Consider the following 142,500-nt stretch of genomic DNA (forward strand, 5'->3'; position numbering starts at 1 on the left):
TCCAAGTACGGATTTGATGTCTTTATATGTCAGGCCAATACTAAAATAGAAATGAATAAACTTCTCCCATGGATGATCTGTTTGCGCCTCCATTGTTTTGTGTCTGTTTACTTCTTCTTCTTCTTCTTCTATTTAATGGCGGTTGGCAAACAACTATGTGGTGCAATACCGCCACTAACCAGCAAGGAGTGTGAATCAGGACATCTGTTTTACTTTGCGAGATCTCGCAAAACGTTTGCGAGATCTCGCAATACTTTTGCGAGATCTCGCAAAACGTTTGCAAGATCTCGCAATACTTTTGCGAGATCTCGCAAAAGTTTTTTTTTTCCTCCATGTCCCTTTAGGGGCTCCGTACATATCAGATATAAACTAACAAATGATCAACAGAGACACATTTTTCCTCATGATTCTCACTAAGGTCAGGGAACAGGAAGATCACAGATGGCGTACAAATTAAACAATGATTTTACTTTACTTCTCTCCCAGGCCTTTGCTTATCAGGAGCCTGCAGATTGAGACATCAAGAAAAAAGAACATGATTGCCTCACTATACTCAGTTTGTCTTATTTGTTGCTTATTGGTGCAGAAAATAAAGGATAAAGAAAGCATGTGTGGGGCACATATAGGCAGGAAGCCCTCTGAAAAAATAGACACTGTTGTTACGGCTGCCTGTGACTTTTCGCCCTTTAGGATTTGCTTGTATTTACACGGCCAATTGAGTGCCTCCGATGGGAAATAAGGATAAAGTGCTGTGTTAAAAAAATACATGATGTAGTGGTTGGGGAGATGTTTATCTTCAAAAACCCAGTTCTGAAAAAGCCAGTGTTAGATTTAAAGGCTGGCGGCAAAAGGAGAAGGGATTATCTTTAATTAATAATCTTAAGGCTTAGTTTCTTGTAAGACAAACAAACATTATCGGATGCCAGACTCACTGGCTAATTCAGAGTTCATTATGAAACAAAAATAACAGCAACAGTGAAAAATAGATGATTATATCTATGAGCATGTAGGCTTTGTGGATGAAAGACAATCAGGCGTCTGCTGAAAAACATTATCTTTATCATAGAAGCGTTTCTAACTTAGAGGGGGGGAAAAACAATCAACAGACAAGTTAAGAAGTGTCCAGACTCTCCAAAATGTTAAGGAAGGGAGCTATTGTAACAATTACATTTATCTAGCTTTACGTTGGAATTATTTTCCTCTTTTTTTTTCAGATTGTAGCTTGTAAAATTTTAACTATAAGGTTTGAATAGCGATTAGGGCTTCAGTGTAACAGATATAGAAAGGTTGTTTCAATTTTAAAGTAAAATTCAAATCTCAACTGAATGTTGGTCTTAAACATTTTAATTTCTTGTTGAACATTACTTAAAAAGCATTTAAGTACAGTTTTGCAAAAGAATAACTAAAAAAATTATATGTGCAAAAAAAGCATGCAATAAGTGGGCATGTTGCGAGTGATTTACAATGTGTGAATGTGTGTGTTTTTCGCATCTTGGGATTGTTCTTGAAAGAAAGATAAAGTTCTGATACAAAGACGTAAAGATTATAATGATAATAATACGAGTTATATCGAAAGGGAACATTTGGAATATTATTCATAATAAAAATCCTGGAAAAGCTGATCTAATGAAGTCACTCCCTCATATCCCCATTTTACAGGCAGTCCAGAAAGGAGTCATGATCACATTTAGTGCAAGATTCATCTCTTAACAACTGTTTGTACCTACACCAACTCTTTACAACTCCATATTGCAAATCAAGGTTGGCCTATAAAAAGTAATACAACATATTTGTGATAGGTATGGAGTCCGTTTAGGAAACTTTGAGAAAGAAAAAAAGAGAAAATAAGTTATTTATGCACACTTCCATTTGTATGAAGAGGTTCAGGCCCTGGCCAGCCTTCCTCAGTATTGTGCTAATGTACATTCCCTAATACCCCTTTCCACCAGCGCCATTTAGCACATGTTATTGGCTGATTCCTAGTGGACGACCTGCGGCTTATAGGTAAACCCTGCCAAAAAAAAAAGAAAAAATGCAACATTTGAACCACTGGTCTTACTACTGATCTCTATTTATTCAATGGATTGCTGATTGCTGACTGTTGGTAAAACACAGTGCTGTGAAGTCACCAGCCGCCATATTGGTACTCCCTAGTTAGGCCGGTCAGAATGTAAACAATATGTGCACTACAGCATCGCGCAACAATTATGTTCCTATTTTCAGGGTGGCTTATGACTTTTAAAACAAAGATAATTCTATCACTTTAAAACACACTTGCTGCTACATAGCATCAGTAGACTACTGTAATTTATGGTAAAAAAAACAACAACATCACATTGCATATTAAGTATAAAATCGATGAAGTATATAAATCCTGTAATATAACATATTATACAAATCAATCACAACAAAATTAGCGTGTTAATGGAGCATAATAATACTGCAGTCAGATATTAAAAATATTACACATGCACACACACACACTATTTGATGATGTGCAAAAAGGGCTAAATTGATGATAAACATATAATATACATATATTTATTACATTTATATGGTAATGAGTGATTTAATCAGAAATGCAGGTATTTAGACTGGTAGCAGGCTTGAGGAAGCAGATGAGAGGAGAATGTGGATGGTTGCTGACAAGCTAGACGCAGGCTTTCAGCTAGTGGATGGTGGCTGACGGGTTAGAGCCACACTTTGAGCTAGTGGACAGTGGCACCCATAAACACAGTAAAACAAGCATGATTCATGATACTTACCTACTTGTGTTTGCTGTACTTCAGATTCTCATAACCAAATCAAAGAAAAACTAGGAAAGAAAATTACTTATTTGTTATTGTTTCTAACAGGAAGAAATCCATTCAACTATGTATACATGTGTCTAGCAATTGCTAATCTATATCCCCAAATACAAACTGCACACACAGGTACACAAACAGCCCCACACATACAGTCATTTTACTCATTTAGACATTTACTCTAACCTTATCCATCATCAGTATATTTCTAACCTAAACCTAAAGTTAATTCACACCATAACTAAACTGACTCCCTAAAAAATGGATGCCTTTCCATTAGGACTAGCCGTTAGTACCTATAAGGCCTGTTGGTCCTCAGAAGGTTATCACATATACCAAAAACTGTCCGGAATAGGTAACAAGTACACAACAAACCCAGGCTAGAATTTGAAAAATGTAAACATCCCACATCACAAGTTCAGTCTTGCTTCCATTTCCAATTCTTCTTTACATGAAGAAAAAAAGCACTGGATTCTGTTATTTTCTTGTAACAGCTGAAAAGGCCTTGAGATGAGATATGTTGACAATTGGCACTATGTACAAATAAAATAATTACATATGTTTATTTAATATAGCCTATATGGGGAGATTCTGGTCTTTGACAATGTCAGAACATCTCTTACTCTGTTTCTTCTGTAAATATAAATATCCTGAATACAGATCACTAAGTTAAACTAAACAAAATTAAGTGCAATAAAGGAAGTCATTCCCCTTTCCCCAGATGTATTGTAACAATTGTTTTGGTTATATTAGGGTCCATACAGAACTTTATGTTTTTTGTATTCGTTATTGTTATGTGTTTCTTTTGCCTGACTGCTGCTCTCATGTGATAGGCCTTTTAAGCCATGTCGGGGGTGATCGGGAGAGCAGCAGTTCCAGGTAGTGAGTGTTCTGAGCAAATCTAGCAGTCAAGCAGTTGTGTAGTTAGAGACGTGAGATGTGGCCTCCGGAATAACAGCTCTTACTTTCAGTAAACCCAGTTGGCAGCACTACGTTGCTGCCGTCATTACAGTATATAACTAGCCAAACCACAACATGTGGGGTCTATCCTGATAAGTCACTCTGAAGTTTATACAGATGGGAGGTTCACAGTCAAAGAAGATGGAAGTTTAACTGCCAACTCCCATCTGTATGTGTCTGAACTGCACCCTCAGCAGGAGATTATTTCATAAATGCCTACAGGGCAACCCTGGCCTAAATGATTTCAGGCTGGCGATGATATGTGTCGCTGGTTTTTGCTTATGAGTCAATATGTGAGAGTGTGCACATTGTGCTGTCTTTTTGTTTTTGCCTGGGTTTATATGAAGGGTTTAGCAGCTTGAGGCAGCCAATTAATGTGTTATCGAGCATTGTTACTAAAAACAAATAATAAGGGCTTGCGACTGAGACTGGTTAATGGTACTGCTCGACTCAATGGGGGTCCAGGCATTAAACACTTAAATCTGTCTTTTATTTCATCTGATAACCTGGTTATTAACCCTGTGAACTCACAATCAGGCAGGGTCTTTACGCTTACTTAACATGTTTTAAAAACATTGAGCAGTCTCTGACTCTGGTACACTATCAAACTGTTGCCTCTAGCTAATATTCCTAGCTCCTATATCTTCACCTTTCCTTCAGTTAGCTCTTCAAACTCTATTCAGGGTAGGAAAGGGGCTACATTCTGAGGAGCTACTGAGTTTCTACCTTAAATATTGTAGAGAAAAACACCATATTAATCATGTTGAAATTGTCAAATATGAGAGATTGTTTCTGAACAAACCCTTTACCAGATCAGTGAAAGGTAAACCATCGTCCTCCTCCTCAATTGTGGTTCTGATAGCTATCCAGTAGATACTGCCATTCTAAACTAAACTATCAAATTTAGCGAGTATGGTGCCAACTTTCGGCCAATTCTGTCAAATTGGTTCATGGGGCTTCGAAATTGCCATTACTAGTGAAAGCACCACCAACATTTAAAAGTGGCCAAAACATAAGCCAGAAACCAGTACTGAGAAATGGTCTGTGGTCCCCATCTGCAGAAACAATCCTTTAATTTCCACCTGTTTTCTATTTTATCTGTCATTCATTGTTTGAAAGTTTGATTTCACAGAAATTTTTTTGAGCAGTTTAGTTTTGTATAAATTTCATTAAGATAAGATCTGCAATTACAGTATTGACCTTCTCAACTTTACATTTATGTTTTTTCTTTTGCCAAAATGGTAACTCTTGAAATTATTATGTCTCCAATTAGGATAAGTTGTTAGTAAATGTCTATTTTAGGCTTTTAAATTGACCCACTATTGTTTGCTGCATCAATTTAACTGTGATCAACGTTGTGGTCTTTGGAATAATGCTGCAATATGTATTTATCAGGATAACTTACACCTGGGCTGACAGAGTCACATCTGATGAGCCTGGTTTGGCCTGTAAAGAGCCTTTGAAATGGATAACGCCAGGATGCGCCGATCATGCTAGGCCAAGCCTGGCTTCATTTCTTGTCCTGGATTTCTAAATTCTGCTTTTGTGAAACAGTCCTCTAGTTCCACTCACCTAATTATCTTCAGTAGTTTCTAGACATGTGCTTTCCTCCCACAGCTTTTCTTGAATCATTTTCCTTTCCTTATCTGTTGGATTTCCTGCTTGTTCACACTTCTCACTCTTCGATGAACGGTATCGAAGTATTATGTTTAGCTCCTAACTGTGTGTTTAGGTTCTCCAGTATTTGAGCCAATAAGACTAGAGGCTTGCTGAGTGGTTTCATGTTTGTTTTACTTGCACAATATTAGCACACCAATTTCAATAAGGCCTAAAGTCAGTGTCATTGTTGAGCAGAGTTCTGATGTCCAGTGTTTTAATTTAGCTTTAAGCCCTAAATTTCTGACCCTTAAATACTGATTACTTTGTCAAAGCCACCCATTAAGTATGTATTGTTTTTGTTTTGTCCTTTGACATAGGAAACAAAAATGAAAGAAATTCAAATATAGATAATTTCTCTGTAGATTCTTTTATTAGAGCTTAACTTTAGAGCTTAATTTTTTCAAATTGAATCACATCATGGGCAAAATAATGACACATTTAAGGAAGCAGAAATGTCCCTTTGTCTGTAATTCTTTATGTTCTGTTTTTTTCCCCAATGGAGGTTTGTTCTGATTCCCCAGACTTTAAACTGAGTCTCCCCCACTGAGCATCACTTCACATAAGACAAACAGTGAATACAAATGTCAGTGTGTGTGTTTGCACACTGAATTGGAGCTCATACTGTTTCTAACTCAAATGGTTGTCATTCCAGGGAAGCGACAGTGAAACACGTGTTGGCTGAGTGATGGAAATGTGGAACGACATGTTGAAACATTGACCTGGTCGTCGGTTAGGTTTTCCCGGGGCTGTCCTGTCTGTTCGGCAGACGAACTTAAACACTCGAGCTGTAGGTTGGCATGAATTAAAGCACTAGGGAATGGAATGATAAGATGATGAAAGCTCTGAGTAACAGACATTATTCCAACTTTAATTTTCTCGCATACTAGTTAGGTCTTTGGTTAGATGGGCAGATGCATGGATGGACAGGCTGACGAATGGATGGACGGCTGGTTATGTCAGAACAATGAACAATCCTGAGAGTAGACATGGTCGCAGCTGTATGCCCGGCGGCGCTCATTCTCGTCGTCTTTGGGCTGTCTTTAAATAAAGCTCTGTCTAAAAGCCTCAGGTGGTGGGATGCAGGATGTCTGATTGAAAGAGCTTAATTCGGTGTGAGGCAAGGTCAGCTTGGTCATTATGGTGTTATGATAAGTGTCCTTTTTAAAAGTCTGCTGATATTAAAGGTCATTACAGTTAGAGTTGCATTTAATCTTTTCAGCTAACTCATCCAACTTGTTTTATTCAACTTAAAGTGGTAACGGAAACAACATGGAATATTTTCCTCAGGCTAAATCTGCAGTTTTCAGAAAGTTACATCTCTCTGTTGTACAGTAGTGAATAAAAGAGCTACATTTAAGCTGAAAGGGGAGGAGCCTTAATCTACTGGTTGATCTGTATGTTCCACTTATTGACCATATATATCAAAATAACCAAGATTCTCAATGCAGTCAGCTAAACGTTAGTTTTCATTTAACTCAAAATGCGACCCTAAAAGAACAAGTGGATGGACAATGGACGCACGGACAGATGGATGGATCGGCCGACAGATTAAATATTGCACATAGAAATAATGTAAATATGATTAAACAATATTTACAATCCACTTATTTAGGAGGATTAATTTCCTATTGGTTTATTGCAATGATATTGTCAATATAAGACTTTTGCAGGCCTATAAGAGAACAACATAAGCACAAAACTCCTGAAACAAGAACATACCACAAAAAAGCAGCAATAATTGTTAAAATAATTTCCTAAACTGTATCATTAAATATTATATATTAAAAATTACATTATACTATACTATACTATACTGTATTAAACTATACTTTTTGTCTTTCATTTTGCTAAGGGGAATGTGAAGTAGCCTTTTTTAATCCAGCTGACTGACACTGAGCAGCCATAGATACAGAAGGGGCAGTGCTGTATCAATGTGCTTCTTTCTGCTGGTAAAAATGAAATGTGAAGAGGACCAGAAGATCTGATTGATTTCAGATAGGCAGCTGTTCATATCTTTTTAACATAAGCTGGAAATCACTTCATCAGTTTTCCTTCATGTTGTACATCTGGACTCCATCATGGGGATGATTTTGACCCTAAACACAAATAACTACAAACACTTCCTAAGGCTGATAGCATCTGTCAACCCCTCTGCTGCCTCATTCCTTCGGATGACAGACCAGCCTGTCGTCCAAGCAGGCCAGCAGAGTTAATTCTGACAGACAGATACCTCGTTAGCATTATAGCATCTGCCAAAGGGTGAGTGTCTATTGCTAGCATTATAGCAGGGCCTTAGAGGGAACGGTTATTCGGAGTGTGACACAGCTCACAGGGGCCAAAGTTGTTCAAAGGATGTTAGCTTAGGCCATAGGGATACAAGGACAAAGCAAGGACAGATAGGCACATATAAAAGGATGCCCTTCCCTTCGTTCCTTATGGATGAAGAGGCTGATTGTGGGGCCTTTTTCCAGTAGGATATATTTACCCCAAATTATGGAGTGCACTCTTATTTTCACTGTATGAGGTTGAGATTTTAAGACTGTCTAATAAGTTAAAGCATCAATCTAGGTGAATGCTGGTGCATTAAATTACAAATCATTAAGAGCCCCAAACTGCTGAATCAGTTTATTGGGTCTCTATCCAGATTGAAGAAAAACAAACCAATACCTTTAGGGAAATCTTGGGCCAAGTCACCTTTGATCTGACTGATTTTCAAGGAATCACCCTGTAAAAGTCACTGAGTCCACCGCACCTTCTCACAATAACTTGCAGGTCACTTGTTTATGTTTCAGAAAAAAATTAAAGCTGACAGCAGATTTAAAAAAAAATGCTTGTATTGAATTTATATTTTTTTATGAAAGTTTTTGTGATTTATTGTTTGCTTTAGGTCTAAACCTAGACATTTATAGCCAAGGTAATTTTCCTTGGTCTAAACCTGTAAAATTACTTACTTACAAAATCTATACTAAAGGGTTATGATATTTAGCAGGAATAAATTGGTAATCTTAACCTCTGATATAATGCTTTATATAAACTTTTCCTGTCGAGATTCTCTCAAAGAACGGAAGCTGATCAGCTGAGAAAATCATGTCCTTTACAAAATACCTTTTGTTGCAGACAGATTATATCTCTTCATATTGCATTGTCTTAAAATAAAGATTCTCAACTATGGACGTTAAGGTCAGACCTCACACTGCCTCAGTCTCTCCCTTCCTTTCATTGTGACTGTTTATTAAAAGTAACAAATCTTTCAAATACAAAAGGCCACATCAGGACCTATTCTGTCTCATTGGGAAAGAGCAAAAATGTTAACTTTTCAAGCTAGATATCAGACAAGCTGAATGAACAACCTTACTCAAAGGTTTTAAGCATTATAAGTTAAAGAACAAAAACTGTGTGATTATGATGACCTTCAAATTTTTTATGGGAAAATAGAATATTAAATCACTATTATGTAAGAATTTCTACAATAGTGGTGCACCAAATGAATTATAAATGCCCAAGACACACACTCTGGTGCCTCGCTGCATTTAATGACTTCTACAGACACCATGTTTTGTTTAGTTTTTTTATCTCCCACACTGTTTACATTTGATCACTACTGCACTTTAAGGTATTGAAATGTCTGAAATGTTGTGACATTTAAAGTGGTTTAAGTCTAAGGGTGTCATAAATGTCCTGATATCCACTTCCTGTATGTGTTCAAGCATCCTGCGCAGTGATAAGGTAATGAGATGCATAATTCTGTTTTTTTTTTTTTATATATATATATTTTTTAACATTGAATGTTTTTGGCTTAGTCATCAAATAATGCCAAGAAAATGACATGACTTTAAAATGGCAAAATATTCTATTTTTTCTGACTAGAGAGACTATGCTTATCAAAAAAAATATTTTTAAATGGAGAACTAACCATACTTGAATAATTAGCTAAAATAAATTATGAAACACATGAAAAATCTGTCAGCAGCTACATCTAAAAGAACCATATGGTTACAGTACCTGCTTGAGTGAAGGGTTACAAACGATAACTGTGTTGGACCTTGTTCAGCACCATCCCTGCTGGGAGGGCAAATTAATTGCTGGACTAGACACCAATAAAAAAAGTTGACTATTATATTCAGAGAGCTTACCTGCTTACAATTCGCTGCATCCGTTTTGAAGCCCAAAACATTTTATAATTGTCTCCATGTGGTAAAAACTTCACAAATGTAGACTTTTCTCCCGGTTTTTACTTCTTTTATTCTTTTCTCTGTTACTTTTCCTTCCCTCTAACTTTCCAAAGAGTATGGATGGTCTCCATTTCAAAAGAAAATGGGAGGTAGAATGATCTCAGCATATTTACCTGTTTAATACTTCTCTAACAAGAAGTATACAGATAAAGGTAAAATGCTTAAGGCTACCATATTTGTATGCCTTCGGCTACCATGATTTAAGCTCTCAATGCAACATGGAAGCTTAAATTGGTGCACAATTACAAACATATTTATAAACAACTCTACTCAACTTAACTATGGGGACACTTTAATCTTTTAATTTCATTTTTTAAGTGATATGTTATTTGACTGTGGGAGGATATGTAGATTTTTGCCAATAAAAAAACTAATTCATAATGAACTGTCCCTTCAAGCATAAGGCAAGTTCTGTTTTGATTGATTAGCCTGTCATGGAGGCCCTCAGTATTGTTCTTAGCAATATTAAGGCTTCTCTCCGTTTGAGCATTTTTTTAAGGTGACAGCATAGATGCTCTATGCTTAGATTTGTTCTGAATCCTGGAGGAGCAGAGAATAAGACTTTGGTTTGCTCAATGACTTCAGCTGCTGCAACAGCGAGAATTATTTTGTCTTAATCCCAGGCTGTGAAGGAGCTCTGCATGAAGTAATTCGATTATTTCCATTGTGTGGGTGAGGATTTACTATGTGGAAGCCCTTTGTGTTAGACAGGGAAGTGAGCTTCATCAGCTACACAGCAGTAGAAATTTAGTTCAGTTCGCCATGAAGAGAAGGCCACTTTATCTTTTCTGAGCATACCATCAAATGGAGATTTATGATTCTGTGTTGTATTTGCAATAAAAAGGAAATTGGAAAAATAGTAGGTGTGCAGGCTGTAGGATTGTTTACGTTTATGAATGGCTGCCAAATGTAGAAAAAAGGAGATGCATCAAGGGGCAACTATTAAAAAATATTTTGTGGCATGGCTGAAACATGAGCTCAGTTTCACTGACCTGAATTTCTGGGTGACAGCACAGCTCAAAAACAAGTCACACTCCAAGACAAAATGTTGTTAGAAAGAGGATGACATGAAGGAAGAGGACAGAAGGTGAAAAGCAGCCTGGAGGGTGGAGGAATTCACACTGACAGAGAAATGGAGAAAGATTGCATATTTCTTTTCTAGTTTTCTTTTTGTTTAAATGGTAGAAAAAGAGAAAACCCAGGAGCTGGTTAACCAAACCACAGCACAAATAACAAGTGGGGCTTTGCATTTGACATAATAAATGGTTGTTCTGGTGATACTTTTTATTCAAAATGCAAATGAAATTGATGAACATAGAAAATTAATAGTTAAATATTTGGTTGTTTTGTAGGCCTATATTTAACCGTCATTCAACATTTTCTAAAACATTAATTGTTCCTAAAAATATAAACATATCCAGATGTTACCAGACTGCAAGATGTTCTTGTAAAAGTGATTGAATGGAAAAAAATTGATCAATGTTGAGTTGAAAAAGGTGATATTTTAAGGAAGAGTTGGATTTTCTTATTCAGAACAATCAATATAGAGGGTGGAGGTTTGATAATAGTTAACTTCTTTTTTCACCTCCTTATTGGTTCTGACTTCTCTGGTTATCTGTTATATAAAATTTTTAAAGAATCAGAGTCTTTCAGACACTAAAGAATGTGACTTTTCAATTAATTTGAATTCAGTTTATTTATATGATGCCAATTCCCAACAGACATCATCTCAATGCACTTTACAAAGACAGTTAAATCAATCATAAAGGTTAGGGTTAGTTTTCTCACCAATGAAACTAAGCTGATCTAAACCCTATTACTGAATTGAGAAAACTTTACTCTAAAAAAACTGCTGTATAAAACCAGTAATTTGAACTGGTTTAAGAAAGGGACTAAATGTTATCTGTGTCTCAGTTAGCTTTTCTGCAATTAGGAAAAAAAATGACTCTTCACAAGTTTCCTTTGTGCTATTTTTAAAAAAGATACCCAGAGTTTTTATATTTTATTTGGCCAAATTCCCAGGATTTCTGTCACAAAAGACACTTTTTCTCATAAAACAAATTCAAGAAAAAAAAATATCCTAAGCTGCAATTTCAATTTTCATTCTGGGACAGTAATTAAATTTGTTTGAATTTTAAAAATCCGTTTCAACTTTAAAAACCAATATTAGCCACAATTTTTTTTGTGTGTGTGTGTTTCCCAGGTGTCCTCATCAGCTTTTTTCTTTTTAATACTAGCAGTAAAACTCCAAAATCTTCCGTCAGATAAAAGATTTCATTACTTTTATGCCAATAATGACTTTTTCCTTAATTATTGAAAAGGAAATAGATCATTTTAATTGCACAATTTTGTGATATTGTGTAAACAAAAACATATTTGTTACTTGTTTTAAATTGCTATATTATCTTATTTTTTATTGAGATTAAACATCTTCGTTGAATTAAAATAATCCTATATTTAAATCAGTAAGTAGTGTGAAAAACATCCGACGTAACTGAATATTTTTGTTATCAGAGAAATATGAGTCAAAACAACATTCGTAGTTTTTCCTATCTCTATGTACTCTGACTCTGTGGCTGCAATGCATTTAACTGATAGTTATAAATAACATCAACACAAAGACAGAAAACTGATATCACCATGCTCACAGAGCAGATACTGTACTGTATATGCTGGAAACTTTTTATTGCTTGTAAGTTGAAAAATGAAGCCTTGTGAGTCAGTTGAAAATAAGAATATGAATGTGATATGAAGTGACCTTATTTGAACTTTTTCATCCACACTATGTAGCATTACAATTCATACAGTACCTTTAGAAAAGCTGCAGGCTGTTCTCAGCTGTGACCTAAAGTGTTATACAAGTTTATTCATACAGAGAAGAAAGTCCAGTAGGACTTATTTAGGTATCACAATGTTAAATTGAAGGGGTAAAAAATAGCGGACTATGAATCTGGGGCCCCGTCCACACGAAGTCAAAACGAACACGAAACGCTGATATTTTCCAAAACGTTTGCCGTAAAGACGGAGACGTAAAATAAATGTGAGCGTCCACACGAATGCATGAAAACGCTGCAAAATGTATGCCAGGCCTGTAAGTGGCGCTGTGGTGCCAAAGCAAAAATAAGCGACGAAATGTTGGGCATGCGCACTAATATTTATACATGGTTGCCCTGCGGGTCCATTTTCGTGGTTAAGTCAAATTCAGGTGCTGAACTATGTCGTCGATATTGCTCTGTTCTTCCTGGAGATATTCCAGAAGAAGAAGATTCTGTTGTAAGCCCGACAGCAGGGTGAGTAGCATTAGCAGCAACGGCGCCATTGTTGTTGTGATACTGTGTCGCGCATGCGTGTTTAGAGGCGACGCTATGACGCATGCGTGTAAAACAAAATATGCGGTTAGAGCGTAAAGATGGAAACGCGAAAACGGCGTTTCAAAATCTTCCCACTCTGAAGGCTGAATAAAAAAGATCGTTTACAGACCCCCGAAACGCCGGCTTCGTGTGGATGAGAGGCTGGTTTGGTGAAAAATTTGTGCGTTTAGGCCAGGGTTCGTCTTCCTGTGGACGGGACCTGGATAGCATAATTTGTAAATCAAATCAAAACATAAAATATTTGGTATGTTTTTTTGTTTTGTTTTTCTAATATAGCAATTGTTTTGTAAATGAAAATAAAGCCCAGAGGTAACGGCAGTGAAGAAACAAATGTGGGGGCATTTTGTTGTTGCTGTTTTCCTTTTTAGAAATCATAAAGGAGTAAAAGCTCATTTTAGAAATGACACTTAATATTTTTGTAAACATTTATTTATTTTAAGAAATTCACCCAGATTTTCTTTCTCCTCCCATTTCCCTTCTCATTTCTTCCAGTCTGCTCCCAGTTCTCTAAGGGTGTGTACGCCATTATGGGCCTGTATGATCGGAGGACGGTCAACATGCTTATGTCTTTCTGCGGTTCTCTACACGTGTGCTTCGTCACGCCATCCTTTCCTGTTCAGACCAACAATCAGTTTGTCCTGCAGCTGCGGCCCCAGCTGCAGGAGCCCCTCATGGCCCTGTTGGATCACTTCTACTGGACCAGGTTTGTCTACATGTACAGCTCCGACTCAGGTGAGCAAAGGACAAAACATGTATGACAAATTGTTCTCATTCTGACTGCCAGTGCATGCTTAAGACTTGCACTCAGTGTCAGAGATTACTGTGCAGTCATTATAAAAAGTGTAGGTAAGGATTTGAGGCTGAAGCTAAAATGGTAAATATAGACATAAATAGTTTTAATGGCAGCTTTAGAAATGTACAATCCTGCCATAATTAATTCATAAAGGATTTTGTTCCCACATACCATTGTGGGGTTTGTTCCCTCTGTATTTGAGAATTTTGGTAAATAAAAAAAATAAAATAAAATATACATTAATGACATACAAATATTTACATAGAAAAGTGTAATGCTATCTTATTTAAAACATTTTTAAACCAACTTCATGATCAAAAACCTTTTGAGCAAAGTGGCAAATTGAAGTATATTTCACTGAAAGGCTCATTGTGCAAAATTAATTCGGTGGTGGCCCTGTGATGTGTGTAAATGAAGAATAACCTGTTTATCAGTTTTATTAATTTCTATTTGTAAAAGGAAAAAAATAAATGTGATTTTGTGTGCTTTATTGTTGTCACTGTATCTATTTTTCTTAACCTTTTCTCTATTTGTCCGAAATATTCATCAACAATACCTGAGGTCTGATCCAGAAATTTGACAGAAAATGTGTATCTAAATTAGGCCCTAAGACCACTAAATTCATTGATTTTGTTATGCTTTCTCGAACTTTGCTAGTCTTTTAACCTCTGTTGATCTGCGTTTTGGAAAGGTTAGGCATCTCCATAGTTAGGGAAAGCTTTGCCGGACTGTGTCGGTTGGATGGGTCTGCTTTTGGATGGCTTGCGAATGCTTCTGGAGGATGGTGAAGCTTCTTAGGTGTTTCTGGTTTGCATCTCTTTCCAGCTATCCTGCTTGATGGCTGCTGCTCTTTTTTGCCAACATGAATACAAAATGCTGCACTCTGTTTTAGCAATTCCTTGAAATGCTATGCTGTGCACAGGAGCCAGGAAGTAAACACAGACTCCACATACTGCATATGAGAAGTCTCACATTGTAACCTTTGGTTAGAAAGGAGATAAACTTTAATAAGAAATTATTTTACTTTTAATATATTAGAAATTATTAATTTTTTTTATTATTTAAGTGTACTTCACAGTAAATATCTTGCTTTTTACTCCTTTTTTGTTTTTGTAACCCTAACCACTTCTGATTCAAATTTGTGTAACTAATGTTTAAGTTTATGTGAGATATAATATTTAGAAATTGGGTACTCAGCTGTAATGTTTGCATAACTGCTCTGTATAATCTGTAAATAATATAGTAACAGTTTATATGGTAACTTCACACTCTTCACACTCATCCTATGAAATGGAAATGAAAGAAAGGTAAAATGTAATTTATTGTGTGTAGGATTTAAAATTAAGTCAGATAATTGGCTGTTACAGACAATTCTGGTAAAGATTCCCGGTAAACAGGACAGGGCAAATAAAAAAATTGTTTAAAAGCAAAAATTATGGACTTCAGTTTCTGTAGTGGAAGGCTCTTGACTTTTGCTCTTCATTGTTGAGGCAGCAAGTAAATAAAAAACAACACCACTGAACTAAACAAAGAAATAGGTAATATCCCTTATATTTCAAAAACATCTGAGAAAGTGTGAAGAATTTTTGCCAAATGCAACATTCTGGGTGCTTCAGACCCAACTAAATACTCAGACAGAGGCTGTGTCCTCAGGACAAAATTCCTTTACACAAACAGAGTGACTTGGTATATGTAATTCAGTACAAGGATGAATACCTGGACCTCTAACTTGAGGAAATTAAATGAAACAGCTACACCATAGAGTTATGATTCAATAAGCCAGCTCCTCAGGAATAATATGAAGGAACAGCTGTTGGCAGCTGCTAATGGAAAATTTTCACTGAAAAATAAGGCAAGTCTTTCAATATCGGAACAAATAGAAAATACATCCTTTTCAAAAAGTTCTAAGCACAGAGAAGTCACAATGGAGTGCTCCAACTTCTCCCGATCTGGTCTGACCTGCTTCACTTGCCTTTAAAGTAGATCAGGATCCTTATGAAACATCCATAGAAATTCCACTGTTCCAAGTCTAAGTCATTCTCCTGCATACTTGCTCAAGTTTTCTACCGCAGTCACTAAGGAATGCGAGATTCCTCTGAGTGGCAGCATTTTCTTTTTAAATAAAAACTATTTTATACGGGGACCCTTGAAGTTATTTAATTGATTCTCTGTATTAATGTTTCAGTGGGGCATGACTACAAACAGTGGGAAAACTGTTAGTCTCATCCTTAATCACACGCTGTTTTGACCTTTACTCAGCTCACAATCAGATGTAAAAGTTATCAACTCTGACTCATCCTAATCTTGTTACCATGGTTACATCCTTAAAACTGCAGAAGCCTGTTTTTTTTTTTTTCTTTACAGTCTTTACATTATTCTTTTCTTTTCTGCCTAGTCTGCTGTCTGTCTATGCTTAAAGAGACATTATTTTTCCTCAACATTTCAAGGGCGGTAAGAAACCATTTGAAGTAAATCATCACATTTACCTGTGGCTTTAGATTCAGAAATCTTTCTTCTTATGTATGACAATAATTTGAATGTTATATTTTTGTCATGTGCTCCAAAGAAGATGGTTATATAAACCACTTATATGAATCCATCTACAATGTCATCTAAAATCTATAAATTTTAAAATTGATATATAACACATTGTGAGTGGTAAGCACATGTGTTGATAAGGTAACGTCTCAGGCACATAACTTACATCTTTGACATTGTGAAAAAAATACAGGAATTCAACCATGATGTCTTGAAGGGGATTTTTCATTTAAACTTGCATACAACTTTCAGGCAACGGCGAAGCACTCAGTTGTAATTGGAGTTTCTAAGGTCTTTATGGATTTAAAAACAAGCTAGGCACAAAGGGATAAGATTTCTGACACAACGTCATCATGTTAATGTGTTTATAAAGTGATATAGGGATTATTATCATGAAAACAGAGAAGCAAAATAAAGTCCTAAACAAGTACATGCCAGTTACCATCCAACCATATACAGTATATTATGTATATTAAATATTCTATTGTTTCATTCTCCCTAAAGTGGCCTGTGTTATGCTTTATATTTAGATAAGTATAGAATTTAGAATTTTATGTGATTTAATATGTAAGTTTTGGTATTACTCTGTCCTGCTTTCTGCTCATTCCAGTTATCTCCTCTTGATGTCTTTTTCCTAAAAAATCATATAGTTTTCTTTCCCATCTCACCTTTTCTGCAATTCTTTCCTCAGTTTTTGCATTTATGTTACAGTACTCCTCTCTTGTGTACTACTATACAATGCAAAGTTATTCCTAGCGTTGGTTGATTGATTGCAACCTTTTAATTATATAGCACTGGAGGTTGAAAGTAACCAGTTATATTTAAGAATATGACCATATAAACATGCTGTATATTATTTTGGCAAAGAATGCAAACAATATTATTATTTATAATTATTCAGTACAGTTGGATTTTACTTCAGAGTGTGTTATCTAAAACTATTGGACATAAGGATGATGGGTATATTGAGAAAAGATCAGAATCACCAGAAAACTAAAATGTTATGAAAAGCAACAAAATCATGTTAATTGTTTTTTTTTTTCTGCTATTTTTTATTTTTTATTCGGGTAAAATTGTGTATTGGTAACAATTATATAAGTATGGGTAACATTTTTATCTAAGTACTGTATCTTTGCATAATTTAATTGCACTGTTTCCACCTCGATGCACCAAGAACTGCAAGGATGTACAGGAGGCATGTCAGTCAGCTGAAGGGACGCCTGATTTCAGATTTCTCCTTCATACAACCGTCTAGCTCCAACACTGATTTCAATTAACTGATGGCGCAAGATCCATCAGTTGAAACAAATTTCTGTCATTAATCTTTCATTTAGCAAGTTTGAAACAATTTTGGTAATCAAACCTAAAATACACAAAAGTGCTCTGTCAGATTTGAAGTAAGCCAGTCAGATACTAAGGAATCAGGGAAGAGGTATAAGGACACCATCAAGCAGAATTTGGTCTTAATGGATTCGAAAAAAACTTTGGGTATCTTTAAAAATGGCAGCTACTATGACAACAAAAAGAAAAAGCCTTGTAAAAAACAATGATAAAATGCAGACGAATTAGCTAAATTATGTTTACCTGAGATCTAAAATTCAGGATGTCTCTGTGGAATCTGCAGATATTTTAAAATCCATTTTAAGTATTGATAATGTGTACTACTGCAATGGACTGGCGACCTGTCCAGGGTGTACCCTGCCTCTCGACCATTGACAGCTGGAGATAGGCACCAACATTCCTGGCGACCCCACTTGGGATTAAGCTTGTATAGAAAATGGATGGATGGATAATGTGTACTAGGTTGGAAGCTGATCCACAAAAAGTAAGAACACTCTTTTTAGTAGGGTTAAGAAGCATAAATCTGCGGGTCCAGATAACATTTCAGCTCTTTTTTTGAAGAGGTCTCAGAGGAGCTCACACAAGCTTGATGCCCTATCACTCTGTTAGTCCCAGTCGCTAAAAAACCCTGAACAATTTATTTAAACCTGCTGTTTCAACTTCAGTTTTTATGAAATGTTTTGAAAATATATTGTGTCTACGGGTATTCTGAAGTCAGAGATAGATCCCAATCTAGACCCTCTGCAATTTGCTTATATAAGAGGGTGGGATACAGATGTTGCCATAAATGGTATGACTTATCTGTCACTGTAACACCTTGAGGATCCAACAGCCTATGCATGTCTGTTATTTATAAACGTTAGTTCGGGTTTTAATGTTACATTTACTGATTCAAAAACGTATTCACCTGTCAGTAAACCCTGTAATAATGAAATTGTTTTATATATTTTTACCAGAGTGTAAGATCTCAGAGTAAACAATATTATCTCTGATTCTAAAAAAAAAAAACGCCAGCACATCCTTACCTCTAGGATGTGCAAGTTTGCCTGTACGTTTTAGTCTTTACACAAATTACTGCCATAGTCACTTCTAGGGAAAACATTTTTTTATTATTTTCTAATGACTGCCATCCCCATCCTGCTTTACAAAGACTCAGATCCATCACTTTATTTTAATGAGGTGCAGTCTTTTGTCCATTGGTGTGATGTTAACTTCCTTTTTAAAAAGAAAAGCTAGGAGATGATAATCAACCCTTGATCAACTGGTGATCATATCATGTCAGCAATTACAGGTATTCAGGCATTCACTTAGACGACCAGTTTGATGGAAAATGCGTAAGATTATTTTAATGTGAATGTTTACAGTGAAGATTGTATTTTTTTACTCAGTATTTTGGTTTGAATTCAAAATTCATCTATTTTGTTTTGTCAGGCTGTCATATTAAGTATTATTTGGTATAGGATGTCAGCTTTGTATGATAATCTCTGTCCTCAGTTACAAACTAAGCTTCCTCGCCTGGTGAGGTCAGTCATGAAGGTTGTAGGGAGGACAAAAGACGTCCCTGCAGTCAATGTATGAACAGACTGTTTAGGACAAGCAAATCCAGCTTCGTTTGACCCTTCCAACGTGGCCAATAAATTCTACCGTAGGAAAAGTGATACAGTTTCTAGGTTTAGCCTGGATCACTTCAAAAACTAATTTGTACCCAGATCAATTTGACTTTTAAATGATGGTTCCTGGGAAATTTCATTGTGCATTAATGTCTGGGTGCCTTTGCTATTCTGTGCTTTTTTAAAATTTATTGTGTTGTCAGTATTTTTTTTTTTTATCATCCGTGTGACACTAATGAGAAACAGAGTGTGTGTGGAGATGTGTAAAGACATGTGCCATATTTGTAAGTTATGTTTTTACCCCATTGCAGTTGTTTTATTTGCACAGTTTCCTGAGGGAAACAATAAAATGTATCGTATCGTATAATAAGAAAAGAGCCCATGTGGGTTTTTATGTGTTCATCTGTGTTGTGTATGGCATTTTGCAAGCCTTGGTAAAGTTGCAGTAGAAAAAGGAGAAATTATATTGGACTGGTAAGGAGTGAATGTAGTATGACTTATTTTTATTTATTTATTTTATCATTTGACCAAAACTCAAACATTAATAATTTATGATTTGAGATGTTTAGTTTGATGTTTTTGCCATCTGTCATTTTCTCTCTGTGGAGTTTGATGCTTTAAAAATTCTCTCTTGAACCCTTGCTTTGGCTTATTTTTGTAGTGAAAGCACTGCAGATGCAGTATCTGTAACTTTGGTCAATATTTCACAGATTTCATTAGTGCTGCAATGAATCATAGACTTGATGAACTTGATTGTTGCACATTTTAATTTTTAACTGTTTTCATTGTATATTAATTTGTTAGGGTGTTTTTATATGTTGCTGATTCTTTTGTGATCTGGGGTTTAAATTAAACCTCTGTGTTACATGTGGCTTTCTCTCGTATTGAATTACAAAACTGATGGTAGCATTAAAGTAAAGTATAAGACCACTCCATAACTTTACTGCAGGACAAATTCATCATTTTAATTTATAGGATTGTTAGGGTAAGAAAACTCCAGATTCTTTGTATTTCTTCCTCCCTCTTTCCTTTGCTTGTAACCATCTCCTTCTCCCATTTATGAACTATCCAGAGAACTGAAAGAGCTTTTACATGTTCCTTACTATCTACAATTTATTTGGTTCATTTTTTATTTGCTAGTTGGCTTATGGAGCCTTTGAGCAAGGCAATCAGTCCCTTGTGTTGGTTGAACAAGACAGCAGAGTGCTGGAAATCCAACAACCAGAAAAATTGTATTTTGTTAAAAAAAAAAAAGAAAGAAAGGGACAGCAGCTGAGGAATAAATTGGAGAGCAGGAAGCATCGACCCGAATGAACAAACCGCGGGTAATTGAACATGAATCGTTTTTTTCTTCCCCCTCTGTGTGGTTGATGTAACTTCTGCTGCTTCGCTGGTCTAACACACCTTCATACACACAAGATGCACTCACACACTGAGTTACCCACACATTTCCGCACCAGCAAACACAGTCAAAGCACTGCAGTTTTTCTTTCTTTTGGTTTCTGTTTAAAAAAAATATGTATATCATTTTGGCTTTATGTTTAATAAAATAATTTAGGGACATTTATTAGACACTGGATGTCTGTAGGAATCGGTTGAGAAAGTAAGATGACTGAGATGTATATAAATAGTGAAGGTCAGCCCCCAAAAAAATGTTCTTGTTATTTATTTTTAGTGAACTCTGTTTTGGCCATTTTCAGCCTCTTTTATAGTCTTAAAGCAAACTACTGTGTTGCCAGTCAACTATGAAAAGTTGCCTCAATTAACTTTTTTAAATTTCAGAATGTGGTGAAAATGTTGTGGGGCTTTCTATTTTACATAAGCTGCTGTCATTCTGTTTACTGTAAAACATTTCATGGGTCAAATATGGAGGGGATTTTGATAGATAATGTCCTCTCCTGTCTTCGAAGTATACATGGGTGCGGTGGTTGACAAAAATGTTTGTAAGAAGTACTGCAAATAGGCTTGATTAAATAATAAAACTGCCTATCGTTACTTTTTTTTTTATTTGCCATTGCAGTATTGAGGAAATATTCTCACTTCCCATTTTTATTAAAATGTTTGTCCCTGGGTCAAGCAGCGACTCCATAAATTTTACACAAAAACTGTAGGCTAACATTAGGTTCACTCCTCAAGCCGCAGGTACAGCTTTTCAATTAATCTCAGCTGCAGACAGCCCACCTACTATGCAGGCTGTCATCATAGTATGTTAACGCTCTCATGGCACATTTCTGTCAGGGATCTGTTGTTTATCTTTGTAGATTAAGTTATAATTAGGAACGCTCCAATAAGCGTCGTCAAGAGGCTGTGCTGTTTCTGAATTGCATTAGACTGACATGGCAACCAGGTGCATCCACTGCTCTAACTTCAGGATCAAGCAGGTGCAGCATAGGAGGTGAATAAATACACAATCCTACTGTAGAACCTCAACTCCTAAAGAAATATTTTGATCTCAGGATTTTGTGCTAAAGTCTAAACAAGTCACACAAGCAACAGTCTATAATACGGATCAATTAGGAATGGAGCAGTGCCACTTATGCAGTACATTAAAATGTGGCATGATTTCTATTTCTAAATGTGAACATTTATATTTTAATTTGTGAATCACGCATCAAAAATAAAGAAATATACTTTTCATTCTAAACAAATTCTCATTGATTTAAGTTTTTAAATATTAAATGTATATATCTGCTTTAGAATTCGTTTTTTTATCTCTCACTTTGCATATCAAATATTTCTTGTTACCAAGAAGGGTAATTTAAATATACAATGTATGATAAATAAATACTAATGAGACTGTCAGCTAACCAGATTGGGAGTGAGATTGTGAAAATGCCATTATTCTTCTGTGTCAGGGAATAAAGCGTTACTTTAGTGAAGGTTTTTTCTTGACCAAAGTAACAGGTGTTTAAGAAAACACCTTCCGCCTCTCTGCCTGCTCAGACGCATCTCCCCCTCGCTGGCTTACATTTTCTTACTTTTTACCTTCTCATCTCTAAGCAAAAGCTTGTAAAAGTTCAGTCTAGGCAATAGGATGTAAAGTTTTCTAGAAGCTGTTTTGCCTCTCATCCAAGAGGCTTCTTCAGTAATAACTAGTGTTGGGGAGCACTGAGATTAATATACTGTAGGTCTAACAAAGAGTTAGGGGGAACAAAATGTGACTTTGATCCCTCCCACTGCATTGGCTAAGGAGGACACAATTGAGAGTGTTAATGGTCGTTAGGGGGTTCTGATGTGTCATTAACTCCCTCGTCAGAATGGTTTCGGTCACATGCTTCATTTAGTCTGAACCAGGTGAGGGCACTTGAGAGGTGAGTCTTCTGGGTATTGTTCCTGAAAGTACTTTGTAGGTGAGTGAAAGGTTATGTCTAAGACTACCTCTTCTGTTGAGAGATGGTGTTTCCAGGTTAACAAAGATGGCTTCCTTAACCCCTCGCTTAAACCATCTTTCATCCTTTGCAAGAATATGGACGTTGTTCTCCTCAAACAAATGTCCTTTAGCCATCAGGTATAGGTTAACAGCTGAGTCCTGTCCTGAGGAGTTGGCTCTCCTGTGTTGAACCATGCGCCTATAAAGCGGTTGCTTGGTCTCTCCAATGTACAGGTCTGTGCACTCTTCACTACACTGAATGGTATAAACCACATTGTCTGCCTTTTTTCTGGGTGTCTTGTCTTTGGGGTGAGCCAGTCACTGCATGAAAAGTGAGATTTTCGTCCCCGTAAACCCCCATGAACTCCCGCAGATCTCCCTGATTTTCGTCAATTTCCGACAATTTGCAACCCGTGCTTGTCCGCGTTTGTCGTGCCACAAATTGTCGGAAACGGACTCTGACGTATGTGGAGAGCGATCAGCTGTACTAATGGCCCTAATTAGCATATGAATGCAGCAAACCCGCGAGGCTGGCCAGGTCTGGCTTGAATAACCTACTCAGTATTGGCTGAAACCACTATTCTCAAACAAGTGAAATCGCTCGTGATTGGCAGCAAAACCAAACGTGGCCACGCCAGGCTTTAATTTTCTTACTGAGTATTGGACGGAACCACTTCTTTTTAAACAAGTAAAGTCGCTCGTGATTGGTTGGCATATATATATATTTACATATAAATGTACATATATATATATATATATATATATATATATATATATATATATATATATTTATGAATATATATTTATTCGTTCATATATTTATTCATTCATATATTTATTCATTCATATGCTGTGTATTTATGTTATCCTACACTACTACACAATTATTATGCTACCATCAAGGACATGAATGAATTTATACAGGAAATGAACATTTGCCAGGAAGCTGTTTATGCAAAGAAAGAGCTTTATTAAAACACACACAACTATATACAACGCGTATCCAAACACATGCGTATCTAAAAATTACAAGTCCGTGAACGGTCCGTTTGCTTCCTCGGGGTTGGAGGTAACTGGCAGCATTCCCTCCGAGGCAGGTCCGATGTGCAGACGCCTACTGTGCGTGGCCCTGTACTGCGGCATCGCTTCTAACTGGGACTGCAGCTTAACACAGAGTTCAGTGAGATCCGGCCTACGAAATGGCGGCGACCGTACAATCCATCCAGAGACACCACCGACGACGCCATCTTCTTCGTCGGACATGAGGCCGACGGTGGCGGACTTCCAGAGTTCCACTTCCTCATCTGCTAGCAAACTCTGCCTCGCTTTCAGCAGCTGAAAAAAAAAAAAACAATGAATCAGCGCACTGCGTATGGACACAACACATCTATCAATGCACCTGAAAAATAGTCACCAAATAAAGTCTTACCCTCTTTCTTCTGGCCCGACTCCGAGCAGATTACTTCAGCCTCCGCACGCAACGTGCTGGCTGGCTGCGTATATCTGAAGCTCCTGCGTACCGTCTCAAAATACGCCTTACAGGCAGCTGGAAAACAATTAAATGAGAGTGATATGAATAAAAAAATCAAACGCAAGTCACAGTAACAAGGAAGGAGAAAACATTAAAACAAGTCACTTACACACAATGTCGTCTTTATCAACATTGTGCAAATCTGGACTTGCTGATACTGTATGGCTCCGAGCAAATAGGAGGTCACCGCCTCATTGTGAGGCGACAGTAGTCTGTGAAAACAAAATTATGCTATGCTATGATCGGTATCCATCCGTATCCATTTCCTTTTACCGCAGAATGAAAGCATATTCTTTAAATCTTACCCTTGCTCCGGTTTATAGCGCCTGCAATTAGTCTCCGAGTTGTGAAGACGGCGTACTGCTTCCTGTGAATCACAAAAAATGCACTTTAATAAAGCTTGTTCTTGCAAGGCTACCATTAGCCGTAGCTTTAGCTTTAGGCTAGGCTGCTGTTAGCCGTAGCTTAGGCTATTAGCTTAGCAGGCAGTAATCAAACATATATTTACCGCTAGCTTCTCTTCTTTGAGTTCGTCTTGTTCGATGCAGAGTCGCCATCGCGTCCAAGAGGAGTTTTACCCCGAAATCCGACATACTCCGCTCCAGACCGCCTGCACAAAGCAAAGCATACATTCTTATTCTTATTCTTCTTCTTCTTCTGTTGTTTTATGGCGGATTGGCAGGCCAACTTAAAAGGTGCATTTCCGCCACCTACTGATCTTGAGTGTGGAGTGCACAATTTTGGAAGACTGCGCTATACCCCCCCCCAAAAAAAAATAAATCCTATAACTAAATCCTATTAATTGTTCCTGTATCTTTTAGATATTTGAATAATATTTCATTAACTCTTGTTTGTCTTATCTCGTTTCCTAACGATGCTTTTATTGAATTCCCATTAATCCCTATTTTTCTCAACTCTTGTATGAACTTCATTCTCTCCCTTACATACGCAGTACACTCAAAAATAATATGTTGTACTGTTTCTGGATCTCCGCATTTGTCACAATTTCCTGTTTCATGTTTCCCTATTTTAAAAAGACTGTAGTTTAATGCTGTGTGACCTATTCTTAGCCTTGAAATAATTATATCTTTTTTCCTATTTCCATATCTTTTCCTCTCCTTTCCAATAAACTTTTGAATCTGATACAAATGTCTTCCTTTTGACTCATTATTCCATATCGTTTGCCATTTCTTTCGAGTTTCAATTGTAATCAATGTTTTTATTTCTGATTTACTTAAAAATACATTCATTTCTATTTGCTGATGATTTAATGCTTTCTTTGCTAGCTTGTCCGCTTTCTCATTTCCATCTACACCCACATGTGCTGGCACCCAGAGAAGGTATACCGTATTTTCACGACCATAAGGCGCACCGTACTAAAAGGCGCAGTCTCAGTTATGTGTGCCATTTCTGTATTTAACACACACATAAGGCGCACCGGACTATAGGGCGCGTTTTTTATATACAGGTACATGTCCTCTACTACCTTTAAATAGCTCTACTGCGTATTTAAAAATACAGCGGGCCCAAAACTGAGTATGACTGTGCTTTATTCATGTATTTATTACAAAGTATTAATCAAACCTGTGAGCTGGCCATGAGACAGACACATCGCAGATGACACAGCGCTGTGATTACTCCTAAATTAACTTAAAATCCTGAAACCTGCCGACGGAATATGTTCGCTTTTATTGCCGGTATCCTGGTGCCTGCAGTTTAAATTATTTAGATGAAAAACACCTGCCAGCCGCCGCGGTGAGGCTGCTGTTGAAGGGATTTCTACTGTCGGTGCACCGCTGGTGTGTGGGGGTCTGAGCGCCTCCGACAGAAATAGAAAATCTGGATGAACTGACTGCAATTAAGTTTTCAGGTGGCCTTTCTCACTTAAAAACATATTAAAACTACTTTATTCCCACTGATCACAGCAAATATAGCTACAAGATTTAGATTATTTAGATGAAAAAACACCTGCCAGCCACCGCGGTGAAGAGGAGGAGACCCGGCCCAGAGGCTGCTGTTGAATTAAGTTTTCAGGTAGAAAAATAGAGCGGGAGCAAAACTGAGTATGTTTGTGCTTTATTCATGTATTTATTACAAAGTATTAATCAAACCCATGAAAGTCATCATCCTCTGTTTCTGAATTAAACAGCTGCGCTAAATCAGACATGCCAATTTCCCCTTCTTCGCTGTCAGAGTCACTTTCCGTGCAGCGCGGCTCCTCAGAAATAATGCCGGCTTTTGCGAAAGCTTGAACAACAGAGCCAGCAGACACGTTAGTCCAAGCATCTACAATCCATCCGCTAAAGGTGGCGTAACTTGCCCGGCGCTGCCTTCCACTTATCCTGAAACTGTGGTCTCCGTCTGTCATCTATCGCTCCCACGCGGCTCGCAACCTTACTTTGAACGGCTGCTTCACACCGATGTCGAGCGGTTGAAGTTCCTTTGTCAGACCCCCGGGATAACGGCGAGCACAGCGTTCATTTGATTCACCTTTTTTTTTTTCACATCGGCTGTGAGATGGGCACGCAGCGATGGTGATGCGTGGAAAAAAGCACCTGGTCTCCTCACATACACCTGCCTTTCATCATCTCCTCATCCATCCAGCCTTTTTCATTTGCGTTAATGTCATCAGAGCGCTGTGTCTGTCTCGCTGTCAGCTCCCAGATCAGCTTCTCTGATTGGTTGATGCGGCGCGTCCAGCAGCAAAACTTCAATTTTTCCATCTCGAGCAGCAGCAGCGCGTTGGCGGTGCGTCAGATGCTTAAACGCTCCCGAGGCGCTGCGCCTGCTGCTCAAAACGCGCTGCGGGACCTTTTGCTGCACCTATACGAGCTTCAACCATTGACTTTGCATGTAAACTCGCTGCTTCTGCTGCACCTGCTGGGTCCGGTTCACACCGATGTCGAGCGGTTGAACAGCGAGCACAGCGTTAATTTGTTTCCCCATGTTTTTCACATCAGCTGTGAGATGGGCACGCATGGAGTTACATATTAACAGCGATGGTGATGAGTGGAAAAAAAACACCTGGTCTCCTTACATTCAGCCACTCTTTCATCATCTCCTCAATGAGGTGGTCTCAAAAGTCGCAGTTACAACACACATAAGGCGCACCGCACCAAAGGGCGCACCGCACATTTTGAGGGGAAAAAAAGACGTTTAAGTGCGCCTTATAGTCGTGAAAATACGGTACTAGTATTTTTAACTGCCTTATTCTAAATAGACTTTGCAATACTTCAAATATTAAATCTTGCCTAGTTTCAGATTTTCCACTTAGAAGACTATTTAGTGTAGCCATTGAGTCTGTACATATTACAGTTCTTAGTGGTTGAACTTCTCCGATCCACTGTAGTGCTAATATGATAGCTAATACTTCAGTTGTAAATACTGACACATGATTAGATATTCTTTTTGCAATTTTTATTTTGAATGTCGGAATGTATACTGCTGCTGCTGTTCTTCCAGACTCTGGCTCCTTAGACCCATCTGTATATACCTGTAGAACTGAATAATATTCTTTACTTAAATGTTGTTGTACTATGATATCAGTTGGTGTATTTTTCCCCCGTGTATTCATTATTTTTTTTATTTGTAAATCGATCACTGGTGTAGAAAACATCCAAGGGGGAATTGCCGGTATTGGAACAGTTGGGGTTATTACATAATCTTTCAAATTCAAACTGCTTGCCTCTTCCTTTACTACCCATCCAAAGCTTTGTATTTCGTTATATTCATATTCCCAACAATCTTTCAGAAGAAGTCTGCCTGGATGATTTTCTTCATGTCCTTTTACACTAGCCCAATATCTCATTCTCAGTTGAGTCCTTCGTTGTTCAAGTGGCCTTTCTCCCAATTCAACTATGATACTACTGGAGATGATCTAAATGCTCCACAACAAATACGTAAAGCCTGATTTTGTATAACTTCTATCTTATTAAGTAAGGTTTTATTCGCAGAGCTATAAACTATACTACCATAATCTATGTTTGACCTAATCACTGCATAATACATTCTCTTCAAAGACTGACAGCTTGCTCCCCAATCAGCTCCTGACAAGCATCTTAACGCATTTATTCCTTTTTTGCATTTTTCTATTAATTTCTGAATATGAACTCCAAAACTTAATTTATAGTCCATCCACACACCTAAATATCTCACTACTTTCACTTGTTCCAGCAGGTAACCGTACATTTTGATATTTAAAGTAGGATTTTGTTTTTTATTTGAAAAGCGTATTGCATACATCCTCCGCTGTAGAGAGCATGCGTGAGATGAACCAGGGTTTCCGCGGATCAATAAAAATAATTACAATTCATTCATTTTTTTTTTAAATCAAGGCCTTAATTGTCACAAAAATTATTTAAATATGTTTATCGAAGTATTTAAAATTCTTTAATAAAAAATGCTTATAAAAACAATTTCGTCAGATATATTATATCGCTCCAGGCGGAGAAAAAGCTAGAGTATATATATATACGTATATATGTGTGTGTGTGTGTTTACATACATACAGGAGTCATGGAACTGTGCTTACAGCTCCTTCATATTTCATGTACACTAATAACCTTTGTACATGGTTGTTGTTGATGGCATTAAAATCGTTTCTAATAGCATTAAAATAGCATTAAATTAGAGTCACTCATTCCTGTATGAACCCTGTGAGCGCTTAATTTAATATGGCATATTAAAAAAATCCCACCATGATCCAGTATATGTTCAGTTTCTGCCCAAATATATATATATATTTTTGTAACGGGGATAAGGATAATTCAAAACTGCTTTTTTTGAATGAACTTGTTCTCTTCTCCCAAACTCAGCATCTCTTTTCATTCCTGTAATAAGAAGTTTATTTTGAATGGATTTGATTAAAGTTTAAGTCCCTCGGTATAAAATAAATATTTTGATGGAGATGAGAAATCTGCTTCCTCGTTGGTGAATAACCAATAGTTTGGATCCAATCATTTAAATAAACAGTGTTAGTTTTTTTTTTATATATAAGAATTGTGCTATAATTTCTAGTCACCGATCTGTTGCTGCTATATTTTAATTTGACGAACCAGAATTTGTTGATGTTCTTTTTCCTGTTTGGTGCGATTGCAATTGCGGACCTTGACCTGGCCGGACCTTATGACCACAGTGTACCAATCCTCTGATGGCTACTTCCAACAGGATAATGCGCCATGTTATAAAGTGAATCATCTCAGACTCATTTCTTGAAACTTTTCCACTTAAGTAATTGTGAATTGAGCATATTGACAGACAACATTTTATTTTTTATCTTAAATGCAATTTTTTTTTTATAATTACTGCTCTAAATGTATTGCTCTGTCAGCTGAAGATCTGTTTTGGTCTCTATACTTTAATTAAATAAATCAATTCAAGCTAAAATGTAAGAGGCTATACTGAGCCTGATCTCTTGTGTCAGAGATTTTCTTACCTTTTAGAAAAATGTCACTAGGAGTAAAACCCCCCCTGCAACCCTGATTTGCATTTGTATAGCTCACAGCATGTTCATTTACATGTTAAAGCCTCCCCTAAAATTCCATGGGGGGGAGGCATGGGGGGAACACTGCCTAAGAAAGTCCACGTCAATTTCTGACAATTTACGGGAGTTTTCGGCGAAGCCTGCAAATTGTCGTAAACTGCCGCTAACCTGAAGTTCCACGACAATCTACAGTGCTGCATATTGACGAAAATCCCACTTTTCATGCAGTGAGTTTTTATCTCAGGGTGTTGCCAGGTTTGAAGTGCACAGGAATCCGGTGCTGGTTGAAAATCCTCCTGAGTTTTTCAGAGACTCCAGCAACATAGGGAATGACGATGTTCCTTCATCTGTTTCCTTCCTTCTCAGCAGACCTTTTCTTGATTTTTAGAAAAGCACATTTGGGATAACTGCTGATCTTCAGTTAATTGTGCTATACAAATACATTTGCCTTGCCTTTTCTTTTTTGATGAAAATCCAACCTAGATGAGCTTCTCTAATCAGTCTAATGACAAAGCTATTTTCAAGGATCCAGCACACAATAGAATCTTCATACAGTATGAGGGGGCAATATGGCAGTGATTAAGTATTATTAAAGTGTCGTAACTATGAAACTTGTCTAAAGTATCCTTTCCCTCAATTAAAGACATTTCATCCCAGCGATATGTGTCCCGAGCCCATAATATCATAAATGACCACTTTCACCCCCAACATGGACTGTTTTCCCTGCTGCCCTCTGGTAAGAGACTGCACAAAAGTATGACAGTGGGACTTAGCTCCAGTTTATATATTTAATATAAATGTTATAAACCGAGACAGATGGACCCAGTATTCAAGGTGAGACAGTCAGTAGGAAATAAACAGACAGAAATAGAACTGAAGCGGGCTGCTGAGGATCTGCAGACCTGCAGCAAATGCAGGAGGGGGGCGGGGCACCGCTCAATCTCTGGCACTCTGGTCAAAGAGAAACACAAGTAAGTCACCACGATCATCTGAACAGAAGATGATTATCCGAGTGAGTCACTTACCTGGTTTAACAGTTCAGTCCATCCCTTTCAAATAGATTCAGGATCAGCCAATGCGCTGCCAATAAGATGCAGCCCTGAGCTGCCCAGAATGTCCCTGATGCTGCAGCCCCAGAGAACATGCAGGACAACAATCCAGATCAAGGGAGAAAGGATAGAGCAAAACAGTTCAGGGATCCAGGAGTTCTCCGCTCGATCAGAGGTTCTGACCCAAACAGGAAAGAGAAGGATCCAAGCTTCAAGGAATCTTTAGAGAGTTAAGGCAGGTTCAGAGTCCGATGTGTCGAGCAATCAGCTCAGACTGAAACGCACAGAGATGCAGAATCCAGCAGGAGTCCAAAGGAGGTTCAGGCAAACAGATCAGACCGGTACAGAGGGGACCAGTGGGTGAGAGGGAATGGAATCAGGAAATCAGAATCACTAGGAAACGCTCTCACCACTGGTTAGGGAATAGACTCGCCTGAAGACACCGGCTCCAGAATAAGATCCTCACTGGAATGGGGACATGAACCTATGACTAACTAAAACAGGACCCACGGACATCAGACAGGGAACAACCAGAAAGCAAACAAACAATGATCTGGCCCTCAGTAGCTGGAACTGAGCCCAATGTAAGGGAAACTGACAGGTGGATGAGATGAATGATAATTAGGAGCTGGACAGAGTTAAGCAGGTGAAAGGCATGGGTAATTAAGGTGATCTATCAGGGCAGATCATAAAAATAAATGTCTTTAAATTATGTTTTGTTCTTTCATCTCTCACATGTCCTCGTATTTTTATTTTATTTATCCCTGCTTAAGATTTCCTTGTCTTCAATTTCTTTCCCACTGCCTCCTTCTCTGACATTTTCCCTTCTTTCTTTCCTCCAATGATGTACTGCCTTTATTGAAATAAGATAAATAATTTGAGGCACTCTTGCATCTAGATGTAGATAAAGATTAAAGGTGAGGGTCTTTAAGTTTCTTCTTTTCTATGTGAAGTGTTTATTTTTATGCTGTCCTTTTCCTTTTTCTGGTGGCTCATGCTCCATCTGTTGCAATTGTGCTTTTGCTCATCTGTCTCTGTAATTCAGGGCTGTGCATTATCATTAGCACTTGGCAGGCAGAAGGAAGCCTCAGTAGTTTATGGACAGTAAGTTTTTCCCCTTCAAGACTCTGATCATTATAGCCAGTTGGGGAAACCTTGATGTCAGATAGGGTGATGAGAGTTTTAATCCCAAACAACCTCTTGTCATTTAGTACAATTGTTTTTTACCGATATTCTCTGTTGATCTAAGTATACATAGACACACTAAAAGATTACCGAATATTTCATTGTCGGTGTTTAGAATCTACTTATTTGAGATCATATTTGTTAGAACTCAAGAAAATGCTATTCTTTTAGAAAACACAAGGTAGAAAACATTCAAACTTCTTTTAACTGAAGCAACTTCTAATTCCTGTAGGTCTACATGTATCTCAATCTGCTAATTTCTATTATCCAAAGTGGATTCTACCTCTAGGATAACTTTTTTTCCTGTTCCTGCTTCACTCTGATGCAATGAGCCCCAATATTAACCATTAGGACAGAAATTCTCCTCTCAATGTTTGTCTTGTCTCATAAAAAATATCTCTCCTTTCTGCAGATGCCACAGAACTGAACCACTGAAGCCTTGCAACTGTATATAATTTTTGTTTTTCATTTTTGTAAATAAATCTCCGTTGAATTAATTATTAGTGCATGTCAGAAAACTTCCTGAGAGCCCTATGATTATTTTACATATATGGTGATTTGTCCAGAGAAGAATGGAAGCTGGAGCAACATTGTCTGAAAGCCAATTTGTAAATAAGGTGGTTGATTACCATAGAGGAACCTGAAGAATTTCATTTTTTGTATTTTTGTAATACTTATTAAAGTAGGTCTGATTCTGATTCTTCAACAGGTTTTTACTCTGTATCTATCACTATGTCCTTTTTTGCAGTATTTTTGGTGCTCAGACAGGTTCAAGTGAGAACTGTTCAAAATTTTATCAGACAAACTTAACATCATAACATAGCCATAGTTAAAGTTCCTCATAACAGGGTAATGAAGAACTCGAACTATGGAGACAAACAGTTTATGTGCGGTAATGGGGGGTTTCTTCATGAAACAGGAGCTCCTACATTTAGAGGCATAGATGGCTGAGGTTGTGGACATCCCATAGTCCTCTGGACTTTCTCTACCACTACCTGCAGCTCAATTTTTGTTCATGCTGAGTAACTGCTGTGCCACACAGTCATGCAATTTTTTTTTTCTTTTGCACCAACCTTCCAGATGTTCAACCTTCTGCCTGTAGTATGTCCCGATAAATCCAATCACAACATTGTCCTCGATTTCACAAGCATACCTGGGCTTGTCATCTGCCCTATGACCTTAATGTTATATCCATGTTTGACCTCTGGTGATTCTGTAATCTTTTATAACGTAAGAAAAGTAACAAGACAACTCTTGTGGTAAAGAATCAGAATGCTGGGGACACATAAAATGTAAAACTTCAAAATTATCTAAAAAAAAAAATTATATATATGTTTTAATTCTATAATATATCAAATGCAGTTATTATGTTATGTAATACATATCATATCAATATTATTATAATTATTTCATGATATGTCACTGCATATACATTTTTTACTATATTGATAAAAGTATTCCATTTTAGAAAAAGATGCTTGAAAAAACTAAACAAGTGATCTTACATAAAACCCTAAAAGTTAATCAGTGACAAATGCTGTAATCAACTATAAACAGTAATGTTTACTGAAATATTAGAAACCTCATATAATTACCAGAAAAAAACAGAACACCCACAATTTAATCAGATGCAACGAGAAACGTTTAAGTAGTTTATTGGAATATAAACAGTTCTGCATGTCGGGGGGAATTCACTAGAGTCAGCAGTCAGAACTTCTGGAAGGAGATTTAACAGTTTGGTGACCAGGCAGAAACAGAGGACAATGTTTCTAGTGTTTTATCCTGGTTCACTAACTCTCTAGGAATTTGGGGACAAACTTTGAGAGTTTCTGAAGAAGTCGGTTGGTGTGTGACGTCACTGGTGAAGCTCTGAAGATTCCTTAATCTGTCCAGGTTGTTTTGGAGGAATTCTACTTTGTCAGTTACTTGTTGGTCCAGGGGAATACACAGGGTCTGATCCTTGAGAGCAGAGACAGGCAGAATGATGAAGGGGACAAACCAGAGTTCGGGATCCGAGAGCCGTTCCAGAGACAAACCAAGATGATCTGAGATCCAGAGAAAATCCAGGGGAGAATCCAAGAGTGAGGTCAGGGCACAGAAAACAGGTCAAAGATCCAAAAACACACTATGACAGGTTCAATAGGATTCAGGCAGGCTCAGATAATCAGGAGGCCGGATCAGGTTACAGAAATGCTGGACTAAACTCACAGATAGCTTGTAATAATCTGGCACTAGTGATTGGTGTTGTCAGGGTTCTGTCCTCCGTTTAAGTTTATTTTTAGTTTCTTTGTATTTGTAGTTTTTTTTTCTAGCAGTGTTTTGTTCTTGAGTTCTCTCTCTCTTCCCCCCCCATGAGTTTATTTCCTTTCCCTTTGGCTTCCTTCTAGGTGCTTTCCTCCACACCTGTTACTTGTCAGCTCATTAGTCCAATCTTTGTTCTGTCTCCTATATATACTCTCCCTGTCCAGTTCCTCAGTCTTTTCCTGGCTCCTAATGTATGTTTTCTTGATGTCCAAGATTCAGGGGTTTTTTTGTATTCGTTTTTTTGGATTTTTAGATTTCCGCCTCAGTTGACTGTCAGTATTTCATTAAATCGGCAAGACTCATCACTGCCTACTAATCTCTGCATTTAGCTCCTCAAAACCTCAACAGTGACAGGTTTAGGGCGACAGTGGCATCGGTACAAGAGTTTGACTTGCAATGGGAGGGTTGTTGGTTTGAGCCCAGACTCCGCCTTTCAGTGTCTTTGTGTCCTTCGGCAGGACATTTCACCTGCATTGCCTACTGACGTTGGTCAGAAGGCCCGGTGCGCCATTGTACGACAGCCTCGCTTTTGTCAATGAGCCCAGGGCAGCTGTAGCTGTGAGTGTGTGTGGGTGAATGACTAAATTTAGTGTAAAGCGTTTTGGTCATGACTCCTGACTTGAAAAAGCACTATATAAGTACAGGCCATTTACCATTTGGTCTGAAAGCTGGTTATATAGACAGGTGAGCAGGTGAATGTGATGGAGGCTGATTGGAAACGGGGCGGAGCTGACAGGTGTGTTGGATCGTGAATCAGACCAGCACTGGTGCCAGTAATCATGACAGTTTTTAAATGTTATATCTCCATGATCAAACAATATTATATTTATATTTATATATATATATATATATATATATATATATATATATATATATATATATATATATATATATATATATATATATATATATATTGATTACTTATTTTCTACCCCTAATTTCTGTAAAATATAACAGACAGACAGACAGATGCAGATGCTCACTGACTCCGTGGTGGAGGGTGCATCGAACTCTCTTTGCCTTTAAATAAACGTACAAAGACCAGATCAATTTTCCATAATAATAGATACATAAGTTGATTGATTAATAGATTTCACCTTTTAAATGCTTCTCTCCTTGGTGGCAATTTGATGTTGAGTTGATATAACTATTGACTTGCATCTCTTAGTTTTCCAAAAAACAGTTTCAATAATGTTCAAAAGTTTGTTTTTTTATTTTACTCAGTTTGTTGGCAAATATTTTTAGGTTAAACAGCTGTGTGATAGTTTGATCTGAGAAGCATACAACACTGATTTTCTGAATTTGAAGAAGTGGCTTTTTTTTTCTCCCTAATAATTGATCTTGGCTCAGACGTGGAGGCAACATAAAAGCTAAAAAACTTGGGCTGAAAAATACATATCTGATAAATTTCGTCTAAGACAGTTTGTCACTATTCATTTATATTTCTCAGTAAGGCCTGAGTTGCTGAATGAAAATGAGACCCTTGCGGGTCTGCTGTCTCTCGATGTGTAGAAGCTGCTTTCTAAAATTTAATTCAGGGTCAGCTCAAGCCTAAGGCAAACTGTAAATATCAGAAGTTGGACTGCTTTCAAAAAAAGGGGGAGAAATCGCTCAGCTTTTGGCTTTATGAGCCTACTCAGACTATTGCATTAAATCTCTCAGTGATATGTTTGCTGTCTTTAAGGAAAAAAGACCTGTCCTGGAATGTAGGTGGGAATATGAAGCAGGATGAGTTTGTCAACTTAAATTGAACGCAACAAAAATGCCAAACTTATACAGACTAAAGTTGATGGTTAAAAAACTCTTTGATTTAAAAAAATAAAAATAAATCTGGTGGTTTATCCATCAGATCAAAGTATTTTGAAGAAGGAAAAAAGTATGTACTCACTTGCAGTCTTTGCAGTTTTGGGTTGAGTCTAGGGCTGAAACAATTAATCAAATTAATCGATTATTGAAATAATCGCCAACTAATTCAGCATTTCATTAATCGTTTACTGGAGTATGGAGACTGTAAAACCAGCCTTCAGCTGACAGAGGAAATAGCTTAGAGCAGTAATCTTATCAAAATTGTTAATTTAAAAAAATTATATAGATACAAACATTTTGCATTTATGATTTAAAAAATGTTTTTGCCTGTAAATATGCTCTATCCTGGATCCCTCAAGTGGAAACATTTTAGTTTAATTTCGTAAAAAAGTCTTCTTTAATTAAGGAACCTTTGGCTATCTGATTAATAATCGAATAATCAAAAAAATAATTGACAGATTAATCAATTTGCAAAGTAATTGATAGTCGCAGCCCTAGTTGAGACCGGTTCAACCACAGGTCCAACAGTTGGAAAATTGCCCCCTTTCATTCAACCCAGTGATACTTAAACATAACTGTTGATATCTTGAGCGAGATATGCAATAAGATTTCAGTAGAGCATTTATGTTTGTATATTTATAACCTTTCAATACCAATGTGGTTAATAAACACAGTACTGCACAGTTAAAAAGACAACTTTAACATTCAGAAGAGAAAATATAAAAACTCAATACTGCTCCTCTATAATTCTTATTCATTGATTCTGTTATCTTATTTTGTTCTTATTGTGGATATAAATGTTAATTCAGTGACTAATTTAATGTGTTTCATTCCAAGTGATAGCAAAGATTTTTTTTTCTTTATCACTATTTTAAAATTCATTTTCTGAGACACAGGACCATAGTAAGGACTTCATACATAGGGTACATAGGTACTGAAGATATTAAGCTTCAGCCAGAATTATAGTCAGTGTATACCAGTACTTTGAACACTTGTATATGTGGCGATTAAATCATTTAAAAGATGTTTTATCATTTTCAGGTCTTATGGTACTACAAAGGATACTTGACACTGCAGCAGAGCGCAGTTGGCAGGTCACCTCGGTTAACTTGGACACAATGACAGAGGGGACCTTCATCAAGATGCTGGCTGACATTGACTACAAGAAGGACTTTCAGATCATTATTAACTGTGAACTGGAGCGCTTGAACTACATACTAAACCTGGTAAGATAATGACATATTCACAAAAACCTTCCAATTATTGAAAGCTACATAAAACAAATTAGTAAAGCAAACAGCATGACTCAACCGCCCTACTTTCCATGTATATAAAACTTTTTCTTCATAGAGGTTAAACCATTTATTGTTCTTGTGGCTTGAGGCTAATTGTCATATTTGACTTATTTTTCCTATGATCTTTGCCACCTAATGTATTTGGTCAATAATTATGATTCAGCTCCAGATTGTCTTCACATCCTTGTATTCAGGAATTATATAAAGGAGAAGAGACCAGAACAACTTCTAGAGAAAAAAGCGAAGTGCAAAGAGCTGGCAGACGGCAAATATGTCATCATCTCATAAAGAATAAATTATAGATGAAGTTAATCTACCAGCATGTTTTCTATTTTGTAATGGTTTAGAAAAAGCATTTTGGGCAGATTTTGTGTTGAGCTTCCCCCTTCACATAAATGTATTTGTGTCACTTAAACAGCCAAGCATATAATGTTGACTCGCAGCTGTAACACCAACAGAGAAAATACATCCCCTTTTTAGAGTTTTTTTTTTTAATAAGGGACAAAATGTAGTTGGGTGTGATCTGTGCCATGTTCAGAATTTGTTTAACGTTAACCTCCAGTGTAAAATACACCAAAGTGTATATTGCCATTTTTCAAGCATTCCCTTGCTGACTCTAAGGTGTTTGATTGGAAAATAGCAACTCGGTGCTACAAGTTAATAATAAACTTTATTAGCTTATCAGTATGACCACTTCTACTATAGCAGTTTCCTACTTTTCAGTTTATGTGTTAACACATTGACTTAGCAACAACCTTGGGGAACAGATTTTAATGCACCTGTGTCTGAAATATTACAAAATATTCCCTGTAAATTCAGTTAGTTCATGGCATGCAGTAATCACCTTAACAACTGTGGTGTTAATAACACCACTGTTTTTCATCTAAATCTATATAACTATATCCATTTATATCTAACATTAGCTATATATCTGATAGATATATAGATATATACATATCTATATCCATATATATCTAGCATTATGTAACATGCGTTTTCCAGCCATAGCTGTGAGGTATATGAGGGTAATCAGTGTTTACAATTATGCCTATTTTTATCACCACTCCAAATTACATGGTGCTGCATTAAGATAAAATTGAAAGGGTTTTACTTTGCAATTACCACCATTACAAAGTATTATCAAGGCTTGGTAACTGTCAAACTATTATGTACATTAGAAAAGAAATATTCTAATACATATAAAACAAATTCTAAAAATCAGTTATTTCACACAATTTGAAGCATAGTCTATTAACCTAGAGCAATATGCATGGTATGGTTGTTACATGTCAGGTATCCCGGTCATTGACCTTGACCATGACCAAGGCACCTTTCAGTAGAACTGCAGTCAGTCCCTGGACTGGCATGGCTATCACTGCTCCTAAATAGTTAGGGACAAATGCAGAGGACACATTTCCCACTGGGATCAGCTTCATAGTCATAGTAGGCCACTTCTTTGATTTTATTTATTTTGCTCAGGCTACTAGTAAGCCTGCACCCCGCCAAATGTTAAAAGGGGAATATCATTGCCATTATTCTTAATATATAGTCGTAATTTTACACTTGAGTAAGAAAATGTCACAGGGGATGGTCATTTAAGAAGGGGCATAATTTTTAAAGATTTTTTTTAAGAAGGGGGATGGCATCCCCCCTCAACTCCAGTACTGTATATACTGTATCCTGATGGTGGTTCAGTTATTCACGTTGTTGCATTACATCAAGAAGAACCAGGGTCAGAATCTGGGCCTGGGCTCTTTCTAGATGGGGTTTTGCATGCTGTCCTAAATTTGTGTAGCATGCTAGTGGTAGTGCATGTGTGGGGTCTCTCCAGGTACTTTTACTCCCTCCCAAAGTAAAAAAAATATGGCTATTTAAATGGTCTCTCTAAATTGGCTTAGATTTCAATGATTTAGTTCATAGTTGTGTGACGTAGTGTTGGGCTGCCAACATGTAAGAGGGTGAAACCTGTCTCTTACATAATGACTGCTGTAGACAGGGAAGGATAAGAAGGTAGGAACAATGGATGGGTGAATAGTTCATGTTATTTAGAAGTAGTTAATAGTTATTAGTTAGTGAATCTCAAAAAAGATTCATGCAAGATAAATGCAAGCAGATCAATGCAGCAGTGATCTGATGACCCTAAATCATAACCAGAATTAGAGGAGGCGTTAATATTCAGCAGCCCAGACTGGGAAAGCCAGATGGCTAGAAAAAAAAGGTAGAATTCAAGTATTAAATGTGAGGGGTTTGCTGAAAATTGTTAAACCACAACTACCCTGAAAAACAAGGCTAAGCTGTCTGCTCCAATGTCACTATTTACAGTAACCACTTAGTCTGTAATTTAGCCTCAAAGCAGCTCTATTGGAGTCTCTTTGTGTTCCCGTTTTTTCTTTCTTAAACAGCTGTTGTTTTTTTAAGCAGCTGTTAAAAGCCCATTGGCGTCGGTGTCAGTTTGACAGTACTGGCCAAACAAGGGATACTGCTCTTTGAAACTGTCTCACAGCACAGTAAATAAGTCTGACTGGGAAAGAAACAGTTTTTCCTGTTAGATCAAGAGATTGGAGTAGATGTTTACGACAAGATGACCTAGCACAGTAGATAGTTACGCAAAAATTAACTGAGGATATCTCTGATCTCTGATCTAATCTAAAAGCTGGACTGCGGAGGCTCATAGGCTACCTACAAACACATGCTTTAAAATATGCCAAATTTTCTATGGTTGATCTAGCCGGTCAACTGGATCCTGGAAATATACCCTGGGAAAAGTTACTAATGTATGTATGTTACAAATGTATTTATAAAGCCCTTTTAAAAACAACGACTTTTCCATAGTAGCCTACTATACATATTAACAAGAATAAATTAAACATAAAAGCAAGCAATTATTGAAAGTTCTAGCAGTGATTAAAATTGTTGTCAACACTGTGTGATAAAGGGCTCAGCAGAGACCTGGCACAAGAGCTGCGTGTCATTTTCTGCACTATTCTGTCTGCTTTGTGCACATCCACCACTGGGTAGTTTACCTAATCCACAAAACAGGACAGGTCGACGCTACATAAAAACAATGGCCTAAAGAGGTCCATAGAGAGGATCTTCAGGGTTGATCTTCACTCTATTCAGGAATTGTGCAGGTATAAGGTCAGGAAAAGGGCAGCTTAAGTCTCTGAAGACCCCACACATTCCAGACACAAATAGTTTAGACCTAAATTTTTATATTGGTGCTACGTTCAAAAGGCTCGTTGCAAAAACCAGCTACAGTAAAGGCAGTTTATATGGCCAGACTGTCTATCTGATCAAGACTTTAAAATAAGAATAATTTCATTTACATTTACTCTAAATAAAATCTGTCATACTTTTTCATATAATATATTTATATATTTGATTATATTTAAATTTTCAGTGAGAGCAACTATAAATCTATGTTGAAGTCCTTGTTTGTCTGCACAAACATAGTCTATATAAAAGGAAACCCTAAAAACTCCCCATTACAAATAGAAATCAATGGATGTAACCCTTTTGGCCCTTTCCTGCAGAGTGTGCTCATTCACATCCAGATATGTTTGTAGAAGCAGTTGTACTCTGGTTTTGTGAAATTTATATCTTATTATCTTCGTCCAACATCCCAATGCACAGAGATATTTAGGAAGGTGATGCATGTTCCAGTAGTTGGGTTCACTATCTGTTCAGTGATCAGAGATGCTTAACATTAGTGCTCCACAGCTGCAGATGTTGTAACAGATGTGCTTTATATCATGTTCAACAATAGTTGGGATCAGCAGAAGCAGAAAGAGAGGGAAATATATATTTATATTTCTCTGCAGCATTATATAGAATATTTTATTCTATAAATCTTAAAGGCAGATAAAAAAGTGATGGTAGGAGATAAAAGAAAAATATTTACTATATAGGTTTGGGACAGTAAAACCTTTTCAGCATGAATTTTGACCCAAAACCACTCGCAAGTCCTGTGTTACTCTCCCAGAATGAAGTTGAACAGAGTCCCAGGTGTTGGTCTGATGCTTTAAATGATTCTGCTCAGTTCAGTGGTTTAGTTTTGTGCTATTTAAATGATCAGGTGCAGTTCTACCCAACTTTGGTTAATTTTGTTTAGTTGTCAGGCAAGTCTCAGGTGGTCCACTGACTTTGGCTGTCTGGTGATGATTTGAGGTGACAGGATGTAAGTCTGATAGGTAAGTTCACTGTCTGTGCACATGCAAGATTAGTTCTACTGATTAGTAAGTTTTAAAAATGCAAGATTTAAAAAATGAGTTATAAATGAGAAAGAAGAGTAAAAAAGGCAATCCTTCCACAACATACACTAAAAGATTTAGACTATTAAACCAAATGTCTGACCATCTGCCGCCTAGGATAGTTGAGGACCAGATTCAGTGCTAAATTGTGCGCAGAGAGTTACATATGGCTGGTCAGTCCAGGGGGAAATCATACTCAACTTGATTCATTATTTCAGTTTCCTTATAAATCCTTGAAATAAACATAGATTAAAAATATATATATATATTTTTAACCTTTAGATAAAGAATGGCCATGGTATTTTGTTTTACAGCAAAAAGGTTTGAAAAGAAGATCAAAATTACAATTAATAACACAATAAATATTCTTTTGTAGCAAATTGAAAATGAAAACGTCATTTTGATGATCAATCTTCTTGTAATCATTAGGTGTTGGGGCCCCCTAAACCTCATAAATCATAAACTGCAAGGTATTAAAACAAATTAGCAAATCGTCTTAACTCTAAAACTAAATCTGCCTCGTCTTATCATATTGGTTAAACATTACACAGTCTGTTTATTACAAGTGTTTGTTTTGTTCAGTGTTGTTTTTGACAGCCATCTGAGATTTAGTCTTAGGCTTCTGTTATTAGTTTTAGTCAAATTTTAACCATTACGAGATATTATAGTTTTACCGGTAGTCGACTAAATTTAGGTCTGGCAATCCAGACCTAAATTGAATGAATAAAATGTTGAAATATTCAAAGGAAAATTAGAAAATGTTCAAATGACAATACAAGGAAACATTTGCATCATATTTAAATAGATAGAAACAAGAACAATGAGAGAGAAATATTCAATTATCTATGTGCCTTTTCATCTTGCTCTTTTCCCAAAAATAAACAGAATGCAATGAATATGTTATTTGGATATAATTTTGGTAGAAATTAAAGAATGTTTATTATCACCTCTTGTGAGCTGGAACAAATAAAATATTAATAGTAATGGGATTTTTTACGCTTGGCAGAGGATGATCAGCCACATAGTTTATTAAGTAGCGATGGAAGAGCCATACTCTGAGAGAGAACCATCAGTGTGGAGTTGAAGCGCTGATTCGGAGCTCTGTAAAGTCGCATTTCTGCTAAAGCATTTTGCATTTCTTGCATTTTAAACGTCTGACCGACGACCCGTTAATTTTTATCTAGTCTCGTCTCGTTGAGTAAAACTCAAACCTGTAGCTACAGTGTAGTCATGTTTTAGTCACCAAAGATCCATGTGTAGCTTGTTGAAATGATTTCATCATCCTCATCATTGACAAGAACTGGTTTTGTTACACAACTACTTTGGTTTTACCTAAATGTAAAATACTGGGATCAGCATACAAATACAAAAAGAATTAACTCTGAAAGGGATTGGGAAGCCAGCTAAGTTTTTGACTTTCACAAACATAATCAGTCTTCAGCATGATGCCTGCTCAGTTTCAAACTAATTCACATCTTATAGAAGGCGACCCAAACATGTCATGTATCTCTGGTCAACATTGGCAGTAACAATACATGACTGTGTAGGGGAATCTGCATATGACTTCAAATTTGCAAAATAGCTTTTCCGAACCAGCTTAAAGTTTAGAACCTCTTCCTTAATAACTCCAAATAGTGGACAATCTGGATGAAGAGTGAATGGTCTTTAACTACTGAAGTCAAGTTGTTTGGATTTTGTTAACCTTTTTGGATACCCCAAACACTGTCACATTTAAGAGCAGAGTTTGGGGAAAAAAATCACTTTAACGGTATATCAGGATTTTCAGCTGCCCAATGTAATGTTGATATTTCAGTTCATAATATCGATTTTTATTAAAAACAAAGCATTTTTAACTAAAACAATGAGGGGAAAAATGGCTGCCTCTGCACCTCCTCTCAGGCAGATGACCCAAGTTTAATGATCGCAACACCCATGCCAATGCTTACCCCAGTTTAAGAGTTACTTTTCTTAAAGCTCAAACAATTTCTATCTCTTTAAACAGAGCAAAAAATTTATGATTTGTCTTGAAAAAAACTTAAGGCTTAAAGACCCCAATTTTAATGCTAATATTTTCCCCATGTTCAGAATAAACATTTTGTTATGATTACTGGGAAATATTAAAATATTTTTTACATTTGGAGCTTAATATGTCATAACATAAATCACAGCACAGGGAGAGAAGGTAATGGAAGATGGAGGAGAAAAGGGAAGGCAGTTTCAAAAGCTTTCTTCTTTAAAATCAAGCAGCTGTGCTTGTGAACGTTAACTGACTGATGCTCATTAAAAGTTGGAGCTCTGAGGAAAGAAATGGCTAACACCTGCTTCTTTCTCCTCCTCCTTTACTTTCTATTGCCTCCTGCTCTTCCTCCTCTTTATCACCCATTTATCCATCTCTGCTCATCCTGTCATTCCAGCTACTTTCTTTTCATCCCCTTCATCTGTCAGTTGATTCAAAAATCTGAGGATACCCTCTTGCTTTCATTCCATCTATTTTTGATGGTGATGAAGAACAATTAGTCTCTTAAAGAGCTTCCAACTTGAAAAAGTCAGACATGTAAAGGCACAGAGGAGTGTGATTATTGTGGGACAGATGCTTTTTCTTTTTCTTAAAATCATCAGGAAAAAGGAGTTACCAGATGATTAATGATGTTATTCTATTTTTTCAGATTGCAGCTCAGAAGAGAAATTTAAAGAACTACCATTTCATCCTGGCAAACCTGGTAAGGACATGTTTATTTTAAAGTAATTGATGAGCTAACCCAGTAAGAGTAAAACTGGTTTCAGTTCAATTTAAAGGGACACTTTTAATAACGTTTAATGTAGCTTAAGCAAAAAAATTCAATCTGGAAGACCAATCAGCTTCACCTGAACCACCTGTGAGGCCACTCGTCCCAGGACCACACCTTCTCTGGAGCCAATCAACTTTCAACATCCCCTTCTTGAAAACTCCTGGCATAGCTATTCTCTTCTGCACAAAAGTGAACTTTCACCCACCTCTGCCCCATCTTCTCCCTCACTCTTAGGCTATTTCTCGGTCCCACTCGCCCTCTGGCTCATTCCACCACCTGTGTCTGGGCCCTGGGGGAAGATTACTCTAATCAGTTTCCTAGGTTATTTATTCAAGCAAATATTGATACACAGCATCAAAGTCTTCTGCCGGGGCCAGAGCGCCAAATAACTTATTTCACTTATGTCAGTATTTATATATCTGCTTCTAACCTTAAACCACAGTTGACTTCGGCAGAAGGCTGCTCACACTGAGCCTGGTTCTGTTAGAGGATTCTTCCTGTTAAAAAGGAGTTCTCCTCTCCCCTGCATTAGATGTATACTATGTGTGAGGGAAGTGAGAGAGTAAATGAGTCAATGCAGCTGGTTTTCTTTAGATAGAAAAATTGACCCATTCATCTGTGTTACCTGCATGAATAAATTGAATGAAATAAAACTTTTCTAAATGCATCTTTTCTCTTTGTGAGTCTCTCCAGGTTGATTTTTATTTATTTATTTATTTATTTGTTTGTTTTTGTGCATTTTAGCTTTAAGATCAATAAAATACTCTAGGTATCCATTATTTTTTTCTTGTTGCTTGTCAAAAAGTGAAGAAATATCAATCTCCTGCTCTTAAAGGTGAAGATTCAAAAACAATATTTAAAACCAATATTTAAAACCAATATTTCAATTCCTGCATGTCAAATAAACCAAATCAGCCAATCTGTTATAAATATATTAATTAATTTTACTATAAATGTAGCAAACAGAGATTAGAGCTAATATTACATGCAATACCTAAAAGAAAATGGGTGGAAATTATATACTTTTATACTTACCGGTAGATATGGGATTAGACTTGACTTTTTTTTTACAAAAGCTTTTAAACGAAGAATGTATTTGGTTTTCTTATTCTGACATGATACATTTATGTTCATTAAGTGGTTGCAGCCTATGTTACAACATTTGAATGCAAATTTAATTAAATGAAAATTGTAGATCTGGGGTGTTCTTTATTCCTTTTATTTGTGTGTTTTGTTCAGGGCTTCCTTGATCTGAATGTCACTGAGTTTCAGAAGCTGGCACCAAATGCGACAGGTTTCCAGCTGGTAAACCGGACACACCCAGCTGTAGAGAAAATCAACCAGGACTGGATGGGTTTTGACAGCAAAGACCTTAAACTAACACGGAAAAGGCTCAAGGTGAACAAACACAACAAGAAATATAATAAAATGTTATATATGAATATAATATTAAAACTTCCTGTTGTCTTCCATTCCTTAAGTAACTCAATTTATGACTAACTCTTAAGTTTTAAATGGGGTTCCTCCACATTAGATTCAGCATTTGGTCCTCATAAGGTCTGTCTCTTTACAGGGTTAACTATAACAGAAAAGGCCCTGCTTTCACATTGAATTCCAATAGTTTGAATAAAAAAAAAAAACACAAAACAAAACAGAAGTTATTACAGAAAGGTGTTTTACTTATTTATTCATTATCTATTTGCATTTTTAAACCATGTTTGGACATTCATGAAACATCATGGTTAAAAAACCTGAGTGAAACCTATTCATTATAAGGGTTGGGCTTCAGCCTCCCGTTGTTTTCCTTTGTTGAAAAGTGATTCAAAAGCGACATGCATTGCAGTCTCTCTCTCTCTCTCTCTCTATATATATATATATATATATATATATATATATATATATATATATATATATATATATATATATATATATAAATATAAAATATATATATATATATATATATATATATATAAAATTTACCAAAGAGGGTAGTTTTAAATAGCCTCAAATTGAGCTAAGCTTGCTCCACAATCTTTATATATCTTTGATAAAACCATAAATTTTGTCTTTATCCACTTGCTTTCTTTTTTAAACTGCTTTCTCTTTGGCATTTCTGTGATGTTTTAGAAAAATGTTTTAAATCACTTCCAGATATTGTTCAGTTCTCTCTCTTTTTAAAACAAAACCTTCTAAGTTTCATATCATTGGTATGTGCTTAGTCTGTGTGAAGAAGAAAAAAATAAACAATTTTTTGCTAAAGTTATGTTAATTAATTAAAAAACTCAGTTCTATTGCTCCTAATGCTAAACTAACTATCCAGATACTTAAGGATGCTTTGATAAGATTTCTGAATATTGCCAAAGTCCATTCTATGTCCACTTATGTTTTCATTTATGTAAAAAAAAAATAGTTGAGTCTGACGCTCTCATTGTCAGAAAAGAAAATACTTTTTACTAGCTCTCCCAAAACCAGCCAACCAACCATCCATTTATCCATTGGCTGTTCCATATTCACGGCTGAAACCAAAAAGTGACAAAAACTTAACAATAAACTAAAACCTTCTCTGTGGCTCATTTTGTAAAAGTATGTCTTAAAAGGATATTACAGGTGCTGGTCATAAAATTAGAATATCATGAAAAAGTAGATTGATTTCAGTAATTCCATTTAAAAAGTGAAACTTGTATATTATATTCATACATTACATACAAACTCATATATTTCAGGTGTTTATTTTGTTTAATTTTGATGATTACAAATGACAACAAATGAAAATCTCAAATTCATCATATCAGAAAATTAGAATATTGTGAAAAGGTTCAAAATTGATGGCCCCTGGTGCCACACTCTAATCAGCTAATTAACTCAAACCACCTGCAAAAGCCTTTAAATGGTCTTTCAGTCTAGTTCTATAGGCTACACAATCATGGGGAAGACTGCTGACTTGACAGTTGTCCAAAAGACGACCATCGACACCTTGCACAAGGAGGGCAAGACACAAAAGGTCATCGCTAAAGAGGCTGGCTGTTCACAGAGCTCAGTGTCCAAGCACATTAATAGAGAGGCGAAGGGAAGGAAAAGATGTGGTCGAAAAAAGTGTACAAGCAAGAGAGATAACCGCACCCTGGAGAGGATTGTGAAACAAAACCCATTCAAAAATGTGGGGGAGATTCACAAAGAGTGGACTGCAGCTGGAGTGAGTGCTTCAAGAACCACCACACACAGACGTATGAAAGACATGGGTTTCTGCTGTCGCATTCCTTGTGTCAAGCCACTCTTGAACCACAGACAGCGTCAGAAGCGTCTTGCCTGGGCTAAAGAGAAACAGGACTGGACTGCTGGTGAGTGGTCCAAAGTCATGTTCTCTGATGAAAGTAAATTTTGCATTTCCTTTGGAAATCAAGGTCCCAGAGTCTGGAGGAAAAGTAGAGAGGCACTTCATCCACGTTGCTTGAAGTCCAGTGTAAAGTTTCCACAGTCAGTGATGGTTTGGGGTGCCATGTCATCTGCTGGTGTTGGTCCATTGTGTTTTCTGAGGTCCAGGGTCAACGCAGCCACATACCAGGAAGTTTTAGAGCACTTCATGCTTCCTGCAGCTGACCAACTTTTTGGAGATGCAGATTTCATTTTCCAAGAGGACTTGGCACCTGCACACAGTGCCAAAGCTACCAGTACCTGGTTGAAGGACCATGGTATCCCTGTTCTTAATTGGCCAGCAAACTCTCCTGACCTTAACCCCATAGAAAATCTATGGGGTATTGTGAAGAAGAAGATGCAATACACCAGACCCAACAATTCAGAAGAGCTAAAAGCCACTATTAGAGCAACCTGGGCTATCATAACACCTGAGCAGTGCCACAGACTGATCGACTCCATGCCACGCCGCATTGCTGCAGTAATACAGGCCAAAGGAGGCCCAACTAAATACTGAGTGCTGTACCTGCTCATACTTTTCATGTTCATACTTTTCAGTTGGCCAACATTTCTATAAATCCTTTGTTTTTATTGGTCTTCAGTAATATTCTAATTTTCTGATATGATGAATTTGAGATTTTCATTTGTTGTCATTTGTAATCATCAAAATTAAACAAAATAAACATCTGAAATATATGAGTTTGTATGTAATGTATGAATATAATATACAAGTTTCACTTTTTAAATGGAATTACTGAAATCAATCTACTTTTTCATGATATTCTAATTTTATGACCAGCACCTGTAGATGCATAGAGTTATATCTTTTTACTACTCCACTTTTTTATAGATAATTGTCATCAGTTAAAAATAGAAGAAAATTGTTGAAGAATTTTTTCCTCAAATGTTTTTTGCTCAGTACACAGGAGCTCTGACCTATGATGGCGTCAATGTTATGGTGAAGGCTTTCCAGAACCTGCGACAGCAGCGCATTGACATTTCTCGCCGTGGTAATGCAGGGGAGTGTTTAGCCAACCCCCCAGCTCCATGGGGACAAGGCATTGACATCCAGAGAGCTCTGCAGCAGGTATGCATGAAGCCGCTGATGCAGCAGATTTTTGTTACAAGAATAAACTGGTAAAAAGTAAATTAACTAAAAAGGACAGGGTTCAAACTGAGATGAGAGATTACACCAAAAATCCGGGAAACCACTGTGGTCTTATTCTACGTCCTAGTACTTTTTCGACTATGGAATAATGCCTATAGTTTCAAATTTTTATTTATTCCTAAGGAATAAATAAAAATTTGAAACTATAGGTATTATGCCATAGTCAAATTTGATTGTTTATATGTCTCAAACACAGCAAACTATTTACCAAGGTTACCAAAGTTATTTTCTGTCTCTGGTCTCACACACCTACACTGAATGAGACAAATATAATCTCATAGGAATTCTTTAATTTCTCCAAACCCACCGGGTAGCGGGCGAACCATATCAAAGTGTTTACTACTAATAACTCAGAACGCATGAAAATTACACCGGTAAATGTTTACAACTATAGACATGTAAGACAAGTCTACAAAAGATTCCATGATGAGAAAGTCGCCACATAACATCCGTTTTTTGACATCAGAAAAGATAATGCTTAGTATTTTGCTAATATTTACTTCCTAATACTTATTTCCTCAGTTGTTTGCCCACGATGTTTGGTATGTTTCTTTACATTGTCTTCTTATCTACAAGACTAAAGTGTCTGCATCTTTGTATGGGTCGATTTGAGTCAGGGACAGTCGCAAAAGTCTCCCAAGCGCTCCTTGCCTGTCAGCCAATGACGCAACGAGTAGAGCAATATTACGCCTCAAAGAGTCCTGCTGTTATTGGTTAAGACCACATGGACTGTTTGGCTTTGTAGCCAATGAAATAAGGTTTTAAACAAGGCTATTCATGGCTGGGTTGCATAAAGCAAAGCCGTGTTACCGGCTTGCGTAAGAGTGAAGCACACAGCTAAGAGTGGATCAATGCTTGCAGCTCGAAGCTGAATAAAAACAAGTTTTGACACTGATTTTGTTTTATTACAATGCCTAAGGCTGAAAAAATAAAAAATACACCTCAGAAAAGGCACTGGAGTTTATTTTAGCTTGAAAATCAGCAGTTTCACTGTTTTTTTTTATAGATTTTTATGTTATTGTAGGTTTATAAATGTTACATTTTGTTATATACACCGATTTTGAAAAAATAAGTGGAAATTACTTGCTTGATTAATGTTTTGTGGTCACCTAAATGCTTGAGTGTTATTCTATGGGCCAAATAGTTGATTAAAAGCATTTGGCACAATTTGGCACATTTGGAGGGATTTAGTGATTTAGTATTACGCTGGTGACATTAAAAGTTCAAAGCCCCATAATTGTAGATCTCTCAGACCTACAACAGTTCCAGACAAATGCAGGTCTTACATTTTCAGCATTTTGGGTTGACATGATGTAGAGCAAATGTAATAGAATGAGATATGCCTATTCTCAAGCATGTCTTTATTACTACTTTTCAAAACCTATTATTTTCAAGAATAAAAAAACATCTTTGAGTCAAGTTTGAACTGATGCAACTTGGGCCATTCTATTTAAATATTCAGAAACTATAAGGTGTTAGCTTTCAAATAATGTATCACACATGTAATTTGGGCTTACAGTTCCTAAGCTATTTGTTTTTCCATTTGGGTATGCAATATAGGCGAGGATCACTTCGAAATGAGGGGGATATTAATATTCTGCTACTTTGTAGACTACTGAATATTCTACTTCATTTTGAAAAAAATAGACAATGAAAAAAACAAAATTCCTATGCCTGCTGACTCTGAAATAAATTGAAAACGTTTTTAAAAATAAGAATAACTTTTTGTTTCAAAAGGCTGGAAATAATGTACTTTCTTTGAAGGTTCGTCTAGAAGGACTGACGGGGCATGTCCAGTTTAATGAGCGAGGACATCGTACCAACTACACCCTGACTGTGATGGAGCTCAGCCACAAGGGGCCACGAAAGGTGCTGCTTTATTTTGATTGTTTTATTATCCAGTTTCTAACCAATGTTGGGGCCAGAGACTTAACGGGCTTCTGCAATATCAGCCAATTCAGTAATTAGCCTTTACCCTTATTAAACCTATGATAATCAGTTAAATCAGCAATGGCTCAGTGGAAACCAGCAGACTAATAACTTTCTGCTTCAGTCTTTTAAATTCAAACCCTAAGTACTCATTGTAACAAAAAACAATTATCCTTGATTTGCATTTTATTAGATCATACAACATATCACAGTTTTAAGGAGATGAATTGTAAGCCACAACAAAGCAAAACTGGATAGTACTTTTTGTTTGGAGTTACAGTACTTTCACACTTTATCTGAAAACAGAATACATACCCACAGTGATACAGGGTTGCCAAGGGTCACTTGATATTTAATAAGATATGAAATGAATATTAAACGCTAATTTTAAGTTTTCAAAGAAACACTAAAGATTAAGTAGTTATTTCAAACTGGAAACAAAGTCTTAAAGTAATGATAAAAGTAAACGAATGTAATGAAAAATTATCTTATAGCTGAAAATGACCATAGACCCACTTTTTGGATCTATTTGGGGGTTTGATTTCTTTTTAAGCAATGATGTTGTTTGGCTTAGGCTAATTTAAAAAAAAAAATTACAACATAAAGATGATTTATTACAAGAACACTATTGGGTCAGGCAGGAAATTAAGATGGGAAGGTAAGACGTGAGGTGAGCCTCTCATTAAATTATGTGTACTGCAGATAAACAACTGCAGTACAATTTAAGATAAAAATGTTGAGTGAGGTTTTTTTTATCTTTGAAAAATAGCAATACAAATATGATATTTTCTTGATGGGTGTACCACATTTCTTTTTATTGAAGTAGGATTGTTTACAAAGTTCATGATATTGCCTTTGTTAAGCCTTTATTACATGGCTTAGCTTTATTGTAATAATTGTATGATTCCTTTGTGTATATATTCAAATGATTCCTTTAACTCTCAATGAGACTTATGCTCCTTTCAGCAGGTGATTTAGCCCACTGCACATGAGCACTGATCCAGTAGTCTTTGGTTTGAAGAGGACCATATTTAATTCAGACTCTTTATTGTGATTGTTGTTCCTGTTACAGATAGACTATTTCGCCTTTCTGCCCTGCTACAGGGACTTGTGTACAAAGCATTTAAGTCTGGAAAGAATCGGGGAGAGCCCAAATTCTAAGACAGGACTAAGAGCGTCAGCGGAAGCAGTTTATCAGATAACTACATATGTGACACAATAATGTCTTATTTTTAAAAGAAAAGCTCCTGCAGCTGCCAGTTGTTGATATTTTAAAGATCTATACTGCTCCTTTGTGACATTATAAAGGGCATCATTAAAGAATCACTCTGATGCAGCTGTAATTTTGACTGTTATGGGTACAGAAAACAGTTGCTGCATTTTGGGCCTTTCTACCGATGTGATTTGTCCAGTCTGTTTAAGACTTGAGAGTCTTGAGCCTTATCAGACTGACTTATGACCCTGTAAAACATATCTGGCCGGCCAGGCTGCTTTTTCACATGAACATATCGAGTATTCCTATCCCTGGGTTGTCTTGATTAAAAACTTCACAGTACTATTCATTCTTAATTTTTTATGTCAAAGTTAGATTAGCCAAATTAACCTAAGGAAATCAGGCTAGTGCCGTTTCATAGGACAGGGCCCTGACATATACACCTCTGTGGTTGAATCGGCCATAAGTTTACTTTGGTCCTTTTTTAAGACCTGGCAAGAACAAGGGATTATAGGTAGGCCTACCTGTATTACATATCCATGTTTCTATTACAAAATATACAGCATATAAATCTTTTTTTTTCTTACTCCACATTCTTAAATATAGTTGCTTCTGTTTCCCAGTTTAATGATCCGGGTGTCCATTTTTCTCTAGATTGGCCACTGGAATGAGAAAAGGGGCTACGTAAACACAGCTGTCTACAGGCCGTTGACGGAAGAACTGTTGAATGCTGGTCTGCTAAACAAAACCTACATTATTACCACCATATTGGTAAGACCAGGATACTGTTTATCTTCAATTTGACTAAATGATATAGTCATGCTAATCACTCAGTCGGTATTGATCCAACTATTTCCTGTCATTAAAAAAGCATAATAACCTTTGACTAGATCATCCTCGTCTTCTTTGGCTTATCTGGGGCTGGGTCGCAGGGCAGCAGTCTTAGCAGGGATTCCCAGAGTTCCATGTCCCTAGACACCTTTTTCAGCTCCTTTAGGGGGAGGTCTAAAGTGTACCTGTGCCAGCAGGGACACATAGTGCCTCCAGCGGGTACTGGGCTTTCCCCTGGGCATCCTGCTGGTGAAACATGCCTGCACACCTCCCACTAAATAGAAGCGTCCACAGGGCATCCAAAGTAGATGACTGGACCATCTCAGTTGACTCTTCTCAATGTGGAGGAGAAGCGGTTCTACTCTGAGGCCCTCCCAGATTACAGAGCTCCCTACCCTGTCACTGAGGGAATACCCGGGCACACTGCAGAGGAAACTTATTTTAGTTGCTTGTATCTGTAATCTCATTCTTTCAGTCATGAACCAGATACCATGACCACCATAGGTGAGGGTAGGAACATGGATTGACAGGAAAATCGAAACCTTATCTTTTTTGCTCAGCTCTTTCTTCATATCAAGAGACCGGTGCAGCATTTGAATTACACCGTATACTGTGTCTGTAGACCTTCGGCTCCATTCTCTCCTCACTCATTAAAAGGTTGTCAAGATAACTCCTACACTTAAATGTTGATGATGTGATATTGGTTTTGTGTAATTTTGCATTAATATCATGTAGCAAGAATTATTAGGAATTAAACAGGCTTATTCTTAACACAAATATTCTACTTTTAGTAGTGCCACAGCAATAGCCTGTTTAATAGCTAGTAAAAGCCCATCTCTGTGTGGTCATGTTAGAGGGAGAACACTTTTGGAGCTAGCTATTCTATAATGGAGATGGATAGAAACATTGATAATTGTTCCAGAACATCTTGTCTGGATTGGTTTTTGTGGTTGAACCATCAACCAGTTTAAGCTCAGCAAAGGATAGAGATGCTGAGGAATATGGAGGTACCACACCTTACAGGTCAGAACCATCCAGAGCAGACATCTAGCCTACAGTTACTGAGTGGCATAGTTTTGATAAAAACTATTTTATGCAGGCCCCATTGAAATTATTAACTTTTTGGTCTACAAAACTTGAAAATGTCAATATCAACACTTTAAGGCAGGAAATCTTCTCTGACCTGTAAAGTCTTTAAATAGTTAATAAACATATTTTTTTCATTAAGTATTTATCTATATAATGTGTTTAAAGATTTTGTTACTGAAATAAATTAGCTGTTTAATTATTTAGTGAGATGTCCCTGTTTGTCATATTGACTTTTCTGTATGGGCTAAAATGGCCATAGTGCTTTTAGCACCAGTTGGATTGAGTATGCCTAAAAAAATGAGTAGTAATTTATGATTGACAGGTAAGAGGAGGTGTAAAAGTCCACAAACTTGATGTAATCAAAAACTGCCTCCCCGTGTTTTAAGAATGGGACATGTTCTGCCCTCCTTCACTACCTGAAATCAACAGCTCCAGAATTTGTTACTGTTCAGGGCACAAATTCTGGAGTCTTCAGTGAATAAAATGAAGAGGATTGGACTGAATAATCAGCATTCCTATGTTCCTAATTGAAGAGGGTGATGAATGGTTCACTATTTTCACCACTTGGGACCTGTTGGTGAGAAAGTCTTTGACCCACAAACGGAGACAGTGGGACTTACCCAGGCTCGGGAGTTTGACCATCCAGGATTAAAACAATTAAATCACGCTTTATCAAAATGCAATTTATTTTGTTGAAAATAACAGATACCAGTTTAGGGAGTTCATCATAAAAAACATCCTACATTCTTCTATATTTTTTTGTTGACACTAAATAGAAAAATTACTATTATTATCCCAAAGTTATTTATAACATCATGAAAGGAGATATTTTTGTTGCTGTTATTACTAAATGGATCAAGATACCATGTTTATTGGGAAGAGGGGAGGGATAAAAATAACACACATGAAAAAAAACATTGGTTAAATATGAGCAGTGGTGAGCTATCCCCTTCCGTTTCTGTTGATGTGGTCACAGGAAGCTCCCTACATGATGCTGAAGAAGAACCACGAGCAGCTTAAGGGAAATGAAAAGTATGAAGGTTACTGTGCTGAACTAGCAGCCGAAATCGCCAAACATGTTGGCTTCACCTACAGCCTCGAGTTGGTGACGGATGGAAAGTATGGCGCCAGAGATGCGGAATCAAAGTTATGGAATGGCATGGTGGGAGAACTGGTCTATGGGGTGAGTTTATGGTAACGCATTTATTAAATCCTAGACAAATAAACTGATTGGCTAATCTAGTAGTAATGAGTCCATATTTCAGAGAAATTACTTAAGTTAAACTAAATAAACAGTTTTTTGGTTTGTACAGTCTGCCAACATAGTGGTTTTACTTGCATTGTTTTCTCTAATGCTAAACCTTTTCAAACCTTCTTTGCTATTTTGCCCCTTAAAAATACAATTTTATTGTATTTAAATTCTGAGATCAAAGTTAAAACAACTCCTGCATCCTAAGCATTACAAATTTGAAGTTTGCGAAAACTAGGGAAAATGCTGCTGCTCAAGGGCATAGGTTTGATTAAAACTTTGGTAGGGACACTATTGGCCTTAAGTTTCGTTGGTCTGATGTCATTGGTCCTAAGCAAAACTGTACATGCTCTTTTTTTATGCTTGACGTGAGCATCAGGGCGCATTTCGTTTAAAGAGAAAAGCAGCATTTTTTGCTACATTAATAAAAATTTAATTAGCACTTCACACACTAGATGCTGTTTTTCAATGTTTGAAGCATCACTGGCTCTGACGAATGTGGAATTAGCACTTTTTTCCATTTTGAAAAGGTTAGCATTTGAACTTACCAGTGACTAAGACAGAAGGTAAATATGTATCTATTTAAACAAATACAGTCTAAATATGTCCGTTATATGTGGATTTATCCTGTATTTTCCTTTGATTATATAGAACTGTGCGGAGGTAAACCCCACTCTTACTTGTTTATCTAATATGCTCTCTCTGAAAATAATATATTCAAGGGACGGCAACTAAATATATTGTAATTACATGTGCACTGGAACTAGAAGAGGAACTGACACTGAGCATTTAAAATATCATTATACAAGTTGTACATCTGGGCTGCAGTTACTCTGTGTAGCCCATTTGATGTATTTGATCCAGGGCTGAACAAAATATATTGTGTTAATCGATTATTTAGATTATCGTCAACTAATTTAGTCATTTATTAATCATTAACAGGAGTACAGTAGAGACTGTAAGACGTGCGTTTAGCTCACAGAGCTACCCCCTTAGAGCAGTAATTATACCAAGATTGTAAAAATATATAAACATTTTACATTTAAAATAAAAAAACAATTTTCTGTCTGTCAGTGTTCTCAATCTAGAACTCCTCAAGAGGAAACGTTTTCGTTCCACCTGGTTAAACCTTTGGCTATCCAATTATTAATCAATTAAACGAAAAAATTATCCACAGATTAATCGATTTGCAAAATAACCGTTAGTTGTAGCCCTAATTTTATCGTAACATTGCAAACACACTTCTTACATAATGCATCTGAAGTGGAGATAGCAGCCAACCAAACAGACGTAAATCAGGCAAATTATACTAAAATTAATGTGGCATCATTTGTGAGCTCCGAAAGAGATCACAGAATCAATTACTCATACTAAACAAAATTAATCTCTCACCTGAAGCGCTTAAGGTTCGGACACTTCTCTCTCTCTCTGCCACTGATGCAACATCACCACTGATTGTTTGACTTCCCTAAATTCAATACACTTATACTGTATAGTAATAAAAAAGCTGCCCCTTAATTTGTAATTAAAATCATTTAGACATCATCTGAGGCACTGAAGGGCCAGCTGCTTCAACATCAAGCTGCCCTGCATCACTATTACTGGATATCTGTGTTTCCTATAATATAATGTCACCATTATACAAGTGTGTTTTTAATATTAAAGAATTAAATGAAACTTTAAAATCAATGTAAATAGTGTTCCTCTGTTTGTAATTTTCTTTATCCTATTTCTAGAAGTAGAAATAATCAATGAAATAGCACTAGTGTTATTAGGAACCCTAATTCTGCTATTTAAACAAAAATAGCATATGTTTAGATGTTGTAATACCTTATAAAAGAAATAACACCTGGTATTTATACCTTAACTGCCTCAAAGTGTCATCATAAAATGAAGACAATAATAGCAACAAAGTATTGTAAAAGGGAAACCCTCACATTTTCTTTTTCAGTTGGCTGTGGCTAAGAATAAGAATTTTTGATAGCTTACAGTCTTTGCTTGTCCATTTTATCCAGCAGTCTTCAGAACTTCTGTCTGACTCGCAATATTTAGTTTTATTAAAGAAAAAAAAGTTTTTTGTCGATAAATTCTATTATACTTAAGAACTAAGTATTATTTTGAGATGCTAACGTTGGTTCCACAAATAAAAAGACTCTCTCTGGCTTCTTTACAGAACTACAATCAGCAGCTTTTGCCTGTTTTAGCATAGATTTTATAAAAAAAATTGAATTGGGACTAGTTTTGTAGCCTATTATTAATTGGAGTAACCACGGTATTGTAGCATAAAAAAAAAAAATTTCATGCTCCACACACACACACACATACAGAATAGAAAACAGCCAATCAGGAAGAGAAAAGGCGGAATTTAAGGCAGAAAAATTAGGAGTGGAGTTAAACAGCCCAGCAGTTTTTTTGTGTTTGTCTTTTTTTGTCCTATTTGTCCTGTAAATATAGAAGCAACCTGGGTCACCTTCTCCAGGTTTTATAGGTTTATATGCATCTAATCCGATACCTTATCTGTTGTATATGATGGTTTATAATAATAACAATAATAAAAAAATTATTTAAAAAAACGTTAAATGGCGCAGCACAGTAACATGCACTGCTAGGTTAAAGGGACAGGGAAGACCGCGCAGGCATTAGCAGCAGCTACCAGGGAGAGGAGCTGCGAGAGGAAAAGAAGAGACTGCTGCATTAATGCTGTATTGTATATAGGGTTGTCACGATACTAAACTTTTCAACTCGATACCGATACTAAGGGAAATATTTGATACTCGATACCATTTTCGATACAACAAGGATGAAAACAAAGACTCCAAATTTCTACAGAAATATATTTTCATTAATAAAAAAAATACAATAAATAAATACAATAAACAATAAGAGCAATATTCTGAGGTTGTATGCTCTGCATGATATTAAGCAAGCTTGATAAAAAACTTATAAAATTTAAATTAAGTGTTCCATCCTTGGCTATGCTTTGCACACATAGCAATGACACTAGCCAAACCGGTTAAGAAACAAAAATAATTCTCAGCAGCTGCACCTGTTACAAAAAAAAAGTCTGAAACTGAAAAGTGCACAGAATTATTCAATCACACAGTGTTCTGAAAGTGCATTTTCCTCTATTCTTCACTTTAGATGAATGACTGTTCAGGTGCCACTGGTGGTGGCACTGTATCGATACTTTTAAAAACGAGTATTGTATCCGGATACAATGTGTTAGTATCGATATTTTTTTGAGTATCGATACTTTTGACAACCCTAATTGTATATTATAAACATGTTATTCACATCGAATTATTGGTAGGGACAAGTAGGTCAGTCCAAAATTTTGGTAGGGACAGGTCCCTATGCAAACCTATGCTTGTGCTGCTGCTACTATTAGTCCTCTCAAATATATACACAGGCTTTGTTTATTTAAGATATCTAAATGTAACATTATCTTATGTTAGAGTTTCTTAATTATTTGACCATTCCTTCTCTTGATTTGAGAAAGACCACTATTTTCTTTTTTTTAAATAATGGTTGAGGATATGTTGCTGTTAAACGCATCTTAAAGCTCCCAAAGAAAAATGTACTAAGAAACAGATATTTGAGAATGAAATTGACGGGACCATAAGCAACATGAGTTTTTGTTGTTTATTATTATCTTTTGGCTTTAGTCTGATTTTGGATGGTTTTTACAAGTCGGTATGTCAGTCCGGTATGTCACATTATTAGCTCTAATACAGTATGACATAAAAGAAAACTAAGTTAAGTAATTTATATATCTCAATCAGTAGTGTCAACAATAGTAGGATTAAAATATATTTTTGTTACAAATTTCTAATTTTATGCTAACCCTTTTCTCAAATGAGAGACAATAAATGAACAGTATCAAAGAAAAGATAAAAAAATAAAGCAAGCATGTGGTCTATGACATACATAGGATCTATCGTCCTGACATATTTACACATGAGCAAAGAAATTGCTGTTGAAAGTTAGGTCAAGTGGTTTAAAAAGCATCTTTTTAGCTTCATGCCCATATCAGCAGTGAGAGCTTAGCAGATGTTCTCGCTGTTGGTCAGTGAACATGTCTGTTGGTTTCTGTTTGCACCTAAAAATCATGTTTTTAAAGGACAAAGACCTCATCTGAGTGATTTTTGTCTGTGTCTTCCTACAGAAGGCAGACATGGCTGTCGCCCCGCTGACCATCACTCTTGTTCGAGAGCAGGTGATTGACTTCACCAAACCCTTTATGTCTCTGGGAATCTCCATTATGATCAAGAAACCAACCAAGTCCAAACCAGGCGTCTTTTCCTTTCTTGACCCGCTGGCCTACGAGATCTGGATGTGTATAGTTTTCGCATATATCGGAGTCAGCGTGGTGCTCTTTCTGGTATGATGACCGAAGTTGATGTATCTGTTTACATTGAGGACTTCATGATCAAATCTTTAAAACAAACTTTAAAAATCAAAGTTTCTAAAAAATGGGGGTTTGTGCAGTTCCCATAGTCAAAAACTCATTATAAACAAATTATTCAACAACATCGGAGTTGTCAAGAACTTCGTATGAGTTTGTTGCTCGTTTTGCTTTTGAGGGTATTAAATAATTCAATTAAAATTGTTGACCTGTTTGTGATAAACATAAAACTCCTTGCACATTGTAATTTCAATTCAATTTAGTTCAGTTAATTATATAGCGCCTATTCACAACATGTCATCTCAAGGCACGTTACAATTCAACTAGATCACACAGTAAAATTAATTAAGTTTTCTATCTAAGGAAAACCAGTTGATTGCATCGGGTCATTGACCTGAAGGCAATCCCTCACACCAAGCATGCATATTGCAACAGTGGAGAGGAAAGACTCCCTTTTAACAGGAAGAAACCTCCAGCAGAACCAGACTTAGTGTGAGCCGCCATCTGCTGAGGCTGACTGGGGTTCAAGGAGACAGAAGCAGACATACAGAAAGAAGCAGAGATACAAAAGGCAACTTTATAACTAATAATAATTTTCAAAATTATTCTAACTGTGAAAAGATATTTTTTATTAAGTCCATTGCTGAGTTTGATACACTCAGAAATACATTAGTTGTGTTTTAATAGGCTTATCTGTGAAGATTCTCACTCACCCAGGTCATGGTCAAGCTTGAAAGGTTTAGGCCCCGTCCACACGAAGCCGAACCCTGGCCTAAATGCAAAAATTTTTCACCAAACCAGCCTCTCATTCATACGAAGCCGGCGTTTCGGGGGTCTGTAAAAAATCTTTTTTTTATCAGGCCTTCAGAGTGGGAAGATTTTGAAACGCCGTTTTCGCGTTTCCATCTTTAAGCTCTAACCCCATTTTTTTTTTACACGCATGCGTCATAGCCTCGGCTCTAAACACGCATGCGCGACACATCACAACAACAATGGCGCCGTTGCTGCTAATGCTACTCACCCTGCTGTCGGGCTTACAACAGAATCTTCTTCTTCTGGAATATCTCCAGGAAGAACAGAGCAATATCGACGACATAGTTCAGCACCTGAATTTGACTGAACCACGAAAATGGACCCGCAGGGCAACCATGTATAAATATTAGTGCGCATACCCAACATTTCGTCGCCTATTTTTGCTTTGGCACCACAGCGCCACTTACAGGCCTGGCATACATTTTGCAGCGTTTTCATGCATTCGTGTGGACGATCACATTTATTTTACGTCTCCGTCTTTACGACAAACGTTCTTGAAAATATTAGCGTTTCGTGTTCGTTTTGACTTCGTGTGGACGGGGCCTTAGTTTAGGCAACTGATTGTGAAGTTTTCTAGAAGACGTTTCACCTCTTATCCAAGAGGCTTCTTCAGTTCTAACTAATGGTGGGGAGAACTGAGATTAATATACTGTAAGTGTAACAAAGAATTAGGGGAAACACAAGTTGACTCTGATCCCTCCTCCAGGATTGGCCATCGAGGTCACCTGGGGGGTTAATTGTTGTCAAGGGGTTCTGTTTGGCCGTTAAGTCCCTCATCAGAGTGTTTTTGGTCACAAGCCTCTTTGAAGTGTGAGTCAGCTGAGGGCAGGTGAGAAGTGGATCTTCTTGGCATTGTTCCTAAAAGTGCTTTGCAAGTGGGTGAGAAATGCTTTTTTCCAGGTTAACAAAGATGGTTTCCTTAACCCCTTACTCAAACCATCTTTCTTCCTTGGCCAGAAAATGGACTTTGTTGTCCTCAACAAATGTCCTTTAGTCTTCAGGTGTAGGTGGATAGCTGAGTCCTGTCCTGAGGAGTTTTTCCTCCTGTGTTCAGCCGTGTGCCTGTGTAGGGGTTGCTTGTTCTCTCCAGAGTAAAGGTCTGTTCACCCTTTCTTGCACTGAACGGCTTAGGTAGAACTGAACAAGCCTCTTGGAAAAGAGGTGAAACCTCTAGAAAACTCCACGTCCAGTTGGCTAAACTGAACCTTTCAAGCTTGTTTTAACAGGCCTTTTTTTATTTACATTTTTTACCGGTCTTTTGGACATTCTGCACCCCCTTCAACAAAAAAAAGATTTTTAGTTATGTTTTGTTATTTTGGGGAAAGATATTAAAAGGGATCTTTAGCTAAAAATATAAAAGTAGACTAATCAACAGTGGGTTTTAAATTGTATTTTATTGGGGATTTTTTAATCTTATTTTGATTTCCTTTTTTTATAAAATAACTGCAAGACAAGGTACACTGATGTGTCATTGTCAAGTACATGCACAGTAGATGGTTCAATTCAGGTTATAAAGTAGAATGAGGCTGGAAAGAAATGGCATAATGTAACAAGGTACAGATGACTTTGAGGCATTTCTTATCAGATTTAAACAACAAATACTGAGCTAAATTATACTGTAACAACAACATACAAGTAAGCTGATGTTTTTCTTTTCTTTTTTAAATAATTATTAACATTGCAATATAGTAAAGACCCTAGATGGGTCACTAGATGCTGTGGTTTGGAGTTGTGGACTAAACAACTATCAAACTGCAGCACTGTTTTATATCACAAAAATATTCACCATTATACAATACACCATAGACCTGACTATGACCCATAATCCTTCCGCTCCCAGACATAATTTCCTATTCATTGTATTTTCTAAGACATGCTATAAAATGGACTATGCTACAGGGCATGTATGCGATTTACTTTTAAATCAATCCTTTCATATACAAATTTGATCTTTCTTTCCCCTTTTATGTATAATAAAGCTCAATACTATTCATATCTCTGGGAGATTTAGGTTTAAAAATCTCTCTATTTTGCTGAGACTTTTTTTCTGTAAAATTGTAAGTAAGATCTATACTTTATAAAGCTCCAGCAAAAGTTTCCTGTTACATCAGGTATCAGAAAGCAAACCTTTTCAGCATGAGATTTTTTTAATGAAATGTATTCAGTCTATTTATTTGCGTTAAGCATTACATTAAGTGTTGAGCTGGTCCAGTCTGGTAATTTTCAGGATTTTCTGCAGGTGAGCCGTTTTAGTCCCTATGAGTGGCAGAGTGACGAGTCTGATGAAGAAGATGAAACTGTTCCATCTTCAGGGTCTCGACGAGCTCCACCCACTTCATCCTCTGAAGACCCTCAATCTCTAGGTATCTCCGCAATATTATTGTCTAATAAGCCCACAACTGTGTTGTTGCAATACTTCTCACAACAAAAATATGTTTAATTAATCAGGTTCCGCTATCTTTTCTACCTGTCAGGTTACTCTCAAGGTCAAAATCCAAACCAGAACCAACAAAAAGAAAAAGAAACCCCTGAACACACCAATGATTTTGGGATCTTTAATTCTCTCTGGTTCTCACTTGGGGCCTTCATGCAGCAAGGCTGTGACATCTCTCCCAGGTAAGATCAAATGATGAAAACTAATAGTAGTAATAACTAATTACAGGAGGAGTAAACAACTATTTAGTTCTGACTGTGTATAGATAGGCCTACTGCAAAATGTGTCCTAATACCAGAGTCTTATGTTGCTTATTGATGCAGTAGTCGTGCCTGGGAGGTAGATAAACCATCTTTCAATCATTTTCCAACAGAGAAAAGATCAAAAATATCTGCTTGCGAGCGAGCTTAACAAAGGATTAGTTAAAATGGCAAAACCTTGTAGGTAGTATGCTAGAAATAATAGTTGATGAGGAAAAAAAAAGATCAGATCCAAAAGTAGAAACATAGTATGCCCTGTAAAATTATGTAAAATAGTAAAAGTAGCTTTTCCTTCCTTATTTTTCAGCACATCGAGAGAAAAATAAATCTTAGTTGAAAATCTGCCTCGACTTGGTACAGTTTTGCTACTAAATCTGCAAAATCCACCAAAACTAGTGCTTTTCTTTAGTTTGTTTAGAATATCTTACTAAAGGTATTTTTCAGTGCGGTTGTACGTGGTCACCTTTAGCCCGAATAGGACTGCAGGGCTAAAAAAATCAGTGTGTGTGAGTTTGATGTGATTTGAATTAATATACTCTGCGCATTCAATGTTTATGTGAAGCATGAATGTCCTGCAGACAGAAACTTACAGATGTAGTTCTCACACCTACTGTACTGCTTGGAGCCAAATAAAGATGATATTAGAAAATCTAATGTGTGAAAGGAATCTGTGACAAGCAGCTCAATCTAACATGTAACTAACCTCCGGATATCATTTACTAGAAAGAAAAAGCTATAGTCAGAAGCATATAAAAGGTTTTAGCTTGGTGTGAAACATTGTTGGCATGTGAACTTTTCACATTAATGCCAACCTTTCATGGGCCGGCTGTTATTTGCAAAAGCTCTCCCTCTGATGAAACAAAAATTTGTTGCAAACACTGTAATCACCATGTTAGGCTGAAAATGTGGATACACAATGACATTAATGCATTACATGCTTCTAGAGATTTGTCTGCTGTAAATCTATTAAGTGAATATCTGGCTGTTCCACACCTTAGATATTCTCTCCACTCAACTGAGATCTAGTGAATGTGGGGATCAGGGGCAGAGGCCCTACAGACGATCTCCGCGCCAGTTCCCTTGCCAGAGGATGAAAAGCGAGCATTTACAGTTAGTCAAATAAAAAGCACTGAAGAACAGATCCAACGTCTATATACAGAGATCAATCCAGGATGGAGTCAAAGCTGAACAGGAACAGACCAGATGACACCAATATGACAGGAAAAAAAGATCATAAAGTTATGACCTCAATAGTGCAGAATGGGAGAACAGAGATAATAACACAGAATAAGGAAAATTGGTCATCCTGCAGCCTAAACATATATCAGCATAAATATAGTAAATAACTCAGGTGTGTGAGGTATGTGAAAGGTAGGGCCAACGTAGAGCCGAGTAAAAACATCTTTCCAGAGTGAAATTCTGCTTGGCCAGATCAGGTGGTTGATGCTCTCCCTGCCTCATGGATTACAGCGGTTATGGAACAAATGCTGCAGAATCAGATATCTATGATGTAAGCGAGCCCACCACGTAAGCAAGCCAAACCCCCTGACATGTCTCTGTAAATCCACGGTGCAAAAAGCTTACTGGTCTTTTTGCCCTGTAACCTCTGGGTCTGTTGGCAGGACATACCAATCTTCAGCTAAAGCCAAATTAAATGGCCACCTCCCTCTGGAGAAGTCTCATTTTTGCTGACGAAAACAGACTGCTTTCTGCCTATGATTCAGAACCAGCTGAACATAGAAGCTCTCATTGCAATTCCGCCTGCCTGAAGGTTTTTTTGCCTGGTCGACCCCTGATTGCTGCTCCCGGATCAGTCGCAGCCTTACCGCCCGTATGCTGAGGTGCCGCTGTAAAGCTGGCGAAACACAACCACTGGTTTTGGCACTACCTAGAAGCTGTCAGCTGCGGATCTGAGTCACTGCGTGATAAAGCAAAATAAAGCTCTACAAAGTTCCCTTTGTTATTACATATGACTAATTCACGTTTCTTTGAGGGCTTGTTGAAGTTAACGGACAGGGATTTCCGAACCAGAGTTGGAATAAAATATCCTTAATTTCAAATGTTGATGGTTTTCTATCAAAAAAAATTTGAACTGAATGTTGACTTAATGAAGCATGTGTGTGAATGAGCATGTGTGCTGCAAATGTGCAATGATTGACGCTGGTACTGTAGGCTTCCCTCTCGTCCCCATCATTGTCTATTTCCGCCTGTTGTCCTGAGAATTAGTGTGATAAGGTTTGAGCAGCAGGCATTGTTTGCTTCAGGCTACTTCCCTTTGGCCATGTGTATACACGGAGGGTACCATGTTGTGAAATGTATCACCCTTTGTTCTAACCTGGCCACAGTTTAGCTAAGGTAACCATCTTGTTGCTATGTGTCATCTGAATTAATCCATTGGTTTTCAGTGCTGCTACATTTTAATGCATTGTGATTATTTGTTCTTTGTTCAGTGTAAAACTGAATGAGGTTTTATTTTTTTGAATGCATTTAAGATCTCTGTATTGGTCACATTTATCAGCTGCTCTTTTAAAATACATCCCTAAATCCATTAATTCATCAAGCCTTAAACTTGAACATCCCTAGAGACATTTTGAAAAGACCCTCAGACCCCCTTTTTCTGCCTTTTATTAGCCTTTCATTCACCTTCTCCTTATTTTAAGAAGTGTGTAGTTTTGCATAGCTATTAAACATAACAATACTTTAACAAAGAATTTTACATAATAAAGAGCCATTATTTTACTGTGGTTGTCTAGGATTATTGGCATTACTCAGAACCAGATCCACTCCTTTTTAGTCAATAGTTACAGAAACAGAGACAATTTCCTTTGTTAGTGATTAATAACTCTGTTGATAACCATACTTTAAATGATTAAAGCCAGAGGTGAAAAATACACTGAATTTTTACAGCCTGTCCAGGAGTCCAACATTGGGTAAAGACTAAAAAGCTTTGTCAAGTAAGCAGATTACTGTTATGGTCATTTTACTAATAATGAGTGTAACCCTTGATTTGAATGGCCTATTAATTAACCAGAACTTCCAGTTTTAGTCATTTAAAATATTCATAATGTGGTGGTAAAATTGCTTACCACAGTCTTCCTGAAAAGAACTACCAAAAACAAAGCTATGTGTAGCAAATGGCTGTATCACGTACAGTACATACTCGTACTCGTCGTCTCCCGCTTTATCCGGAACCGGGTCGCGGGGGCAGCAGACTAAGCAGAGACTCCCAGACTTCCCTCTCCGCAGACACCTACCGTACAGTACATGTAAAGCAATATTTATTTGTTGATTTTCATGAAGTGGTCTTAGACTATACGTCATGTCAAAGGTTTGTGGGAATCCATCTAACTCATATGAGCTAGTTGTACTTTTTCTGTGGCAGCTCCCAAGCTATGGAATGATCTTCCTTTGGGCATAAGACAGGCCTCTTCACTAGCTGCTTTTAAGTCTCTTCCTAAGACCCAACTTTTTTCTTTGGCTTTTGGTGCAATCTGAGAGGTTCACTTTGTTTTATTGTGTCTGTAAAATAATATGTATTTTTTTATTTGATCTTTGCTATTTTTATAATTGCATTGTATTTTATGATTGTGTACAGCACTTTGTCCCTTTCGGTGTATAGTGCTTCATAAATAAAGATGGTATGGTATAGCATGGTATGGTACGGTACGGTATGGTACGGCACGGTATGGTAGATTGTAACGTCAGGATCAATAGCTCTATCCGATTGGCACCATTCAAATGAAGCTTTTGACTGTAGAATTTACTCCAAGAAATCATTTGAAGCAGATTTGAGTATTTGGACATTACTGCTGGAAGTACTCATCAGAGGATAGTGAGGTCAAGAAGTAGAGATATGGTCAGAAATAATTATGCTGAATGGTTGGTAAGGAGAAAAAGTATGTCCACAACATTACACCCCCAGCAGCAGCAGGGGGTTCATTAAATTCTGATGCTTCTTTCTTACTGTATGTAGCAGCTGAACTTGAAAGTCTTTGGGACACAATTTTTTTTTTAGTCTGTGATTGTTTTTGTTAAACTTTGGTTAAATAAAGTGAGTCTTATTCTGAGATTACTAGTTACCAAAGTAGTACCTAAGACCAACTGCTGCTGCAGCACTTTTGACTCATAGTAAAAAGTTGTTTCCAAGGTGGTATTCTGCAAACTGTAATTGTAATGAATGTTTGTTTGACCTATTGGCACCCTTCAACTGGCCTGCCATTCTACTTATCAGACTTTAACAGGGCAGAGGGCTAAACTGAAGCATTCATCTGACAAAATCAAATTTTTATTATTTATAAGTTGTAGTTGTGTCTCTACTCAGACACACTGATTAAATGAGTCCTATTACCTCCTCTATAGTCACCATTAAACAGAGTAGGTCCAAGTCCAGAAAATCCACACAGCGTTTCCTGAATTCATTCAAGAATGTTGTTTATCTTCCATTTTTCCCCAAAGGTCTTTGTCCGGCCGAATTGTCGGAGGGGTGTGGTGGTTTTTCACCCTCATCATCATCTCATCCTATACAGCCAACCTGGCAGCTTTCCTTACTGTGGAGAGGATGGTGTCCCCTATAGAGAGTGCAGAAGACCTGGCAAAGCAGACTGAGATCGCCTATGGTACCCTTGATGGAGGTTCTACCAAAGAGTTCTTTAGGGTGACTGAGCATGTTCATTCCTGATACCTGCGTTTTGTTACACATGGTTCAACACTTCACTCTCTTTGCAAAACATTACTTACTTTACTTTGGTGCTGTAGATGTAAAATTGAATTAGTCTTAAAGTCTAATGTTATTAAGAATTTAATGTTAGTTATATCTTTAGGCGGGGGTTGTACATTTTAATAGAATTTTCCTCTTATAGCATTTGTAAAAGAAAATCAGCATTGCCATCAGTTAATAAGAACTAATTTGTCAAATGCAAAAGGGTTTTTGGAAAAGTAATTTTAAGCCATTCCTTTAACGCAGAGGCTTTGAATTTTGTTGAACTACGGAAGAAAGAGACCATTTAGATTATTTTGTACTTTCTTAAGTCTTGCCCCAGTAAAACCTGAGGCAAGATTACCATGTGAAAACCGGTGTGATTTTGCTTTGAATTGTTTTTTTATGGCATGAAATTAGGACTTAATATGGTCCAGAAACTCGTGTTTCCAGTTCCATTTTAATCAAATTAGATTCTGTGCTGTGATGAAGTTTAAAAAAAGGGAAAACCTGTCAAATTGAGTTTTTATTAACTTAGCCTCATTCTGTCTTTGCTCTCCACTCCTTCAGAGGTCTAAGATCGCTGTGTTTGAGAAGATGTGGTCATACATGCGCAGTGCAGACCCATCAGTGTTTGTGAAGAATACCAATGAGGGTGTAATACGCGTCAGAAAGTCAAAGGGGAAGTATGCCTACCTACTAGAATCCTCCATGAATGAATACATTGAGCAGAGGAAACCCTGCGACACCATGAAAGTAGGAGGAAACCTCGATTCTAAGGGTTATGGTGTGGCCACTCCCAAAGGATCGCCTCTCAGGTACACTCTAAGTGTCCACTTAGTGAACACCAGCATGGGATTACTTATTTTTGTTATTTATTTGTTGAAAACAAATAAAAAGAGAGTGGGATATGAAATATTTGTTGAATACAAATATCCATTTCTGACAAATGAATCTTTGCACAGTTATACACACAATAACAACTCAAAACAACTTTACAGTACTATCTAGTGTTTAAAAGATGAAGCATAGCATGTTTAGTCATAAAATGTGCAATAATGTTTTTTTAACTCATTTTAAGTCTATTTTCTAGCTAGAAATAACAAAAAATAGAATCATGAAATTAAAAATGATTTAAGACCTAAATGTGTAATTTCTCTAGACACTCTTTGTTAACAAATTATTAACCCAGACGCCTGACTGTAAAATATCCTGTTACATTAGATAGTTCTAGGAATCAACTTAAATAAACTATGTGTTTATTTAAACCTGATGTGCTCCTTAAACCTTATGAGCATAAGGGGAATTTATATTGAGAGTTATTTTTATTTTTTAACAACTACATTAAAGCTAAACTGTTTAAATCATTAAAAAATATGTTTGTTTTGTTTTGTTTTTTTGTTTTTTAACATTCTGACACTGTTAGTAATCATTTAAGAAAAAAATTGTTTTAATCACTACAAAAATGTTAGTGTGAAACAAAAACACAAATTCTGTAAGTATAAAAATATATACTCCATTATTACAATTAATTCGGGAGTTTCCAACAGTTCAATGACAGCTTGTAGATACCTAATGTTTCCAAGAGCATTAAGAAAGAAAAGAAAATGAAGAAAAAAAAAGAGGAGAAAGAAAGGAAAGTCTTTCTTAGCAAGGGGAAGGTATAATGTCTTTCTTTCTGTCTTATTAATCTTTCCTTTTCCTACTCTTTATTTTATATAAAAAGTTAAAACAGTAACTGAGTCATGCACACACAGAACAGCATTTTAGACGTGCAACTGATTTGAATTGTCAGAAACTGGATGATTTGCATTGGAAGTAATTGAGGATGTCAGTTTGGGGGGAGGGGTTGACTTGTTTACTGTCATATGTTCGTCTATCTGTCTGTCTCTTAATCTGTCTCTCTGTGTGTCTTGTTTCTTCTCTTTTGTCTTTGTCCGCATGTCTGTCAGACTGTCTGTCCCTTATTTGCTATGCCTGTCTTACTGCTACCGGCTCGTATGCCTTTACATGTACCAAAACAAGAAGAATGTCCCTCAGTCATAATCATTGTCTGCATCTACCTGTCCAAATCTTTCTGCTGCTGTCAGGTAACATGATGAGCTTGAGCTTCTTTGAATTTTAATCTGATGAAAAATTGACTCAAATTATGATGGACTGCTCTGTGCAGATATTATCTAAGGGAAACAAGTTCAGGTGGGTAAATTTACAATCACTCTAACTTAAAAATAAATGACAAAGACTGCAGTGTGGATAATGATAAACAGTGTAGGTTGAGGAAAGCTAAGACATAAAATAAATGAATTGAGATGTATGCCAAATATGTTTTATGACCTTAATGTAGACAAAAGCCTGAAAACAACATGGTGAGTAAAAGGCTCTAATGATGATAGTTGACAAAAATCTACAAGTACAGTAGTGTGCAAGAAGACTAGGTCACACAAAAAAGGCGAGATGTAAGACAAGGAACTTGCAGAAGGAAACTGAAATTGAGGAGCAAAATTAATGATGAAAGTCTCAGCTGAGGCCATGAGCATAATAAGGCCAGAATGAACTGCTGTGGAGAAGAGTAGAGACAGAGAGACTGATGCACACACACAGATTAAACATGAGAAGTTTTGCTGCTACACCATAGGAACCACAAATTCTAAAAAGGTGTTAGTAAGCTTTTAGAAATACGGGTGGCATAAATTTAGCACAATATCACATACAACATAATAGTATTCCAGAATCTAGTCTAAATGTTTCTGTAAACAGTTGTTCAGTGATAAATGTAGAAGTAAGTCAAATATGTTAATGTTAAAGAGTAACTGGTTTAACCAATGTGTGCAATATGCATAATAATGAATGTAATTCCTTTCTTAACAATTGTCTTAGTATATTATTCATCTGAGAGTACACCAAATGAATTTGGAGAACACAGCTTAAAATTATATGGGGCTTTAAACTATAAGAGAAAAAATGAACCAGCAACCATTTTTTGCAGTTTTGTTTGTTCCACTGCTTTTCAAAATGCAACACAGATCTGCCTACAGGAAGGTGTTTTGTTCAAGGTGACAAAGCACACCTGGGGGCTGTGTTGGATCAATACTGGATCACATTCTGTTCCTCCATATTGTCTCATTATGGTTGTTTTGCTCTGAACCTTATTGCAAATTGTGTGCTCACATCTATCCAAAAAGATTACACAGAAGTGAAACAAACCATATTTTAAATGGTCTATACACCTCAGAAATGAGCACACCTAATTGACTGTCGTGTCACTTAAATATTGTTCATCCCTATAGAGTTATGATGTATAATGATCAATTGAATTGATTGGAATTGCAGTTCCATGTACAAAGATGCACACATAACTTAATTATTTGAGTGAGAATGAGAACATGCATGAGGGGAGGAGTGTAGCAGTATACAGAGATGGTGCTTACGTAATATGCAAATATTGTTTGTCGTCTGAGTATGATGTAATATTACCCTCTAATGGTTTCTACAGTAGTACAGCCATTAAAGTGGAACAGTTGGACTTGCGTCATTTGAAGTAATCAACTTGTTGGCAAACAAAAGGAAACTAATCTGAATCTATCCTTTTGAGTTAGAAGACTGATAAATCAAGGAAAATTAAATCCCATAAAAAAATCTCCTGCATCTGTGATGGCTTCGTAAATATGGGAGTATCATTGCTTCAGGTATCTTTGCTGTCCCCCTTCCCTCATCAATGGTTTTCTGCCTCTGCATCCTAAGTTTATTCTTATGGCAGAAATGAAAGCAATGGTGTTTTCTGAGGTTTCCAACCGTGCTGTAGCACAATTCAAGCCTTTTCTCTTTTTTAAAAAGGGCTTAAAAACGCATAATGTCCGATGTTTAGAATTAACTTAAATTGCAAATCTTCCTAAAACAGAAAACAAGATAATTACCAAGTGTCGTTGGAATATAAACATCCTCATTAATTTAGCACTATAGGAGTGTCTCCTCACATAGATCAATCCAGGGTTTTTCTGCACTTTGATGCTGATTGCTTTCTTTTATTTGATTTTACTAAATACAATGGAACAAAACTCAAAGTTAGAGAAATATTACTGAAACTTTAATCTATGTTTTTACCTGACAGCAGAATTTGAAAGATTTATTTCTCTTCTTTGTGTTAGACTATAATGAAAAATGTATCAAATCTTTTGTGCTGCTCTTATCATTTCTACCTCACGTCAGCGTTTTCATATGGAAGCCAGAGTCAGAAACACAAACACTTCACAGAGGAGACCGCTGCACTCTGAATGCAATCATTTGTTCCTTTGTGTTTGAAAATACTCAATCAGGGAATTTTTGTCTGGAGATTTTGGTCTTTGTTTTGTTTTTCTCTTTTTTGGGTAAAAAAAGTAATAAAAGAGGCAGATTCTGAGATCGTTGCTAAGCAACACAGTCGGGTTAAAGTACTTGCATGCTGAGCATTTATTTTCATCAACTTCACTCATCAAAAGCATTAGCTCTGTGTGAAGAATCGATCCTGTCTCTGGCTATTAACTGTTCTCATGGTGATACATAAACACATCCTCTTTCATTTTTATGTATGAGGACATAAAAAAAAAAACATCTTGTATTTATCAGGTTGTGAAGTTAAAAGAAAGAAGACCTCAGAAAAGCAATAAAGCATTAATAAGTAATTCCTGACAAAGATGTTCAGAATTCACATGCTGAAATTTACTGATGATAAACATTTTTTCTAAAAGCTGCAAAGTAATGGCAGGAGTTTTAAGCAATGGGTGATTTCGACTATAGCTCCCTATAGAAATAAAAACTAAGTATTATTTCAGAACTGTCAAATTTTGACAGTTGCCATGCTGATTTAAAGATGATGTGATTAATGACATGATTTATGCCTTGATTTGTAGGGATTGGAACTGTCATTCATAGTGGAGCCCAACGGATTAAGCAGCTGGTTGATTTATCGGGACGATTTTAGGGTCTGGGTCGTTTATAAACATTGGCCAAAATCTGGCTGTTATAAAATTCTATTTTAGCTGCAAACAGCTTAAAGAAACTTGGTGATGTGCTGATTCTGCACTTTTTCATTATGTTGCCTTTTTTTTTTTTTTGACTTTTCAGTTACACTTTGAATCATGTTTTTCTATTTTCTTTTCTCATGTATTGTTTTCATTTCCATTTTGTGTTATTTTCTGGTTATATTTGAGTTCTTATGTATTTCTTGTTTACCCTCTGTTGCCCTTATTGTATCAGTCTCCTTCCACTAGCTCCCTTCTAGATCCTTCTGTCCACACCAGATTCCAATCAGTTAATTTTCCCAGTCTTTGTTTTGTTTGACATTTATACTCCTCCTCTTCAGTCACTTCTTGGCTCCCTATGTGTGTTTTCCCTGACGTCTCTTTGATTTTGGTTTTTCTGTATTTTGTTGGTGGAGTTTTGCTTCTGTTGCTCTTTGGATAACTTAATCTGCAAGAAACCACCTCAGCTTCCATCTCTGTATTTGGGTCCTAAAAACCTCCACACAACCTGACATGCTGAACTGCCACCATGCCTCCCCTCCTGTCATTGAGCTCTCTCTGCACCGCCCCTCCCCAAAAACACACACGCAAACACAGCTGCTTTTAGCATAAGCATGGAGTTGGACGGAGAGGTAGAGTGCATGCAGTTTACACCATAATAAGCCTTGATTTTGTAAAACTACACTAAAGTGCCCCATGACAACAAACATCTTCATTGAAGGATGCTGTTCAGGTGCAGTAAGAGAGCAAGTTTAATATATATACTACTTATGGCAAACATATTAGAATTTTAATTCCTTGTAACGAAATAAATATAATTTTAGAAGGAAAATAAGATTATTATATTGTGTACCACTACACTTCATACTGACAATCAGGCTGCACTAGGGCTCATAAATTCAGAAGTTAATGTTTTCACTAATACTTTTTTAAAAGGCTCCAACTTGTATTGTATTTAATTGTAATCCTGTTTGGATGTTTTAAAAGCTGCAGTATTACTACTTAAATCTAGTTTAGTCCCTTCTGTTCAATGAAGAAGGGAACGTTTCAGGTCCCTGTAAATATGACAATATGTCTTAAAAATTAATCAGATACAAAACAACTTTCATTAGCCTGTGTATTTTCACTTTACGCTGTATGCAGCCACTTCTTTTCATTTTAAAATGCTCATCTGTAGAGCTGAAATCTAATTAGTAATATATACTAAATGTATATATATTCATTTCACAGGCAGAGGGGAAAGGTCAGGTATGGAGCCATGTAACAGGTGTTGAATGCAGCATCTGCAGTGTTAGCGTTAGTCAGGGCTCCAGCACCAGTATAGCAAAAAACACCACACATTTGAGGCAATAACTAAATCAGCACCACAAAAAAATACCTTATTTATAGTGTTATGGTTACACTGCTCAAATTAAAGTTGCTTATTTTAATTCTATAGTTCTATCTTCCGTTTGTTTTTTTCTTGAATCATATTTCTGGTTATTATGACAATTAGAGCTTGACTGTAGTGTGACAGTGTAAATCCTATGTAAGCTCATGTTTTATTGTTTTTTTTTTTTTAAATACTCTGGCCAATGAATATCAAATATCGACCAATATCTGATATCGTTATTTTTTTTAAGCCCCTGTTTTTTTAAAGCCTCCAATATCAGCATCAGCCCTCAAACTCCCATATTGGTTGGGCTCTAATTAATAGGCTGACATGTTTGAACTATTTATTTAGAATATGCTGATGAAGGTTCCCAGTCATCCAGGTCATAGTCATTCCGTAAAAATTCAAAAAATATCCACTGGACTTGGTTTCCAAACTAGACTCACTGCGGATCCAGACATTTGAATTGAGAAAGCTTCCTGGAGAGGTGGCGAAACGTCTTCAAATCTTGGAAACCAAGTCCAGTGGATATTTTTTGAATTTTTACGGAATATTTATTTAGAAGCTTTAACCTCTACCATTGCTACGCTACCAAAATAATGAGCAGTGTTTGCTGTAAGCTGAGACTCAGCACTTTCTGACCAGCAAGCTCTGGTGCTGATCGTTTCTTACCCCCCCTCTCCCGGCACCTACGATGCTGACTTCCTCCATCCTCCTTCATCCACAATGTGTACACCGTATTTTTCTGTTTCATACCTGCTTTGATGGTAAGATGAAAGCGTTTGAGACGGTTAAAGGTGTAGTAGAGGATTTTCCCGAAATTCTGAAAAGAACCGCCCTTTCCAATTCAAAACAAAATGCACATTAACAACCCTGTACCTGCTCCCGAGGGGGGAGCCTATTAAACGTGTGCGAGAGCATGAAGGAGCCCATTTTTCCTCGTTTTACTAGCAGTGATGTGAAATGGATTTCTCAAATAACGTGCCAAACTTTACCTGTCGAGTAGAACTTTCACTCCGAGGCATCAGTGGGAAGCCCAACCTGTGTTTTCAGTGTACGCCATCGCAAGAAAGAACTTTCCAAAAATACTCTGGTCTTGTTTCTCTCATCTGAGGCCTTTCTCTTCTCTGTAGTTACTTATCCTCTTACGACCCTCGGCCATTTTTAAAGAACCGCAGTGAGAAAGGCGAACTTCAATGACTGGCTGAAACCATAGTTCGCATATAGACAACGCAAAGTGTGCATGCACAGAAACATATCACCAAAATCATTAACAATTAGGAGAATCACTTTTTTGATGATCCACCTGGAAAAAGAACATCCTCCCCCATACCTTTAAAGAAGAGATGAGGGGGGTAGACAGCAGCATGCATGCATCTCCAGCTATGCTACTGATGGGAAGATGTCTTTGAAGATGATTATTGCTGTGAAACACTAATGATTTATCTGACTAATCACATCTGTGAGAAAATCCAGAGAAGGTTCTACTATGGCCGTGAAGTCCCACATTCCAGTCAGCTACAACACTGCTGCCTGGAACCACTCTGTGAGGACTTTTACCACAACCACTTTGAATCCATCCGTTAAGGACTTCGGTCTCCCTACCTTACCCCTGAATTTCAAACACTGTTGATGCACATAGGCATGCGGGTGAAAGATCACAGTGTCAATGTGGCTGGCTGACACACTAAAATGTCAGAAATAGCATTGAGTAGCCTCAAACTCAAAAAAGCTTCCTGGATGGGAAGCGAAACATCTTCAAACTTGGAAACAAAGTACAGTGGACTTTTTTAAACTTTTTTGGAATCCTGTTTGAATTAAAATCCTCAATTGGGTTTAATGATGCAATTCTTGATTTTCTCATCAGAAACTTATGGATGGATTAAAAGAATGTTGCATCGCAAGCGATGAAAAGGATTGCAAAGAGAAATGTTTCACCAAGATGCCTCTCCTTATGAATTGTATGATTCCTATAATATACTGTAATGAATAAACGTCCCCCAAAATGAAATTCTCTCTCTATTTTTGTTATGTATGATATAAAATTGATGTCACTGGATACCTGCCTCTCATTCATAGCATGCAGGGTAGCATGCAGACCATGCAGATGGATAAAGAACAGACTTTTTAAAAATTGTATTATGATGCTTCTCACCCAGTTAGATTTGGTGGTCATGACAGATTATGCAGGGTTCTGCATAAGGTGAATAGGCAGGACATTACCTCTACTGAAAGTAAATATTTCCTCTTCGTGCAAGATTGTTACACATTGCATATGGCTCCCAGAACACATTTTCTAAAAAACTGGATATTTACCCCAAGACCTTTAGAACTGTTTCAAGCTGGTCTCTGCGACATGCAATCCCTATCAGACCTGAATGATGGGTATATTTATTTATTAACTGTTATTGATGCGTTCTCAAAAAGAGCATATGTCATTAAATCTAAAAATGGACGAGGAAGTGGTTGGGGGCATTTGAATAAATTTTTAAAGAATTCCTAATAAGAAATTCGAGGTCTTAATGAAAACACATGGCAATAACACGCAGAGATATTGATGGGCTTCAAGATCTGGTAAAAAGCTATGATCACATCCATCATTCCAGTATAACATTGACACCCATGGCGGATTCCTCTGAAACTTCAAAACAGGTGCTTAAAAGCCTGTATAGGGTTATCATAACATTTCACAAAAATAAAACTAAATTTAAAAAAGAAACCTTGTTAGAATTTCAAAGGTTGAGGTTTTCACAGTGACCGAATGCCTTCCGGCGAATCCTCCGCTTTACAACCTTGCAGATTATGATGCCGAGGTCATTGAAGGTAGATTTTATAAACATTAGATACAGGAGATAAAGCTTGGGAAAGGTATGTTCTAACAGGTGGAAAGAATATTAAATAGACGGACCCGAAGGGGTGCAAGGCAAGTGTTTGAAAAATGGAAGAACTGGCTCACAAAGCTTAATAGCTGGGTGGGGGTGGCAGACCTCAAACTTTTGGTCGAATCTAGCCCAACATATTAATTTCGAAGGCCAATTGACAGCTGGGTTAGAAGAAATATCATACCGCCAAACATGGTATAAAGTCCCTACAGCTTCAACCTAGTTTGATTGGCATAACGCAGGTAACGGTTCAGCTGCCACTATGTCGTGCCTGGACATTATTCAAACTTGACTCGTGTGAGAGCTAAGGTTGAAGATTATTTGCAAAAAACAACGTCTCATATCTATCTTATGATAAACACAAATAGAGACATAAAACATAAATAGAAGCATGGTTCACAACTGCCAGGACCACATTGTTTGTTCTGCTGGAGGGAGCGGTGCAGGTGGCCTTTATTCCTCACTGAACCAAAGCAGTTCCAGGATTGAGAAAGTGGAAATATATTGGGCTTATTTTTTGCTAAAGGTTACAAGATTTTAACTATTATTATAATTCTTTTTAAAGATTTAAAAACAATGGAGAGAAACAATGAATACATTTTTTTCAGTATTTCCTGAGGCTCTAGTTGTGTAAAGCAGGTTTCAGTTGAAGGTTTAAATCTATATATTTAATTATTTTCATGATAATTATAAAGTGATGAATAGAAAATTTCGTTTTTTAAATTTGGTTTTTTAAACTCATGAGGCAGAAGAGGTTTCATCACAAAAATAAGGGTGAGGTTTGTTTTTCAAATTAAATAGGGTAACATAGAGTATATTTCTTAAAATCCTGGGTCAGTCTGCAGGTCATCATTCAACCATGACAGCGTATGAATGACCGTTTCCAGCCCTATAAATCAAGGCATAAATCCTATCAATCATATCGTCCATTAATCAATATGACAGCTGTCAAACTTTGACAGTTTTGAAATAAGGGGAAGCTGTTATTTCTCTCTCCCTTACAAGGGCAATTTACTTTTCAATATGGATATTTGACAAATAATACCATTCTCATTTGAACTGGGAGACTAACACTTCTCTAACACTTCTCTATTTCACAAATGTTATTGCAAATGTAGTCATGTTGGTTAGAGTTGCTTTTTGGTATTATTTGTATTTTATGAAGTGTTTTGCAAGAAACAATACAAATGTGATTATTCGGACCATTATTCAAACTATTCTGTTAAATCTATCCTTTCACATGTTGGCAAATGTAGAACAGATGGAAATGACTTGGTCTGGACTATGGGTTGAATCTCTAGATGCCATTTGTGAGGTCTTAAAGGGAACTTGGACTTAGACAAACTTTTTTGTCATTTGTATACACCGAGTGTTGCTTACAGCTTCCAACAGTGAACTGAACATTAGCATTTAAAGTGCAGCAATCATCATCATGTAAAGACTATATGAGGAAAGAATTACCAGTTTTAAAAAAAACAATAAGGACTGGGCAAAATAAATATGGTGCAAAATGTGGTATAACATTGAGTTGTCCCCTTTAGTGTGTTTTTGCTAACAACAGCTGATAGGTTCAAAATAGGAAATCAATGTCTTAGTTTCTAATGTTCCCATTTTTAAACACATATCAATACATGTATATATTTTCTCAACAAAACCACAATTTGCTTTTGGAAAAGTGGTGATGCAACATATAATCTATTTCTGTATGAAGATATGATTTGGACAGGATTTGGGTGTTTTGCATACTGTTTCTATGCTTTAGCTTGTGACTAAATGAATTATACTATCCTTGGTGTTTCTTGTTCATCAGAGGTTTAAATAATCTCTTTTCAAAAGAAAAAAGAGAAGATTTGGTATTATGATCAATAAAGCACTTGAAATGAAAGAGGATGTGTCTGCAACTCATCTTATCTCTGCAGATGTTGGTTTTGATGCTTATTAAAAGATCATTGTTTTAAAGAGTTTTGTTCATAAACACAAATATCAAAACATCTAAAATGAATGACGTTAGAGGCTGGTGTTTTTTCATCACTGCCTCAACTAAATAATTGACCCTACCTTCTACTGACTTTTAAATGTACTTCCTTGCTTATGTTAGTTGCGAATTACATCTGTTTTGCATACTGAAAGCCTTTAATTATTTAGTAATAGTATTTATAGAGGTTTTGTCAAAAAATGCATTGATTTTATTAAAATCTTGGTATTTAGTAAACAATGAATTTTTAATTTTTTTTTTACATGTATTAATGCCCTTTAGAAATCCTGGCTGAGTCTGATCTGTTTTGCAAAAAGGAATTGGGCATCTCTACTATTTTACACATCCAATAGGATGTGTAAAATAGCTAAGTTTATTAAAAGCAACTCTGTCTAACTTTTGATCCAATTATTGGTTACTTATAGGAAATCCGAGACATAATTTAATATATTGTATGATCTAATGAGCTGTATTTGGCAGTAAGCTCCACTTAAACAAAAGCTAACTAAATGTTGTTGTTAGCCAGATATGACAACACAGATGTGACTCTTACCTGTTCAGACCTTTGGTTGTCTGATGTATGATTTAATCTAGAGGGGTGAATATGCTCTTGTCTTATCAAGTAACTAAATGATTTCTCAATCTGCAGTTCAACAGTGGTCTGCTAGCAGATTCTAAAAGCACAAAGGGAGACAGCTTCATTTTGCAACAGTCAGTGTTTCCAGTGGTCTGTAGGAGGGGCTAAACTTGTAATTTACATGCCCATATTGGCTAAAAGTTACACAGTGCTGCTTTAATGTGCCCCTAAAGAGTCAACACATGTAATGCACATTGTGGAAGATTGTATTGTCTTCATTCGGTGGAAAGGCATTCTGAAGAAACAAATAGAAAATTTAAATTTTAAGCACTATTGTTAACTCTACTTTGTGTTGTAGAACAAAACTCTTCTGTTATATTGTGTTAAATATCATTGTTACTGTTAATAACTCATCATCTGCATGTGAAGAAGAGTGCAATTAGGTGTGTTTCATCCATGAGTCACAGTATGAATGATCAATTCTAAGCTAATTTCTGTGCCATGTAAACATTTGGATGTTTTTCCTCTTTTATTGATCAGGAATTTATTGGAGGTTGATGAATGTTTGGGTTTGCTCCACAGAAACCTGTCACCCGACTAGTTTTCAGCCCAGATTACTTAAATGTGTGAACATCACTGACCATTACAGTTTTAACAAGCTTTAACAAGCAAGTAAATTTTCCGCTTAAAGGAAAACATTTGTTTAACCAAACTATTAGAAAGATATGTGTTGATAAAGCCTAGTACAGCTTATTGATGTGAAAAAAGTATTTATTTTAACGAGTCCAAGCGCCCCTGGATGTACTGGCACTGATGCAGGCACTGGTGGGATATGTTACTGGAGGATTTTTTTTGTTAATCCAGCATCAGTTTACCCTATTTTATTAAGATTTTGTTTTGTGAGTCCAGAATTTCTTGTAATCTTTGTAAGGTGGTGTTATTCTCCAGATCAACAAAAGTAATTATGTTTTTTTTTTTTTTTTTTTGTTGGGGGGGGGGGTCTGTTGTTATTATAACTTGGGCTGCCCTTTTCCTTAGTCTCAGCTTCACTAGTTTCAGTTTTCATCAGTTTTTTTCATGTGTTTTCTTAATTCATCTCTTTCTTACCTATTGTCATGATGGGTAATCTGAGCTAGCCCAAAATGCAGAACACACACGGAAAACGGATTAAAAGTTCAGGCTTAGCATGGCAGACCTTGATCTGAGCTTCCAGCTCACTGCAGAGAACAACAGGGAATATCCACATAGGATTGCTCAGGCTGAGCTTCCAGCTCATTGCAGAGAACAACAGGGAATATCCACAAAGGATTCTTCAGGGTGATTCCACATAGGAACCTTCAGCTTGGCTCACCAGGGCAGATTCGCAGGTTAAGCTCTCCTAGAGCTTCAGGCTTGAGACTGGTTTCCTGTGATGCAGCTCTTCCAGAGCTTCAGACCAGAGACAGGGTTCCAGTGAGGCAGCTCCTCCTGAGCTTCAGACCAGAGACAGGTTTCCAGTGAGGCAGCTCTTCCTGAGCTTCAGACCAGAGACAGGTTTCCTGTGAGGCACAGACAAAGGAGAGATTAGAAGCTGATCTCACACTAGGGACAACCAAGATTCAATCTGTAACAGAGGCTAAGGAAGCTAACCAACTAAGATCAACACTGCGGCGTGAAAGCAAGGTATGGCAGGGGCTTATAAAGGGGAGGTCTCCTGATGAGAGGATTAACAACAGGTGTGCAGGAAGAATCCAGCCCTAGGAGACCCACGGCGCACTCTGCTGGAGACAGAGGGTAATCTCCAGATCCCAGCAGTAACTCCAGTCCTAAAGGAAAGAAACACAGAACAGAAGAGGATCCTCGGCGCCCTCTGGTGGGCAAGCCTGAGGATCCCAACAGAGCCCCCTCCTCAAGGGCGGATTCCAGACGCCCCCTGAAAAAGTCCAACAAAAATAAACAAAAAACAACCCACCCAGGATGGGCGGAGGGGGGCACTAAGGCAAGGAGGGCCAGGAACAAAAAACAAAGTCCAGAAAACAAAAAACAACCCACCCAGGGTGGGCGGAGGGGGCACTAAGGCAAGGAGGGCCAGGAACAAAAAACAGAGTCCAGAAAACAAAAAACAACCCACCCAGAGTGGGCGATGGAGGAGACAAGCCAGGAGGGCAAAAACAAAGTCCAGAACAGAAAACGATCCACTTACGGTGGATGAAAACAAAAGAAAACCCAGAAAATTTTTTGGGCAACGTCTCCGGTGGCTGGTCGTGGGACCGGCAGCGGGACTGAGTCTCAGGTGGCCGGCCGAGGGACCAGCAGCGGGACAGAGTCTCAGGTGGCCGGCCGAGGGACCAGCAGCGGGACAGAGTCTCAGGTGGCCGGCCGAGGGACCGGCAGCGGGACAGAGTCTCAGGTGACCGGCCGAGGGACCGGCAGCGGAGGCGTAGCAGCTGCTCAGGAGGTCGACCGTTGAGACGGAGGCGAGGCCGATTCTCAGGGGGCCTACCGCTGGGCCGGAGGCGAGACAGATGCTCAGGAGGCCGACCGCAGGGCTGGAGACGAAGCAGCGTCTTAGGAGGACCACTGCCGGGCCGGAGGCATGGCTGAGGTTCTGGAGGCCGGCCGAGGATCCGGCAACGGAGCAGAGTCTTAGGTGGCCGACTGCGGGGTCGGAGGCGAAGCTGACGCTCTGGGGGTCTGCCACGGGGTCGGCGGCGAAGCTGACGCTCCGCGGTTCTGCCACAGGGCCGAAGGCGAAGCCGACGCTCTGGGGGCCGGCCGCGGGGCCGGAGGCGAAGCAGCTTCTCAGGAGGATGACGCCGAACCTTCAGTAGGTACCCCCACGGGGTACCCCGTCCCCTCTTCGGCGGCTCAGGAACAGGCTCTGTGGTGACTGCCGACTGTGGCGTTGGAACAGGCTCTGAGAAGACCGCCGACAGCAGCTCTCGGACTGGAACAGGGGAGCCCGCCGATTGCGGCTCCGGGTCTGGAACTGGGGAGCCCGCCGATTGCGGCTCTGGAGCAGGGTAGCCCGCCGATTGCGGCTCCGGGTCTGGAACTGGGGAGCCCGCCGATTGCGGCTCTGGAGCAGGGTAGCCCGCCGATTGCGGCTCCGGGTCTGGAACTGTAGAGCCCGCCGATTGCGGCTCTGGAGCAGGGGAGCCCGCCGATTGCGGCTCTGGAGCAGGGGAGCCCGCCGATTGCGGCTCTGGAGCAGGGGAGCCCGCCGATTGCGGCTCTGGAACTGGAGAGCCCGCCGATTGCGGCTCTGGATCTGGAACAGGGGAGCCCGCCGATTGCGGCTCCCGGTCAGGAACAGGGGAGCCCGCCGATTGCGGCTCCCGGTCAGGAACAGGGAGGACCACCGACCGCGTCCCAGGAACAGGCCCACAGGAGACCGCCACCTACGGCTCCTGGACAGGAACTGAGGAGCCCGCCGACTGCGGCTCCACATCTGGAACAGGAGAGACCACCGACAGTGGCTCCACATCTGGAACATGAGAAACCACAGACTGTGGTTCCGCCTCAGGAACTGGGGAGGCCACCGACTGTGGCTCCACCTCAGGAACAGGAGACACCACCGACTGTGGTTCCACCTCAGGAACAGGAGACACCACCGACTGTGGTTCCACCTCAGGAGCTGGAGGGACCACCGACTGTGGTTCCACCCCAGGAACTGGATCAATCACCGACTGTGGTTCCACCCCAGGAACTGGAGAAATCACCGACTGTGGCTCCGTCTCAGGAACAGGGGAAAACACCCATGGAGGCTCCTATTCAGTCTCTGAGGTGGCTTGAAGCGTCTGTAGAAGGTTCTTGGCGGTTTGTGGCCCCTGCTGAGAGGCTATTGGAGGCATATTTTCTCCAACTCCAAACTCTGAAGCCCTCTTAAGTTTATGCTCAGGGGTCTCTGGACGGCACAGGGCAGGCTCAGGGGTCTCTAGACGGCATAGAGCTGACTCAGGGGTCTCTAGACAGCACAGAGCTGACTTAAGGCGATGCTGTTTCTTACGCCGAGGGGTCTTGGAAGCTAAGTTAACAGGTTTACTGATTGAATCTGGCAACAAATTAACTGGTTGGAAAAAGAGAGTTCCAGAATGGATTACAGGGTCTGGGGCTAACAAATCAGGCATGGGGTCAGGTTCAAAACTAACTGGGTTATTTTCTGGAGCTGGATGTGGTGGCTCGAAGGGGAAGATATCCTCTCTATCCCCATAAAAAATAATCCCAGAGATCAGACTCATGGATGTGGGGAGCTAGATAATCAGGCGAGGGAACAGGTCTAGAAACCACGGTGACGGGTTCAGGTGTCTGGTCAGGCAGTACGGCTCTGGGTCTACTTTGCAGTCCTATATCTAACCCGACTGCTAGCTCTATGAGATCCTCAAGGTTATCTGGCTCAACGTAAAAGGTTAGCTCGTTTCTGACCGGTTCATTTAGAGCTTGGAGAAACGCAGTCTTAAGTGCAGACTCGTTCCACCCGGAAACGGCTGCTTTTTCCTGGAACTCGGTGTCATGATGGGTGCACGAAGAGTGACCCAAATATGCAGAACACCACTAGACGGACACAGGAGTAAAAGTTTAACAAGTTTATTTGTTCACAAGCACACTGATTTGACTGGTTCTGGTTCGGGCCTCGAAACTGGTTCACCGGAGTCTGCATGAGAGACAGTTCAGTTAGCGTTGCGCTTTTGAGCTTGCGATCTAGATTTTTACTGATTGTACCTTGAGGGTTCTTGTAGATAACTTTGAGAGGGTCACTGTTGGATCTGGAGAGGAGTTGACCAGCAGAGTCCGCTAGCTGCTTCAGCGTCTTACTTCTAGTTCTGAGCTGACCTTGGCCTTGGGTTTTCCAGCTCTTAGTCCTGAGCTGCATGGAAGTTCACTGAGGTTCTTCAGGTTTGGCTCTGAGGGTCGGCTCGGCAGGTTAGCTCTTCCTGAGCTCCACAGGGGAGAAACTGGTTTCCTGGAAGACAGAGACAAGAGTTAGAATCCAGGCAGGATTCAAAGTCACAAAGATTCACTGAGAGTCTAGGCTTAGGCGCTGACCAACTGGATCAGCACTGCGGCGTTGAGGCAAGGTCTGAAGACAGCTTATGTAGTGGATCCTCTGATGATCTGATGGGCTGCAGCTGTGCAGAAGGCTCACTCAGGAGGATCCACGGCGGACTCTGCTGGAGAAAGGTGGAACTTCTCCAGCTCCCAACACTCGGAAGAAAACTCTGCAACGGATCTATTTCCCTGTTTAGATTTCCAAAGTCCACTTGAAAACCAGGATTTATTTGTGACCTGATTAAAGGTCCTTTCAAACTCCTGGATGAATTTCTCATATGTACAGTTTAATCTAGTTTTAGGCGGAAATCTGGTCTCCGCCCATTCAAGGGCTTCACCGGACAGAAAAGAAACGACTAAAGCTATCCTATCCTTATCATAAAGAAAACTAGAATCATAAAATCCAAAAAACAACTGACACTGAAATAGAAATCTCCTGAGTTTTCTTGGATTGCCGGAAAATCTCTCAGGCAGAGAAGGGCTGAGTGCAGAAAACGACGGGCTGGGTTCTGACCAAAAAGGAAGATTATTATCTTGACGGGGAAGTGACGTCATTGCCGGTGACCTAGGAGACGGAAGTGAATTCGGAGCAGGACGTGCCGCTGACGTGGCGTTAGCATTATCCAAGTAGCTAGCGAGTGTTTGATTCTGCTGTAACTTACGGAGGGTTTGTGTATGTCCATGGATCTGAGCGTCCCGTTCCTTAATCCAACGACGGAGGTGATCTGCTGGGCTTTGGGTTTGGCCGCAGTGTTCTGTCATGATGGGTAATCTGAGCTAGCCCAAAATGCAGAACACACACAGAAAACGGAGTAAAAGTTCAACAGAGTTTATTAAGGTTCACAAGCACACGATAAAGAACAAATTCTGGAACAGGTTCAGGGCTGGTTCACTAAAGTCTTAACTGGGACTGGAGACTGTTGGTTAGCAGAGTTCATGGGAAGCTAAGCGTCTAGCTTCAGGCTTAGCATGGCAGACCTTGATCTGAGCTTCCAGCTCACTGCAGAGAACAACTGGGAATATCCACATAGGATTGCTCAGGCTGAGCTTCCAGCTCATTGCAGAGAACAACAGGGATCATCCACATAGGATTCTTCAGGGTGAGCTTCCAGCTCACTGCAGAGAACAACAGGGAATATCCACAAAGGATTCTTCAGGGTGATTCCACATAGGAACCTTCAGGTTGGCTCACCAGGGCAGATTAGCAGGTTAAGCTCTCCTAGAGCTTCAGGCTTGAGACTGGTTTCCTGTGATGCAGCTCTTCCAGAGCTTCAGACCAGAGACAGGGTTCCAGTGAGGCAGCTCCTCCTGAGCTTCAGACCAGAGACAGGTTTCCAGTGAGGCAGCTCTTCCTGAGCTTCAGACCAGAGACAGGTTTCCTGTGAGGTAGTGATGGGCTATCTGAAGCCAGGCTTCGAGGCTTGTACCGAGTAATAAGGGGGCGTGTCAATGAAGCCCCGCTTCGAGGCCTGTGTTGTCTTGTTGAAAACCACGTGACTGGCAACAAACGAGGCCTCGCATTGCATTGGTCACGTGACTGCTTCATTTTGCGTGTTGGTTTTCAAAATAAAAGCGCGATGAATCCTGTTGCTTTGTGGGTTGTAGTAGGTGGTTTGGTCTCAGCAGAACAGTTTTCATCAGCAGTGGTTGTAATGGAGCCGTCAAAAAAGAGAAAAACCTCTCATATGTGGGAGTATTATAAGATGACAGATCACAACCTGAAACAGTGAAAAAAGTCATATTCCTAAATAAAAACAATTAAACCTAAAATCCAGAAATTTCTATATTTTCTTTTGTTTAATCAGGAGATGCATCAGAATCACACATCAAAACCAGACTAAAAGCCATTAGAAGAGGCAAACTCTATGTGTAACTTGATATTAAGAATCAGAACTAGAACTCCTAGGAAGAGATGATTTTAAACAAATTCTGTCTTTAAGGAAGCAAGTTTCAAGCTCAAAGTACACAGAGTCTGCAGCAACAGTCACTCAGTTCTCAATACATTAAAGTAACACATATCTTCATTGTCTAATAAGTCCATGTCATAAAAGAAAACCTAACGCCACCACTGATGGTCAAGGATTAGATTGGCTACAAATCATTTTAATCATTAAAACATGACAATTGAATAGGATTCTCCTCTTACTAAACATGAGTTTGATGAAAACTTTGTGACAATATTGCATTTCCTAATATTTGGAAGTATGATCCAACTGAGTAACAAGGCTGTTACAGTTTCACCAGCAGATGTCACTAGTGAGTGATGAATGAAGCATCGAGTAATGAACTTTTTTCAACACTTTGCGTTGGAAAGCTTCATTGCTTCATGAGGCTTCACTTGCCCATCACTACTGTGAGGCACAGACAAAGGAGAGATTAGAATCTGATCTCACACTAGGGACAACCAAGATTCAATCTGTAACAGAGGCTTAGGAAGCTAACCAACTAAGATCAAAACTGCAGTGTGGAAGCAAGGTCTGGCAGGGGCTTATAAAGGTGAGGTCTCCTGATGAGAGGATTAACAACAGGTGTGCAGGAAGACTCCAGCCCTAGGAGACCCACGGCGCACTCTGCTGGAGACAGAGGGTAATCTCCAGATCCCAGCAGTAACTCCAGTCCTAAAGGAAAGAAACACAGAACAGAAGAGGATCCTCGGCCCCCTCTGGTGGGCAAGCCTGAGGATCCCAACACCTATGAGTCAATCAGACATGAAGTACTATACTTACAGGATAGACTAGTAACAGATATATAGAACAAATACTCTTTGTCCCTGTCATGTCACTATATGAAATACAAGTGTTTGACTAAAAAAATGGAGAAATCATTACTTTACGATACCTCTTACTTAATAGGTAGAGTAGGTACATACAGATTATTGCAAGATTAGTACAAAGATTTGGTATTTGAATGGGGCTCATTTGCTGGTGATGAGCTTTTGGTCTTAAAGTTTGTTCCTCACTTTCTTTTAGGTAAAAAAATGTATGTCATGAAAATAACAGGAAAAGCTAAGGCAACCCGACTTAGTAAAACCTGGAGAGCTATTTCACAAGACCACTTAAGGAGATTACAACTAACTGCAAAGACTCAAACAATAAACAATGAAGCATTGTCCTCCTTACCTGCTGAAGCCCATACTTCTTATATTCTTTGCCATTTTTTATGACGTATCTGGAGAGTCTGGATGACCATATTTTTAATTATAGCTTCATTCCAGAAACTATCATCTACTTTTTAGTTTATCATTTTATTTAAAATTTGGTAATGTTGGATAATACGTAGTACTTTTGTTCTCCAAAGCATGAGAAGAGCCAAGCTCTAGGAATATCAACCTGAAGTTATCTGATAGCTTCAGTAGTATACTAAAGTCTGGGCTGAAAACTGCAAACTTTTCCTTTCACACACACCATTCATTAGTTATCAGTACGCAGCTGAAATGATGTTGCTGTCTTCCCATTAACACCAAATTCCCTTTTTATCCCCTATTGTTACTATCGTCCCCTGTAGAAACCCTGTTAACTTGGCAGTGTTAAAACTGAACGAGCAGGGCCTGTTGGACAAATTGAAAAACAGATGGTGGTATGACAAGGGAGAGTGCGGCACCGGGGGAGGGGACTCCAAGGTCAGATCACCGTAACCCTGAAGGGTAACGTCAGGCAATGCCACATTGGGGTAACTGGCAGAAAGGCACAGCTTTAGTACCAGGCGGGAAACACTCTGGGAACATACATGTAAAAAAAAAAATCAATAATCTAACAAAATCCTTCTCTAATCTTTGGGGTATTTATATTATATAATATTATTTGTATTCTAAAAGTTACAGTTTATCATTAAGATTCATGGCTCATACATTGATTTATTCCTGGTTTACTCCATCTTTTTCTTATATATGTTGGTATTTTTCCACTTTTGCCTGTCTTTACAGGTTTTATTTTATTCTAGTGTGCTTCACAGTCCCCTTTAAAAAGTAGATATATTATCCCCATAGGAATAAGTACTAAGTAATCCTCTTCTCTAAGAAAGTCCTAAGTAAGCTTCCACTTACATGACACTCAGTTTGCCAAATATCTACAAGAAAAGTATTATCCTAGTCTAGACAGCTGGGATATTTGGAACCCCCGTTTGTTAAGAATGACTATGTTAATCTAAATACAGTATTATGCTGCTTTATATCTTGTCTTATGAAGTTTCTTAAGGCTTCCTCTGGAACTCAAGCTTCATGTTACTTTTTAGATATGTTTCATTTATTGATTTATACAGCATCATTCTGCATCCTAAAGCATCTTGTCTCCAACATAATAAAATACAGAAGTCATAAATTAATTTGGGAAGCAGTGTCTATTTTGATGAATATACTTAATTAAGTCAAAGTGTCCCAGAAAGTTTTCAGCTGTTGCCGGTTACCCAAAGTGATATAGTAATACACATCTCGCACGTAGGGAGTCAGGTAAAAACAAGCTAGATGGAGTATTAATGCATATCACTTTGACTCAAAAAGTTTCCAGTTGTTTTTTTGTGTATTTTTTCTGTTTTCTGTTTGTTTCTGTTTTATATTCCCGTTGTTGTTGAGCTGTTACTTGTAGTGTATCACAGCATCTGTACAAAATAAGCCAACTTTTGCTAAAATCGTTCTGCCACCACCACTGTTATTACTACAACTGCAGCCAATGCAGCTGAACAATAACATAACATAACATAGAGGTGCATAATGTTATTTATGTTATTTCCAATCCCCAACTCCCCTTCCCTTAATTCTTTGAAGAATCCCAGTAAACCTAGCAGTACTGAAGCTCAATGAACAAGCCGTCTTAGACAAGTTGAAAAACAAGTGGTGGTATGACAAGGGGGAGTGTGGACACAAGGACTCCGGCAGAAAGGTCAGTTCTTGAGGTGACTCAGTCTGGTGTCACGGTCATGTACTCCTTTACCCCCACATCCAACCCACTTTCTCCTGCTCCCTTCCAAAATAACAATGGCAAATGCACTTATGAAGTCTAAACAGCTTCTTTATCAATTTATTTTTAGTTCTGATGCAAGATCTTATGTTCAAGGTGATTAACACTAGCTGTAGCTCTAAGATTTTGGTTTATTCATAGTTATTTTGACCCCCTACTTTCTTTTGTTCTACCTCTAAGTTTGGCATATTCTGAAGACTTATTAAACATTGGCTTTTAATAATTTAATGAAACATATATACCAAGGAAATTATCACAAAATATTCAATGCAGTCATTTTTTAAAATAACATAAAACCTATAAGTCCTATTCAACCTTGTAGGAGCTGATAAGTGTGGACTTTTGACAAATACCCCTTAGGGCATTGCACCACAAACACACACTTTTAATATCTTTTAAGAACCTGTGACATACAATTTGCGAAATATTTGGCAGCTCCTCTCTGCAGAGTTGGTAATTCATGTAAAACAGTGGTACAGACATATTACATTAGATAAATAGATAGATGTTTTCCATATATTTATTCAGAAAAACATTAATAAACATTTTTGTTTAAGTTGATAGTATATTGTTTTCTGATAAAATCTACCCTGTTTTAGTTAATTTCATTAATTTATTTCAGGTCATTTAGGCCACTTGACTCTTGTGAAACCTGGATGTTATGGCAGAAAATAAAGCATAGATAACATAAAGCCTGACAGTAGACCGTTTAAACATATTGGAAATTGCTGTGAGAAACGGTTCAATTTCTTACCCGGAACAGCTTTATTTGAAACAATCACATTTTCAAAGGTACAGAATTGCAAAGAGGCAAAGCGATCAGAAACAACAGGGGTCAGATCGATTTTATTTTTGTTTAAACTTGGAAATAAAAAATTGTAAATTTATATAGCCTACCTATTGAAGCTCCTAAATTTTCAGATAAGGTCAAAACAAAAAAAAAAGAAATCGTGGATCTAATAAAGCTTGTTTTTAGCGTGGGTCAGAGGCAACAGCTTATTTGGAGGATCAACGAAATCGTGCAAGAAACATTATTCAGGGTTTAATATGATTTTATCAGATCAGACCGGATCAGATCGATAGATAGATCGATAGATAGATAGATAGATAGATAGATAGATAGATAGATAGATAGATAGATAGATAGATAGATAGATAGATAGATAGATAGATAGATAGATAGATAGATAGATAGATAGATAGATAGATAGATAGATAGATAGATAGATAGATAGATAGATAGATAGATAGATAGATAGATAGATAGATAGAGAGAAAGAAGAGATATATAAAGGGAACACTCAAATAACACATCCTTATTCTGAATTTATTAACCAATGGAGACTGGATTTAGAGTTACACACAATCCAACTTTGATGTGATATCCTTAAAATGGGTCACAATGAGGCTTAGTAGTGTGTGTGGCTGTAAGACCTCCCTACATGGGCATTGTCCTGTGAGGGGGCAGATGCTCTCCTGAGGATCTCCTCCCAGACCTGAACTAAAGCATCCGCCTACTCCTGGACAGTCTGTGATGCAACGTAACATTGGTGGATGTATTGAGATATGATGTCCCAGATGCCCTCAGTCGGATTCAGGTCTACTGAGACAATCCAATACCATGTGGTTTAGCATTGTCCTGCATTAGAAGGGAACCCACCAGCATATAGTGTCACAAGGGGCCTGAAGATCCAATCTCAATACCTTATGGCAGGCATGCTATTTCTGGCGAGAACATGGAGGGTTCCAAAGAAATCACAACCAACACCATTACTTACCGGAAGTTACAGGCAGCAGAACCCTCTCCACAGTTTCTCCAGGCTTGCAAAGTCATGTTTATCAAATGTTTTCAGTGTGAATCTGCTGTCATCTGAGAGAACAGGGCACCAATCCTGAATTTGTCAATTCTGGTGTTCTCTGCAAATGGCAAGCGTCCTGCACAGTGTTGGGTTGTGAGCACAACCCCTATCTGTGGACAGTGCTCGTACCATCCTCTTGGTGTTGGTTTCTAACTGTTTGTGCAGACAGATGCACATTTGGCATGACATGTTGGAGGTCATTTCGCAGGGCTCTGGCAGCCACCAACATTTAAAAGTAACCATAATATCAGCCAGAAAACATAGGTTCTGAGAAGTGGTGGTGGTCCCCACCTGCAGAACCATTCCTTTGAGTGTGTCTTGCTAATTGCCAATAATTTCGACTTGTTGACTATTCCATTAGTACAACAGCGTGTGAAATTAATTGTCACTTGGTGTTGCTTCCTAAATGGACAGCTTGATAGAAGATTATTTGGATTGAATTTATATTGTGTTTTTTAGTGTTCCCTTTATTTTTATGAGCAGTGTATAATATACATATACCACAATTCCACCCTGGAAACAAAATGCTTCTTAGAAAAGGCCAGTAACTCAAATAGTAAGAGTAAGTTTAGTTGAACTGATTCACCCCATACATCTGTAAGGCCGATAAAGACTAGACATAATAATGGTATGCTGTCATCAAAAATAATTATCATACATTATCTTAAAATTTTAACAACAGAATACAAGTTTGACATTCTGGGGATTAATTATTATTCCAAAAGTGAACAATAAAGGTAATACTAAAAGCTGGTTAGCTTAGCTTAAAGTACAGAGACAACAGTTAGGCTTTCTTTGAGCTCAAGCATTAATATTAGTACACAAATCCTTTGCAGTAAAAAAAGATGGAGAGGAATGGAAGGTAGTTGCTACCTACCAATATTCAATTGATTTTATGGATCATTGTAACTTTTTAATAAATATTGTATATGTATCAGAATTGTTCGATGATAATGATCCTTAGAAAGGATTCCCTGGACCAACTATCAGCCCATAACCTGCCTTTGCACAATATGAAAGTTTCTGTCCGGCATCATAGTGGCTAAGGTAAGCAGGCATATAGATGTTAAATGGCTTGAAAAGAAATGAACCGATATGATCTGCCTGTCACTTCATACTGCAATAAAAAACAGGGAAGTGTTTCGGATTTTATGGTCACTTTAAAAAATAGCTGAAGTAAGAGCTGGAGAAGAGGGAAGAGCTGGAGTTGGACTTGGATGCATTTAAATCGAGACCCAAACGCATCTTTATAAGAAAAGACTTAACTACGGATCCCAACTCAGAAATGGGATCACTATCTGTGGTACATGGATGACATCTCACTGTATGCTAAGAGTGAGCGATCCAGACCACCAGGATCTACAGCGGGGATCGTTAGTGCAATTACTTTTGTGTGGATAACCTTTGTTCTTTTTTTCACCCTCAGAAGGAGATGCTGAAGAGGGTTATAACTACCTTAGAATACCACAAGCAAATAGCAACCAACAAGAGGCTGCAAGGAAAACAGAAACAGCCAAATACCTGCAAATAGGGCAAGTTCTGATAAGGTCTTGGCAATCAACAACTATGTCTTGCCAGTCCCATACCCTGCTGGAGCAATAAGTGACCAATTAAGGAAATTCGGTCCCACAAAATACATGGTGGATTCCATACCCCAACCATAACTAACACTCCGCAACTCACTAGGAATGAGTCCACTAGGAGTTCAGAGCCACCTCTGAAGATGCAACATCCACGTTCTGCGAATATAAAAGTAAGATGTCAGATCCATCTTGCTTTGTCTCCTTCAAAACCACTTTTTCATCAAAGGCCAGAATTTTTAGAGTTCACTATTTAATTTCTTGGTTTCATCATTAACCTGATTCGAATCACCATAGTTCTATTTAAGGTCACAGCAATTTGTGAATGGTCAACGCCATCTGCTCGCAAATCGGCTACAGAGATTTCAGAGTCTTTTTTTTTTTTTTTTTTTTGGAGAACTAATACATGGTAAAAAGAGATTTTTTATGTTGCTTTACAAATGTGTTTCAGGCAAGCTTGACATTTGGCAAAATGTTGCTGTGCAGTGGCTTAAACGGAGGTCTCAGTTTGTATAAAGCCACATATATCTGGTGTTTTCCTCAATGCCAGAGCCCAGAAAAGTAATGTTTTGGGAGTAGGACAGGGGGAATTACAATGTAGGAGAAGCTTCCCTGTTTTATATGAATGTTTTACGCAACATAGCTGCAGCAGTGTACATAAAAACAATGATCAAACAAAGCATATTTTTGTACTGTATTGTCTCCCAAAAAAAAGGAAAGTCTCCTCTTAAAAAGATTGATGTTTACAGGTAAATTCTATAGTAATTCTGATATTTAATGTAGCAACTTTTGCATATCCTTTGCTTCAGACTTTAAAATAAGCTAACCAGCTTAATGACTATTGCAGAAATTTGAATGAACAAGTAACAAAATGACAAACTTTTATTTCACAATAGTGCATAGAATTTAGATTTACTGAATCATTTCATTCATTGAGGCAGGGTCTATAACTGCTGCTGACTGTTCTGAAGAACAAGATAGGCAAATAAATATAGAACAGTGGAAATGAGGATTCTGATGTCAGGAGATCTTTTTGTATTTTTGTCAGGTCACATTTATGTAAACTAATGAGAAAATTAGCCAATACTCAGTCTGATCTGTCACTTCTTGTTCTACAGATAAGGCTTTTTATGACTCCAGACAAGATTTTCTTCAGAAGCCTTTTCTCCACTCATCCCTGTCTTCGTTCTCCAGAACATTCAGTGGTCAGCACTGTTCAGTCTAAGCAGCCACAGACAGGGGTGCAGGGCTCTGCAGAGAAACATGGCATTTTACATCACTTTTTAACACAAATTCTGTCTGCCTTTGGGAGGGGTGGGGGCATTTACAAAGATATTTTAAGCATCCCCTGATAGCAGAAAACTTTCTTGAGGATTTGGAATACACTTTTTTTTTCCTTGGGTGATGTTTAGTCACTAAGCTTTGACTAATACAATCTGCCCTGGAATAAATCTTTCAGATCAAAGCACTTTTTCAGATGTATAAAGTCACAGTTGGTAATCTGAAAATATATTTTCTTGTTCCCTTTTTCCTTGCTGACGTCTCTGCTTATGGCTGTTCTCCAATAGATGAAATTAAAGCAACTGACCACAGCTTTCCATCCTCTCCTCTTCCTTCCCAGACACACTCACTGATGTTTTTGTATCCAATCTGTCATGAAGCTCCTGTTTTGCTCTGAAATCTGTGTAACAGAGCGTGACTAACCAGGAGATGTTCATCAGTCTGTCGAAGAGACAGCTTACTGTCAGACTGAAACAGGACATATTTTTAATGGTTAAGGGTAGTTTTTTTTTATAATTAAATTTTTAAAAAGGCCTGTAAGAAGATGTTACAAAGTTTAAGTGCACAAACTTACACATCAGACCACCAACCGTGTTGAGATAACAATGCAACCTCTCCAATTTTTTATCCATTAACCACAGCCATTCACTACTTTGAGTGATTTGAAGGTTGTTATAATGCTAATAGCTTTGAAGCTCAATTCACCCCCTCCCAATGACAAAAAAAATCTTCTCAATTTCAAAGTTTACATAATATTTACTCCAATCTTAAACAATTTCATGTCCTGCACAAACTGATAAAAATGCATGATGTCTACACTTAGAAGACATAAAGCACACCAAAGTTTTCAGTTTTTAATTTTTTTATTTTCATGTTATTAAATTGCAAATTTAATTGCCTTTACAAAGATGTAAAAGCTAAAAAAACAAGACACCGGTATATGAATGAACACTCCTTCTCCCTGGCTGAAGTCTGGCTTTAAGGTGTCTCTTCCAATGACCTCTGAGATGCTGATTGCTTGCAGAACACATGGCAGTTTGGAGAGAATATAATATAACAAAGGTTTTAAAATATAGCTATTTAAGAGTATATTTCCTTTTTGTTGACTTTTATTCTGAGAAATACGTTTCCTGCATGATTGCATGTGGTAGACAACAATGGAATGTCAAAGGCTGTGATTTGAGGTAACAAAGGGTGAATTCACCCTCACTAAGTATAAAATATGAAATGTTTGGGATAAAAATGCATGAATAAAGATATTAGATATTTAATAATATGTTAGTTCGAGCATATATTTACATCAAGTTAAACAAAGAAAGATGAGGTGGTTGTTAGAGATGGATTTTAGTGTGCAAACAAAAAATGTGTATTTTCATTGAGGCACAACCTAAAGGAAGATAAGGCAGACAGAGGGTAGAACTGAACACTATAGTATAAACATAATAAAGGAAACTCTAAAACTAGAAACAAGCAAATCATTTTAAGAGCTGACAAGGACCATGACCGTATTGAATCTGTTAATGTTAGATGAGTTTTCTCTTCAGGCAATTTAAGGGACATAATCAAACTTTTTTCTTCTTTTTAAAAAGAAGACTGTTGGCTAAACTTTATGCGTAAGAACAATTGGATGTATGAAAAAATATCTGAATATGCGGAATTAAAAGTATTAGCAAAAAACATGTAAATAAGTGGGACAAAAACACAAGAACAAAATATTCAGAACCAACCAGAAAATATATTATAATGTAAATTATCACCTCAAACAGTCAAAGGCAAAACGTAATACATATTTCATGTTGCTATTTCACATGGAGTAGGAGCTAGGTTACTGATTTTTTTCAATTCTAATTTAAAGGAGTGTCTCCTCATGTCACAGCCTCTGAATGATATTTTTTTCTGCTTATTATTAAAATAAACCATGAACCAGAAAGTCAACTGTGAGGTTATTCAGTAGAATTAATTGTGATCTCAGCACCATGACTGTCTTTCCCTAAATCTAAATCCCTATGATGACAGGACAAGACAAGTGCTCTCAGTCTCAGTAATGTAGCCGGAGTATTCTACATTCTGATTGGTGGACTCGGGCTGGCCATGCTGGTGGCTCTGGTTGAGTTCTGCTACAAGTCTCGGATTGAATCCAGGAGGATGAAGGTAAGTCTTGGTACTCAGCCATTTGTTCAGATTTTTTTTTTTTATAGTTTTGGTTCATAATTTTCTACCACAAAGTATCCTAACATTTTGGATTTTAAGTGTAATCAACTCAAATCTACTCAAAAATTTTCTTTTTAACTTATGAAATTTGTTTCCTGAGCAACAACATTGAAAAAAAAAGGAGTTGAAAAAGTGCTCTCTAAAATTTAAAAGCTGTTCTGTCTTATGGATAAGACACTTCTGGAAGTTTAAAACGAAGAATCCTTCAGGTTATTTTAGCTCTTCTTCCCTAGTAAGTCTTAAACATGCTGCAAATATGTTGATCCACCAACAGTCGTTAGATTGTATCATTCATGAACAGAGTTATTTTTTTTTTTTTTAAGTCGTGAGCATCAGCTGCTGCTGTTTTTCAGTTTTTCGCCACAGGGCAGCAGCACCAATGTGTCTTCCATTTCAAAGTGAATCAACTGAACTCTTCTCAGCTGCCACTCTGTTCTCCGACTCCTTATCATTGCCGCCGTCTGTGTGTGATGAAATTGCAGTCGACTCGTCACAGACTGCGTTACTCTATGCTGAGGCTTTGATGAATGGCACAGAAGGAACAAACAAGTCATTAGAGGCTAGTGTGAGCTAAAACACTCTTTCATGCTGGACTTTAGTTATTCCCTTCACATGCGTGTCTGAGCTCAAAAGGACTTAAAGTGCTCTCTGAAGGCAGCGATGACACAACATGTGGAAGATTTCATCAGTAAGAACAGATGGAGGAGCTTGCAGACCACATTTATTCTTCAGTCAGATGCATCAAAAAGAAACTATGCTCCTGTCACCTACACAAAACATGCAACATGATGCTTTCTTAAAATATTTCTTTCAAAAATATTAAAGGTGGTCACAGTACAGTCACTTTTAATAGATGTTATTGTGAATTCATCGGGTAGACTAATGCATAGTAGTGCTCTTATCATACTGTAGATTGTGAAGCAAAAGGAAATTGTTACTTGGTTTAAAATTTTTTATAAGTAAAAAAACAGCTGTGAGTGTGACTTCATTGGGAGTGACACTCGATGGTTAAAGGGTATAGCTTAGGGGGCGGTTTGGGATTGGGCCAAAAGGAGGGATGCTGTGCACGCGGGAAATCAAACCACACGTGTGCAGACAAGGAGCAAACATTCATATGTGTGATATATTGGAGCCCTGTGGTACTCTATTTTCGCATCTAACACGTTAAACATGGGCATGTGGAGTAGTTTATGAGTGTCTGTATGAAATAAAACTGCTCGTAGAACTAGTGTGTGTCTGTGTTTTTATCAGAAGTGTCACACCATATATATTCCCCCTTCAATTTAGTCTTTTACAGCCAGTTTTTCCTGCAACATTTTGTGGAAGATTGATAGAGCTGAATACAGGAAAGCACTGAAAGAAAAACCTTGTAGAGCAGAGTCTCTGTCCTTGCAGAAAACAAGGCATACAAATAGCATAATACTTAAAAACAACATAGTCCCCATAAATGTGGGGACTATGTTCAGGGTTTTACGATACATGGAGTTTTTTATGTGTTTCTTATGGGGTTGGTGGAAAACTATTACTGTGATGTATGATTTTCTTGAAATAATAGTTTTAATGTTCCCACTTTTACAGGGGTCTGATTTATAAGGCTTGTGTACACACAAAACTGGGCCTTAAATAAAGCTTTCTCTGAAGTCCTTGAAAAGGTTGTAATTTCTAAAATACAAACATGGCATAATAATGTGCGGTCACGCAAACTACATATTTTGGAGAATGGATCTCCGTAGACCAGATTGCATATAAACAGAGATTTAATTTCACTTTAAATGAAACTTTAATCATAGATTGATTTTATCAGATCCAAAACTGCAGTGTGATAAATGCTGACACTGCCAGCACTATCTTCCTCTGTCCAGCAATCAACAGGGTGGGTCCTACTACAGGTCGGTGTATACTATAAATATAACAAGATGTGAGGACATTACATGAAAGGTTGTGAACATTTAAATAACCACCAAACTACCCCTGCATAATGGCGTAGTTTGGTGGTTATTTAAACCGCCCCCTACTTTGGAAACTTTGGAAATTGTGAATGGGGAATTACACCTTTTTGAATGTCATTTGATTCTCCTCCCATCTCAAAGCTATGTGCTTATGGATTTAATCTGCAGCTGATAACTGCTTGTGAACCAATGAGGGTGAGAGAAATATATTCATTTAATATAGTTCAGTTCAAGCTGACAGGTTTCTTGGGAATTGGTTGGGATAATCAGAATTATAAACAGATTCTCTCCTGTCATTTTATGTTTTAAGTACTTACTGTATATACCGGGGAATGTGAAAATAAAAAAATCTTTAAAAAATAAAAAGAAATTTATGGTCAACTAACCGGTAGCAAAATTAAGCATTATTTACATGATTTCTAGGTGAAATGTGGACAGTTATATTCCTATTGTTGATGTAAAAGCATATGGCAGAGGTGGTGATGTTCGATATGAGATTTATTGCTGCTCCTATAAATGAATAAACCAGGGATTTGTTTGCTCCAATCTGTATGATGACTGAGTAAGTTTGGCAGCAAAATGCGAGGGCGTCTGAGAGCCTAAGAGGCCCGACTCAGGATATTAACTCTGGATCCACATCATTAGTTTTACTGAGAGGTTACACACACACACACACACACAATCACACACACACACACACACACACACAGAAGAGCTTCACACTCACCATGTTCAGAAAAAGCTGAACCAAAAACTAACCCTATTTTGTGACAGTTTTGGAGACGGATCATTTGTGCCAAGGCAAGTTAATGTGTATAGCACAGCTCAATACATGGACAATTCAAAGTGCTTTACACAAAATAACAGCAGAGTAAAAGCATATGAAGATAAAACATGATAAAAGCAGGTAGTAAAACAAATAAAACTGATGGACCGCCACCTTTAACTAATAATACCTCAGTTGACAGTTTAATTTCAACAGTCAAACGCAGTTCTAAATTAGTTTTTAAATTTGACTTAAAGGTGTAGTGGAGGATTTTTGTGAATTTTTGGAAAGACCCGCCCTCTCCACTTTTGAAAGTAAATGCACATGCACAACCCTGTACCCGCTTCTGAGAGGGAATGCCTATTAAACGCGTGTGAGAGCATGGCCGAGTCCATTTATCCTCGTGCATGCTCTGTTTATAAGTTGCTGTTTGCATCACTCATCCAAGCTTACTTTCCAAAAGAAGATTTACAAATGTTTCCACTATGTCAGACTCACCACCGGTACGTGAAAATGGGGACAAGCACATAGGACAGCCTTACATAAACATATCACCTGAATAATTCCTAAGTGGGAGAACTTGCAAAATACCAGGATGTTCAAATACTTATTTTCGTCACTGTAGTATGCATAATATCTGAAATACATTTCTTCAAAATAATAACGATGACCAGTAACAACAGGAATATTGAGATCTGAAATTAATTTCTAGACATTCAGAATGTTTATTCTAGATGTGAAGAATGTCATTACATTTTCATACTACATATTCAGTCAAACTAATACACATCAAATTCCTTTACCTGTTCTAACCACAAAAACATTATGGAGAAAACTAGTTAATGGCTTGAATGGTGATGGGCCGATGTATTCTATTAAGCTGCTGCAATCACCTGGCAGCAGGTGAACATTAAGGATAAAAAGCGTTGTTCAAACAGGTATGACCTGCTCATCATCTTATGGGGTTACTCCTCAGTGTTATTCTTCCATCACACAGTAAATACCAGGTGGCTGTTTACAGCATTTTCAGATGTTATCATTTTAATAAATAACCATATTAGCAGTTATCAGTCCCAAGGATTACTCCAGATTATGCCAGAAAGCTCAATAGGTTGTTTTCACTGGATGAATTCATATTATAATCCTAAAGTAATTATTTTACTCCATGGAAAGTTAATCTATCTATGTGTAATTTGACAATTAATCTATCTATGTGTAATCTACCGTAATTTATCTATAACCACTCTGAATTTCAGTAGATCTTAATGTGATTGAAAAAAATGATAATAATAATTGATCCCCATGTCGATCATACAAAACAAACCAAAAACAAATAAACCTCATAACCTGTCAATTGTAGAATCATCTCCCTATAAATATTGAATTCTCTGCAAATTAATGTTGGTCATTCTTTAACTGAATCCTCACCAAACAGACTTGCAGTATTTGTTTTTTTTTAAACTTAATATCTCTAACGGACTTAGTGAATTACTTTTTTTTTTTTTTTTTATAGTATGCACAAAACTATGAAAAAAAATCTCCTGACTAGATGAGGAAATAAAACAACAGCATTGGCCTTAAGGAGGGTAGAGACAGAGGACACTGAGTTCACTTAACCAAACCTATCCAGAGTTACCCTAATTTTCCTTGATTTCAGGTTTAGAAAACGTAGAGTTTAATCGCAAACCTGCTTTTTGAAGCGGACCCCTGCTCAATACAGAAATCTCCCTAACACATAAATGTCCGTCAAGCTGGATTTGGATTTTTTTTTGGCTTGATATAAACTTTAATGCATTTTGTGGAGTAAATTAAAGAGCAAATTTGGGGTTAAATTTTCTACAAAGTGCAAAATATTTGCTGATGGATCATATTTTAAAAGTTTATTTGGGATTTAAAATGTTTTGTTTACCACAAAAAAGTTCATTTACTAATAGAGGTCAAATTTTTACGAGTGTCTCTAAAACCTGCTCTTTATTCATCATTTGACATCACATTGGTGAGGCAAATATTCAAATGGATTTTCCGAAATCTTTTGTTTTATTTGTTGGTTGTTCATAGAATGTTTAAAATGTTGCCCGTTTTTGATTCCAATGTAAACTGTTTTGGGCTTAAAACTGAACCCCATGGGCAGAATAACACCTTTTAGTTCAAACATCTATTTCAACATGGTTGAAATAGATGTTATGATTTGGATAGATGGTCTGACTGGATAGAGGGACATAGTATAGGATGATGGGACAGGGATGTCAGCAGCTACAAGAGATTGAATTCATTCTGAACTTTAGATTGTCAGGGGCAACTTTGTAGGATTTTGGATATATTCTGCTAGGCCGTTTGCTGTATCCTATTCAAAACAGTTTTTCTATGAGCTTTCCAATTTGGCTTAAATAGTGATTCCACTCCCCGTTAATAAGGTCTAATATCTTGCTGACCTTCACTGTACAGTGTTGCCACAGCTTTTAATCATCTTTCTGACTGTGATTACTTCCCTCATCAACAACTGTTTATGAAAGATGACATTCAAGGTGCATCAAATCCGCATTGATCCAATTTAAACTGTATTAAACCTCACTGAGACATATGAAATCAGTTTTTGCAAGAAAAAAAAAAAATCCTTACTTTTTTATTTGTTATAAATCGTGCTCTTTTCTATTTATATGCCTTACTGTTTATGTGTTTATCTTTAGTCTTAGCCCCATGTTTTGTTTTCTTTTCCCTACCTATGTTGCAATGTTTTTTTGTACCTCAACGAGTCTTTGTTTTCTGTTTGTTTCATTTTTTTAAAAATCCACAGTGGTTGTTCCCACTGTAGTCTCTTTCAAAACGTCAGGTACAAGTTTTAAGGACCATGTATGAAGGTGGCTTAAATATATTTAAATATTGGATATGGGGCACATATTGCATTCAGACTTGGTGTTGTTGGGTTTTTTTTTTTTTTACTTGACCCCAAAAAAACTGAGCCAAATTTTCCCACATAGCGAACAGTGCCTTATGTTTCAGGTAAAGATTGAAAGGAATAATCTCCGCCATGATCTTTGCTGGAATATGTACTTCTGAAAATAACTTTTAGTTCTTATCTACCCTCTGCCTGCAGGAGCTCATTGATGCAGCCATGATGAGTACCAGCCTCGGGGGGATGGCAAGTGGAGTCGGGGATGTCACGGCTGGAGGTTTCAGTGGAGGAGCATCCGGATGTGGGGGAGAAAACGGGAGAGTGGTTGCGCATGATTTCCCAAAAGCTGGAGCACAGGGTTTACCCTGCATGAGCAAGGCAGCAGGGCGTGGACTGTCTTCCACGGGCATGTGACACAAACCCAGCCAGCTGACTGGACACTATGCTAATGTATTTTGGCTAGTAGGGTAAGGGGAGGACAGTGAGGGATAAGTAGATTAAGAGAAGATAAGGAAGAGTGGGAAGATGTAGGATAAACATTCAAGTCATTTTAAATAATGAAAAAAAAAAAGTGAAGACCAAGCAATTGAAAGATAGGATATAAACGTGGAGAAAGTTTAAAACTGATCGAAGGATGCTGATGTTCACACTATTTGCCCCAAAGGCAGCTGAACTACAATGAACTCAGAGCACCTGGACACTCCACCTGAGCTGGATCATGCTCTTGTACGCATTTGGGGTCAACAGCAACATTAACTGGAACTCGTTTTTTATGAGCACTATCTTATACTGAACTTCTTCTCTTCTGCAATAATGGGACCTGAGAGGGAAGGATTTTTTAAGCTTCATAAGGGGTAAACTGATGCACTTTCCCTTTTGATTCTCTCTTTTTCCTTTGATTCAGATTCAAACACAGAGTTGTCTCACGTTCACACTTAACACCACTCTTCCGAGGTGGAAATGTTAAAGCATGTGAACATTGCAAATGTTTTATTACTCTAAAACACAGGCTTATACTGTAATGTAAAACCTGAAAAAAAATGTTGAACTGAAATGATGGCTATCTTTGTGATATATTTGCAGATAAGCTGTAACAAACTTGTTTAACATTAAAATCTTTCCGTTTACTTGGATGAAGGTAAGCCAGCTACAAACTTTTCTAATGCCTAATTGTATGTTTAAAGATCATAACATGACAGTCATAGAGAAAATGTAAGTTTTCTGTTAGACATTTTACATAACAGAAACTCAGAAGTGAGTAATCTGGTCTTCATCAAGTCATACAATCTGAAAACAAGAAGATAATCTACAAAAATATTGCAATGACTTTAAATTGGTTTTAATAATAAATAAATAAAAATACAGAAGTAGTTAATATGAGTGTTCTAAGCATATTAAGCAGCCTTCGACTAGTTTTTTTCTGTTTTACGTTATCAGTTTCTCACACCCTCTTAGAGGAGTTTTGGTTTAACGCTCTTTACAAATTTGTTTAATTTCATGGATGTTAGCAGACCATTGTTGTGCAGCTATAGCATTTCAACCATGCTAACTTTAACTTCCTTTCAGCACCTTTGTACTTTCCTTTTTCACAAATTTTACAAATGCTGAAGATAAGTCAAGTCATTAACTGGCTGCAAGAAGAAACCTATAATGTTTCCATGCTGCAATGGATTTTAGCCAAAATCGTTATTTTTTCCTTTTGTCTATATCAATACATGAAAAAAAAAACCTAGATGACATCTTGCAAACCTGATTGATGCCGTCAGGCTGTTTTTAAAGAGAAGAAAGTTGTTCTGGCAAAAACTTTATTACATATGTATTTAACATGTTAAATCTGGCCTGTGACAATAGAGCTTCTAGGTTTTTGGTATATCTCTGAACATAGCATGCTCTAATCTTCTCATTAAAGAATGATGGACTGCAAATAATTTGAAATAGCCTTATAAGCCTTTCTGATTGCCTTGCTAATTGCAGATGCCATCATTTGACAATGATCAGAAATTCAGTGCATTTGATCCACATTTGGCCTCTAAACTGAAGGAGTAAGGATAGAATTTACTTACTGCTTCTGCATTTTGACAAAAATGCCAAAAATTATAATGATAAATAAACACAGTTTGCAACATTGGTTGAATTCAGCTTAGTTCACAATGTGGAAATACTTTTTTTGTATATACACATAAAACATCTGGTTGAAAGAAAGTTTTCAAATGGTAAAGAACCATAATTTTTGAGAGCTAAATACATCATCTTCCTAGGCGGCTGTAAAACAGGAGCTAAATTTACCATCTCAGTATAGTTTTAATTTCTGAAAGGCTTTAGCAGAAAAGATAAATTGATAACCAGTCAGAAAAAAAATTAACTAAGGCATGTGACACGTGGGGAAGGAAAATAAATGTTTCCATGTTTGGGGCCACATTTGAGAGATAAATGATTAATAATTCACAACAGGAAGTTTATAAGATATAAGTAAAGTGACTAAATGTATAAAAGACTTCATTTCCATACATGTAGCCCTGTTGACGCCTTCAATGTCATGAAAATGCGCACATACGCTCAGAGGCAACATGGTAAGTAACGGTAACAGAAAAAACACTGGACTTGATGAATACTAGCAGCTGACTGAAGGCTTCAATAACAGATGTAAATTATCAGCAGAGGAAAAACTCAACTCATTTTTTTTGCTGTAAATGCAAAGTAAAGTTAAAATTATATGACAACAATATAGAAGTTTAAAGGAATAAACCAAACATTTATTAAAGACTGGGGCTTCTTATTATCAGGTGTGGAAATGGGGAAAACAATAAAAAATTTACAAAAAAACTAAAAGAAGCTATCAAAAAATACAAAAAGAGTTACTAGATAAAGTAAGAGAAATTGATATATAAAACACCTGTGAAAACATACAAACTGAACTAATATGGTTAACTCCAAAGGGTAAAAATATCAGAATGTGGCAAACCATAAGTGATTCAAACAAAACCATAAAGCAACCTGCAAGACTCGATATTCAGAATGATTATAAGACATTTAACATATTTCTTACAGATGTTTATGCTAAGTAGCTTAAAATACTAATATTAATTCTGCTTTCTTTGATATGCCCTTGCTGCCCTCCGATGATTTGCTCTGTGCCTGCCCACCCCTTACTAATTAAATTCATTATCATTGATCTATAGATTAGATCACATATAAATTTAAACTTTCCTCTGAAATTATTATCATTTATAAATATTTTAAGGTTCCTTTACACTTTATAATAAATTCAGGGTTTGTACATGATTGATTAGATGCAAATCAAAATTCCTCTGGGACACTTTTAAAGTAAACAAAAAGATATTTCATGTTTTTCCATGGGATCTCGTACTGAAACTCATATTTACTTGTACTCTCATTTTCTTTGGCTTATCTGAACTGGAACAGAGGGGCAGCAGTCTCCTCATGGACTTCCCTCTCCCTTGACTACTGGTCCAGCTCCTCTGGGGGAAGCCTAAGGCATTTTCAAACCAGCAGATAGTTCCTCCAGTGGGACATTGTCATTAATTAAACATACAGTGAAGCAATCTTGATAATATGATCACTTTTGCTATTTGTGGGGAAAAAAGCTGTTGAAAATTATTAACAGCATTTCTGTTTCTCATAATGCAAAGGAATGAGCGATGGACAATAAAAGCATAACCTTGTTGTTTCTTTTTCTTCTCGCTTTTTGGAAATTCTCCACAATTTCGATAGAAACAAGTCATTTGTTTTACAGTTTTTTTATTTTGTTTTACTCTAAGATTAAACAATTCAAACTAATTTGACTGCTTATCTGCATATTTTTCTTTTTTACCCAGGTTTACCTTTCATTTAGCCAGTTACTGTTAAATAAAAATAAAATTAATTTTAAGCAATGACTTCTTTCAATGAGAAAATAGAATGGCTGCTCTTGTTCGGTTCTGGCCTGAGAACCACTAAGTGAATATGCCTCAGATTGTCCAAAGGCTCAAAATGGCTTGTTTAAAGAAAAAAAAAGTTACTATAATTTTAGGCACAGCCCATTTTAGAGTTTGAATGACCAATGCACCACACTGACATACAGTAGATGTGATACAAAAAAAGTCCTTTGTAGCCTAACCATATCAAGTTTCTTAGAAATGTAAGAGAATGATGCAGAGAATAAAAGGAAGCTTGAGTTTTTATTATTATATATATCTTTAAGCCTGGTTTATACTGGATGCGTCTGCGCAGCTAAAATACATCATATTAGCACCCCCGACATTTGCACAGACTCATTTCCCAATAATTTTTTGTTTGCACACTCATTTTCCACACTATTACCCTGGAATATTTCGCTCTACGAGGAAAAACATGGTGGAGAGGTGACAGCTCCTACTGGCAAGGATATGTAAATGTAAACATCAGACATCTTATGATATGGGCCATAAATACTGCTACAATGAGCATATAGGATGAGCACAGTGGATGACAAAAAGAGGCTTTGAAAATGATGGAATTCGCAGTGTTTTCTACTTCTACCTGTTGTGTGGTGTTCTAAGCTTGCAGTCTGTGCCATGATGCTTCCTAGAGTTGGTAAGAATATCAAGTCCTGGCGGAAAAGCAAAACAATTATGAAAACTTTAGACGTTGTGTTCAAACGTTAATTTCTGCACAGAGCATCAAGCATAACTTAGCCTTTAGCCCTGACATGTTGCTAAATAAGTAATAAATCCTACCAGTTGAAGACAGAGAAACAAGAAATATTCACTGTTTGTATTTCTGTATCATAACAACGTAATTAACTTTCCTTCCAAAGCATAAATACAATAGTTTTAAACTGATAAACAGTTTATGACCAAAATCCCTAAAAAAGTAATATATTGAATATGACCTTGTTTCTAATTTCATGGCAACAAAAAAAGCGATTTGTGTCTCCTTGAGTTGTTAGGGCAAAAACATTGGTGTTTATGTGCTGATATGGCAGAATGTTGACCCAAATTAACAAGATGGGCTTTAGGGAAAAAAATACAGTTCATAAAGTTCAAATATTAAAAAAAAGCTAAAAAATCTCCCCCTTGGGCATGCGCCAAAGAGAATGAAAGGGGAAGATGTTTCCAATTAATCTAGCTAGACGGTCCTGATAGTTTTCATCATCAATGTCATGGAATGGATATGTAGCTGCAGATGTTTCTTTTTTTATTCATAATTTTATTTAATCCGGTACTTATTTCACAAATATTCTTACAGGGGGAACATTGGTAGCAGAACTGTCATACTGCATGCAGCTATGTGAACCTACCTTTCAAGGCAAGGCAGGGCAAGTTAATTTTTATAGTACAATTCAGTACATGAACAATTAAAAATGCTTTACATTCATTAGACAATAAAATAGAAGAAAAGCAAAGCAAAGTAAAAACAATTATAGTACCTCAGTTAACAGTTTAATTTCAACAGTCAAATGCAGTTCCAAACAAATGGGTTAAGAACACATATTGATCTGTTGTAAGCATCTATCCAACGCTCCGATGGGTTCATAGTCACCTGCTGACATGATGTAAAGCTGTGTGTCGTAGAGTCCTGCACGGGTCGAGTTTTACCAACCCGCACCCGCCCAAACCCGTTAGGATGACTACCGAACCCGACCCATCACCCGCGGATATCTTCAATTCAAATCCGAACCCGACCCGACCCGTTAAAATTTAAACCGCAACCCGACCCGTTAACACATCAAGTAATAGGCTATAGTACGCTGCACTGCAGAACAGCGCCATTAACACTGCAGCAGACGTGTATGCACTGACTGTGGCCTTTTTGGAGGGAAGCCCACACTGCAGGCAGGGCTTTAAGCTACAACAAGGGTGACCCCAGTGCCTGATTAATATAACATTTCTGATGTCCATAACAAAACACACGCATAAAAAAAAATCACCAACTACCTGCCCGCACTAAAAAAATATCCGCCCGACCCGTTTATTTTTATTTATGTATTTTTCACCCGCAAAAGAGCATTTTAGCGGGTTACCCGTTAGAAACCCGCGGGTACCCGACCCGTTGCAGGACTCTAGTGTGTCGTCTGCATAGTTATTGTATCTGACTCATGTTTTCTATAATCTGCGCTAAGTGGAGCATGAAGATGTTGAATAGGAGGGGCCCCAAAATGGAGCCTTGAGGAACCCTGCATGTGATTTTTCTCTATTCTTCAGGTAGAATTTAAACTAGTCCAATGCGGTACCACAAAGGCCAACCCAGTTTTCCAGGCATCCTATTTAAAATCAAGTGATTAAGGGTATCAAATGCTACACTGAGGTGCTATAATATCAGCACCTTGTGTCTTCCAGAATCTGAATTTATACAGATGTCATTGAACACCTTAATCAGGGCAGTCTCTGTACTGTTGGCACAGAAACCTGACTGGAAGACAGCTGTTCATTGTTAGAAAGGCATTTAAGTGTTGAAACACAACTTTTTCCAATGATCTTACTGATAAAGGGGAGGTTTGAGATGGGCCTGTGTTTCTGCACGATTAATTTGCTAAGTTCTCTTTTTTATTATCTACAATGGTTTGATAATTGCTGTTTTTAAGACCTGGGGAAAAACCTCAAACATAAGGGATGTTTTTATGATTTGAATCCAATATTAATATGTATTAATGGGACACCGAGAAATAAAAGGTGTTCTCTTGGTACAATTTCATGAGAAATTTCAATGTTTCAAGCAATTTATTTGGAAAGTAAAGCCTACTGTATAACAAACATACACTAATTAAAAATACAGTATAATATGTCAAAACTTCAGTGGTTGTTACTGTGGTGTCTGTGGCATTTAGATAATGAAGATTGAATGTAACGCTGCATATGGTACATTTACTGATAAACCAGGATATTTTTGTTTCAATTGATCCACTTCTACCAGAAAGTTTTAAATTGAAGATGTATTTCTATCTCTCCTCAAAACTCCATTCCCTTTGGCTTTCACCTTTTCATTCTTTTTATTTTTTTATTTACCATATCGATTCATCTCTCGGCGCAGCTCCATAATTTCCAGTTTCTTGTACAAACATGCTCTTATATCTCTCCTTTCCTTTCTCTTATGATCGTATTCTCTTGTCTTTGTTTATCTCATTTGCTCCTCTTCGAACTCTTTGGATCTTTCCTTCAATGGTTCGTGGTCCTGAGGGGGACATCACAACTCGAAGCACCTCATTACTTTCCCAGCAGTGAGGGGGACCCGAGACAGATGGGGCAGACAATTATTCCCCAGAAGGACCCTGATTAGGAGTTTGTGGCCCATTATCTTCTTCCACTTGCCTCGTCAAAACTTCCAGTAAAACATATCACAGGAGGTCGACTTCATCCCTTAAGGGGACCTCTCAGTGCAAAGAAGAGTTTGAAGTCACATTAAATCAGTGGGCATGAGCCATAGAAGATGACAAAAGTTTTTGTCAGACTACAATTACACCATCTGAATCAAACCACATCCAAACTTTAGTAGAACTGATTCTAATTTGTCAAATTTCAATATCATTTTCAGTCTAATGCAAGGACAGCAGACTTATAACAATACACTTCCTATTACATGTGCTAGTAAATTATTATGAAATTTTGGTCAAATGTAAACATTAAATCTGTTGGGGGTTTTTTGTATTCGGTTCTCAAAATGGACCGAGACTGAAGCAAACTCTTAAAAGTGGCATGGTTGATTAAAAACTTGAAATAAGGAGACGAAACATTACGCCATGGTATGTGTAGACAAGGGCATGGAACTCGGTCAAAACCAGGCATATAAAATTACCTTACAAAATAAAAAGACATTTCAGAATCCAGCAAAGAGTGAAGTCAGACCAAGAACTTCATTAGCAATAGGTGAGTGGCATAAATTCCAAGCCAAATGTTAAACCTGCCAAAACTAACAGCAAAAGTTAGATTGGACGAACCCAATCTTGACAAGGCCAGCCTAGAGACAGAGAAATGTTTCTGAGGAGGGATTTACCAAGTATTAATTACAGGAAAGCGTACTGATTGACTCAGTCTTGTACTGCACAAAATAAGTGAGAAAATTGTTTAGGGCTGCTTTGATGATGATTCAGTGACTCATCTGCTGCAGATATCAGGCTGTTATTTTTTTATGTGTAGCTAAGTCAACCTGACAAGGCATTCGTGCCAATATATGGTTTGATTTCTTTGTATGTGTGAATTGCATGAATTGTTTCCGACATCTGATGAAAATCCCATGTCAATACAGGTGCTGGTCATAAAATTAGAATATCATGAAAAATTAGATTGATTTCAGTAATTCCATTTAAAAAGTGAAACTTGTTTTATTATATTCATACATTACATACAAACTCATATATTTCAGATGTTTATTTTGTTTAATTTTGATGATTACAAATGACAACAAATGAAAATCTCAAATTCATCATATCAGAAAATTAGAATATTGTGAAAAGGTTCAAAATTGATGGCCCCTGGTGCCACACTCTAATCAGCTAATTAACTCAAACCACCTGCAAAAGCCTTTAAATGGTCTTTCAGTCTAGTTCTATAGGCTACACAATCATGGGGAAGACTGCTGACTTGACAGTTGTCCAAAAGACGACCATCGACACCTTGCACAAGGAGGGCAAGACACAAAAGGTCATCGCTAAAGAGGCTGGCTGTTCACAGAGCTCAGTGTCCAAGCACATTAATAGAGAGGCGAAGGGAAGGAAAAGATGTGGTCGAAAAAAGTGTACAAGCAAGAGAGATAACCGCACCCTGGAGAGGATTGTGAAACAAAACCCATTCAAAAATGTGGGGGAGATTCACAAAGAGTGGACTGCAGCTGGAGTGAGTGCTTCAAGAACCACCACACACAGACGTATGAAAGACATGGGTTTCTGCTGTCGCATTCCTTGTGTCAAGCCACTCTTGAACCACAGACAGCGTCAGAAGCGTCTTGCCTGGGCTAAAGAGAAACAGGACTGGACTGCTGGTGAGTGGTCCAAAGTCATGTTCTCTGATGAAAGTAAATTTTGTATTTCCTTTGGAAATCAAGGTCCCAGAGTCTGGAGGAAAAGAAGAGAGGCACTTCATCCATGTTGCTTGAAGTCCAGTGTAAAGTTTCCACAGTCAGTGATGGTTTGGGGTGCCATGTCATCTGCTGGTGTTGGTCCATTGTGTTTTCTGAGGTCCAGGGTCAACGCAGCCACATACCAGGAAGTTTTAGAGCACTTCATGCTTCCTGCAGCTGACCAACTTTTTGGAGATGCAGATTTCATTTTCCAACAGGACTTGGCACCTGCACACAGTGCCAAAGCTACCAGTACCTGGTTGAAGGACCATGGTATCCCTGTTCTTAATTGGCCAGCAAACTCTCCTGACCTTAACCCCATAGAAAATCTATGGGGTATTGTGAAGAAGAAGATGCAATACACCAGACCCAACAATTCAGAAGAGCTAAAAGCCACTATTAGAGCAACCTGGGCTATCATAACACCTGAGCAGTGCCACAGACTGATCGACTCCATGCCACGCCGCATTGCTGCAGTAATACAGGCCAAAGGAGGCCCAACTAAATACTGAGTGCTGTACATGCTCATACTTTTCATGTTCATACTTTTCAGTTGGCCAACATTTCTATAAATCCTTTGTTTTTATTGGTCTTCAGTAATATTCTAATTTTCTGATATGATGAATTTGAGATTTTCATTTGTTGTCATTTGTAATCATCAAAATTAAACAAAATAAACATCTGAAATATATGAGTTTGTATGTAATGTATGAATATAATATACAAGTTTCACTTTTTAAATGGAATTACTGAAATCAATCTACTTTTTCATGATATTCTAATTTTATGACCAGCACCTGTATATAAAGCTCATGAATGATCGACAACGTTATATATTATTATATCACTGCACCAGAGTACTGCTGTTTTCAGTCATCAACTAATGCCCCCTCCCAAAGCTAAGCTGGAGCTGAGTTGAGGCCACCTCTCCAAGTCGCACTAGTTTGGTGCACATTAGTCCACCTCAGTCGGTTTTCTAACTTGGTAAGTAGGTCAGTCATTTCTGCACACATTCTTCTCCAAAACAAAATGCCTCAATACCTCTTCTTGGAGAACAACTTAAGACTGAATAACTTTTACCGGTTGATAACTGTATCCTGGGTCAGGAGTTTACAAAGCCACTTAATTTAACAGAATAACCTCTATGTTGTTGGTTTTAAAGTAATCCTTCTGCTGAAGAACCAACCTGACCCAATCCTCCGTAGCGTCTGGAGAAACCAAACGAAGAAAGGTTTAGCTCCTGCTACTTTTGAGTCCTTCAGATATTTTTCTCTGAATTTTTTAACTTTTGCGTTTGTATAAGTTTATAACACTTTTCCCAAAAACAATAGCAGCATTGACCATTTTTTAACCCCTTTTACCGACGTGCAACATTTAATGTTATTGTGATGCTGTAAACATGATGCATGTTATTTACTATGTACCAGTGCAGAATTTTGTCCTATACAGTCATATTTTACATCCAGGTCTGCATTTTGAGAGGAGTTGCATCTAATTTTGTTGGACGTGTACATCATTAAACAGCCTTTGCATATTTTCAATCTGGAAGACTCTTCCAAGCTATAACTGCATACTCTGACTGATACATCCTCTCGACCAACCCCTCCCAATCTTCTTCGACTCTCCAAGCCTCCTCAGCAGCCATGTCATCCTAGACTGCCCTTTATAAGCTGCTCATCATGGTCAAATTTGTCTGCCTTCCAACCAGTTGCAACTTGCTCTCTTCATCGCTCTACTTCTCAGTTCATCTCCCTTCGTCCTTCATCTTTCATTTCACCATCAGCATCCAGGCCCCGGAGGGAAGATATCTACTTTCTCATTATTCTGCCCATTTTATCATCATCAATAATGCTGAGCTCTACATTTTCTGCCAAGGGCTATGTGCCAAAAAAAATGTATATTGATTTATGTCAATGAACTCTCTAATTGCCTCCTTGTGAGTCTTTTCATATTAAAAAAAGTATTAATCTATTTATGAAATAACCCCAACTAAAACAGAGCTGATTAACCTGGACAAGTATATGTAAATATTCCTATGATCAGTCTTTAAGAGTTGTGTGGCACAAAAATGCTTAGAGCAGATTGGAGGATAATTATGAGATAAAAAAGAAAAAAATCTGGCTAGACAGAATATTTGTATGACTACTTGAAAAAAAAAAAAAAAAACGTAAACTTGAATTAAAACAGTTAAAAGGCTAACTCGTTTTTGGTCTTTTTTATTTCCCTATTTTAAGCCAGAATTACCAGCATAAGATTAGAGGGCTGATCTACTTTGAAAAGAGTAATGAAAGGTGGCTTTTCAATTAAAAATAACAGCTCCTTCTCTTCCTCTACTATCTGCCTCTGCAAGTGACTCTATCTGCCTGAGCTATGCATTTAGGGAGGTTTATGGAAACATTACACCCTCTCAATCTGAAATCTATGTTGGATTCCAGTAGCTCCTGCCACAGTGTGCCTGCCGGGAAATAACGGTAACACTCCAATTAAAGCAATCCCTGGCCCCCCGCAGCTTTTAAATGGGAGAAAATTCCTTCATAAGTGAAGGCGAACGGGCCTCCTCCTACCTTTCATTAAATGCTGGTTTGAAGTCACAGCAGAGAGAGAGAAAAACGTTCCTGCAATGGGAGGAGAGATTAATGTTAACTCAATTTGGCCTAGAGCACAATAAAAAACGGCAATAACATTTAAAGTTGTGTAAAAGAAAGACTCTGCTGTTGAAATGAATTTCAAAATCTTTATAAATGCACATATTTTAATTAGTGTTGCGATACCTATTTCATCTGTTTGAAATCGATATGTGTGTTCATATATCTGAAGAACTGCATATAACTTGGATGTAAAATAATTGCCATTATTGTTTTGTCAAGCTGCTGCCTACCTTTGTGAAGCAGGAAAAAGACTAATACAAAGTGAATCCAGTAGAACTTTTTGTTGCCTACCTGGAATGGGTGACAATAGTTGAATAAAATTTTGGCTCACAAAATGGTATCGGTTCCCTATCTGTTGGTAGAACTTCTGAGTCCAAAAAAAAGATCTCTTAGACCAATATCCATTTATCAACCTTAACCATCAATGCAACACATGCCTTTATGTTTAAATCAGTTTCTAACCCTAATATTTCAATATCACAGCTGTAATTGAGACTCTTTTACCTATAGTCACAGTTTTGCCATTTTGTCATTAATCAATCTTGGTGAGTATTTGTTATACCTGGTGTGTCTGTTCAGATATGCTAGACCTTTTTATTGGTTTCTCATTTTCTACCCTTTATGTGTATCTCAGTAAATGGTTCAGACTAAAATTCCTAATAGTTCTATTCACAAGATTCTGAAATACTCACACCAATGAATGAGCCCTGTTCGAAGTTACATGAATTTCAGATTTCTTCAGAATGATTTACAGTAATTTCATAGTGTGGTGTTATCACTGCAAAAATTGGATATAGAAGTTGACCGGTGATTGAAAGTGACCAATGTTCAGCTGAATTGTGCCTAATTGATGACAGAGCAGTTTGAAATGTCAAATATTGACTGTTAGTTCATAGAAGTAAAGGTTCCAGGTCACTATGACCAAACTGTTCAGTGTACATGATATAAGGGCATGAGGAAGATTCAAAATGAGATATTTTCTGTATATTATTTAAAATGATCCAGGAAACATTACAAGATTATAAAGTTTTTTTTTTTGTTTTTTTTTTTAATAAGACATTTCTTACATGGAAAGAGTGGAGTCTAGATAGGAAATTTTACAGCAGAACATAGGAAGACTGAAGAGACTGCCTTAAGCTTACTCAGGTTTTATTTTTTTGAGCTTTAGATTTTTTAATGAAATATTCTGAATTTTAAAATGCTGGTGTTTCTTGCATTTCTACTTTTGCTTGGGTAACATGCTAAAGTAAGTTGAAAATGTCAACCTTTGAAACGCTTACCTCTTGTCCTTGAAACCTATGGTTATCAGCAAGGAAAGAAAAGATTTTCAATTCTGCTTTTTATCTTCTTATACCAGAGATCTCTTGAAAAAAAATGTAATTACAGAAAATCAACAAAAGCTGTAAAAAGTATGCAGCAAGAAGGTTTGAATGAGGTTTTTGTACTTCTTACAAGGTGTGCATCTCACAGCTGAGGTTACTGCCGAAATGATTAAATGTGGGGGGGAGAAACTTTGTTGACTGCAATATTTTTGATGGAGATATACAGTCTCCTACAATCCTTTGTGTGACAGGGTGTGAAGGCAGAGCCTATCTCACTGAATTTGGCACAGATACATCATTTCTTCTCATGTACTCTCTGTGACCTGTGCCAATGTACACACCTTCCTATGTTTTGGGTTTTATAACTTAAAACTTCAAGCTGTTCAATGCATTGGTGCATTTCTTTTTTTTTTCTTGTAGTTCTTTTTCTGATGGCTGTAGATCTGGTTTTTAAATTTCATGATCCATGTGTTTCTCTCTTTTAATGGTGTTTAATGCCAACGCCTGTCCAAATTCAGCGCTGCAGTCTGAAGTCCTTCCTACCCACAATAGGGTTTTTATTGTTGAAACCCTCAAGAGGTGAATGAATAGCAGCCATGAACAGGAGGTAGGAGCTACAATTTGGCCAATTCTTAATCAGCCACAGTAATTGCAGCCTCATATGTTGTGCCTGAGTCCGAATAGGTCATCCAAAGCTGGGTTCTCTGCAGAGATGGCAAAAGTACTCACTTTCCGTACTTGAGTAAACCAAGCTGCAATGATTTGCCGCAAATGAATACCGCCGAATCTGTCGATTCATCTTGTAGTGGTGCGTCAAATGCAACGTAGATTCCCATCCAATTAGATTGAATTTGGTATTGATGACGTGAAAAATAATAACGGTAACTCCATTGAAATTATTCAAAACTAAAGTAACGAGCCATTTTTTTTAAATGTAAGGAGTAGAAAGTACAGATATTTGTGTAAAAATGTAAGGAGTAGAAGTAAAAAGTCGCCATAAAAATAAGTAGTAAAGTAAAGTAAAAATATCAGAAAAATCTACTTGAGTACAGTAACGAAGTATTTGTACTTCGTTACTTCCCATCTCTGGTTCTCTGGGCAAGTTTTATGAAATTCTCCTAATTTTATTCTATTGTTTAATGCTTTTTTGTTTGTTTTTTAGGCAAAACAATTCTGTTATTTATCTTTCACCTGATAAAATGGGTGTACATTGGTCCTAATCAGTCCATAAAGTGTTGGTTTGACTCCAAATCATTAAATCTCAATACCTATAAATACCTGGCTAGCATTCATCAGAAATTAACTAATTTTAAAACAAATTGAAAAATCTCTGATTGGGATTGATGTGTTATAACTGATGAAATATGTTTCTCTCTTCTGTTAGAAAAGGAGGAATTATAACGACTAAGGTTTTTAAGTTTAACTTTGTTAGTGGGGGCAGTTGTCCGAGTATTTGTTAACTTTTGTGACATTTTTTAGCCTAAACCAAAATTAAAGCAGATTTCTCCTCCCTGGTTGACTTTGCTGATGTTAAACAGAAGCTCATCTGTGCTAATGTAACTGTTACACATAATCTCATGCTGAGTAGAACTGACAGCACGATAAAGTTCATTGTTTGTCTACAAAGAAAAAACAATCGCACATCACAACATGAGGACAATAGGTAGATGGACTTTATGAAGGAGTTTCAAAGAATTCAAAGTTTAAAGCTGTCAGATATGTGACAATATGGCTGTCAGATTCAGTGGGAGGAACTTATCTGTCTTTATTTGTGGTGCCTTAGCAGCTTTTTGACCTCTCAATAAGGATTATAGGGGTTTAAAAATGACCAGACGTAGACACAAGTTATGCGACACATAAAAGGCAAGTTAATTGACTGTCAGGATATTAACAAAAACCAATCAACGTGAGAAGGAAGTAATTACTGCTATGGGTTAGTATTGCCTTATTACAAAGTCCATATCAGCAAAGGAAGCAGATAGAAATGTGATTATTATTGTAATCATTGTCAGTGAGCCACAGACATTATTAATGTGTGATTTAAATAGGATAAAGATTAGACTCATTGCTGTGCTTTGCTCTGATAGCAGATTTTTCAAGATTTAAGATAGCACACTTATCCCTGTGATGCTGTTAGTCAGAGACAGTAATAAACTGGTACTGGTGAAACATAACATAACTTCAAATAGCTTAGCTTTGCAGTGGTTTGCCTACAGTTTATCAGAGATGTGTTTACAATTTTACCCTTTTTTGTTTTATTTGTTCACATGGTTCTCTGAATTTCTCCCACTGTTTCTGTCATTGCTACGAAATACACAGGAGAGGCTGTTTCAAAGCTCTCCAAATTTGTCTAAAGGTCCACTTTCCTCTTTCCAATAAATATATACACTGTAGTTGCAAACTTTTAGACTTGCTGATGTAGCGTTTGTTTCTTCCAGTTTTCTCTCTAAATAGCCTGGCTTTTCTCAACTCATTGAAGAAGTCTTGATCAATAATTCTTTCTGTATTACACTTTATACAACTTTTCTTTGATTTTCCTTTGCTTTTCAACTTCAGTGCAACTATTGATTCTTTCCATAACATCAGACAAAAACGATTAAAAACAAATCATCAGGCTTAAGAATAATCAAGGAGATATGGATTATTATTTTCTCTTTAAATTTGTAAATCAGGCTCAATTCAAGTCAAATTACAGTCTTTTTGGTTTCTTTCTTATATTGGGTTTTTCCAGAGTAAGTGAAAGAGCATCTACTATATGTCCGGTTTTCAGCTAATAGCTCTAAGGCCCTATTTTTGTCTCGCTGTAGCGATAAAGCACTCAGTTAGATGAACGACTGGTTCTTCGAGAAGATAGGCTTACATAATAATATGTATAAATCAAACCAAATTGGTCTTAACAAAAAATTGTTCTAAACTAAAAAATAAACTTCCAACAAAGCTTAGCTGAAAAAAACAGACTAAACTTACTTAAATTAAACAAAATTGCGTAAATTAGTTAAGTTAAATAGACAATCTATAAGTAGCTAAGCAAAGAGGATTTCTGAACTAAACTAAGTACTAAATTAAATGAAAATTAGCCAAAGCGAGTAAAACCACATGTAGGCTCAGTTAACTTTAGTTAAATAGTTTAGATTAGTTAAATTATGCGGAAAAAAAGAGTAAAATAAAGTAAAACTGTTTTGTTTTTTTCATGTTTATGAAACATTCCTCAGAAAAGTAATTTCATCACTGGACTGACATTTAATGTAAAAGCATCAATTTGAAATTCCTTCAATAAAGCCGAACTATTGCTGAGCTAAATCATCAGGAAAGTATGGCTGCTTGGATAGAAAACATACGAAAAATACATGTTCTATTTACAGTATCAAATAAAAGATATTTTTGTGCTAATGTAGTTTATCAAAAATACTGGGGGGTTGTGTCAAAATTCTTGTTTTATTAGTATTTTATAAAAATGGGAGAGGATGAAAATGCCTCATCCATAATGTAAGCAATGCAGCAATTGGTTTCTTTTATGTATTTGAGCTTTTACATGTAAACAGTTCGTGACATTGTGTAAACAGGCATCATACTTAAGGCCCCCTTCACAACTTTGCTGAATTGCAATAACTTTATACATAAAAAACTGAGGCTAAGATCTGAGAAAACATTTCCACCATTCAGTGAACCAGGTGTCGACACAGAGATTTCTATGGCCTCCTGCAGAACAGCCTGCTAAATATTCCAGTCACTGTTCAGTGAGGAGGGGAATTCAGTTAAAACAGATTTCCCCTTTATTGAATTTCTGAATACCAACGAGCATATGGTAGACAAAAGACAGGTGAAAGCAGGCTAGTGGAGGATTTGCCGTTCTCACTTATCTGCACAATGTAATGCTTTCAGCAGCTCAGACATCTGTGTGTATCACTGTGTGATGTTTTATACATGCAGTGTTATTCTTACTCATTTTGATGTTCTAATGCAGCCTAGAAGCCACACTGCTGCAGTTTCTGTGTCACAGCGACACTGTGTGGATGTTTATGGAACAAACAGGGAAACCATAGAGTCAGATTCACATTTAAAATTTGACATAAATTAAAATACCTGATGAATGATTAAAATATATGCACAGATTAGCTATGTTTTACAGATTTTGTTTACGTAGAATTTCTCATATAAACATTTATTAAATTTAATAATGTAATAAGATTGGAAATCCATAAATCAGGTTAAAAAAATGCAAAATACATAAACAAAATGGGGCAAATATTTATTAAAAAGGAAGATTCATATAATAAATAAAGGAAAATCAGAGACATATTTAAACAAATGAAACTTTGGAAACGCTTAAACCCTAAAAAGGCTTAAACATGTTATCCATAAGACGAATGGACACACACAAAACATATAATATTGCACTTTGTCACTTCTGACATTTAAAGTACTTAAAAAAAAAAAAACACCAACAAAAACATGGAAGTTGAAAATGAATCAAATCCAAAAAATATTACTTGGATTTTCATAGACTAAGAAATAATAAGTTAATCAAAAAAAAAAAATCTAAAGACTAACTTCAGCTACCGACAAAAAACAGTTCTCCTTAGACCCTGGAGGTTTTAAAGCAGCAACACAATGGATGGGCAGTATTTGTTTTTTTATTTGCACAGGTGGAGAATAAACAGTGAGTCCAACAAATGAGGAAATAATCAATTGTGTCAAAAATAGGCAAAAACAGAACTTAACAATCTCATAGGAACTTCACACCATATCTCTCTCTCACTTGCTCACTCACTCACTCGCTCTCTCACTCATCAGACTCACCAAAACTACAGGAAAGAGCAGTCATGGTCTCCAGACAAAGGCTGTGCAGTCAAAAAATCTAAATAAACCAAGTGATACACACACAGTCCAGTAGAGATGAAAAAAAACGTTAGAACTTTAACATATGTTTATTGTCATATGTTTATTGTTTATATCACTGTTTATATACATACATATATATATATTTTTTTTTTTTTACTACTTTTCAAGGCTGCACTTTAAAAAAAGATGAAATTGTCCAGAGAGCTGTTCCAAATTAATTTATTTTTGTTTTACACTTGTGTAAACAAAATGACAAATAAAATCTGACTAAGTCAAAGATCACTTCAAAGCAGGAAGAAGGAGAAGGGAAGTCCACTATTTCAGATTGGCATTGGCAGAGAAACTGGCAGATGGATTAAAATTCAACAGGAAACAGATAAAAATAGGAAAATACTAAGTACAAACTATGTGGATGTGAAGATGTAACAAACAGCAGAATGGGTTGTTGACTATTTTAGAAACTCTGTAATTTTGGGCAAAAGTTCAAAAAATCTTTCGAAGAATCTGCCACGGCACAGCCACCTGAGGTCGGTGTGCAGCAGCAGATCAGTGTGGTCTGCACCTGCCTCCTCAAGCTGGGCACGGAATAAACACCTCTGAAAACTCCTGGGCCGAACAGAGCAAGCAATCTTCATCGCAACGTCCATGACATGCTTAATATTTAAAATACTGCCGCACAGCTGTTGTTGATGAATGATGCAGTGGTAACTCCAAAAATCCGGGAAAGTTTCAGACAGCTTGAACAGAGCAACGAATCCAGCAGTGCGACCAACCATAGATGGAGCCCCATCAGTTGTGATAGATGTCATTATCTCATTATCTCTTCAGATTCCTCTTTGCGCTTTAGAGTCCCTGGTAACAACCTAGCAACTGTGGCAAACCATGCCCAGCAATCAGCATGCATAAAAAAGGTTCCCTGCATACTTTTTATTTTTCATTTTATTATTATGAAAATAAACATTGCCCTCTCGTTGTCAATGATTTGATTAGTGTGTTTTAAAACCTTGTTTTGGTCATATCTATAAATAGGTCTACATTGTAAAACTTCTTGCGATCGACTGAAACTCTGCCCACGATCGACTGGTAGATCTCGATCGACTGGTTGGGCACCCCTGTTTTAAAGGATTGTGCTGTAAAATAGCAGGTAAAAGGGTAACACTAAAACTCTTATCAGCTTAATCTGAACCACCCAGGATCTCCCTTGTTTAGCTCCAGCCAATCAACCCGGGGCCACATCATGTTTCAAGATTCCCTTCATTTAGCTCCTGGCCTAGCCTCTGTGTCCCTCATGTTATCAAACTTTCACCTACCTCTGTTCCATCTCCTTCATCACTCTCAGACTAATCTCAGTTACTCACCCTCTGGGTTATTCCATCACCAATGTCCAGGCCTATTTGCTTCGATTAGTCATCCAAGTAAATGGGCCAGAGCAGCAAAGAACTTATTTCCTTCATATCATTATCTGTATATCTGCTTCTGTGTCCTTGAATCCCAGTCGGCCTTGTCAGAAGGCTGCCCATACTAAGAGTGATGCTTTCTTCTTGTTAAAAGGAAGTTTCCTCTCCACTGTTGCTACATGCATGCTCTACATAAGACATTGCAGAATAGATAGACAAAAAGGTTCTTAAAAAAAATAAAATAAAAATGACAGTTTATATGAATTACCTAAATAAAGTTTATTTGACAGTCAGGTAACCTGAAGATTGGTCCAACAATACCTCCTAAATGACTGATCCTTTTCAGGTATTACAGGAGACAACCAACCCCCCCCCCCCCCCCCCCCCCCCCCCCCCCCTTAACGACCGATCTCCAGAATCATAGACAGGTTTCAGATATTACAGGCTAACAATGGAACCAAACGACCCACTCGTCGGTTTCAATTTGAATGTTTCCAAGCAATACAAGGCCTTGTCTATATAAGCCTCAAACTCACTGCCGATCCAGACATTTGAATTGAGAAAGCTTCCTGGAGGGGAAGCAAAACATCGTCAAACCTTGGAAACCAAGTCCAGTGGATTGTTTTTTAAACTTTTACGGTATAATATTACACCTAGAAAAGGATATATATGTGCTGTGCTGCTATGCAGCAGACTGTCGCTTTAAAACCATTTTTTAAGCATTAAAATGATAGCAAAGGTCTTAAGCTGACAGATGATCATCCAGACAGAAATTGCAGGTGGTTTCCTGTCTGTCAGCTTGCCTTGAGATGGTTCAGCTGCAGGATAATTAGTCCTTGGAAGTTCCAGGCTGAACACCTACAGCAGCAGAGGGTTTTCCCATAGCAGGTGCTGGAATCATCCCCTCAGCTTAGAGAGGTAAGCATAGAGGGCCATGTCAGATAAAGATCAGCCGACCACATTAGATATGTTGCAGTCAGTCTGCCCCGTTTTTTAGTAAAATATTGGCTATGCACAGTGATGAACAATATTTTCCCTTAAACTCATTAATAGTGTTTGAAAAAATAAAGCAGATCATCTAATTTCTAAAGGGATTAATTAAGGGTCTAATTAGTTAATCACCAGGAAGAAAAGAAAAGAATATGTCTGCACAATGCATTTGTAAAATTTTTGACCATTGTGATAAAAACAATGGTTATCAGTTGTACAGAAGTACATTTAGATTAGCAAAGATGACAGAAGCAAATGCTAGTACACTGGCTTGCAAAAGCATTCATGCCTCTTATGATTTTCCACATTCTGTCACATTACAACTACAAACATACCAAAAGACCGATGTTATATAATTCTAAAATATAAATACATTTATAAATGATTCTTCTTTTCCTTTTTACAAAAAAAAAACTGAGAAAAAACTGAGTAGGCCATTATGCAAAAGTTTAAGATCCCCTGAGTTATTACTTGGTGGAATCACCTTTTCTTCAATTACAGAAGCAAGTCATTTAGGGCATGTCTCTTCCAGCTTTGCACAACTAGTGAATGAAATTTTCCCTTTTCCTTATTCGCAAAACTGTTAGAGCCCTGTCTAATTAGATAAAGAGTGCTAGTGATCAGCACTTTTCAGATCTTGCCAGAATTTCTATTGGGTTTAGGTTTGGACTTTGAGCTATTCTTAGGTGGATAATGATTGTGTTAAATCATCCCGTTGTAGCCCTAGCTTTAACTTTAGGGTTGTTGTCCTGCTGGAACTACCGTGTCAGTTTCCAACAGGTTTCATTCCAAGATTTCCCTGGATTTGGCTCAAATCACTGTGACCATCTTTCCTGTACCTGCAGAAGAGAATTGCACCCACAGCATCAATACTCCCTTATCGTTTTTTCTTCTCCATCGACTTTTCTATAAGCTCTTTTTCTCATGACCTCATGACACGTTATGTCATGAGGTCATTCATCCCTGCTGTCATCAGACTTTACAATGCGGCACCATAACTGTCATAACTTTTGCAGTAACTAATGTGAAATCACTATGTGCAATAATCCTGTTAAATAAGAGAGTTCAGCTATATATATGTACATATATATATACACACGTTTTCCTCCTTTTGACACCTTCTTTTGACTATTGAGCTAATGTGATCAGTGAATTTCTCCTTATTGAGTTCAGTAAAGTAAAAAGTTACCATGTTTTTTGTTTTTCTTTGCAACTCAGTTTTGCAAGTTATCAACAATTTTCCATGTCTCAACATCAATTATTGTGATTGCTCTAGTGCTTTCTATTTATTCATCTGTAAATCATAATGGGCCTCATGTGACATGATTTAAATTGGTTGGCGTAGTAAGAGATGCAGAGGTCTCACTGACAGCTAGAGGAATCATCTGGTTGTAATGATTGCCTCAAAGGGTTGGGCAGAATAATATTAAGTTATAAATACCATTTTTTATACCATGCTTCATGAGTTTTTTTTTTATCATTCTGTTGAAGCATGGTTGAAAAGCAATATCCGGCTTTCATTTGTTTTGTTTTTCATAAATCTTTTATTTATGATTTTGTAATATTCAAGTTATTTCTGTTTATTTTCAATAAATGTCCACAAAAGTATTACTTTGAACTTTGTTTTTTGTAATTTTGTCATTACCACCTTCCTTTCTTGAGCCAAACTGCTTTGCTATATTGAATTTAAAGTCAGTCCAGTTTATTTATATAGCGCCAATTCACAATAAATGTCATCTCAAGACAATAGTTGCACTTTACAGAGACAATTCAACCAGGTCATACAGTCAGATTGGTTGAAAGTTTTCTATTTAAGGAAAAGCAGCTGATTGTATCGACTCAAAGGCAATCCCTCACACCAAGCATGCTTGTAGCGACAGTGGAGAGGAAAACTCTCTTTGAACGGTAAGAAACCCCCAGCAGAACCAGACTCAGTGTGAGCAGTCAACTGCTGAGGCCAACTGGGGTTCAAGGAGACAGAAGGAGAGATACAGAAAGAAGCAGATATACAAAAGACAACTCCTAACTAGTTCCACAGGCGGTCCCGTCAGGAAAGACAAAGCCAGGCACACTAGCTCCGATCCAGCTCTTCTAATTTTGTTTTACTTTCTTGACTGTCAAACCACCTCTTTTCCTCCTTTTTTCTTCTCCTCCATCTCTGTCTTTCCCATTCAAAACTGCTGCTAAATCTTTCTCTTCCTTTTCTACCTGAGTTGCCATTCTGCACATTCACATACCAATATTTCACCATCGAGACCAAGATATTTTCCCAGTTTGTATTTCCATCTTAATCAACATTTTCCATTGACTAACATTCATTTTAGTTCCTGTAATTATGTCTAACCATGACATTTATCTATGAAGCTAGATTGGTCTAAATTTTGACAAATCCACACACACACAGTACAAGATCCACACACTCACAGAATGATTCATACAAGCACAAAAAAATACACACATGCACAGCACAAGATCCACACATACAAAGAACAAGATTCTGTCTTGAGTTAGGGCATAACCTCTGCAATAGGTATAACTTCTGCCCCACTCATGTACGTCTTGCATAACACTCACCTGTAATGTTAATCAATGAGAATTGTTCCACATCCACCGCTAGTCCTTCGAACGTTGCCGTCCACATACGTCTTCTCTGTCCTTCACTGTCACAATACAGAGCCGAGCTATTTTTAGTTCCAGTCCGGCCAGGTCAAGATCCGCAATTGCAATCATACAAAACATGAAAAAGAACGCAGAGAAGATCCGGTTTGTCAAATTAAAATATAGTAACGACAGCTTTGTAACCAAAAATTAGAGCATAATTCTTAAATATTCCCAAAAAACTGTTTAAACTAATTAATTAAATCATTGGATGTAAACTATTAGTACTTCATCATACCAGGAAGCAGATTTCTCATCTCCATCAAGATATTTATTTTATCCTGAGAGGCTTAAAAGTTTAATCAAATCCAATCACAACAGCTTCCAAGACTTCTCACGCTTCTCACAACTTCAAAAAAAACTTCTTATCACACTGATAGATGAAGAGATTGAGGTGGTTTGGAGGTAGAGAACAAACCAATCTTGTAGGATTATTCCTTTTACAAAAACCCACAACATAAAGAAAATGTTTGAGCAGAAATGTGTGTGATTGATGCTGATGGTAAGATTTAATTTTGTGATATTAAATTAACCATTCATTACCACATGTTTTTTTCCTATGAAATAAATATGGCGCATGCTCTCCTCAAGCTCTTGTGTGACCTTGTGCGCTTGTCTGAATCATGCTCTGTTGATGTTGTCCTGTGCATGTATGAATCACATAGGTGTATTTGTGTATTTTTGATATCTAACTCCATATTTATCATATATCTCTAACCCAACCTTAGACTTAGTCGCTCTCTAACATTAAAAATGGGGCTCTGCCACATTAGCCCCAGTAGCCCCACATGGCCTGTTGGCCCTTAGACTAGTAAATATAACAAAAAAGGTCCTAAATATCTAACATAAGCAAGAACACACACACATTATGTCACACTATCCTTTTGGGGACTTTCCATTGATTCCAATTTATATTGCATTGATTTCTATGGACTAACTCTAACCATTAGCAAAGCATGCCTAACTCTAAAATCAATTCACACCTCAGTTGTAAACCTAACCTACACCCAGATAAGATAACTTCTCCTCATGGAGACCAGTTGTTGTTCCCCACTAATACCTATAAGTCCCCAAAATTGGGCATTTTCCTGGCAAATTGTGCCCACATGGTAAGAAAAACATGGCCACACACACAAAGTCTCAAACTGATTGTCAGTTTGTGTTTGATCCTGATTGTTGATGCCTCCACCTGAAACCACCGGAGTAGGTCAGGCTGAATCATGTTAAATGCACTGGAGAAATCAAAGAACGTGATCCTTGCAGTGCTGTCTGTCATATCTTAATTAGTGGGTTTTTTGAAGCAGGTGTACAGTTTCATGGCTTCTTCACAACAAACTCCTGCTTGAGTCCTGATGGCTGCTCCTTTGCTTATGGAGCTGTCACACCTTGGCGTTTAGGTGAACCAACAGGAGTCTGTCTAGAAAATAGAGCTCCAAAACTAAATTTTCATTGAGCAACACTTTCAGGCAATCACTGAAATCGGGTGTTTTGTGTAATGAATTTATCAATAAGACTTCTGCACCTGTTGAAAGGTATGTTGGTTCACTGTTCATGAGTTAGGTATTTTAATTTGTCTGGGACATTTTTTTTTTTTAGAATTATTTATTTAAACAAAGATTATAAATCAATAATTTATTGAACAAAATAAAAATTTAATAAAATTTGTGTTTATTATTATTTATATAGATATATATAAATACATATATTGTGCTTTTGGATTTAACTGCTGTCTTTGACATGGTTGAGCATAAAATTTGTATTTCTCATGTGGAGCACTGTGTGGCTGTCAGGACCACTGCCTTAGTTGTTCAGGTCCTCTTTGGCAGAACAAACTCTTAGTAAAATTTGGGAACTTAATGTCCTCTGCCACTCCTTTCCAGCATGGGGTACAACAGGGATCAATATCAGGCCCCTTGCCTTTCTCCTTGTACCTGCTTCCTCTTAGGCTCATCTTCAGGACAGATGGAGTTTCCTTCCACTTTTATGCAGATGACTCCCAGGTGGCTTCTTAAAACACACCTGTTTGTTGAGGCATTTTCTACATCCTGAGAGCTTGACCCAATTTTATTGTATTTTTTTGTATCTGGTTTTAATTATTTTTAATTCTTTATTGAAAATTTTTATTGTTTTATTTTAACTTGAAATATGTTTTTTAAAAACTCTTATTTTAGCTTGTCTGTATTATGCTTGTCTATTTCAATTTTGCTGTTGCTTTCAAATGCATGTACAGCTCTTTGATTATCTTTATTTTTAAAGAGCTTTATAAAGGGGTATGCTATACATAAATACATAAAAACACAGACAAAATGGTGCGAAAAGGTATTTAGATAAATCAGTTTTATTTCTTAACAAAGTTCTCAAAAGATTTGAACATTATATAACCAGTTTGATCTTTTTCCAGACAAAACATATTTGGACTGAAATGATTAGGAGGAGAAAACAATTCAGGTTATATCTGAAACCTACATTTTTGTTCTTTGGTTCCCTTGAGCTTCATAAACTGAAATGTCTTCAGCAGCAAACAGTCAAGTTTCACAATCTTTATCAAAAGTTTTTGATCTACCATGGCTCTACGGTTTGGATCAATATATAATCTTTCACTCTGTAAATTGATGAGGTCCACACCTGCTGTAATCTGTACAGCAGGTAGTCTGAGTCCAGATACTTGAAAACCAGCCGACTTCATAGCAGAACATTTCGACTAGCATAAGAATCTCAGCTCATTCAATGCTGCAGATAAACAGCTCACCATTAATTAGGCTGACCTCTGATATCGGTATTCAGCTATTTGCATAAACCATCTGTATTAGCATCTGTCAATAACAGATGACCTGTCCTAACAAACTCAACTTGAACTTATATCCTGACTGTTTTGTCTGCTTCATATACTCCAGTCTTCAGCTCAGAGGAACATACTGTAAAGATGGAAAAACTATAGGAGTCTCCACTGATTTCCAGGCACTACTAGGAACTAAAAAACTTAAACATTCAAGTATTACTGATTACCAATATGCTATTTCTCTCTTAAGTTTGAAGAAATAAAAAAATGTAGTTAATAAATTCAAGGGCTCCAGGTAAGACCGCAGCAAGCTTTAACTTACAGAAAACACAGGCTCATAGACGAAACTAGTAAAAACTTTGCTCAGACTCCCTTAACAAGTGTAAATGTCAGAGGTGGCAAATTGTATTTTGATTAAAGCTTCAATAGTTTGAAACGCTTTACAGAATTCCCTCTTTGAAATCATGAATTATTCAAAATGATCATTGCTGTTTCATTTTAATGGAATCTTTTACCTAATGCAGACTTTTTGGTCAACTAATCTTAAAAGTAAAAACCAATAAAAATCAGGCTCTCTGGGACCTGATATCACATTTGTAGAAATTTAAATGGATCTAAACATCAAAAATATGTTTACAACAATGTTTAATCCTAATTAAAACTAACTAATTAAAGGCAAGCATTAAAATAATCCCCCTCTTTAAAACATTGTGGAGGATGTGGTTTCAGCTATTTTTGCAATGCTTTCAGAATAATCTATTCAATTTCTTCCGCATCTGGAATGTTTCCTCCAGCCTGGAATCTCAGAAGTGGAAACCAATGAGAAGTTGTAATATCGTCACTTTATCTTTCTTTTTTTGGGGGGGGGGATAACGTTTGTAATGGAGGAATCTTTTCTGGAAAGATGGTCCAAAAGCTTATAAGGAGACTGAAACACAGACTACAATGGAATAACAAATTGTCCTGTTTATAGGGTTTGGCAGCTAGAGTAAGTGTGATTTCTGGATACCGGTTGTATTCAAACTACCTTAATATAATAGTCATTTACTTTAACAATAAATGGTTATTTTGAATCCTTAAAACACTACATGGATCTGTCCATGACGGCGGCCTTAGCTGATACAACCTGGTTTCCGTCCCTTTAAGAAAAACACTTCCAAGTTGGTTCTAAGATGTCCTCTAAACATCTTAGTGGTTTGTTAAAAAGCAGCAAAGTAATATGCAGAAGAATGAGGAAATAGACCTCCTCCCTTAATTGATCTCTAAATCACCAAAGTAGGTTGTGGCAGCGGTGTTATGTTTAATATATAAAGTCATAGGAAGAAGAGAAAGAAGATACAGTAAGTCTTTTTTAAAGCCTATTTAAAAGATAAGTTTTTCAAATTAAAAAGGGCAACTTGGACTGTACCTCTGAATACAGTCATTAGGATTAATCTTTCTCCTTCTTAAAAATGTTTGTTAAACAATAAAAATACCTACGTTTTTAAGTATAACAGATGTGTATACTTCTGCGTAAATTTTATAGTTTTACCTACCCATAGTATAATACTATAAGGCATAAATTGAAATGTTTTGATTACATTCCCTAAACAGTCATATTAGTTGAAGCAGAGATGCAAGTTATCATCTTCATGATGTAAGTCACAAGGTTAGGGAAAGAGAATGGGAAGATACAAAGCAACTAATTAGATATAACAGCCTACATTTATAACAAATAATATAATTCCTTTTCTCAAGGGCCAGGCTTGATAAAGAGGAAGCATGTTTGCATCCTGAAGTTAAACTTGCAGCAGGGAACTATGGCAGGTTTTGTGATATGATTGGAGTGTCAAATGATGACACACAACAGCTAACAATCCACCTGGTGGACACATTATATTGAGGTATACCAAGAATCAGTTTTTTTTTTTTTTTTTTTTGGCTCATTATCATTTTTTGACACATAGGACAACTTGAGCTACAGTGCTCTAATTGTACCATTTCTCTGCTAAACTTAGAATAAATATTGTTAAAGTGTTGTCTAAGACTCATGTTCTATAAGAGTTATTCAAAGAGTGATCGCTCTAGGTATAAAGAACTGGGAATAAGCCCCGAGGTGTAAGCACCTTCAGAGGGCAGCAGCATATATTACACTGCCATGTGAGATTAGGTGGACCAACAGAATAAACTGAAAATCCAGCAAACCAGAGGTCCAAAAGTTTGAAAAAGTGCTTGAACTATCAGTAATAATGAGTACACAAACATTTTCTGTCTTTCAGCTGATGATGAAGACTCTGGGTCCCTCTTCTCTCATAGGAGGTAAACTTTCTATCACTACATTGTCAATCAATCCATATTTATCCTCCTTTTTATTCCTCCTTCCTCTTCCACTGGCTGTGATCTCTTCTGTAAGACCCTCCCTCTCCACTGGCTGAGAAAGCTGATTGGACAGCTCCTTCATTGTAATCTGCATCAAGAGAAATTAAATCAAGCATCAGATTTCTGCACGAGGTTGCATCTTTATTAGTACAAAAAAAGGGGGAAAAAATACAACAAAAGCTTTCATTCATTCAAGGAGGGATGTAAAGGGGGAAGGAATGCCCACCTGCAGCTCTCTGAACAAGTGCAGCATGGCCACACCCACCACAATGACCAGGAACGAACCCAGTGTTGTGACAACATCCACAGCAGACATGCTGCTCCACTCCTGGAAGAGGATGATGGAGGTGGACAGGACCACAGAGGTGAAGAGGACATAATAGATGGGATACACCAGCAGGGTGTTGAAGGTATCCAGAGACTTGTTTAGATAGTTCACCTGCAAAAACAGACAGCTGACTTCAGTCTAACCAATACCAGTACCAAGGAGATGGATTACTGGGTTAGCAGGACAACTTCAGGTTTAACTGTACTTCCATTACCACAAAGTTGGATTCATTCTTAGCTAGGCCAGTTACCATGGTAACGTACTTTTAACGGTAAACCTGCTCCAGGCAGATGAGCTTTCAGGATAAATCTAGAAAACGCTCCACTCAGCAGCCAATCAGCTGTTCAGGAAACAATAATGTGCCCTTTCATTGAATTTAAAAGATTTAAAAGGGGAAAACAACTTAAACAAAACAACATCACAATTAAGGAACCTGGAATCCAAAAAGCATTTAAAACAAAATATGTGACAAATTGAGTATTTATTTATTTTTTTATTTTTTTCTCCTTTTTAACATACCAACCTGTTACTATTCTTTATTTGTTTTCTCCTATTTAATGTCATTGTACACTGCTGGCATTCACTTGTTTATTGTATAATTGAGATATGAAGCTAAATAAATAGAAATATATCCCTTGGATCACAATGACATTTACTAATATGAGCGACACAAGTTTTCACGGGCCAGACTGGCATATATATGCCTTTTTTCAAGCTCATCTCATGATCTCAGCTTTATTTTGAAAGAATTAAGCTATTTCTGAAATATTGCTAAACCTCTTCTGTCTCCTCCTTTGTTGCAGCCTCAGAGCTGGGTGTTGACAACCTCAAACTCAAACCTCTAAGGTCCACAAAGTGTTTTTTTATTGGGTAAGGTTTGTCTATAAGTAAGAAACAGTTATTATAAAGTTGCTATATTACAACTAGTTCAAAATAATTCATAAAATAAAAAAACTGATTAAACATTAATTCCAATACCTAAATACACTAAATGTGGGATCACTTAAAAAGAGTACCCCATCTTGAACCCCATGTCAGAGAATTTTATGTTTTGTAAACTTTTTAAAAATGTTGGAAATTGAGAAAAACAGATATTATGTTTGACCATGTTAATGATTACTGGTCTGTATAACCAGATATACTGTTTACAGCAATCAGGCTCAATATCATAAATTAAATTTGTCAAAGAAACAAAGTTGTTTGTGTATTTTCACTGTGTATTTTTGTAAATCCAACTTACCTGTGTTACTATGGAAACAATGAGGGTGAGAAGCAGGATCCAGGTGAGAGGGTTGGTGAGCACAGATATGTCATAAACCACTGAGTGAAGAGAAAACATGTTTCATAAAACGGTTTACCGGAGCACTTCTCTGGGACACTTTCACCAAAGGTTTTCAGGATAATGAGCATCAAAGCATACGGCCATTTGCAGCATCTCACCGGTGTTGATGGCGATGGCCAGGCCCTTCACAGAGGACACAGTGAAAGCTCCCAGCAATGAGCAGATGCTTATGTAGATCAGGATGTTAGAAGGACCATACCGGGGACAGAAATACAACACGAGGACCGCACACAGAACCAACACTGCCACAATGTAGGCCAGGAAACCTGACCGGACAAGCAGAGATGCAAAACAAATAAACACGGATAAGCAACAAGTTAGGCATCCATTTAAAGTATCAAAGTGCTAGCTACAAAAAGACTAATAATGATAACAGCTTTTCTAACAGGACCTGTAGAGGTGAAACCAGGTTTTGTTATGCTGTAGACATGAGTTCAATGACTGACTTTCCTTTCAATCTAAGCTGAGGGCATTTTCACCTTCATTTCATTAAAGATGCATCTAAAGTTTATCAGCAGTTACATCCACCTTTGTGCATGAGACACTCAGACGTATCGTCACCCTATAACCCTGGTTGTCAACAGTTACTGTGAGTTTGTGGTACTCCGATTGCCCAATTCTTTTCAATCTTAAATCAAAAAGGAAAAAACTGTTTTTATGTGTTTAGCCAGGTAAAATTCTGCAGTCACAGCTAAAGAAATGATTTAATTGATTAAAACATGCAGCAACAATTAATTTGAAGTACTTTAAATCATTGACACTGTAAATACTATTTGACTCGCAAGCTCTTTTACAGGAATTGGGCAGTTTACTAACTAATGAACACTGAACATTAAGTGCCAGTTAAAAGCCTAAACATCTTCATTTCATTTACCAAAACCGGCTCCAACTTTGTTACGATAAAGCTAAAAAAAGGTCTTCTATTTTGTGACTTAATCAGGATCTTTATGTATTGATTTTTTCAGCATAATTTTACCTGATTTAGCTTTTCTTTTATAATATTACAAAAAAAAAAAAAAAACATTATATGCGCAGTGGGTGTAAGAATACAACACAAGTAAGAAAAGCAAAACAAGCAAGTTATCCATATCTGGAAAAATAGTAGGCTTCTCTTCTCACCTGGCTCCAGCAGCTTATTGGTCATATCCTGTAGAGATGTTACTTCCTGTTCTTGTGGAGCATGAATTACCAACAGAACGCTGCCCAGTAGGCACAGAAGGCAACCAAGCTTTCCCACCACATTCAACTGCTCCCCCAGCAGGTGGGATGAGAGAACTGCACTAAAAAGCAAATAAGTAAAACATCATTAAACGGGATAAAATACAGTATGTTGATAACTCGTCTACGACTGTGTGGAAATCTGCAGCTACCTGATGAGGACACTAAGTGCTCCTAGCGGAGTCACCAGCGTGGCCGGAGCAAACATGTAGGCCGCAAAGTTGCACACCTCTCCAGCTCCCACTGCAGAGATACTTAGACTTAGACAGCTTTTATTGTCATTTTGTATGCAAAATGAAATTTAGTTTTGAACAGCTCTCATTACATTTCCATTTCTTAAAGTGCAGCCGTGATCAAATGTAGACAGGTACATCACAGACAAACAAAAAGTACAAATTTTATAAAAACAGAAACAGCAACCTGTAGTTTAAGTTTTACTTTTAGGTCATAGTTTCACCCTTCAATATAATCTAAGGAGGCCACCAACTTTGACTGTTTTCAGGAAATGTGTTTAATACAAGTTTGAGTGACATGAGTGAGTGATAAGAACCAACATAATACAAGCTTTAGAACTGTAAATTACAAAACACTTATTAATATAATGGAAAATGCAGGTGTACAAAATGAAGTTTTAACTAAAGACAATCACCTTAATATTAAGGTGTAAATAAATTACATTCAAATGTAAGATTTTTTTAAGACAAAATGGAAACCCAGAAAATAACCTAGTTAAAATTATTTCTTTTATTTTGAAATGATTTTAGAATCTATTCACTGTTTCCGGCTGGCTGCCGACCATAGTTTCTTCCCCAAGATCACTGCTGCTTTTTTTTTATCCTGGCACTGTTCTAATTCAGCCAATTAAGGCTCAAAAATGGCAAACTACCAAAACCCATGCATTTCCTTTTTATAGAAATGACTTATATATTTAAATCAGCTAAAATATTTTAAGCATTCTTATTTAAAGGCTGGAAACACATTGTTTGCATCCAACTCTACAAGCTCTGACGCTGTTTTTTTTTTACTTTCATACTTGCTGCATAGAGGCTCCCCCTATAGACCACCAGCCACACGAGATCAAGCATTCACTGGAGAGTTCATCCTGGAAATTCTCCCAGCATAAACAAGGTAGTAAATGTTAATCTGCAGCTGCTGCTCTAACAAACCTAAAGATCACCATTTGGTTCGTTAAAATGCTTCCTTGATTGCAGATGTTCAAGTCTGCTCTGTCTTCTTTATATACATATGTGATTCCAAACTAACCTGTACGGCTACAAACCTGGCTGGTTTACCTTATAATTCGTTAATTTGTATTTTGCTCAAAGCAGACGATCTGTTCTTTGTCACAGTATGTCTCCTCCTGTCTAACTTATCACAGTACTGTCAGATTTCTACATGGGTCTGATAAAAATAGACCAGGGGTTTCAGAAAATCCCTTGTGGTCCAGCTATGCATTCCACTAAGATGTAATTACAATGTCTTCATATGATAACGATCTTCTGTCTGATCATATTACCGGACTTTCTGTCCGATGTATTCCAACAATAAAAAAGGCAATAAACTTCTCCAGGTGTTTTGTTTCAGTTACACTGGAGTTTAAACCAAGCTCTTACTAGTTAAGAGTCCTCCCCACCACAGCCAGTCCTTAAGGTAGCCATATCCGCCATCACCTGCAAAAACAAACAGAGGTATATCCTTGTCAGGTAGCTCTGCCACTGTTGTTGGTGATGACATCCAAACTGAAATCATACAATGCCTTTAAATAGTATTTTTGTACTGTGGAGTTTGAAAATGTTGTCATTTTATAAAAACAATACTCCCTTGACTTCATTGAGATTTCATCTGGTAGACTAAAGTGATTGATAATTGTGAAGTGGAGGGAAAATTATATTGTTTTTCCAATTGAACATCTAAAAGCACTGTTAATACCTTTAATGTTATGCATTGTCATTTCTTTTGTACACACAAAGCTTTGAAATGTGTATTCTGTACAACATAATAAAAGATATAAACAGGTTAATTTGACAGTATATCTGCTCTGACAACACAAGCTCCAGGCTCAGACCTACAGCTCAGCTAGCTAATATGTTAATTAAAAAAAAGCTATTTACCATCAGAACCCCCCTAATAACCATTAACACCCCCCCAGGTGACCTCCATGGCCCATCCAGTAGGGACAGAGCCTTTTGTTTGTTTTTCCCCCAATTTTTGTGTTACACCTACAGTGAATTAATGTTGATGCTCCCCACCATCACTTAGAACTGAAGAAGCCTCTTGGATGAGATAGGAAACGTCTTGCAGAAAACTTCTTGTCAAGTTGTCTAAACTGACATTTTAAAGCTCGACGATTAACTGAATGACTGAGAATCTTCACAGACATAATAATACATCAATGAATAATCATGATACTCCTTTAGTTTCCACGTGATGATTATTCAAAAATAATTGCAGCAGACTTATGTCTGTGTGTGCAGTGTTTATGTTACCAGTTAAAAAACTCTTATGGTATGATCATCTAACCTGACTCCGCCAGAAGAATTTGCTCCGCATAACCATCTGGAAACCTTCCATTGAAGTAATTTTGGGAAGGGGCGAAAATACTGGTTAGCTGATTGGCCTATGTTGGTGATAGACGGGCCAAATAAACCAATCAGATCAACGAAACATATGACGTACTAACAGCCAGGCTACTCTTGCCGAAACCAGTCGGGAGAAGAGCAAAAACATCTTTTCCTCTTAGAAAAGCCTCCAGAGCAGTGTTTTGCTCTTCTTTCAGTGAAGAAATACTCTGTAATTCCGATGAAACTTGCTCGATAGCCACGCTAACGCTAGTTTTATCGGCTGAAGCCGCCATGTTCTTTAGACTGAACTGTCGCGCTTCTCGTTGCGTCACACCTCCACCCGCCTCAAAGCCAACGCTGATTGGACGTTCGTTTGGTGAACGGCTCCAAATTTTCTTCAACGGAGAGTCTCCAGACTGATTAGCGAGTGAAATCTTTATAGCTCGCGAGATCAGGATGGTCTCACGAGGCTAATGATCATCTACCTGCTAGCACCAAGAGGTTATATTGGGACCATAGCAAAACAACCCATTAGGCCTATCGACCTGTGAAAACAAGCAGTTGGAGAATATCTCCCTCCTGGAAGCACCTACTATAACCTCGCTGTGCCTGTGCTTTATTGACACTATCACACTCCAATCAGGAAGGAGTGATGGGAGGCAGAGCGGGATGATTCCAGCTCAAAATTAAAGCAAAGTGGTTCTTTTAGAGGCAAATCTGCATCAGGTGGTAACCTCTCTTTTTTTCTGCTAATGTCTAAGTTGTTAAAATCTATTAAATGTCAGAGGGAGGTCACAGACTTTGTTCAGCCCTCAGAAGTGGTATGATAGGATGACGTCATGAAATTGGCGGCACCCAAACAGAGAGGCTGCTTCACTTTGAGGTGTTGGAATAAAACAACTTTATTTTATAAGAAATAAATACCCAAATATACTATATATTGGGACCATAGCAAAACAACCCATTAGGCCTATCGACCTGTGAAAACAAGCAGTTGGAGAATATCTCCCTCCTGGAAGCACCTACTATAACCTCGCTGTGCCTGTGCTTTATTGACACTATCACACTCCAATCAGGAAGGAGTGATGGGAGGCAGAGCGGGATGATTCCAGCTCAAAATTAAAGCAAAGTGGTTCTTTTAGAGGCAAATCTGCATCAGGTGGTAACCTCTCTTTTTTTCTGCTAATGTCTAAGTTGTTAAAATCTATTAAATGTCAGAGGGAGGTCACAGACTTTGTTCAGCCCTCAGAAGTGGTATGATAGGATGACGTCATGAAATTGGCGGCACCCAAACAGAGAGGCTGCTTCACTTTGAGGTGTTGGAATAAAACAACTTTATTTTATAAGAAATAAATACCCAAATATACTAAAGGAATTATTTCATTATACATTTAACTACTGTATAGGGTGGATAAAAGGATTAAAAATTCATGATAAAAGTACATTTAATATTCATATAAATAGTCTCTATTAGATTAATATTAAATTTAATCTTATGAGCCCTCGCTAGTCCATTTCTGTTATGTATAAGTTTTCTATTTATAGTTTCTCTTTTTATTAAAGCCAAAAGTTCATTTTTGTTACCATGTTTGTTGCTACAGTAGGGATTTTTCTTCCAGCTGCGTCGCCTGAGAGACTGAGTAAACATCAACCACATGTCAACATCCATGTCTGCTCACCTGCTCTGGTGTGTCCATTGATGGCCAATCGAAGGAGAGCTTTCTTCTTGAGGATGACACTACCACCAATCAGGAAGGCGGAAAGCAAAGCCAGGGTCAACCCCAGCCACATGTTGTAAGAACTGTATGTCCGCAGATCTGTAGACAACAGTCAAGGGTGCGTGTTTAAAAGGGTATGCAACCATTTTTTATTTTATCATTAAATGCTGAAACTGTCACAACTTTGGATCCCAGCCCGTCTCTTCTGCCATCATTAAGTCTATCCACAACACATCACCACATGGTACACACCTGCCTCCTCGCTCCTAAGAGAGACTGACTGCTTACAATTTTCTTTTGTTAGGAACTGTATGTCCCCATGACTCAGAATTAAGCAGAAACGATTGATGCTAACCCCTTCCCCAAAGGACTCAAACAGTTTTAGACTCTCCTCAGCAAGAAGGATGAGTTCCATCGGGGAAAAAACCTCACCACTAAAACAGCTTTCAGTCTGCAGCTACTCCCACTAACACTGCAAACACTATTTAGTTTAATTCCTTAGTGTATATTATTAAAGATACTCAAACAAGTAAAACCATTGGACTGCCTTTTAGCTTTATGCCACTCTTCTGTCACAGTTCAATTTTTCTAAATATTCAAAAAAAGTGCATAGTTTTTTCATCAACAAGTTGTCTTTGACTGAAAACTTCAATAACATACTCCCGTTTTGCTTCAAAATGAGATAATAAAACCCAGCTGCAGGCTGAGAAGCATTAATGACTGAATTTAGATTTAGTGCTCATAATAAACAGCGTACTCTTGGTTCTCCTTAGGGGGTCACATATGAGTAGTGAAAGCACTTTGTGAATCTACGTTCACTATGACAATATAAATGCCATTGAAAATGAAACCATCTTATACAACTGTTAGCAGTGAAGTATTCTAAAAATGTATGGACTAGGGGAGCACTGATCGATCAGCCAGCCAATTATTTCAGCCTCAATTTCCTTCATTTTGGGAGATCTGTGATGTGCTGATACTAAGATGTGAGACTGATCTTTTCCACAGGTAGATCTTTTCTACCTCTGCAAAGGTCTGTTAATCAATGCTTAAAACTTTTATTTACATCTGAGAGCAGTCATTTTAGAAGCTGTTATTTATTATATATTTAACAGGTATTGATTAATGTCTTTCAGTAAGATAAGTTTAAAATATATAAGGGGTTTTGGGATCTTATAACAACTGACATTGTCCGTTATTAAAAAAAATCTGTATCACTCAAAATCAGCATGTCGGACTTTTCAAATGGTGCACCCCTAGGATGGACCCATAAAAATCGTCGGATTGATGCCCACTAGTGTAAAAACTCCTGGGAGCCAAATGTATAAAATGATCAAACAGTAAAGTTACTGAATAAATCGATAAAACAAATGCAAAAACCTACCACTAAAGTGAAAACAACAAAAAATTTGACAAATAAAAGACGAAAAAAAGTAGAAGAAACAGGGAAGCAGTTTTTAATCGACTTAAAGGGAATGGAAGTAAATATCTAAAACAAGATGTAGGAGGACACCAAAGTCAGCCAGATACAGCAAACATATGCTAAAAAAAACAGTTTAATTAAAGAACAATTAGTACAAAGCTGTGTTAGAATAACAACCAGCCATGTTAGTGGTGTTTGATTTCACCTGCTACACAACAGCTGATGTCAGTTTCAGGAAACTCAGTTCCAGGAACGGAAAGAAACCAGAAGCAGATCAACTTACAGCTGTTTATTTTTATTGTGCCACATGCGTTGCTGCTGAATTAATAGACTACATTTGATTAAACTGAGAGCAAGATTCCAGAAATGTGATATATCACAGAGTATGAAAATTACTAAGGCAAGGCAACCTTATTTCTATATTGATGAGCCAGTTCATAATGCTGCACAAAAACAGCACAAACTAACAGAAAATCAGTACCCGGGGGTAAAACTTAGCGAAGTAGGATCTCAATACAAGGTATTTGTCTTTTTAGAAATAGAATTCAAAAACTGAAACTAAAAAGATGCTGATCTTATAATTTAAATAATGTGAAATATTGGATGATTATGACTTACAACTAATAAAGTTTTCTCTCTAGGAAAGAAATACAGAAACATTTAGTGCTAAAAGTATTTTTATAAACCGTACCGTATCCACTGCATATCTAATGGGACTCTTTTTGCTAGGATAGCTGCATCATACCAGCATCAACTTGCAGCAGGAAAACCAGCCTGTGGCGCTGTTTAGTTGCAATGGAGGCCCATGTTTCCTGGCACCAGTCTTCAGCTTGTTCTAAACTGTTAGTCAATCCCAGTGATAGCATGGTACATATGGTACAAATAGTACATAAACTGCATTTCAATTAGTTTCTCACAAAATTGCCAGATTCTTCTGTCATTACATCATAGCATGATGCTTTGTCCTGTTCAGACTCCTCGTTATGTGGCCGACAAATGCAGCCCTCTTTTTGCTGTTTTGAAGGACAGGTCCGGTGTATCCTACATAGCTTTGGGTATCCCATGATTCACTGGGAGTCCAAGCAATTGCCACATGATTTCCAATGATGGTTCTGCTTAGCAGTGTAATAAACCTCAACATCTGACGTTGTTTCCTGCGTCTGTAAGCCCTGATTAGACTGTCGTTTGCCATATCCACTTCCCAAAAGCCGACTCTGTCAAGTAAAATTCACCAAAGAATTATCACAATGATAACCAAATATAACTTCCTGAATATAATGGGCGCCGCCATGTTGATTTGCTAGTTTACCTCTAGAGAGCAGTAGTACCGTAGATTGTCACTAGGAAGCGAGGAACCATGCTAGCGTTATGTGTAAATGGTCATAAGGAACCAAGCTTGGTACGGTTAACTGATCCAAGCTCGGTAGTGTAAATGTGGCTATTAGCAATCATTAGGCAACTTCTGATGGATATTAGTTTGCACACAGACAAAAGAAGAGAATATTTTTGCACACTGCACTTTTTTTCATTTCAAAAAGTATTTTAAATTGTTTTCAATCATGTATAATTTTCCTATTTCATAATTGCATACCAGATTCCAGTAAACTACATTTATGTTTGTAATTGCAATGTGATAAAATGAGGAAAAACTCAAACATTATGTATATTTCTGCAAGCCACTGTATTTGCACACAGAGGAACCATGTGTTCTAACTCTCCAGTTTCAAACTGCTCTACAAGCCAAGGCAAAAATTTAATCTAAAATATCTAGCAATAAAAACAGAAGTTATGTTTCATGTCCAGGGTATTAATTAAAGCTGTCGCTATCTCAATGTTTTCTGCGCCTCACTTCATCCGTTCTGAACAGCCAGTTTCATTAGAAATGGGGTGTTTTTTGTTTTCATATAAATATCCTGAGATTCATGAGCACTACGGCAACTCTTATAAACCTAACAATGACAAAAAGTATTTAGTGCATATACAGTATACACCATTAAAACAAATGTAAGTAAAACTTTACACAGGGACAAAATAAAACACCTTTAAGTATTACCTGAAGTTTCAGCTTTTATGGGCTTTGGACTATCATTTCAAATAAGAAAAAAATCTAAATCTCCAAAGCTGTTTTAAATAAGAGAAGCACCACAATTCTTCGAAGCACTACCCCTTTAAATACACTATATTATTAATAAAACTTTTACCCTGATAAGCTATTTTATCAGCATCTATTTTAATTGTTTGGGGGCTGAAGGGTTCACAGAATGCTGCTCAGACTGAGCCTGTGTCTGCTTGAGGTTTTTTCCTGTCCACTGTTGCTACATGCATGCTCGGCGTGAGGGATTGCTGAAACTCAAAAGATGTGAGGGATTGCTGCCAAGTCAGTGAGTCGATGAAATCAGCCGTTTTTTCTTAAATAGAAAACTTTGAACCAATCAAACACAGAAAACCCTACAAAGGCTTTTTTTTTTTTTTTTTTTATTTCTTCAGTTCAATTTTTTTAGTTTCAAATACAACTGAACTGCAGTAAAAACTAAGCTACTCAGGGGCCACTTTTTTAACCAAATTTAAGCCTGCAGCTGTAAAACCCAAGCATGAGTCATATTTCCAGAACATCACTGAGGCGGATACCCAAGACAAACTTCATGGCTGATATAAGGCATGTTTACACAAAAACAAAGGACAATGAGAGGCTCTCAGCTGTTCAAAGCGTTGAGGGATGAGGTACCTGTTGTTTGTAAGCTGCTGTTTAGGTGTGTAAGGATGACAGTTGGATCTGCGGTGACTAAACATACAGCAGTCTGGGAGCCACACCGCAACATCAGCACAGACCCTGAAGAGACATGAAGCATTCACAGAAGATGAGAATAATTTGGAAATGTTTGATTTCACTAAAATCAGGGCAATATTCAAGCTTTTATTTTCTCATAAACGCATCATATCTTAGATTGTTACAAAGATAAACAATCATGATTATTGTGATCGTAAAACTAACACAGAAACTGTACTGTATATAAATAATGAAGGCGGTTCTTGTAATTTTCCTGTTTTTGTTCAGTGGACAGAAAACAAACACTGAAAGATCCACACAGAAAACAAGTTATGTCTTTCCTCTCAAGGTCAACTTCACTGTATGAACAGAAAAGACATCCCTCAAACATCAGAGCTCTATTTATTACCTAATGTTGAGACACTGTGACTGATCTTGCAGTCAAGGTGGTAAAGGAGCTCGGTGAAGAACTTTGTTGTCTGGTGCCACACAAATGGCCTAAAACGCAAAACAGACCAAATCAAAGACCAATTCTGTTATGAGAGGAGGAGGTTATGCAGACCTATTAATATTGATTCCTGGATCACTGGATAACAAGCTGGGCTGAATGAACAACATGGGCAGAGGCATAAGAAAGGACAAGAAGGACGTCTTTCCTGAATAGGATAAATTCATTTAAGATCTGTGGGAATTTAGTGGAGATGTTTTATCAGTCTGTTGTCTGCGCCGTCTTTTATTTTTTACACTGAGATGTGCTGGTGTGGTCAGTCGTTGGCACAGAGAAAATATCCTGTGATTGTATATCTCTTTATCTAGTACAAGGACCCCAAAGAGCTTCATCCTATGATCAGTCATTAACCTGTTTATAATGTAGCCACAAATTCTCTCACAGTGGCAGAAAGGAGAACACTGCACAAACTCCTTCCTATT

At 37.4% G+C, this 142,500-nt stretch overlaps 2 protein-coding genes across 5 annotated transcripts in view; one reads left to right on the top strand and one right to left on the bottom strand.

Annotated features, from left to right (window-relative positions):
• The first annotated feature begins 13,524 nt into the window (after positions 1–13,524).
• Positions 13,525–104,678, top strand: LOC119798139 (glutamate receptor 1-like). 4 transcript variants are annotated; one of them, XM_038307488.1, is made up of 17 exons: positions 13,525–13,758; positions 37,077–37,261; positions 44,247–44,300; positions 45,609–45,767; positions 48,700–48,867; positions 50,713–50,817; positions 52,745–52,861; positions 54,987–55,193; positions 59,425–59,640; positions 62,717–62,840; positions 62,952–63,093; positions 67,627–67,825; positions 68,438–68,685; positions 69,820–69,879; positions 88,203–88,317; positions 96,387–96,521; positions 102,391–104,678. In XM_038307488.1, exons 1-17 carry the CDS (start codon positions 13,554–13,556, stop codon positions 102,601–102,603), a joined length of 2,652 nt encoding a protein of 883 aa, XP_038163416.1. In that variant the 5' UTR covers positions 13,525–13,553; the 3' UTR covers positions 102,604–104,678. The 4 variants fall into 4 exon arrangements, with proteins under 4 accessions (XP_038163416.1, XP_038163418.1, XP_038163420.1 ...); XM_038307490.1 differs by having other exon boundaries at positions 69,820–69,822; XM_038307492.1 differs by lacking the exon at positions 69,820–69,879.
• A 22,720-nt stretch (positions 104,679–127,398) lies between these two features.
• The window catches only part of nipal4 (NIPA like domain containing 4), an 18,848-nt gene continuing 3,746 nt past the window's right edge, over positions 127,399–142,500 (bottom strand). Inside the window, exons 2-10 of the mRNA XM_038307466.1 lie at positions 141,529–141,633; positions 137,342–137,479; positions 134,715–134,771; positions 133,254–133,344; positions 133,003–133,163; positions 131,982–132,149; positions 131,782–131,861; positions 130,440–130,652; positions 127,399–130,301 (exon numbers count right to left, since the gene is read on the bottom strand). Of these exons, the coding sequence (XP_038163394.1) occupies positions 130,110–130,301; positions 130,440–130,652; positions 131,782–131,861; positions 131,982–132,149; positions 133,003–133,163; positions 133,254–133,344; positions 134,715–134,771; positions 137,342–137,479; positions 141,529–141,633 (1,205 nt within the window). The 3' untranslated portion in view covers positions 127,399–130,109. The remainder of the gene's footprint in view (positions 130,302–130,439; positions 130,653–131,781; positions 131,862–131,981; positions 132,150–133,002; positions 133,164–133,253; positions 133,345–134,714; positions 134,772–137,341; positions 137,480–141,528; positions 141,634–142,500) is intronic.

Source organism: Cyprinodon tularosa, unplaced genomic scaffold (genome assembly GCF_016077235.1).
Source record: "Cyprinodon tularosa strain WSP-4 unplaced genomic scaffold, ASM1607723v1 ctg610, whole genome shotgun sequence".
Lineage (NCBI taxonomy): Eukaryota > Metazoa > Chordata > Actinopteri > Cyprinodontiformes > Cyprinodontidae > Cyprinodon > Cyprinodon tularosa.

Bases quoted from the DNA above. Each gene is read 5' to 3' on its own strand.
- LOC119798139 (XM_038307488.1), top strand. From the start codon at position 13,554: ATGGGCCTGTATGATCGGAGGACGGTCAACATGCTTATGTCTTTCTGC. The intron at 62,841-62,951 runs GTATCTCCGCAA...TCTACCTGTCAG, and splicing joins TGAAGACCCTCAATCTCTAG to GTTACTCTCAAGGTCAAAAT. The intron at 63,094-67,626 runs GTAAGATCAAAT...TTTTCCCCAAAG, and splicing joins GGCTGTGACATCTCTCCCAG to GTCTTTGTCCGGCCGAATTG.